This window comes from Alnus glutinosa, chromosome 1 (assembly GCF_958979055.1).
Source record: "Alnus glutinosa chromosome 1, dhAlnGlut1.1, whole genome shotgun sequence".
NCBI classification, from domain to species: domain Eukaryota; kingdom Viridiplantae; phylum Streptophyta; class Magnoliopsida; order Fagales; family Betulaceae; genus Alnus; species Alnus glutinosa.
The window spans coordinates 22,957,593-23,101,771 of record NC_084886.1 but is presented as its reverse complement, the minus strand read 5'-3'; the positions used below and the strand labels follow the sequence as shown (position 1 = coordinate 23,101,771).

At 37.8% G+C, this 144,179-nt stretch overlaps 4 protein-coding genes and 1 pseudogene across 4 annotated transcripts; 4 read left to right on the top strand and 1 right to left on the bottom strand.

The window, feature by feature from the left end:
- Positions 1-50,361: 50,361 nt before the first annotated feature.
- On the top strand, positions 50,362-95,705 carry LOC133877300 (cleavage and polyadenylation specificity factor subunit 3-II). The gene is made up of 13 exons (XM_062315557.1): positions 50,362-50,532; positions 50,618-50,795; positions 50,906-50,978; positions 51,286-51,403; positions 59,034-59,107; positions 72,540-72,676; positions 74,658-74,721; positions 75,666-75,731; positions 83,087-83,156; positions 84,250-84,354; positions 88,737-88,878; positions 89,645-89,741; positions 94,825-95,705. Exons 1-13 carry the CDS (start codon positions 50,508-50,510, stop codon positions 95,629-95,631), a joined length of 1,956 nt encoding a protein of 651 aa, XP_062171541.1. The 5' UTR covers positions 50,362-50,507; the 3' UTR covers positions 95,632-95,705.
- Positions 85,071-87,801, top strand: LOC133858346 (putative cytochrome c biosynthesis ccmC-like mitochondrial protein; annotated as a pseudogene).
- A 3,754-nt stretch (positions 95,706-99,459) lies between the features above and the next one.
- LOC133877310 (E3 ubiquitin protein ligase RIE1) lies at positions 99,460-107,727 on the top strand. The gene is made up of 5 exons (XM_062315567.1): positions 99,460-100,093; positions 102,592-102,711; positions 103,134-103,266; positions 103,358-103,516; positions 107,149-107,727. The coding sequence occupies exons 1-5, from the start codon at positions 99,579-99,581 to the stop codon at positions 107,308-107,310; spliced, it is 1,089 nt and encodes a 362-aa protein (XP_062171551.1). The 5' UTR covers positions 99,460-99,578; the 3' UTR covers positions 107,311-107,727.
- Positions 107,728-110,172: 2,445 nt separating this feature from the next.
- LOC133858698 (probable UDP-3-O-acyl-N-acetylglucosamine deacetylase 1, mitochondrial) lies at positions 110,173-127,642 on the bottom strand. The gene is made up of 7 exons (XM_062294170.1): positions 127,465-127,642; positions 126,949-127,257; positions 125,640-125,846; positions 124,716-124,817; positions 123,234-123,298; positions 122,922-123,066; positions 110,173-110,390 (listed from the first exon to the last, which is right to left on the bottom strand). The coding sequence occupies exons 1-7, from the start codon at positions 127,516-127,518 to the stop codon at positions 110,337-110,339; spliced, it is 936 nt and encodes a 311-aa protein (XP_062150154.1). The 5' UTR covers positions 127,519-127,642; the 3' UTR covers positions 110,173-110,336.
- Positions 127,643-132,879: 5,237 nt separating this feature from the next.
- Positions 132,880-134,217, top strand: LOC133856606 (uncharacterized). The gene has a single exon (XM_062291696.1). It carries the CDS (start codon positions 132,880-132,882, stop codon positions 134,215-134,217), a length of 1,338 nt encoding a protein of 445 aa, XP_062147680.1.
- The last annotated feature ends 9,962 nt before the right edge of the window (positions 134,218-144,179 follow it).

The window sequence follows — 144,179 nt, the reverse complement described above, 5'->3', positions numbered from 1 at the left end:
GCTACTTTAAGAAGTATTTTGGTTTTTCTTTCTTCCTATCTTTATTTTCTGTATGTATATATTTTTAGTCCAAATTAGTTGTAGTTAATTACTTTTGTTGGGGCTCGATTGAAGCCCTAATCATGTCTCTTTAAGGTTTCAATTGGCATCGTTGGTACAATTCATATTTTGATGGTTAACTTGATTATTTCCTGTTTTATTGAATTTCTCACATGTTTATGCTTAATCATCATATGCATGTGGTATGAATTTGTTATTTATGTCAATTTGGATGGCCGAGTCTTGGGCATAATAGAGTAACAAAAGAACCCCATCACAGGCTCTTATATTAATCAACATGAAAAACCGAAAGTAGATGCCATGCTCTAGGCTTCATGTGTTTGTCAATCTCCATAGTTTTTTGCTTTCTTAAAGAACAACTTAATAGATGCCATGCTAAATCCTTTGAGAAAGAAAAGAATTAGAGTAGATGCCATGCCTAATTCGTTGCTTACGGAGATCAATAGCCTAAGGAGTAAATGCTATGCCCTTTGGTTGGCAAACATTTATTATCATGTTATGATTGTAGTATTGTGCATATTGTGAATCTTAATTGAGTATGATTAGCAGTGGATATTGAAGCCCTACCTTTTCTTCTTATTATTTCGATTCAATATTTTGTCTCATCTCATTCAAGATATTTATTTAGGAAATTCTCTTTAAGCATAATTTATACCAATCCCCGTAAAAATGATCTCGTATTTGCCTTCTATACTATTGTTCTGATCTTGTGCACTTGAGAGTAAAATGTACAATTATTTGCCTATTTATTTAGGTAGATATTGGCACAACACATTCTCAAAACAAATACTATCACAAAATATTATACGCTCGAATTATCACAAATATAGCATTTTATAATATCATAAAAACCACTAACATTTAGTACCTTTTTCTTAATGAATTAAATACTCACCTAAGCTGCTTGACTTAAAGCTTATGAAGGAATTTCCCGACGTACGCTTTGCAATGTACCACTGCATTTCACATTGCAATGACACATTAAAACCAACCCACGACATTTATAACCCTAAATCCCATTTGGTTCTTGATTTGCCTCAAGAGCCACAACCCATGGAAACTCATAGAATTTCTAGGGTTCCATTTGACAAACCAACAACTAATAACACTAACCCATAAGAAAATCTTAGAATTAAACACCAAAACCTCCAATTTATAATATTTAACCAAAATTTAGGGTTTGGGTCTGCTAGGGATCATGCGCTAAACAAAGTATGCGTAGTGGTATATCGATCCAAGAAAAAATTTCTTCAAGATAAACAAGGCTAGATTAATTAAACTAACATGTTCAGGGTACTTAGAATCAAAATCACCCTCTCCTTGGCTACTAGGGCTACTTGACTTTGGTTGATTTGCTCCTTGCATGTTGAATGGCAAAGAAAGTGTTCTTCGTGTTCTTAACTCAACATCCAGATCTTCTCTATGATGACTGAATATGACCATGAGTGTGGACTCATAACTTGAAGTAGTAAATTAGTAAATCATACTCCACTATGGCTCTCTATTTATAAACTTGGATTTACAATCATGATAGGGTTAGGAGATAAGATAGGGATGTAGCATAGATTGGATAGGTGTCATTGGAGGAGTTGAATTCCATCTCTTACTATCTTAGGGTGTTAATCCTAGGCTCATTGCTTCCAACTATTCAGAATGGGCTTGGGTTTTATCCCTAATGTCCAATACTCATTTATCTCTACTTAAGCCTTTTAGAATTAATTTCAAGACCCGTAGCTCTTTAATTACTTAAACCCATAGAAATTAATTCCTAAGCCATTAGCTCTTTAATTGCTTAAGCCCATTGGAAATTAATTCCTAAGCCCAATCATCTCTGAGTAATGAGCCGCAAAGGAATCAAATTCCTTCGGCCCATGTTTTATCACATAAAACAATCCAACTAAATAAATACATAACCAAGGCACATAGCATATGGTCAATTTACATCAACTCAAAGAGGGACCTAAAGGAAAAAATACAATTAGCTTTAAATAGGTTTGTGACAATATCACATGACCCTATTTAATCACAATTGATTCCATTAAAAAAAGCAACTGTACTCTAATATGTATTTTAAAATTAATGAATCAACCCCCGCAACATACTTATTTACTACATACCCCTTCATGGAATCATTGCGTAGTCGAACCAAAGTCAATACACTATTACTTAGTTCACTACCTCTTTTCCTTGATATTCCTGATTTAATTACACGATATATCATTTTGTACCATGTGAGATTTTCATCTCACCTTGCATAAAACAAAGTTTCAATAAATACCACTAAAACACTCAGGCCCGAGCTTTAAGATAATCATTCCCATTAAATCTATATCGAGGGAAATATTCTATATCGCTTTATTCCGTGACAAAGGATTTGGATTCCTTCTTGAAGAATGTATTCCCACAATGCTACATGCGAGCACCCAAGGAACAGAAATGTTGACCAATGATTTGATCTCATTCTCGTACATAAAGTGACCTACACTTTATGTAATAACCCCGACCTTCTTACGAGGGTAGAATGGTCAATTGCTATCTATGATAATGGATAACAAATCTGATATTTTAAATATTTAACACCTGAGTTCATATAATATTTTATTATTCATATTGAATATCTGTTTTTATGTTTTTTACTAAACATCTTCTTTTACATTTAATTTTTTTTTATAATAATATTGAATGCCTCTTTTACACAAAATATTTTATATTAATATTTAATATCCAATTTTTAGTCTTAAATGTGAAATCTTTATTGTCAAAACCCTAGCAACCACCAAGTGAGAAAATCCTAGCCTTATAAATACATCTCTAGTCGTCACTCTCCCCTCTCATCAGAGAAAATTCTTCAAGCCGTCTCTCCGACTCTCTCTCTCTTTCACAAAACAAATTTCAATTCCTTCGCCCTACCTCTCACGGTAGACTGCAAGTATATTTTTATTGCCTCTTTATTGATTCATTTCTTCTCTTTTGTTGATTAGTCGTAGTCCTTACATGTCTTGTTTTCCCCTTGTTGTCTTTTTATTATTATTATTATTATTATTATTATTATTATTATTATTTGTTCTACTCTTCACATCCTATTGCTTACTCTCATTTTATTTCTTTTATTTGTTTCCTTTTGTTTAGTCGCAGCATGGTTTTCACCTCCTAGTTGTTTCATTGATTGTTTCTTCTTTTTCTATTCTAGTCGTACAATAGCAACAGGTCTTCGCATAGATTATTATTTTATTTTTTACTTTTTTTCTTTATTCCTTTTAAGCCTCAAACATGGTTCTTGTTCTCTTTATATATATATATATATATATATATATATTTGTTCTTTTCTTCCTCTTTTCTTTGCACAAGCCACCATGACTTGTCATTTCATCCTTGTTTGTATATATATATATATATATATATATATATATTTGTTCTTTTCTTCCTCTTTTCTTTGCACAAGCCACCATGACTTGTCATTTCATCCTTGTTTGTTTTTATTTTTCCCTCTTTTTCAATAACTCCATGCCTAATTTTGGTTTGACTAAATTTCCTCTCTTTTCTTTTACTATACCGCCAGATTGTGTCCTAACCTTACGGTTTTGCTACAGCCATTTGTTATTTTCTTATTTTCTTGGTTGTCTTAAATCTGTTTCGCAGAGGAACAAAAACAGTTTTAATTTAAGCGTTCAAACCTTTTTGTAAATTGCTTAAAATCATGGAGCTTTTAATAATTTATTTGGGTATATGTATAATTCTACAATACCTAAGTTTATAAAAATTACAGTTGCTAGCACATATTAATACTTTCTTTTAATACATGTTATTACATGTGCACAAAGCGTTAAGGGCTGGTATTAATAGTGAAAAATAAATAATGACTTCTAACAACCAAGTGTGTGTTTGTGTGCAGCAAAATATCTTAAATGTGGAATTTAAAGAAGACAAGATATTTGTTGACGAAGTGGTAACTCTGTGAAGAGAGAAATAACTTCGGGGCAGCCAAACCTAGGAAATCCACTATCCAAAAACAAAGCAAGTTATAAAGCACTCGTACTCACAAAACTCATTGCAGTAGTCATACCTTTAACTATAACACGAAGCCCATCGTGAATGCTTCCCAACCAAATCTCCTACTTGAAGAGGTCTTTGATGGAATCATTTACCTTAAGGCCGACCCCTAAGATAGACTTCACACGATCAAGGAGCATACACCGGCAATGGCTTGAGAGCTAGCAGATCTTCAATTCTCCCTAAACACCCTCTCAAAGCTAAGAGAATTCAACACCGAATTCTGTACAATTGACAAGCCTAGGGCCCTCTATTTATAGGCTTATAGAAATTCGAAAACTGCTGAGATTCTAACTCTGGCTGTCGAGCGTCCGGACGGTCTTCTATGATATCCTTTCAGAAACAGCGCAATTCTATCCTTATCAGGTCCACATTCGGATGGTTTGGCCGAGCGTCCAGAGGGTCTTCGCTATAACTCCTTCCTGTGTTCAAACGGAACACTAGAATATTCTGAAATGCTGGACAGCGTCCGGACGGTTGCCACATCGTCCGAACGACTTGCAGAGACTTCCCTAACAGTGTCGACTTCTGAAATCCAACTCTGTGTTGAATACTGATTAACCAAGCCGTCCGGACGGTATTGCTCTGTCGTCCGGACGTCTTCAAAGAAAACTGTTGGACACTGCGGGACGTCTGGACTCCTTCAAAGGCTCGTCCGGACGGTTGCATAAGAACCGGTTGATTTGGCTTGGAATTTGCAAGGACTCTTCATGGACATCTTCTAGAAGCTTGTGATCAGTCACATGCTTTGATTTGAACACTATCTGAAAACATGAAGATTCTGAATTGAGAACCGACCATCTTGTTAATTCACAACCATTACATAAAGTGTTTTTTGTTATCCAGAATGTAGCCAACATAAAATACTAACAAATAAGTCATATTATTTTTATAGAATTACTTTAATAACTTATAATATTTTGGTAACTTATATTTATTTATATAACAGAATCTGTCTTCACAACACATGTAGCCTCTTTTCTTATCATATTAAGCGCATGAAACTTCATCAAATTATATAGCTCTAATAGAAAATATTTCTTATGACATTTGCCTTTATTGAGTCCTATTCAAATAATAAAAATATGATATTGCTTATGTAATGGTTTAATTATTATACAGTTAATGTCGTTAAACGTACCTCGGGAATTCATTCTCAATAGGCTAGCAAACCGAACAATAGTGTCAGTATGTTGTCTTGTGTCGAGTTTGTAGTATTAATTTATTTAAACCTATACCCAGGTGATTAGCTAGCTATCAAGATAGTGCACTAGCAGCATATAGAGAGGTAAGGAAATCTTCTACCCCTTATAAAATTGTTTCTTGTTATACTATTTTATTTATTATTTCTAGCAGACTTGTGAATAAATGTTCTCATTATATATTGCAAATTTTATTGCTGGCATTATAAATTTTAAATAGTTTTTGAAATGATATTATTGTTGAGAATTGATAATTTGATATTCTTGAAATCAGTATTGTTGAGAAAAGTCTTAATCATGAAATACTTTCCAGTTATAGTAATTTAGTATTTGTTTAAAGGTTCCCGAAATATGGAAGACACTATCTTTAGAAAGCGAAAAAAAATGAGAATTGTATAAATGAAAAACCCTCACATACGTTGCCTCAAGGTGTACCAAAAGAAGTGAAAAGAATAAGAAAATGTTTTATAAAAGAGGCACGTGTGTGGAGTAGGTTATTTTGGCCCCATAGTTATTCATAGAGGTTAAGCTCAATACCGTTACTTGAATGGAAGCACAGCCGCTGAAGGACTCGAGAATGCGATAATTCATCCCTATGTCATGCTAAGTTCACTTTGATTAATTAGATGACGAGGCAGGCCTGCCATGGTCATAAGGACCGCGCAACCCTAGTACACAGGGCGTAATAATATACACGGGCCATAAAAGAGGAATTTTATTCATAAGCAAATATTTATGTGATTTATGTAAAATGCTGGATTTGTATTTTATATTTTTTTCGAGATTTGAAGAGTACGAGTTTTACAAGCACAGTTTTAAAGAAAATGAATTTAACTCGACCGTTTTATGGTTTCAGATTACCTTACTGAGCATTTCTCGCTCACCCTTACTCTGTTTTTATTTTCAAGTTGTGAGCGGAGAAACTTAGGCGGCCGGAATTGGGATTTAGGCTAGCGATAGGAGCATTGCATGGCATTTACCTTAATAAGTGCACTAGCACAAGAACTTAAGTTTTACTTTGGATTTTAATTATTCTACCAAATATTAATGTTATTTAGAGATACTCATATCCACATTTATTGAAGTTCTGAATTTAAAACTATTTTCTGGTATTTTTATAATTCAACATATTAGCTAGATTATCTGGCAGACCTTTTGATTCTTTGCGGCTTTGTATAAGAAAATGGACGAACCTAGCCCTAACGGTCTGGGGCCCTTACAGCATTGGCATCAAAGCCACTTAATAATGTCAGGCCATGTGGTAATGGAGCACCGCATGACGTGGCATTGACAAGAAAGTCAGGGGTTTAAGAAGGAAGTTTGTAACACCCCGATTCCATATTGAGAAGAGATGAATAGGTCACATAGAGTGAATGATTTATAAGGATACTTATGAGTGTTAAGTTTTACATTGCCTAGTTACTAGATAAAACTGAGCTTTATAAGAGATTCTAGGAAAGCTCTAAATTGATTAATCCTTTTGGGGTGATAGCGCAAATATGGCTAGCGTTTTTTTTTTTGAGTCATTACAGTAAGGCATTCCCTAATTTCCCAACCGAGTCTAACCCCGAGTGACCCACCCTACTACTAATGCGAGTAAAGGTGACTCCGTTCATGGGTGGTTGTGCTGATCACAATAGCCTTCGGATCCAAGGTAGAAATTCTCACATATACCCCTAAGCCACAAGGTCAAGTCTATATAATTGGTGTGAACATGCCACAATTTCTTTCACGAAATATTCCCAATGGCTTTTTTGATAAACAAATCAATGCTTTTATTTTGTATAGCCAAAGGTATGGAGCATTTTATTTTAAGTCAAGTGGGCCATTTTTCTCCTTGGGGGTAGACAAGGAAATTTTGTGTGATGGTGTAAAGGAACTTCGAAAGGGTGAGGGAGCTCATTTGCCCCCTCTCGAATCCCCTCCCGAAGCCCCTGCATCTATATGGCCTATAAATAGGCATTTTCACAGTATTGTTAGACAAGTCAATGTAATCAAAATGTAGCTCTATTAAAATGATGAACCTACATTTCTAAGACCAAACCACCTAAATATACAATTTTTCTTCACCATCTAAATATACAACTTTTCATCACTTTATTTATGTGGCAAGATGATCTCCCACTTTCTAAAGCTAGTAGGGGACCACCTTACCACATAAATAAAGTGTTAAAAAGTTGTATATTTAGGTGATAGAGAATAATATCTCCAATTTTTATTATCTCTATTTTCTCCTTTTGCTTTCGCTCTTTCAAGTTATAGTTTAATTTACTATTTTAAAATTGCGTGGGCCTTACGCAATCCTCTCAATGTTTGGGCTGTTTCTGGAAAAAATAGGAGGATAAGCTAAAAAAACATGCAAAAGAGAAACAGAAAAAGCTGCCGCCTTGCCCTTTTGATAACGTTTCTATCCCTTGAGAGAGGAGCTTAAAGCTTTGTCTCTTTCTTTTCTTTTCTTTCTTTCTTTCTTCTTCTTCTTCTTTATATATATATATATATATTTTACAGAAAAGAGAGATCGGGGTGAAAGCTTAAAACTGTCCGTTAATATGTAGCTTAGTAGAGCCCTTAGAATGAGGCAAGTACCCTCAACGACCTCATGAGTCATGACTTGCTTTTGTGCTTTTAAATTTAGAAATGATTGATCTCTTGCCCTTTCATTAAATATACACAAACACAAAAAGTGTCACTTGCTGCTTGGGATTCAACGGCACAGTGATGCTGACGCTATACCGACTCCCCTGTACGGCCACATATAGAATGCATTATCCAATTATTACAAAATCGACCAATTTTTAGCTATTTTATACACAACATTGGGAGTTACATTTGGATTAATTCTGTTGTCATAATAAATAAGAAAAAAAAAAAATCAAGCAAGTTCAAGAATAATCCAAATTTAATTCCTTGTATTGATATATTTTTCCTTTTAATTATTATTTTGATAGGCCGTATCATTTGCATGCAATGATTTAACCGTCGTAAATAAAAAATAAATGATACATTCTTTGATACATTCTTTCACTCTCGTTATCTCAATAACACGTTTGTTGATGTGATAATAAAAATTATTATTAAATTTTAAATAAATCATCATTATTAAATTTTAAATTCAATGATAATTTTTACTGTAATGTCATAGAATTTACATTAAGAGTATGCATAGTAGTTCTCCAATTAAATTTCTTAGACAAGACCTATTAAATGGTAAGTTATTGTTTTAGGAGTATCACATGCTATAAAATTTTCCTCCAAAATTTTCTTTCAAACCAATTTATTAAATTAATATCTTAAAAAAAATGTGAAAATTACATACTTTAAGAATAAATGTCACGTACTTTGTTAATTATCTTATTAAAAATGCATGTATTTCCTACATGCTCTTCAAATATATACTAATTTAAAAGTCAAAATTAGAAAAATATTTTTCAAACCTTTTTTTTTAAAAAATTAAAAAAATTAAAAAAATTAAAAAAAAAAAATTAAATAGATGGGGTTTTTAAGACAAACTGGCCGGTGGGGCTTGGATTTGGTAGGGGTAGGAAGGGATGAAGAATTTAAACTAAATTAATCGCTTTTTTCCGGTTTTCGTGGATCGGCCAAGAAATTACCGCAGCTAACCTTACGTCCCCATAACTCTTGGCTTTTACATTAAGTTGGATTAAAAATATGATCTGAGTGGATTCATCCAACTGAATGGACTCTAGGCTTTTACATTAAGTTGGAGTAAAAATAGAGTAATGTTTCTTACACAACTCTCACATAATTTTTGCACAACTCTAACTACTTTTTGTTATGATCAACCATTGGATTTGTTTTCCAACATGTGGGTCCTAGATATTCAATGGCTGATTTTAAAAGAAAGTTGTTAGAGTTGCGTAAAAGTTGTACAAAAATTGTGAAAGAAACATTACTCGTAAAAATATGATCCGAATGGATTCATCCAACTGAATAGTATTCAAGTTATATATATATATATATATGTGTGTGTGTGTGTGTGTGTATGTGTGTGTGTGTTTACATTAATGCTCCGTTTATTTCGGTGTAAAATGATTTCTATCGTAAAATGTTTTTAGGGAAGTCATTTTTCAGAAAAATATTTTTCGTCGAAATCATTTTTCGGTGTTTGGCGTGTACGGAAAATTACAAATATTTTTTATACTTTAATTTAATCATATTAATTTTTAAAAAAATTAATTTTATTCACAAAATAAAAAATATTAATATAAAATAATATAAAAATATTTTTCATACAAATTTAGGCAAACGTGGTTGGAATCAGGCCATTGGTACCAGATTCCAGCGATCTTTGTCGGAATCCGGCACAAAACGGCCGGATCCCGGCCAGTTGACCCGAAGATGGCTGTCCTGGCCAGATTCCGGCCAGCTGGTCGAGATCCTGCCGTTCTGTCCAAATCTAGGTCGGAGTTTCGGCCAGAACAGCCGGATCTGGCCAGATAGCCGAAGATCCAGCGGCTCCGGCCAGATTCCAGCATAATTTGTTGGATTTCGGCATTGACCAATATTGGAATCTGGCTTGTTGGAATCCGGCGATAGTGAACTGCTTGAACGTAAAGGTCGACTGCATTGTTTAAAAGAGAGTCGACTGCGTCTACCATCTACGGAAAATGATTTACGCCTTTAAAAAGTGTAAATCATTTTCCAAAATTTATTAAGCATTTTTGGTCAAACGGAAATCATTTTTCGGTTAAACATTATTTTTGCCCCTACCAAACATCGGAAAATAGCGAAATCATTTTCCAGAAATTATTTTACGTCGAAACAAACGGAACATAAGTTGGAGTAAAAATATGATATGAATGGATTCATCCAATTGAATAGGATTAATAGGATTATGGGCACGCGTGTGTGCGGCTAGTCACGCGCGTGCGGTTTTTTTTTTTCTTATTCTTCTTAAAATTAGTCTTCACATACATTTTTTATCACATTCGTGCGGCTTTTTTTTTTCTTCTTCTTCTTCTTATGGTTAGTCTTCACATACATTTATCACATTCATTTCGCATCGATTGACCGTATGTTTTGAGTTTTTTTTTTTTAAAAAAAAAAAAAAAAAATTAAAACTACAGAATATGGGAGATTTAGAGCATCTGAAGATGCTCACTACTTCATTTACTGTCAGAGCTTAATGATATACAAGTAATGCTACTCTTCACACTAATTTATCACATTCATTTCACGTACATCAATTGACCAAGCGCACATCTCAAGTAATTTCTTTTTTTAATTAAAACTACATAATATGGGAGATTTAGAGCACCTGGAGATGCTCACTACTTCCTTGACAGTCCAAGCTTAGTGATATACGAATAATACTACTCTTCACACTCATTTCATATCGTTTAACCATGTGTTTTGAGTAACTTTTCTTTTCTTTTGTTGTTTAGTGGCTAACATAGATAAGAAGTCACTTAAAAAATGTTCGTCACGTTAGCCGATTTGAAATAAGTTTGATAAATAAATATGAAAAGTAACATTACTCGTATATCATTAAGCTTGGACTGTCAACTGTTTGGGAAGCAGTGTGCATCTCCAGCAAGTACTATAAATCCCTCGTATTCTATATATTTAGTGAATATGAGACAAAAATCACGTCTAATATTTTAGGAAAAATTACAATTTAGCCCCTTAAATTACCACCCGTTTTGCAACTAGTCCCATAAACTGTCAACACTCCGACTCCAGCCTCCCTAACTACCAAAATGTTTGAAAAATGTACATTTTGATGAAATATACCCATAATACCCCTATCACATATCATTTTTCAATTAAAAATAAAATAATAAAAATAAAAATAATAAAAAACTAACTCACTTATGTAGCTAGAAGGGATCCTACTTTGGGACAATCCACAAATGGAGACCGAGGAAAAGGAGCTGCCAGCCCCTATTCTTTATTCTTTCGATCGATGACCACAATACGTCCCTGGGGGAAAACAAAACCCCGCCTTTAACGGCATTAGATACCCTTATTACACTGGAAAGTGGGGAAGGCGGGAAGCTTTGGGACAACAATAAACCAGATCCATATTTTTTTAATTTTTTTCCGTAAGTTCTTGATTTTTCCAAATGCGAAGGTAAGTAGCTGAGAAGATACGGAGAGTGGTTCGGTCTTCATTTCTTAGCAGTACTTAAAATCAGGTCCGGTTTGGCTGCCGAGAAACGGTTGGAAAATAAGAAATGATGGCTTTTAATATGAGATTCCTATGTTTGGTAGCTGAGAAAATAAAAAAGCATCGCTGAATAATTGCAATAGAGCTTTTATGCCCTCGCTGACCTGAGGTTGTACTAATTTTTGAAATTATTAGTTTTATTATTTCTACTATTATTTTTCAACTTTTGAAGCGTAAAAGACGTTATAGTAATCCTCCATTTTCTCGGGAGCCAACCAAGAAACATGTTTTCCTCCTCTGTATCCGAGTTTCAAACCCCGTTTGCAAATTTCCCTTGCTTTGAATTCAACGATAAATGTCGCCGCGAGGTTTTGACACGCCCAAATTTGTCTATTATTAGTCTACGTTCTTGTGAATTTTCCAAAAAATAAAAATTAAAGTTAAAAGTAAATTAGACGGCCATTTAAGGCCCACCCCCTTCACAACCATTTTCTTTTTAAAAAAAATAAAATAAAAAAATAAAGATTTTTTTAGATTAGTTTTTATTTTTTACTTTTTTTATTATTTTTTTTTATTATTTTTTTTAATTAAAAAATAACACGTGGTAAAAGTATTATGGGCATATTTCATAAAAATGAGTCTTTTTCAAACATTTTGGTAGTTTAAGAGTCAAAGTAGAGCGTTGACAATTTATGAAGTTAATTACAAAACTGGTAATAATTTAGGGGTTAAAGTGTAATTTTTTCAACATTTTATTTTCAACTTATGTAAAACACAATTTTTCACTACAGCGATTAATAACCTTTTTACAATTACTGTAGCAAAATCTCCTTTATTTTGTTCATTCTTAACAACTCTCTTTGATTATTTTATTATTTATTTATCTTCCCGACAACACTATGATACATACTTTTCTCTTTTCTTTTTTTTTCCATGTTGTTTAACAATAACTGCTCTCTATCTATTATTTTGTTTTTGAAAAGAAAAAAGTCAAGGCCCCTCTCGTCTTTCTCTCCTCTAAAGCCCCTACCATGTGAGCATGTTTTTCACCGGAAGAGGGTGGCCTCACGCCTCTTCCTTTCAGTGGTGATTTCCCTCTAGCTGGCTTCTCGTGAGTCAGGGTATTTTTTGTTCCCCCTGGATTGGTCTAGTGGGGTTAGTTTTTCTCCCAACCTCTAGGGTTATGGAGCTTTTGTTCTCTCCGGCTAAATTCAGTGGTGGCTGACTTTCCCATAGCCTTTTTGGACTATGGTGGCTTGTTATTTGCTTTTCTTTGTTATTTATTTCGTTTTAGCAAGACTGTTCATCTCAAGATGTCTTCTTTGGAGGAGTGGTCGAGCAAGCATGCCATTGGCAGGGTGATTTTTGGCCACTTTTTCACTTTTTTATTTGATTTTGGAAGCCAGATCTAGACTTCTCCGCCGACTTTTGACTGACACGCGCCACCTAGCCACGTTTCCCGTCGTCTTCCGCCCCTGCTGCCGCAAGCTCTGATCGTGTCGATCGTCGGTGATCGGCGCGTGGCGCCCACGCGCCTGGAGCTCTCTGCTTTGTAGTGCGTGTGAGGATCACACTCCGCCTTTTTCAAGCTCTGCTCGGTGGCCGGCAACCGGTTATACGGCGTCGAATCTCCGTCTGGGTGGTCCCGGTGACGGCGCATGTCCTTCACTCGCCGCCGTCTGGCATCTTGGCATTTTCCCCCACTGCCGGCAGCTTGTTTTGGGTGTTTTTTACCTATATGCTTTTTGTGTTTTTCTCTTGTTTCTCCAGTCTCAGCCTACTTGTGTTTGAATCAAATTTTGTGGGAATATTTGTTGGCTAATTGCTAGATCAGCCCTCTTTCTTTAGAGAATGAGCGTTATTGTAAGAACGGCTTAAGTGTCATTCTTGTAAAATTTGTATTTCTGCTTAGACAGCTGTTTTACTAAGCCAGATCCTTCTGTTTTACTAAGCTAGATCCTTCTGGCTTAGAGAGTTGAGAGGTCATGTCCCTTACTTTCAAGTTATAAGTATATGAACTGTTTGCAGTATTAATGATAGCATATGCTATTTTGTTCAAAAACAAAATAAAATAACTGCTCTCTATCTCTCTCTTCAAACTGATCAACCGAAAAGAGGTGAAAATAAATATTGGCGATGAAAAGCCTTCCCAATTAGAAGATTTGAAGACCAAGAGATTACTCCAGAAGTGGAAGAAGTTGTTGTTGGCGTAAAATAAAATTGTCGTAGCTACCCTTTGATTGCTTTAGAATTTTTACATAACAGGTCGTCATGTTGATAGTCATTGTCCATTATATATTTTGGGTAGATAATTGCTTAACAAAATACACTCAATAAAAAAAAAAAAAAAATAAAAAAAAAAATAAAAAATAAAAAAATTGATATTTGACCGATGATATTAAGGATTGACATTGTTATTTAGAAAATATGACCGTTAGAAAATATGAATGTTGAAAAATATGAGTGTAAACAAGAATATAATAATAAAAAAAATGCTAAATAATATTTAAAAGAAAAGAGTGTAGATAATAAAAAAAAAAATATGTCAAGGTCTGTATAGAAAAAGCTCTAATTAAGTACAAAAAAAAAAATGCACTTTTTAATTCGGTACTTCGATTCACATAAAATTGCTGAAGATGTTGTAATTAAGTAGTTACCAAATTTTTGCGAAACAACAAACTTGCTCATTGGCGGACCTAATGGGGGCTAGGGGGCCTTGGCCCCCCCAACCCCTAAAATTTCCCCCCAAAAAAATAAAATAAAAATCTATATATATATAAAATTTTACCCTAAATTTTGTTTATCTTTTTAGTTTGCTCCTCTAAAATTTTCTTCTTTCAATTTGGCCCCCTCACATTTACAAGGCTGGGTCCGCCACTGAACTTGCTGGCTTAGTTGGAATCAATTGTAAAGGCAGGAGTTCATCGATTTATGTTTAGATTTGGCTTAATTGCTATAAAAAAGTACAGCTGTAATTTTATTTATTTGTCCAGATTTAATTTTACTCTTTCTCTCTTTTTCTCATGAAAATCTTAAAATGAAATTTAAACCATTGGTAAAACTACAACATGTATGTGGTAAATTTTTTTTTTTTCCCGCATTTCTTAGCTTTAGTATGGCCCGTACATTTCTAGGGAGTTTGAATCACAGAATGAATAGGAATGGATAACTACTTGAATTTTGGGGGTTAATTACACTGATTTGAGACTACTATTCATTACATAGACTATGGAGGAATTTTTTTTTTTTTTTTTTTAACTCAAAAAAAGGGGGGTATTGGATTTTATAAGAGAGTATGTTTATACCAGTTTTGCTTGATGGTGTTTCGTATTCTGATGCCCTTTATTTTCTAGTTTGAGTTTATTATTGAGAAGTCCACCGTTGATCTTTCATTGTATCATTGTTCTTGATGAATGAATGTTGTATTTAAAATAAAAATAATAATAACAATAATTAAAAAAATTTTAAAAAAAAGAAAAAAGAAAAAAGAAAAAAGAAAAAGAAGAATACCCCCATGACCATGAATCTTCAAGAAACCCCAGATTTGTACGAACAAAATACAAAACAAAGTCAAAGAATAAAGTCACACCTTTTTAAAAGGAATAATCAGAGTCTTATTGAAAATAACTGCTTCTGATAAGTGGCAATGTCTTAGTTGTTTGACTATCTATACGTTTTAAGTAAGCATGATGAGAAAATTGAAAATCAAGGTTCAAGAGGGCCCATCGATATTGGTTTGAAAAACTCACAATCCCCAGATTGCAAGCACCGATCAAAAGAAACCTACTGCTTGTATTTTTAATATTAGTGTAGATGTCTGTACGTACCTTTTTATTTTTTTTGACAGCAACGTACATCTTAAATTGGAGGCCGGGGTTTGTATTGCAAAAATATAATGAAGAGTCCTTGTGGTTTTCAAGACCCACGAGAGAGTGATTGAACGGGACCCGAGCCAATCATGAGTAATAGTCGAAGATGATAGATATGGCCCGGCCATTGGTCTTGCTTTGCCCTATTTTCTCTCTTTCTTTTTTCGTTGAAGATACCTGAATCTGTTCAAAGCAATCTTCATCCGTTCTTGTTTTATTTGAGTAACACTTTTCTTCTGCTATGAATTTTAACCGATTTTTACTTGGTGTTGAGACATTTTTGAGTTTGGGCCGAGTTGTTTGATGAGTCAAGTAGTCAAGCCTAGCACTCATGTTAATCCTATAAATCAACGGCTATCAAGGCAATAAGGTTTGCAACTAGCTAGATCAATCGCAAGCTTAGATCGATTCTCAAGGCTAGACACGAGAGAATCCACATGGTTGAAGCGTAAATAAGAAGTGTATAGTAGATTAGAAGGTGTTCAGCAGGATATATAAACTATACATTGATGTGTGAATCCCAACCTGATCAGCCATCTCATGGGTCCCTAAACCCTAAACCGTGGCAGAGCTCCTCCAGGATTTCCGTCTCATGATCTCTTTCGCATCATCCATTCGTCAGTACCAACCCCATCACCGAGGGCAGGGCACATTTGCAGTGATTAGAGGAAGAGTAGGTGCTCATGATATCTTTATGAGAAATGATTTCTACACTCATTTCTTACAACAGCCCCACAACAAGCTGATGTGGCTGGTAATATTTTATTATTTTTTTACAAAAAGAAAACAAAACAAAACAAAAAAAATAATAAAATATGAAAAATGATCCCTACACTCATTTCTCACAACAGCCCTACAACAAGCTGACGTGGCTGGTAATATTTTATTATTTTTTTACAAAAAAAAATGAAAACAAAACAAAAAATAATAAAATATTACCTATTTTAGTCTTTTGGGCATTTTTTGGGTTTCTATTAAGGTCTATTTTAAACGATTTTGAAAATAATTTTGGTAAGTTTTTAGTGTTTTGGGGTTTTTTTTTTTTTTTTTTCTTAAAGCCCTAATGTTTTGAAAATATATTGATTTTTTGCCCAAAGATAACACGAAAAAGCAATACAACCAACCAAACTATATATCTACAACACCTACTACACAATAAGACAAGCAGCAAATAACACAAAACATAGCTATCTATGTAAAAGAACACAATTAAAGATACTCCAAAAGCTGATAAATCTCTTATCGAACGTGCTCATACATAGTTACACACTTTGGTCATATGTGTCTACACTTTCCACTAATAGTGAAAAGTTCTAAGGTTTTTTTTTTTTTTTTTTTTTTGAGAAAAGACTATTAGGGAACCTTTTCCAAGTAAAAGATGGTCGCTTTGGTCTCTGGTGGCATCACGATGAACTGATGAAGAATGAGAATGCATTGTGCAAAAAAAAAAAAAAAAAACTTAAAACAATGTAAACATAACCGATACATAATCCAAAACGATGTCGTTTTGGTAAATTTATTATACATATATATAAAAACATATATTATATATAAGAGTAATGCTATAAGGAGGACACAGTTGTCCCGAAATTGATGTGGATTTTAAAATCACCATTAAATCAAGATCCAATAGTAATTTATCAACATTTAATAGTGATTTTAAAAGCCACATCAATTTTAAAATGACATGAGTCTTCATTTTAGTATTAGTCTATATATATAAAGGGTATACAAATGTGGTTAATATCTACCCGCATGTACACCCCTAGTTGACGTGGCCTTACGGCCTTAACCAACCTTTGAGGGATCTCACAGATTTAAATATTAGGGTTAAAGACATTTTTTATACCTGTGATTTGGAAATTTTATTTTTTGGTACCTTAGTTTCAATTCGCATCGAATATTAGTACTTGGATTTTGGGAAAAGACGGGTATGGTACCTCCATCCATTTTTCTGTCCAAAATTTAACGGATTGCCACGTTTCTACTATTAGGTGTTGACACATGGCACAATGTAAAAAATAAAAATAAAAAAATAAAAAAACAGATAATAAAAATCTTTAAAAATTAATTAAAAAAATTAAAATATATATATACTAAAACCCTTTTTTTTAGCCACCCCCATTTTGAGCCACCCCCTTGGCTGGTTTGGGGGTGGTTCAATAGCCAAAGAGAGAAAAAAAAAATTAATTAAAAAGAAAAAATTGTGAGGGTTTTTGCCCTCGAGCCACCACCAAGGCCAAACCCTCTATTTTTTTTTTTTTAGAAGGTTTAGCCATGGGGGTGGCCGAACCACCCCCGTGGAATGGGGGTGGTTTGGCTACCCCAAACCTGCTTAGGGGTGATTTGGCCACCTCCAAACCGGTCAAATGGTTGGCTGAGCCTCCACGTTGGCCAAAATGGGGTGGCCAGCCACCACTCCTTTTTTTCAAAAAAAATTTCAATTTTTTTATTTTTTAAAGTTTTATTATATTTAATTTTTCATTAATTTTTTTTGAAAGATTTTTATTTCCTGTTTTTTATTTTTTATTTTTTACATTGTGCCACATGTCAACACTTGAGAGTAAACATGTGGCATTTCGTTAAATTTTGGACAGAAAAATGAACGGAGTTACCATATCCGTCTTTTTCCAAAATTCAGATATCATCTGCGATGTAAATTGAAACTGAAATACCAACAAATAAAGTTTCCAAACCACATGTACCAAAAATATCTTTAACCCTAAATATTATGGTGAAGTTCTGTCCCTGTACCATTAAATCTTGTACAATCTGTTGCTCTTATCAATCATATTTTTCTATTTTCAGGCTCTGATTTTTCTAGGTTGAGCAATGCTGTGTATATGCCCTCTGTAAGTTCAATTTGTACAAGGTAAACATTATTGAAGATCTTTGGAAACTTGAGAAGGTAATATGGTCATTTTCAAGGCACCATCCTTCTTTGCTATTTATATTGTTGCCTGAATTAACTAATTCCTTCCTAAAATCTCTAGAATGTCCTGAACTTGCAGATTTTGCCGATTAATTGGTACTTGCTTTTCACATGTCTTGTGCTATGAAGGTAAGAGAAAGAGGAATGCTAGCTCTATATATATATATATATATATATATATATATATATATATATGTATATTCTCACTCTTACGGTTCCTAATACATGCTTCTTGATGTAACATTAAAAATTATTATTATATTCAAAATTTAATAATGATTCATCTAAAATCTAATCGTGATTTTTTGTGCTATGTCAGGAAGTTTGTGAGTGGGATTGGCGTGTAGCATTTCTCATGTCATAGTTTTTTATAGCAACTAAGTCAAATTCTTATAATTTTGACTACAAAATTATTTACAATCTGATGTGATAATTCATAAGTTATAAAATAATTAAGAGAAATTGATAAGCAAATTTTTTTACTCAATTATTTCACTATTTATAAATTACCACATCGGTAGATAACTTTGTAATAAAAATTGTAGTAAAAGCTATGGTGTTATAAGCTCTTCTAAGTATAATAGTAGTTCTTTAAAATCTTTTTTATTTCATTTTTATAATACTGTACATTGGCACGATTGCCATATTTGTGCACCACTAATTTATTTTCACCAGAATCTAATTTTTCTTTAAAATGGAACGAGAATGATTAATACACTTTTTAGTGTATATTTTTTGACGTAACAGTGAAAATTATGATTAAATACAATAAGATTTTAATTTAATGATAATTTTCAATACCATGTTAAAGAGTGCATTTGAAAATTAATGTGCACTTGAAAGTGCATGTAGATATAATTTCTCAACGAATAATGTTAGGGACCATCTTTTTATTCTCTCAAATTGATATGACTCTTAAAATCATTATTAAATTTGAGATGAGTTACTATTAAATTTTGATCCAATAATTATTTCATACTAAGTTGTTATATTCTCTTATAAAAATATTTCTCATTTAAATTTAACCTTAATCAATAGCATTTTATATTCTTGTTTATCCTATTTCCTTATAGGGTTTATTTTCTATAAATTGATAGATTGTAGAATAGTGAACATATAATAATACATTTCAGTCAAAATGTGACTCGTACATCTCTTTTCACTTTCGTTCTATCTCTCTCTTCTCTCATATTATTTTATATATATTTCTACATTTTTCACCCTCCTGAATGCAAGGCTTCTATATGGCATCTACAATCTAACATTTGACTATGGGGTAATGTGAAAAGTACAACTTCATCTTATCTATATTGTATAACTCATTGTGTGAGTTATGAATCAGGGCCCTTTGACACTGAGATGGCTAGAATAATTAAATGAGTTTCTTAGTAGATATGTTTAATCGGCTTTGCTTTTTGTAGGTAGGAAGTGGGACAAAGCAAAGACTGTGGCTGAGGTAAGAAAGCTGACATGATTAACAGCTATGTCTGACAGGCTGCACATTTTGAGAAGCTGTATGCCTTATTCAGCTTTACAGCATATTGATGATCCTCCCTGCTTTAAGCCATCTCCATCTGCACGGCACTAAATAGTTTTCCTTTTTCAATGGAAAGAAAATTTCAGCTTTACATTATTCCGTCAAGTGTCTGAGCTGAACATGGCTACCAAAGCTGAGGGAACAAAAAGAACTAAAAGAGAAAAGCAGAATTCATGAGCAGGGGGGCTTGATACAGAAATGAGTAACACCAAGCCTTTGTCAAATGATAGTTAAATAAAGGGATAATTATACTGTTGAGTTTTAGGGTTGGTCATAACTATTTTTTATTCTCTATAATTCAAAAGGTTTATGAGAAGTCTTCATAGTAAACAATAATTACGAATTACTCTCTAGACTAATTTTTCATCTACTAGATTAACAGATTTCATTAGTCAGTCACGTCACACTCAATAGAAAGCCAACACGTATTCATTACAATAAAAAAATATAAAATCTAATAAAAATAAAAATATTTGTTTTTTTTAAAAAATAAAATAAAAGGGTGGCTGCATGTGGCCGTGGGTCCTGTGATCTTTGGCTGCTGTAGGTCTGTTAGCACCAAATAACTGCATGACACGTGCGAAATCAGTGCCTGATCTACCCAGCATATAGGCCCCACGGCGTGTTTGTTAAGTGATCCGCAAGTTTGGCATAGCAGTGTGGCTTTTGCTTTTTATGTTCATTCAGGTCGCACTCTGTCTTATCGTTTTTAGCAGTCTTATCTTGTGCTTTTTGACGAATTTCTTTTGAATCCTGAAGAAAAGAGCATGTAGTCATCTTCTGCATGTAAGCATTCATGCTCCCTCTCAATTCAAGAGTGGTGATAAATAATTAAATACGTAGACACTGCCATTTTCTATTTTCCAATCTACACAATCTTTGGTCTCTCCTGTCTGCTGTTTGGATGCAATAAAGGCATAAACGAGACAAAGGAGATGAGATATATCCATCGTTATGGTCTAAAGGGTTAGATATAGCCTACAAAAATAAGTGTAGGGCCTTTTGATTTGTTGGCTGAGCCCACCAATTGCTAATTATGCAATACATGTGGGTAATTAGAGTTGTTAGAACAGTTTTCGGATCGATATGTGCCGGTGGATCTCACTCTGATGTCTAAGTTCAATTCGTATGAAATAAAAAAGTACAAAACAGATTATGTGTCTATGATACTTGGAAGTCATGTTCAACCTGGAATATTTCTATTTGAATTCAAGTAGAACTCTTATCTCAAATCGTGTGGAATAAGAGCTTATTCCGGAGAGAGTCATGTTCAGCCAGGATTGTTCCCCGGTTAAATTCAAATGGATTTCATATCTCAAATCGTGTGGGATAAGAGTTTATCTTGGAGAAACCGAAATTGAGACTTTGCTACACCCTTCCCGAGGATTATGTGATAGATTCTTCCCGCAAATCCCTCTTAGAATATTAAGATAAGGATCCCCCGTATCTTTTGTCCCAATCACCTCATGACAATTTCAGGAAACTCCAGTTCCGAGACCATCTGGACCTGAGTGTACTGTATGAGTTCTTTTCGTTGTCTTGAGGCATTGCTATCCCGAGACTAGCTTGCAATATACTCACTAGTCATGGTCTCCAGGAGCGTATTTGCCTATGGGGTGACCTGGTATGAGTATTCCTCGTGGCACTCCCGAGATATGATAATCCCGCACATCCTCTATTCAAGAATGAGCCAAAGATGTCTATGAATAACCCTGTCTTCGCGGACTTCAGCTGAGGAAGAAGTCTTCCTAGGCCTCTTCAGACTTGACCAGCCCTTACTTCCGGAATGGGCTGTCTTCGGTGAAATTATTTTCCAACAAAAGTAATTCTTTTTTTCTAAAACAAAAAAAGTGACATAGATGGCCCATTTGTAATTTCGAATGTAGCAGTCACCTTTTTATATATTACAAATGTACAATTCATTCTGGTTAAAAAAAAAAAAAAAAGTAATTCTATATATTATTACTCGGGTAATTAAGTGTTGCAGTGATTGCTGTGAATTTTAGGCTTGGAGATCATACAGTATAAAGTGTCTAATTGTCTATATAAAACTATGAAATCATGGCACGGTAATTCCACCAGTTGTAGTTCAAATTTTTTACCATATTACATCAGTATTTTAGGATATGATGGACGTTTATGATCTGTTGGTTATTGTTTTAATCTGATTGGTATAATCAAATAATTAGGTAACCGATATCCATTTGTGAAAAAAAAAATGTAGCACCAAGTGGATTCACGTGTACCATGTAAGTTGTAGGAATGGGGAGTACGGATATCATATATCTGCATAGGTAGTGCCAACACTCTCGTCCCCTCTTTCGGTTCCCTTTTCATGCCGTTGAGGGCCTTAGATGGTGTTAACAAGAAAATAAATAAGAAGAGAAAAATGTTTGATACTAATGCTCTGTTTGTTTCGGCGTAAAATGATTTTTGAAAAATGATTTCGGCATTTTCCGGTGTTTGGTAGGGGCGAAAATAATAGTTAACCGGAAAATGATTTCTATTTGATCAAAAATGCTTTGTAAATTTCGAAAAATGATTTACACTTTTTAAAAGCGTAAATCATTTTCTGAATACGCCAGACGCATTCGACTCCTTTTAAACGACACAATCGACCTTCACGTTAAAACAGTTGACCATCACCGAAATCTTGCCGGTATCGAAATCCAACAACCTCAGGTCAATGTCGCCGGAATCCAGCAACAAAATCCGGCCATCTTCGCCGGAATCCGGTCGGCCCAGATTTATGTTTGAAATGATGTTTGGTGTTAGTTTTATTTGAAAAAAATAGAGAAGAAAAGAAAAGAGTTGACTTGGGGACGGTTCCTAAGTTTTTTTTTTTTTTGTGACTTTGGCCCTTTGAAATTTTTTGATGCAATTTGATTTCTTTAATTTAAATTTCTAGTTCCACCCTTGTATATGTCAAATTAGTGATTGGTGGATTCACTAATAAATATTTATATTGTTAAGCTTAATTTGATTAAAAATTAATCCTTAAAGAATTAAAAATACAATTTTTTTGTCCAATAAACCACCATGAATAAAACCTCTCAAGGAACCCAACCCACTACATAGCTAGAGCCTTGACTCACTTGCTTTGTCTAGTAAACACACTCTACCTACCTGAAATAGGCACTAGCTTCAAACTCAAGTTTTGCCACTCTACTTAGCTACCACGTGCAAAAATCTGTTATGCATTAGACTAACACTGGCACCATTCTGGATTTTACGGCTAGGATATTTCACCGCCCCAACTTGTAGAAACCTGCAAATTAATGTTGACTTTGACCGCCCAAACTAAGACCCAGTATCACCTTGGTTTCATTGGCTGCGTGGCTTCACGTGCGACCAACTCTCAGTGCAAGTGAAACTTTCGATATACCAACTTGAGTCTACCCGAAAACCTCTGTTCTCTCTCCTCCCTTCTCTGAAAAACTAAAACACCCAAACACCATGGGAGGAGGGAAGCTCTATGCTTCCCTCCCCCTCCTCTCCCTTTTCTCCTTCTCTCCTCCTCTTTCCTCCCTCTACTACCGCCTCTACTACCACCTCTGTTGAGGCCTTTACTATCGCCTCTGTTAAGGCCTTTATCTTCCTAGAGCTTGCTCTAACCTTATCCACCTCCTTCAAGGTATTTTACTTGCTTCCTTGTCCATCAACACAACTCTCACCAGCCATCTTCTTCTCCACTGTGTCTACTACAAAATTTGGCTAGTTTCTTGGGTCAAAATGTTTGAATCTAGATATACGATTCTCCGCCAGTTTTTGAATGACACGTGCCTCTTCTTCGGATTCGGTGTCATCTTCCGCCTCCACCGACCCCAGTTGTGTCTCCTCAAAACACCCACGCACAGAAGCGTGGCTTGCACGCGCTAGCGAGTGATTTTCACCAGCCGGTGCGTGAAGCCACGATCCTCCTCCCCACCTTCCCCCGCTACTATTGTTGGTGGTTTGCAAAAGTCCACAGCGTTTGCACAGGAGAGAGGTCTTTCAATCCTGGCGTGTGGTCTATATGCGCCGACACCAATGACTCCCACCCCATACTCCACCGCCCTATAGCTACTGTGTTGTTTTTATTTTTTTCACTTTTGTATTTTTGGGCGTTTATTTTTTATGTATCCCCTGTGATTGTTACGCAACCAGTGTTTAGGTCCTATGGACTCTGTACACCTTTAACCACCTTTATTGGTGGTTTGGGTTCTTGGCATCTGTGCCAAGAATCAATAGGCCCGCGCCTTAGGATGCATTGTCTCCACATACTTACATTCTTAGTGTTTATTTTGGGGTGCCCAGCCCTAGTTTTGATGTAATTTCCTTTTCAAGTATCTCTAAAAAGAAAAAGAAAAAAAATCGATGTACCTATTGAAGGCGTGGGATGTACCTTTTGATACATAGTACAACACGTCAACAATCATTTGTGGTGGGAATCACGAACGTTCGTGATCGGAACCGCGAACGTTCTTGGTGGGAACTTTGAACGTCTCAATTAAAAGCAAACGTTCAGCCAACACAAAAGGTCAAAAAGTAACAATTTCTAATTAAGACCTAATTAACATTTGTTAATAATGTGGAGCACTACAATTCGGCTAGGATAGAAAATCAAAGTTATATTCCTTAACCAACAACCCTAATTCATCAATAACATTAATTAAAGCTTACTTATCCCTAATTAATGATCGGGGTATTACATATAAAAAGGACTAGAGTGTCCTCCCAAATGTCATGTGGCTTTTAAATTACCATCAGATCAAAATGTGACGATTCATTTTTTTTTATTTTTTTTTATAAAATAGATCATCGCAGTGGCATGACTCCACACCATTAACCAAACATCAACACTAAACATCTCACAGCATGAGTATGTCTCATCAAAGATTACACATAGCAACGGAAATTACTAAACATTAAACAATGCGATCTATGCACAACACACAAAGCCAAATAAAACATTTATATGATTAAAGCTTGATCATTATATCTTTTACATAACAAAAAAATGGTTATACTAAAGGTGTCATATACGACATAGTGCCATGAGTATACCAATGTATCTACATACTAACAATAGATGCCCATAAACATGAAGGGACTAAACTATAGCTGTGACAGCCCATTTTCTTTTATTTATACAAAATGGAATCGCACCGTGGCATGACGATTAGTCACCCAGCCAACTCAAAGTACACATCCCATAATATGTATCTGATACATCAGAGTATATATATACATGCATACAAGCATTCCACAACTTCAGGGAAGCACAAGCATACATGTATCTTTAAGCATGCAAATCTTTGACATCAATTCTGGTCATACAAGAATACAAATATTCTACAACTCCGGAGAATATATGTATACTAGCATCTCCAATCCTAACTTCACTTAAATCATATGCAAAACTAGTTGAATAAAAATATGCATAATTCTCTCCCATTAAGACTCATAGGCATGTTAATACGTCTAGTACTAAATTCCATATAAAATCTTTTATGCAATTCTAGTTGGAACTGTATACATTCGTTCTATCTCATTCAAACTTGTAGGCATACTGATACATCTAGCCATGAAAATTATCATAAAACATGTCACACATCACTATGCTATGCATGCTCTTGTTTTCTTGTTTCTATAACTAGGAGCATCAACTCATTGGGCCTGTAGACATCAACCTTTAGGACTTGTTTCTGAAGTCAGGAGCAACAACTCACTGATCTTATTGATCTGAAGCTACTCACTAGTCTTACTATTCCCAGGAGCATCAACTCACAGGTGCAAGGAGCATCAACTCACTCGTCTTACTGTTTCTGTTGCTAGGAACGTTAACTCTGGTCTCACACTTGTTCCAACTTTAAGGCATCAACCCGCAGAGTTCGTTCAACGTACATGATTTCGTTATACTAGTACATTAACACTATTTATGCTCTGTGTCCATGTTATCACACATTCAAACAATTTCTTGTTCAATGGCATCATGTTCTTTCTTTTCACCCAGTCATGAAAACTCAACTTCACTTAATGTTCATCAAAACATATAATGAAAACATATCTCAACATCATTTCATAATCATGTCTCAAAGCATATAAAGCATCTCTAAAATATTCTTAGTCATTCTTCAAGATATTGAAAGTATTCACAAGCATGTATATTCATCTAAAATAATATTGGCTCTAGAATCAAATCATTATATATATATATATATATATATATCTTATCATGAAAGCACAACAAGTTCTCAGAGAATAAAATACTCACTTTGGCTGCTCAGTATAAGGCTTAAAGATAAATCCTCAACCAAACCCTTGCTAGGTAATCCTACATAAACACATTTTGCATGACACTTTAACATTTTCTAACTCTAAACTCACAACTATCTCTTGAATTGCTCAAGTGCTAAACCCATGGAAGCCCATATAGTTTCTAGGGTTCCATTTGACAACCCATTAACAAATAATACTAGCCCTAAGATAATCTTAGGGTTAGATACCAAAACTCACAACTTCAACGACTTGAACAAAAACTAGGGTTTTGGGGTTTTACCTTAAATCCACCAAAACGAGACCCAAAGCTTGGAGATCTTTTAGAATGCTCTAAAGTACTCAAAACTTAAAGGAAAATGGAAGATTATACTCAAGTTCTCAAGATTTATACCAAATCTAGAGGAAGTTAGAAATTTCGGATTTACCTCAAATCGAACAGTGAAAAGTAGATCTTGCTTCAAGGATCACGTTCCGAAGTCGGATTTGAGAATGGAAGCTTGAATCTACTGGGATCTAGGGTTTTGTGGCAAAAACCATAAGAGAGAGAAAGAGTTTTCGAGAGAGAGAGAGAACTGGAAAAGTGAGCTGAAACCGTCACTCATCAATTTTAATACAAGCCTGTCCGGACACCACAAGTTCAGCTCGTCTGGACACGCAAAAGATTTGTGACTTTCTGGTAGTCCTGTCTGCAAGCTTGTCCGGACATAGTTGCGTAAATGGACTTTTTTGCCAAGCCCGTCCGAACATACTACACAGAAAATCCATTCTAAGTATTTTCTAAGTGTTTTTCTCACATTTTCTCCTAATCTCTTACTTAATTAGCCTAATTGTTGTTCTTAATGTCTAATTAACTTCTTGGACATTACAATAGCTTGACATTATGCTCCGGCGTAAAAACATCTTGAGTCATGATAGCCCAAGTACAAGGCCACCGAGTCTTCATCTACTCCCTCAACCAATCAATACCTAGGGTTTGGGTAGAGAAGAGAGAAAATCATGAGAGAGGAGGAGAAAATGGGGGAAATGAGCCCGTCCGACAGATTAGTGAGCCATCCAGACGCCCCTGACGTGGAACGTCCCGAGAGTCATTCAAAGGTCCCCTGTCTGCAGACTCTGCACCCCATCCAAACACAAAGGGGACAAGAGACTTACTGTCTAATCTGTTTGGACACGTGAATGTCCCATCCAAACACACACCACTGAGATTGAATCTACTGCTCCATCTATCCGGACACAAGTTGAATTGGAACTTACTGTCTAATATGTGCAAACACAATAATGTCTCGTCCAGACGCCATGCTGAAATCCAGAGTTAACAAAATTTCTAAGTGTTTTTTCTCATTCTTTATTTCAAAATTGTTGGATTTTTAATTATTGGCAAATTCGGTGTCAAAACTTAATTGGTTTATTCAAGAAAGAAAAGTGCCAAGTAAGGAAGAATATTATAGAATATTCCTCAAGAAAACGAAAGAGCTAAGAAAGAAAGAATATTGCAGAATATTCTTCAAGAAAAGGAAAGAGCAAAATGATGAAAATATTACAGAATATATTAATCAAGAAAGGAAAGATATGTGATGTGGAAAATATTATGCATAATTAATTGTTCTTAATTGGTTCTTATTCTGTTGACAAAAAGATTCATTATCTGTGCACTACTTAATCAGGGACACCTTATTTCAGAAGATATTTAGATATTATTGCATAATTAATTCTCCAACATGGAAAAAATTGTACAAGACAAGATCTGCAATATACTGATCAAGAAATGAAAGATTCTGAGACAAGGAAGATTCTGGCAACTTTACAGATGTCAGAGTTAGTTTTCCCTGCATATTGTCTGGACACCTCAAGCACCGTCCGGACGCTACCTATGGAAATCCGAGTTTGATTAGAATTAGGATTCTAGAAGCCTATTTAAAGGGGCTTTGTGCTTATAATTTTATAAGAATTCGGTATTGAATTCTTGTGTGCTAAGAGATGGTGTTTAGGCAAAGATTGTAATATTTGCTAGTTTTCTTAGAGTTTTTATTTATGTGATTTGATTAACCCATTGAAGTTTAGCTTAGGGAGGAGCCCTAAGCTAAAGAATTTCATTAAAGACCCCTTCAGGTAGGAGACCTGGTTAGGAAGCGTTCATGTAAAGGTACGTGTCAAAGTTAGAGGTACGACTACTGCATTAGGGAATGTGAGTATTATTGCCTTGTAACTAGCTTTGTCTTTTGAATAGTGGATATCTTGGGTTCGGCTGCCCCGGAGTGGTTTTTCTCTTGGTAAGAGTTTTCATTTCGTCAACAAAATATTTGTCTTCTTTAAATTCCGCATTAATATTTTGTTGCACTGTTGACCACACACACACGTTAATTAGGAGTCACATATTTTATTTTTCAATTGGTATCAGAGCCGATACACTCTTTTTGGATTAAATTCTTGTGTGTGATTCATGACTCCTTCTATCATGAATTCTTCTTAATTATCTAAAGATAATTATGATAATGAGCTCTTTGAGGATTTTCTAAAATTGAGTAAAAATTCTAAGATTTCCAAAAAAGAGCTTAAAAAAATTAAACAAGAAAAAGAGTAGTTAATCAAGCAATTGTTTAAACAACATGCTTTGATTGACTCTTTAAAATATGAGAGTACCATGTTGTTTAACACTATTGATTTACTTGAGATTAAATTAAAATAATCTGAAGATCTCTTAAGAAAATTTTCTAGTAAAAATTTGAAAATGATGTTTTGTATTCAAAGAGATATTTCTAACAAGCCTGACATAATTGTTGATAATTTGGGTGCTTCTACTTCGCATGCTTCTGATTCTGAAATAAAATCTCTTTTTATTAAGCTTGTGATAGTAGATACGGCTTGTTTTGATAAATGTAATAATTCTTGCTTAAAAAAATTGTGTGGAACCTAAATCCAAGGATCATCAAGAAAAATAAACTCAAGGTAAGTTTGTTCCTAGTTGTTATCACTGTGGGATTATTGGTCACATTAAACCAAAATGTTATTTATTAAAATCCCAAAAGTCTTGGAATAAACAAGATGCTCCCAAAAAGGGCAGTGTTGAAAACACTTTTTTGGCTAAATATGTCCCTTCCCATGGGAGACATATATCTCAACTTTAAATTTGCAGAGCCTATCAAGAAGCATTCCAACAAACAAAGTCAGTCTACATGTCACCATTGTGGCACCTCTAGGCACATTAGGCCACACTGTCCTCAGATCCGACCTTAGATGCCTTGGATCAAGAAACAAGAGCTAAAGAAAGGTAAACCTGGCTCTAATCCTTCCAAGCCTCATCATGCTCCTCAGCAAAAGCGACAATTCCCCCAAAGGGCTCATCCCTCATGCTATCATTGTGGCAAGATTGGCCACACCAAAGCAGAATGCTTCAAGTTAAAGCCTCGTAAGCCCAAAGAAAATCAAATTTTTGAAGGGCTTGTCAGCATGATGAAAAGTGTCCTGGCCAGGTTGGACGAACTGGACAAGGCTCCGAACGATGACCCAAAGGTAATAAGGTATGGGTAAGGAAGGATGAGACCATTCACTCCTTAAGGGGGAGTGGACTCACCTAATTGGTGAGTACATGGCATGCCTAGGATTATGATTCCTAATTCTAGAGCAGGTCGGTATTTATGCATTGCATCATTCTATCACTGTCATTTTCTTTTTTTGCCTGTGCTTTGCATTATTGGTTGGAACTATTTTATCCTCATTATTCTCTAGTTTTCTCTAGAGAATCTTCTGCAGGTACTTATGAGGATGATAAAAAAAACACGTCAGGTGGCTGCTTTTCTATCTTGGTAATATCAAATCTCTCTATGAGGATAGGTTTGCTCCTACCTCATATGCTAGAATTAGATTTGATCTTTTTCTCTGATAGCATGTTTTTGTTGTTTTTCAGTTATTTTTTTCAACCAAAAAAAAAAATTGGGGAGAAAGATGCAGTAATATTTATTGTTCCTTTGTGAACTTTTCAGATATCACATGTACTTTTACCTGATTTCTCAGTTCATTGTATTTTGATAAAATAGGTTTACATTTGATTGAGATTTTGAGTATGATATCTGGTAAGTTTCTATGCTACATCTAAATGCTAAATAGTCTATTTTTCTCATGCAATGAAATTGTGCACAATCCAAAGCTCCCCTAAGGTAATTTTTTTTTTCTCTCTGTTTTTTAACTTTTGGAAATTCTTATGAGAGAGAATTTTTTTTTTTTTTTTTTTTTGCAAAGATGGTCAAATTGACCAACTCTCTAGTTGAACCTAGAACCCAAAAATTCTGGCATTCTTTCTAGGTTGCAGCACTAATAATGAAAAGCGTTAAAATTCTCAAAAAAATCTGGATTTAAAAGATCCAATGCTGAATATGCTGTTAAATAAATTCTTGCACTTGTCCCTATAGAAAGAGTCAGTGACTAAATCATTTCAAAAATAGATGGTCACTAACGGACTAAGTAAAATAAAAAGTGCTGCTTCTTAGGGGGGTGTATCAAATGAGGGTAGCTAGGTTCTAGTAATATAAGGTTTGACTTTTGATTGATCTAACATTGAATATTTCTCTCGTTTATAAAATTCAGTTGTTTTAAATCATATCATTGAACATCATACCCTCTTGAGAAAGCTTTCACACGCACATGCATAGTATAAGTTGAGTAAGCTATTTAAAATTTCTGTCTACGGGGAAATTCATGCTCATTGATTACTTAGCTCTCAATTATATGTTTGCATATTTTTGATTTGCTATTTGACTGTGTTATTAGTTTTAAATACATGCGTGTTTTGAAGCTAACATTGGAAGAAAAAAAAAATTACTATGCTCTTTTTCCTAAATAAAATAAAATAAAATTGGTTAGCTATTTAGTGTGTCAATTTTTGCTTAAACTACCACTTTTCTTTCTTGTTTTTATTTGATAAACAGTTTTTTTTTTCTAGTCTATTGAAATGTTTTTTTTGGGACAACTGTGATTTGTTTTCTCTGTTTGCCCTTTGTCCTTGTGAGACAAAAAGGTGGAGAAATTTATTTTTGAATCGTGATCTTTTTTGTCCTAGAATGACCAAAGGGAGAGTTTCTTAGATCTTGGTTTTACAATATTCAAGGTTGCATATCATGCATTGGTCATTGTTTTTATTACTAGCCACTGTGTTTGATCTTTTCCTTTGTCATTTCGTGACAAAAAGGGAGAGAATGTGTGAATTTCTCTAATAGGTGGAGCAATTACTTTGATTGATCCATAGAATGCTAATGTGTTCAACTATCCATCTTTATGGCAATGTAAGGTTTGCTACTTCAAATCTCTAAGCGTTTAATTGTTTGTTCATGTTTAAGAGAACAGGTTAGACTCAGAGATTGCCAGTTTTTGTTGGATCTTAATTGTTCTTAACTTGAGCTTCTTGTAATAATTAGTTTTGTCACTAAACTGCCAAAAAGGGAGTTTGCTGGGTTTTTAATTATTGGCGAATTCGGTGTCAAAACTTAGTTGGTTTATTCAAGAAAAGAAATAGCCAAGTAAGGAAGAATATTGCAGAGTATTCCTCAAGAAAATGAAAGAGCCAAGAAAGAAAGAATATTGCAGGATATTCTTCAAGAAAAGGAAAGAACTGAATGGTGAAAATATTGCAGAATATATTAATCAAGAAATGAAAGATCTGTGATGTGGAAAAAACTCTGTATAATTAATTGTTCCTAATTGGTTCTTATTTTAGAAGATATTCAGATATTATTGCAGAATTAATTCTCCAACATGGAAGAACTGTACAAGACAAGATCTGCAATATACTGATCAAAAAATGAAAGATTCTGAGACAATGAAGATTCTGGCAACTTTACAGATGTCAAAGTCGGTTTTCCCTTTAGACCGTTTGATCGCTTCAAGAACCGTCCAGACACCATTTATGGAAATCCGAGTTTGATTAGAATTAGTATTTCAAAAGCCTATTTAAAGGGGCTTTTTGCTTGTAATTTTGTAAGAATTCAATATTGAATTCATGTATGTTAAGAGAGGGTGTTTAGGCAAAGATTGTAATATTTGCTAACTCTCTTTGAGTTTTTATTTGTGTGATTTGATCAAACCATTAAAGTCTAGCTTAGGGAGGAGCTCTAAGCTAAAGGATTCCATTGAAGATCCCTTCAGGTAGGAGACCTAGTTTGTAAGCGTTCATGTAAAGGTACGTGTCAGAGTTAGAGGTACGACTACTACATTAGGAAATGTGAGTATTACTGCCTTGTAACTAGCTTTGTATTCTAAATAGTGGATATCTTAGGTTTGGTTGCCCCGGAGTGTTTTTTCTCTTGATAAGAGTTTCCAGTTCGTCAACAAAATATTTGTCTTCTTTAAATTCCACATTAATATTTTGTTGCACCGTTGACCACACACACATGTTAATTAGGAGTCACGTATTTTATTTTTCAAAAATTTACTTAAGTAGTCTAATTTACGTTAAAAATCTTGTTTAATATCTTAGATGTTACAAAAAATTAAGGGGTAATTACCTTTTCCCCCCATGAACTATCAAAAAATGCGCAATGTCCCCATGAACTACCAACTCGACCAAAATAGAGCATTCAACTACCAAAGACAACCTTTTTTCCCCCTTCCGTCAGTCAAATGGGTTAAAACAAACGGTCAACGGGTCACGTGACCGTCACACGCCGTTTTACCCTCATTTTCTTCCTCTTTTCCCCCCATGAACTACCACCATCTTCCAACATGCCCCCATGTAAAACGGCACATGATCCGTTGACTGTTTCTTTTAACCCCTCTAATTGACGGAAGGGGGGAAAATTGTTGTCTTTGGTAGTTGAATGCTCTATTTTGGTCGAGTTGGTAGTTCATGGGGCATCGCGCATTTTTTGGTAATTCATGGGGAAAAAAGGTAATTACCCCAAAAATTAAATAATGATCATCTCAAATTCAATGGTAATTTTAAAAGCCACCTGTCATTTGAGATGACACTAGGAAAACTTTAGCCCTCTTTATAGCATTATTCTTAAACTTAAAATAACTTTACTCCTTTATAAAATCAACTCTATCCCCCTTCAGTTTAACTCGTGCACATCACTTTCCCCCTCTTTTCTTCCCTTGTTTTCCTTCTTTCTTTCTTGCTTCTTTCCTTTTCTTTTTGTCCACACACACACACACACACACACACACACACACACAGAGCTTGATTATTTCATAAACGAGCTTGATTATTTATGTAATAATATGACCATATGATTTTGATGTATTTTACATGTTTTATGATAAATGATGGTTTATGAAAATGGATGATTACGAGAACAAAAGACATGATATTGCATATTGTTGCATTATGAGAAGAAAAGACTAAGTATTGAAAGGGACAATTCCCAATATAATGAAAGAAGACAATTCCTCATAAACTAATAAATAGTGAAAAGGTACATCATTGCATAAGATAAATGTTTATTATTACCTTTTGCTTCATATATATATATATATATATATATATATATATATATATATATATATATATATATATTATCAAACTATCTTATCAGCTTGATTTTAAGTAATAAATGCTTCTATTTGGGATATTTTCTAAACATATGATGTAATATTTTCTAAAAGAATGCTCATAATAAAATGTCAGTAATTTCTATACTTACTGAGACTACTGAGACAGTGGACTCACTTATATGCCCATGTAATTGTTGATTCAATTGAAGTAATCCACCATTACACAGATATTGTAGGTTTGGTTGAAGAGACTGATGATATAATCCGTATGTGTGCTTAGAGGTCCACTATTGAGGAGATATGTTGGTCTTTAGAATGACTTGAGATGAGTTTCAATTTCTAGTTTAATTGTTGTGTTTATTTTTGCCGCATGTGGCACTTTTACTATAGTTTAAAGTTGTAAAACATTATGTTGTTAAATAGAAGCTTTGGTATGTATAATTAGTGAGTTGTGATATCAAAAGAAAGCAAAAATTTAGTACTATATTTTTCGCTGTAAGATTTATTGTCTTTGATGTAATAACGTCACGTGTGAAATTAGATATTTCTACTTACAACTTTGTTTTTAAAAGTTGGGGTGTCACCCACATAAAGCTTATGAACTTCACCTATAATTACATTCTCTGTTGACGCAATTTTTCTACACACGTGGAATTATTATCATTCTCTTTCAAGTTTATCCAAACTTGTACAAATTTCTTATTATCTTTCTATTATCATTTGTCTTGTCTGAGATTGTCATTGTTATGCTCCCATGCTCTCTCTCTCTTCTTCTTCTTTTTTTCCTTTTTTTTTTTTTTTTTTTTTTTTTATAGATATTTTGAAAAGAAATTACATCAACTAGAGCTGGGCAACCCAATTAAAATACAAATAAAGACTAGGAAATACAAGTAAATGACTAAGAAAGTAAGAACGCGGGCGCAATGTTTCCGAAGATGCGGGCTCATTAATTCTGGGCACGAATACGAAGAATCGAAGCCATCAATAAAGGTGGTAAATGGTGTATAAGGAATCTAAAGGACTCAAACACCATGGGTAACTAATACAGAGAAATACAAAGAGAATATGTACAACAAAAACAAGAAATACAGAAAAGCCCAAAAATACAAACAGAGAAATAAAATCAACAGAGAGCACCGGGCTCTCTTCTAGTTATGAACTTTCCTCCTTAATTTCACTTCAAACACTATTGATTAAGTGTACTTATTTATATGCAAGCGTACTTTCCCGGTTGGAACTTAATTGGTATTTGGGTGCTAAAATTTTGTGGCTACTCTCTCTCTCTCTGGGTCTAACACATACGGGCCAAAATAGTCAAGCCTTAGTTTTATTGATTCAAGGTTACATATAGTGCAAAACACACATAATTCTTGATGCCAAAGCAAGCACCTTCGAAATTCTCATAGGTTTTACATCTAGGAGCTAGGGTGGATAGTATTGTCATGGGTTGAATCCCTACGGGCATGTGTGAATTGTGTATTACCTATCCCAAAAAAAAAATATATTAAATATAATTTAGCCCCCTCAATTGACAACAATTTTTGATAAAGCACCATAAACTGAATAATGTCATGCTTTGGCCCTTAAAACTGCTAATATGTTACAACTTATGGTCTGTTTGGGTCGAATATTATTCAATATTCGAACTGGGTTTTTATTCAAAAACCCGGAACTTGGAACCAAGGTAAATGAAAACCGAATGGTCCGTATGAATATAGTTTGAATTTCAAGGTGAAATGACAGATGCGTGAATTTTGCTCATATGAGCTAGCAGTTACAGAGGCGTGACTTTTGAGTTTCGTAGCATTAAATGCTACTCTCAAACCAGTTGTACAGTGATGAGATGGTGGAACCAAGAGCAGTAGACGCATGCCTCATGCAAGACTAACGTGTATGTCCAAATAAATGTTATCTGTTTTTTTAGCTTGTGGCACGATGTACAATGGTTGAATCTCATCCGTCAGTTGCATTTGTACATATCCGCGTGCACACACCCAACCACTCCCGCATTGTAATGTAATTCAAGCTTGTTTGTCTGTTTCTTTTTCTTCAAATAGGGAAAAACAAGCTTTTGTCTTATCAATTTAACATGCTTAGAACATGCTCAAACTCTAAGGACACGTGAGTGCATTGGAATTCTGCTGGGTGTAAAACATACACCGCACCCTTCTCTCATTTTCTTCCTCCTGGCAAACAAGAAACCCAGAGAGAGAAGAAATCGTGTTACTATTGCTTGAAAAGCAGCGTGTCAGGGTGCTTTTCAGGCTTTCATCACCTCCTTCCGCCCGTTGTAACAATATTCGCCGGCAGAGAGTAATAGATTGGGGTCTTTCACCCATCAAAGAAGTAGGTGATTTTTGCATTATTTGCTTTTATTCTATTTATCAGACCTGAACCTAACAATTTTTGGGCTTTGTGTTGTGAGTGACGGCCTCGCACAGTAGACGAAAATTGGCTATAAGATCATGCATCAGAAGGTAGAACCTCAATGTCTTTAGAGAATCCTTCTTCCTCGGATGAGCATTCTTCCTCAATTCGTTCCAACACCGAACGATACTCAGCTCCTCCAGTGAAGACAGTCCACGTGGTAGGTCCAAGAACACGGTCTTGGAGGGTTAGTTTCAATTTTATACTTTGATTATTGTTTCAATTTTTATTTGTAATTTGCACAAGAACTTTGTAATTCAAGCACTGTTAAGGGGATTTATTATGATATTATTTTTTGTATATTCTGTTTTTAACGTTCAAATGTTGTTCCTGTTTGTTGGTTTGGATTTTTAAGATCATTTCTCATACAAGTTGAGTTCCTGCATAATTTTGTAGATATGTTATTATTGTTTGAATTGTTGTTCTAATTTTGGTAGATTTGTGTGTGTGTGTGTATGTGTGTGTGTGTTTTTTTTTTAAGTATAATTTCTTTTTTCAATCATTTAATGGACTGGCATGAGAACTGATCTGTTATAACTTATTCTTTTAATGGACATCCTTTTTTTTTTACAAAAAAAATATCTCATACCAATCGAATTCCAGCTTAATGTTTTGTTCACCAAATCATTTCTGTGGAGGTGATTTTTGTTTAAGTGTGTTCTTTTCTCAGTCACATCCATCCGCACGTGTTTACAAAATAATTGTCAAAGTATTTTTTTTTTTCAAAACCTTCATAATATCAAATAGTTTTTCTGAATGAATTTCTAAAAAACTTGCAAGTTGTTTTTAGGTTAGGACTTAGGACAACAACAATCTGCCAAATTACAATAGACTTGGTGCCAATTTGACAATCTGTCGCCTTTTTTTACTTAAAACAAATTCATCAAAAGCGGGTGTAGACCGGTACAAAACAAATTAACCCAAAAAAATAAAGCAAATTAATCAGAACTTTGTCAGAAACACATTTGAGTACACAACACCCCAACCTTCGAAAATAAAATCACAAAACACTGATCTTTTTTCTTTTTTACTTAATCAAATCGCGTACAATACACTCTAATAACTTAAAACAAGTTCAATACAGTTTTATTTACTTAAAACAAATTTTATCAAACCATTACCAAAAACTAATTTACTTACAAAACACTAAAAAAAGAAAGAAAGCATAAGATGATTCATTGATCAATATAGAAAAGTAACTTCGTTTTTACTGTCCACAACTATAGATGTTGTTCATATGCTTTCTTTTTGTGTTTGGCTACAACAACATCACTTGATTGAAGAAGTCAAAAGGCATCAAGAGAAAGTAAAACAAACCCAACCGAAAGGCAGAAAATATTTTTTTTGCCAATACAGAAATAAATAAATAAATTATTAAAAATGGGCACAATAATACCTAACCACTAACTAATCAAAACATTATCAAAAACAAATTTATAAACAAGACACTCATATTTGTAACAAATTTTTGAAAAAAAATTTCTCTTTGAAACACTCTTAACTTTAAAACAAAACTACCACAAATTAAAAAAAAACTAACTACAAACTAATCAAAACATTATCAAAAACAAATTTATTTAAAAAACACTCATATCTTTAACAAATTTTTTTGAAAAAAAATTGTCTTTGAAACACTCCTAACATTAAAACAAAACCGGCACAAATTATTTCAACTAACCACAAACTAATCAAAACATTATCAAAAACAAATTTATTTACAAGACACTCATATGTTTAACAATTTTTTTTTTTTAAAAAAAAAAAAAAAAAAAAAAAAAAAAAAAAAAAATTGTCTTTGAACCACTCTTAACTTTAAAACAAAACCAGAACAAATTAAAAAAACTAACCACAAACTAATCAAAACATTATCAAAAACAAATTTATTTACAAGGGGTGATAAAACGATTTTTTTATTTACTTTGGTAGATTTACCATGCTCACAGCACAAATTGAATGCTGTCTTAAATTCATGCTACATTTTGTACAGCCATATTCGACAAGAAGCAAGAAGCAGTGTTTTCCTGACGCGTTAAAAACCTCTCATATTCAAAAGGTATTCCTCACCTGTTTCTCAATGTATTCTGTAAAAATAATTCATGTTTATAACTTTTTCACCATAGGCATATATTGGAATTTTAGGCTGTAATTAATTTAATTTTAAATTAGGCTGCATTAAAAATTACTTGCTACTTTGAGAGTTAAGTGTAATTTATCGTATACTCGAATTTTGTTAAAACATTTGACTAGCAGTTCTAATAAACAAAAATATACATAAGTACAAAATATAATAGGGAAAAATACAATGTAGCCCCCCAAACTTTAGAAATTCTCAATATTGGCACCCAAACGGAAAAGTACACTAATCCCCGTCAAATTTCAATTCAATAGTCAATGTCCCTCATAAATACCAATTGTGTCTATAAAAAAAAAATATATACTTTCATAAAAGGCATCTTTGTCATTAGGGGGGATATAGAAAATCAGGTGGTAGTTTGAGGGGCTATGTAAAAATATGTCAACTTCATGTTCTTTTGGTTGGGCATGTTTTTGTACGTCATTACTATACCAAATTAATGGCCCTACTTTTCCTGACCACACTAGAGAAAACGATGCGCCATGCCAAAAGGAAAAGGAATTGAATGGACTCCCGAGGAAGAGAACCTTTTGCTCGAACTTCTTCTAGAATGTGTGCATAACGGTACCATTGTCAGAGGGACCGTGAACCAAAATATATGGGTGTAGCTGACCAATAAAATGAATGCGAGGACCAATACGGTTTTTAATCCTGGCCAGCTATCATAAAAGTACATAAGATTTCGAAAAAACCACAAAGACTTCTCAGGTCTGTTAAGTCATGAAACTGGCTTCTGATGGGATCCCATATTAAACACAGTCAGTGGGACCCCGACGCAATGGGAGCGTGTCAAGATGGTATGCTCTATCCCAAATGACCTCGGTGTACTCAATCTTTTATATAAATCATGGAAAACAACAAATTTAAATTGAGTACTTTTTTGGGTTTTCGTAGGTGGATGAGAGAATCACACGCTTCAAGGCAAGGGGGTGCCGTAACTATGAGCAACTGGGGATCCTTTTCGATCGGTCCATTGCAACTGGCATTCTCTGTCGTTCCTCTACACAATCCCCGCCTGACACCGATGAGGAAGAACGTCTCATGCATCGTATGCAGACGGAAGGCATACACATGCACAATGGTGTGGCAAGTTGTACAGGTCGAGCAAAAGGTTATCCATCACAGGCATTTGTTGACCTCGGCAGTCCGCATGATGATGAGGCCGGTAGACCTTCATTTGGTGGAGGTGGGTGCAGGGGGAAAGAGCCAATGGTGGAGGATACATGGGGTGACCTGGAGCGTGATATTGGACTGGGCGTCATAATGGGATCTACACAAAAAGGATCTTCAGGCAAAAAATCATCTAGGCAAACAAAAAGCACAATGGTGGCTTCGAAACAGGCTATGTACGATGAGTTAAGGGAGATGGCGAAGGCAAGGAAAGAAGTCTTGCGTTGGCGGAGTCAGCAGGATATGAGTTCCACACAACAACACAACACTGCCAAATCCGCACTTTCGATATGCCGGGCTCTCGACTTGCTGGACGAGTTGCAGCATGAGGTTAGTGATGAAATTTATGTGGCTACAACAGTTGCCCTGAGGGATGAACAACTTCAAGCCGCGTGGGTCCGCATGACAAAAGAACGCAGATTGATCTGGCTAAAAAAGCAGAAGCCCCTGGACTGATAGGCAGGATGAGATTGCAATGTATTATTTTATTTTAACTTAACTTTGAGGATAATTTATGTTTGTTTAATGTATTTTAGGTATTGGGTATGAGACAATTATATTGAGATGCAATGTGTTATTCTATTTTCACTTAACTTTGAGGACAAATTATGTTAGTTTAATGTACTTTCGGTATTAGCTATTGCAATGTGGTATGATTGGTGATATGTGTTTTACTACGTGCGTATGTGACAATAATTGATGTGTGTTTCTTGGTATTATTCATCAAATTATTTTAAGCTGTATTAAACTCAAATGTGTCCGTTGGTAGGATGGATGGATCTAACATCCCTTTTGACTCTGTAGATGAAGATAGCGGCTACAAATTTGATGACGAATTAAGTATGATATTGGTTGTGCTAGACATATCAGAGGACAATGAAAACACCAAAATGTCGGCACGCAACTTGCCATTATGAGGGGCCATGTATATAACGTGCATGCTAAATGGTAACCCAACGCCATGTAAAGAAATGTTTCGTATGGAGCCACCGGAGTTTATAGCTTTGTGTAGTGAGTTGAGGGAGTGCCAACTCATGAGGAGTGCAAGGTACCTTGATGTTGAGGAAGTGTGGCTATATTTCTTATGATTATTGGCCACAGCCAAGGGCAACGGGTCGCATCAGATCGCTTTTCAACATTCCATTGAGACAGTAAATCGCCATTTCAAGACGGTTCTTGGTGCAGTGAGCCGTCTGGCAAGGGTTTAGATTAGAGTTCGACACAGGACTGGGGTGCACTCACATGTAAGTAGTAATCCTAAATATTATCCTTGGTTCAAGGTGAGTTCATGTTCTTTTGCAACACAACTGTGTTATATTAATGCCACCTTTCAAATACTATACGCAATGCCCAGGTTTTAAGTTTTTCTTTTTTTTTTTTTTTTTTTTTTTTTTTTTTTCTATATTTTTATAGGATTGTATTGGTGCGATCGACGTCACACACATAAAGGCGAAAGTCCCGGTCGAGCACCAACGCCTCTTTCATGGCCGGAAAAATGAGTGCACACACAACGTTATGGCAATATGCGATTTCGATATGTTATTCACCGTGTACGTTGGCTGGGAGGGAACAGCCAACGATGGTGGCATTTTTAAGGATGCTATTACAGGTGACAATGGTCTTGAGTGGCCCACAGATGGTTGGTACCTTGCATTCAAAATGCAATTAATTTATATATGACATTTTGTCATGTCCTTACACTAATTTTCACTGTTTTATTTATGAAGGGCACTATAGTGTGGCTGATTCCACGTACCCATGCACGCACAGTTTTTTACCTCCATATAAAGGGGAGAGGTACTGATGTGAACCCGCAGGATGAAATCCCCTTTGAACCCACAATCAAATTGAAACCTACCCAAGAAAGCCAAAAATCAAGTCAAGAAGATCTAGACCCGTTGAAATCTTGTTTCAAGAACCTAAATTTGGTTAGAACGCCACAAAGGGTTTGCCTTTGATAAGTTCTTAGTTCAATCAAGAACAAGTAGAGAAAACTGAAAAAGTTTTCTATGAAGAACAAAACTTCATTCACAATCAACTTGTCTAGTATATGCGGCTACAAGTCTTTTTAAAACCTCTCCATAAAACCCTAACCCTACTAAGGCCTACATCAATTAAAAGACATGGGCTGAACATCTTCAAGCCCAAAATATCCTAAACTACACTTCTATAGCTAATAAAAGAAGTCCACTTAATAAAACAAATAGGCCTAAAGGGCTACAACCATAGAAACATAAAAATAGGCCCACATGCCTATACTTAGTGAAATAAAGAGTTTGCAAGAAACCACTAGGCTATGCCGCCCCCATCTGTTGTTTGTATCACATGAATTAAAGTTGGTTCTTCTTCTTTCAAGCCCATCTTGAATGTTGGAGTCTTGCTCGATAAATTTGCAAACTCGGCCCAAGTGGATTGCACCAATCCTTGCATTGCCTCCTTGATCTTCTTTGCCCTTGACTTTGTGATTGGCCCATCTGGAACTTGTAAGGGATTTTTAAGATTCGGCCTACCATGGGGCCCATCATTCCCCCTCTCCTCAAAAGGATTCGACCTCGAATCGTCACCTTGACTCTTGAGATGCTTTAATGATTCATGATCGGTGTGGATCACAAATTCCTTAGGCCAAAGGTAGTGCTGCCACGTCTCTAGAGCGCGAACAAGTGCATAAAGTTCTTTGTCATAAGTGGGGTAATTCAAGGCCGCCCCACTTAGCTTCTCACTGAAGAAGGCTATGGGCCGCCTATCCTGCATTAAAACGGCTCCAATTCCTATTCCTGAGGCATCACATTCAATCTCAAAAGTTTTGTTAAAGTCAGGTAATGCTAACACAGGTGTAGAACATAACCTTTCTTTGATAGTAGCAAATGCATTTGCTTGATCATTCCCCCAATGAAATCCAACATTCTTTTTAATTATTTCAGTGAGTGGTGCAGAAATGGTGCTAAAATCCTTAACAAAACGCCTATAAAAGCTAGTTAAACCATGAAAGCTTCTTACCTCAGTGATGCTTTTAGGCGTTGGCCACTCCTTGATAGCCTTTACTTTTTCTTCATCCACCTCAATACCTTTTGTACTAACAACATAACCAAGAAAAACAACTTTTTCCATGCAAAAGGTACATTTCTTAAAATTAGCATACAACTTTTCACATCTCAACACATCTAACACACATCTTAAATGCTCAATATGTTCATCTAAGTTCGTGCTGTACACTAAGATATCATCAAAGTATACGACTACAAATTTGCCTATGAACGCACGTAATACATGGTTCATTAATCTCATGAAAGTACTAGGCGCATTTGTAAGTCCAAATGGCATAACCAACCATTCATAAAGTCCATGTTTAGTCTTAAAAGCAGTTTTCCATTCATCTCCCTCTTTCATTCTAATTTGATGATATCCACTTTTAAGATCTATTTTACTGAAAATACATGAGCCATGCAATTCATCAAGCATATCATCTAATCTAGGAATGGGATGACGGTACTTTACCGTAATATTGTTGACCGCTCTGCAATCAATGCACATCCTCCAAGTCTCATCCTTCTTTGGCACTAGTAGCACTGGTACTGCACATGGGCTCATGCTCTCCCTCACGTACCCCTTGCTCAACAAATCTTCAACTTGCCTTTGAAGCTCCTTGGTCTCCTCCGGATTACTCCTATAGGCTGGTCGGTTTGGAATAACTGCTCCGGGTATGAAATCAATTTGGTGCTCAATGCCTCTAATGGGTGGCAACCCACTCGGCATCTCCTCCGGAAATACATCATCAAACTCCTGCAACAAAGAAAGAGCCAAACTAGGAAGAGATTGGTTAGTTTCATCAAGATTAAGATAAGATTCTTTGTAAACAAGAAAAATCATAGGCTGATCTGCTAAGAAGGCCCTCTTAACCTCACTCTCTTTTGCATAAAAACTCATCTTTGCCTTCCTTTTTCTCTCTGCAAGTCCTCTTTCTTTTTTCTCTCGTGGCTCCACTCTCTTTTCTTTATTCTCAAGCACCTCTCTATTTTCTTTTTCACTCTTTCTTTTTTGCTCAATCTCATTTTTCAGCTTCAATTGGTCCTCATAGACCTGTTTTGGGGTTAAAGGAGCAAGCTTGAATGTTTTTCCATCCTTCACAAAGTTGTACCTATTTGTAAACCCATCATGAATCACCCTCCTATCATACTGCCATGGCCTCCCCAACAAAATATGGCCAGCATGCATAGGAACTACATCACAAAGCACCTCATTACTATACCTCCCAATGGTAAAAGCCACCAAAACTTGTTTATTGACCTTGACCTCCCCACATTCATTCAACCATGGCAACTTATAAGGTCTAGGGTGCTTCAATAAAGGTAAGCTCAACTTTTCAACTAGGGTGGTACTAGCTACATTGGTGCAACTTCCCCAGTCTATAATCATACTACACACCTTGTTGTTTACATAACATCTGGTATGAAATATGTTCTCTCTCTGTTGCTCCATATCGTCTATCTTAATTTGCGTATTGAGAGCACGCCTGGCAACAAGAGACTCACCTTCTACTGGGTATTCCACTCCATCATCATCACTAGCATTAACCAACTCGGGCATCTCATCACTATCATCTTCACTATCAGTCATCACCTCCCCATTGTCTCGCAGAACCATCACTCGCTTGTTTGGACATTGAGACGCAATGTGCCCTGAACCCAAACACTTAAAACATTTAATATCTCTATTCCTTGAAGGTTGGAAATCAACTTTGGGTTTGTTCTTGCTAGTTCCCTCATCTTTTCCCTTAGGTGGTTCGGCCTTCCCCTTTACTACAGCGTGATCATTTCTATCCCACTTTGGTTTCCAAGGAGTGCTAGAAACTGAAGTATACCTTGCTGCCCCCCTTTCTCTTTAATTGCCTCTCCACCTTCATAGCCATGTGCACCATATCTTCTACCTCCACATAATGTTGCAACTCAACTACATTGGCTATGTCCCTATTCAAACCACTTAAAAATCTGGCCATTGTGGCCTCCCGATCCTCCTCTACATTGGCCCGAATCATAGACACCTCCATCTCCTTATGGTAATCTTCTACAGTCCTTGACCCTTGTATAAGGTTTTGTAATTTTTGGTAGAGGTCTCTATAGTAGTGGCTAGGTACAAATCTTCGCCTCATGAGAGCTTTCAACTCACCCCATGTTTCTATAGGTCTCTCATGATTCCTCCTCCTATTGGTCATTAATTGATCCCACCAAATAATTGCATAATCAGTGAACTCAATTACTGCCAACTTCACCTTCTTCTCTTCTGAATAATTGTGACAATCAAAAATCAACTCTATTTTCTTCTCCCACTCTAAATAGGCTTCAGGGTCAGTCCTACCTTGGAAAGATGGTATTTTCATTTTGATGCTCCTAAGGTTCCTATCTACCTCATCTCGACCCCTTGGATTTCTCCCATGTCCTCTTCCACGCCTACCTCCTCTAGGTCTGTCAACTCCGCCCCTTCCAACTTCAGATGCTATGTCTTCCTCCTCATCATCATCTCCTTCGTTTTCAAACTCATTTTCAATGCTAGGCGCACGTCTCCTCCTATCTCGCCCACCTTGCAGATTTCTAATGACTACCTCTTGCTGATCCATCCTATTCTTCACCTCCTCCAACACCAAATTCAACTATTCAAACTATTGTTGCATGGCCCGCAATACAAAGAATGAATTATCCACCTCCTCCTTAGGTGTTGAGTCACTCTTATGAGACATTTTCAATGCACTACAAAACAAAAAATATGTTAGTGGTAAAAACCTCACACACTCCCTTGCATGTTTACACTCAAATATTGTCACTCCACTCGTGTTTCCACTCTTTTAGTCTTTCACCTCACCTGTTTTTTCTTTCAAGTTCTTTAAGAACTAGTTGAACTAAATCAAGACATCACCTTGTATTATTCCAACCAGCAACAGATTCCAGAAACAAGAAAGGAATAAAATGACATGGATCTAAAAGAATTTGTACGAGGAAAGAACAATTAGGACACAAGATACTAAAGATGATACACTTGATCTCTTTGAAGATAAAGATCAATCAACACCAAATCACTTCAATTTTCGGATTGCAAAGTATATCAAATAGCTTCTTTTTTTTTTTTGTTTGTTTGTTTGTTTGTTTGTTTGTTTGTTTGTTTGAAATTTCTTTCTTCTTCTTCTTCTTCTTCTTCTTCTTTTTTTTTCTTTTTTTTTTTTTCTTTCTTCTTTTTTTTCTTTTTTCTTTTTTTCTTTTTTTTCTTTTTTTTTTAAAAAAAAAAAATTTGAAAAATTACAAATATGGAAGTTAAAGCAAGGATTCAAATCTGAAAAGTTTAAGCAAAGATTCGCAAAAGCAATCAAGAATGGAATTCAAATCTGACAATTTCAGATCTGAAAAATTAAAGCATAGACTGGTGTAATTAATTAAAGAATTCACAAATCTGAATTCCTGAATCAAGTACACGAGTAACCAATTGTAAAAATCACAGATCTGAATTCTAACACACGATTTTGTTTTATTTTTTATTTTTTATTTTTTTCGAACAGAACACACGAAATTAATAAGAATGAAGAAAGGAGTTGTAGATCCAAATGCAAGAACTAAAAAAAAAAAGAAGAGAAGAAAAAGAAAAGGAAAAGGATAAATAAGACCTGATTTGGAGCCTGAGCTCTGATACCAAATGATGTGAATCCACAGGATGAAATCCCCTTTGAACCCACAATCAAATTGAAACCTACCCAAGAAAGCCAAAAATCAAGTCAAGAAGATCTAGACCCGTTGAAATCTTGTTTCAAGAACCTAAATTTGGTTAGAATGCCACAAGGGTTTGCCTTTGATAAGTTCTTAGTTCAATCAAGAACAAGTAGAGAAAACTGAAAAAGTTTTCTATGAAGAACAAAACTTCATTCACAATCAACTTGTCTAGTATATGCGGCTACAAGTCTTTTTAAAACCTCTCCATAAAACCCTAACCCTACTAAGGCCTACATCAATTAAAAGACATGGGCTGAACATCTTCAAGCCCAAAATATCCTAAACTACACTTCTATAGCTAATAAAAGAAGTCCACTTAATAAAACAAATAGGCCTAAAGGGCTACAACCATAGAAACATAAAAATAGGCCCACATGCCTATACTTAGTGAAATAAAGAGTTTGCAAGAAACCACTAGGCTATGCCGCCCCCATCTGTTGTTTGTATCACATGAATTAAAGTTGGTTCTTCTTCTTTCAAGCCCATCTTGAATGTTGGAGTCTTGCTCGATAAATTTGCAAACTCGGCCCAAGTGGATTGCACCAATCCTTGCATTGCCTCCTTGATCTTCTTCGCCCTTGACTTTGTGATTGGCCCATCTGGAACTTGTAAGGGATCTTTTAGATTCGGCCTACCATGGGGCCCATCAGGTACCATCTCAACGTGTTTCGCAACATGCCTTTACCATGTGGGTACAATGAACTATTTAACTTCAGGCACTCATCGCTACGAATAATAATCGAGAACTGCTTCGCCAAATTGAAGAGGAGATGGCGTATATTAAATGATATGCATGGGTACTTATTGGTCCATCAACCTACCATTATAATGGCATGCTGCACGCTACACAATTTCATCGGGGTACACAATCCGAATGATGAAATCTTCAACGGCACTGATGCAGCAGAACCAGAAATGGACGTCGATCAGACAGAGACAAGTGAGCAGCCAGATGAATATGGCAACAACAATGAGGCAAGCCCTTCAAATCCAGGGTAGGGCAACAACGATGAGGCAGGCCCTTCAAATTCAGAACATTATGACTTCTCCCAAGCAGCTGCTGTTGAAATGGGCCAATTTAGAGTAAGCATTGCACAAGCAATGTGGGAAACCAGTCATGGACACTACAATGCGGATAATTAAAAAAATTGCAATTATATTGTAGAAGAAGTGTATTTTGTTTTGGATATGCATTAGATATGGTTGTGGTTTTACGAATGTGTTTGGTTAATTTCGAATTAAATATTCTTTTATGTCAAATTTTGTACCTGTATTAATTTTGTTTTACGAGTTTGTTTTAATTTTTTATACCGCATTACCAAGTAGACATGGACGTCGAGGTGAACTGTACATGTGGTGCTGGACCCATGAGACTCCTCGTTTCAAGAACAGAAAGGAATTATGAGGCGTTTTTACAAGTGTCCCCTAGGCAAGGTATGAACTCGTAAAAAAACGCAGGCCTCAAATTGAACCAGCATTTTGATGTTAATGATTTTATATGCATTTGTTGTATTTACCAATAGTAGTCTCATCTCGTTTTAATGTATTATTGTAGAATCATCTCGGAGGTTTCAACTGAGAAGATGAGTTGATGCAAAATTTTGCAGAATCGATACACGAGGACCCCGCTGTGCACTTACATGAGCAGGGCAATGCATCAGGCATGTCGTGGATTGTCAGGGGCATTATGCGATACTGTGGTATTACATGGATTTGCGTCCTGTGTTTGTTAGGGTTACTGTTTTTATTGGTTCTTATCTTTGCCTGAAGTGGTTTGGTTTGTAATGCGGGTGGGATATGAAACCACTGTTTATCATATCATATATTTTGCTTTCACTGGTATTAGTTTATTGTATAATATATATCGGATATTCCTAGGGATCGCTACTTGAACCGTTTTTATTTTTAGTACCGCTCATGAACTGTAATGAAGCTATGCATTTGACTGGATGCCAACCTTTGTTCATAATTTTATATTAGATATATCTTGGCCAAATTAATTTGTGGTAAATGAATATGTCGATAATTTCGGTTTATAATTTAGAATTAATGTAGATAATTTATTTAATTTTAATGAGAATAAAATAGGCATTTTTCATGAGAAATGAGAAGGAAATAATTTATATTAAACTCGGAAAATATTCGTTACTAAATAAAATTAACTAAAATTAATCACAAAATTAAAAGAAAAAAAGTGCTTATCTTAGATTTAATAAAGCAAAATAAATTAAAATCATTAGTCCATAAAATTTAATACTCAATTTTTAATTAGTATACAATGAATATTTCAATCATTATCAAGATTAAGGGAAAATTATAGTTTAGTCCCCTAAATTATCACTCGTTTTGTGTCTAACCCCACAAACTGCCAACACTCCGACTCCGGACCCTCAAACTACCAAAACCTTTGAAAAATGCCACATTTGGTGAAATATCTCCATATTATCCCTGCCACGTGTCATTTTTCAATTAAAAAATATTTTACTAAAAAAAACTAAAAACTAAAATAAAATAAAAAAGTAAACTAAAAACAATTTAATTTTTTTTTTTTTAAAAAAAAAAGGAAAATAGGGTGGCTCGCGTCCACCCCAGGGGTCGGGGCGTGGCGCGCGGCCACCCCCCTCCCCAAGGTGGTGGCCCCCAAAACAATATATTTTCTTTTCTTTTTTCTTTTTTTTTTTAAAAAAATAAATAAAATAAAATTTTAGTTTTTTTAGTTTTTAATTTTTTAATTTTTAGTTTTTTTAGTTTTTTTTTTATTATTATTTTTTAATTGAAAAGTGACACGTGGCAGGGGTAATATGAGGATATTTCGTCAAATAGGGTCTTTTTCAAAGGTTTTGGTAATTTAGGGGACCGAAGTCGGAGTATTGGCAGTTTGTGGGGCTAAAATGATAGTTTTCCCAAGATTAATTTTCATCATACCAATTATTATGCACAACTTTTCATACAATCCAATCATTTCCTATTATTAAAAAATATTTTTTTTCAATCTCAAAAAATTAACTCTTATTTTTATAACACCAATCATTATACACAACTTTTCATACAATCCAATCATTTCCAATCACTTTCTATCATTATAAAACACGTTTTTCCAATCTAAAAAATTCAACACCCAAACACATATTCAAAAAGAATATGAATTCTATTCAACATCCAAACACATTTTCATTGCCTCGAAATCCGCAAACAGGTTCAGAATATTATTCATATTCGAAATATTTAATACCCAAACGGACCATTAGCTACTTCAGTCAGTCTTGACTGTTATGTTGGATTAAAAATCAATTTTTTTAAACAAATATTTCGAAAATACCCTTATTTTGATATTTGAAAAACTGAAATTACCCTTTGACCTTTTCTACTAAATAATAAATAAAAGGCAATTTTGGTTTTTCAATAATCAAAATAAAGGTATTTTCGAAATATTTTTGTCAAATTTAATTTTACATGCATCCAACATAACAGTCAAGACTGACGGAGAGGGTTAAATAATAACAAATTGGTAGTTTGAAGGGTCAATTCATAAAACTTGTCACTTCGTAGTACTTTATAAAAAATGATCGTTAATTTATAGAGCTAAATAATATTTAACCCAAAAAAACAAAAAGAAAAAGAGGGGGTGGAACTCTAATGTATTTGACCCTTAGTCATTTTCTGTTTTGGTGCCGTCTGGGTTGTTGAGTTAATTTGGGCCTTAGGGTGGTCTGAAGCCCAAATAGAAGGCCTTTCTTTCTGCTTAGATTAGAGGTCTTGATGGATTGATTATTTTTTTTTTTTTACATGTTCACACGAGAGGGGAAATGGGGGATTCGAACTAATGACCTCCGCTTCATGAGGCGTGGTCTCCAGCCGATTGAACTACTCCTTGGGAACCTGATGGATTGATGTTGATCAGCAAATTGAGACTGATTTTGTGCTCATGTCTGTGTATTTATTTAGTGGAAATCTTAGTTGGGTTAACCTAATGAATCAACTCTTCTCCTACATTGAGGCTAAGGTTTACAAGCAATAACGTCTAATAAAATTAGACGTGCATTTGCGATTGCAATTTCGTAGACAAAAAGTGCGATTTTAAACTAAATCACAAAAAAATGAACCGTTTAAGAATTGCATTTTTAAAAAATTGCGATTTGAAAATGCAGAAAACTGTTTTCTCAAATCCTAGGCAATGAAGTTTTCTTTTTTAAATGTTGAATTTTAAAGGCTAATTTACGATTTTAAAGGTCAAACTGTGATTTTATCAAACATTTAACTTTATTTTTAAAAATCAAATTTTTAAATCGCATATTTTTAAAGAATACTTTACAACTGACCTACGAATGACTGTCTCTTATAATCATTATTAATGGTAAGTTGTCCCAGACGGTGGATTTTACTTTGAGATATCCCACATAAGCCGTAAAGCCAACCAGCCAAACCAAGAATCAAATTTAAAAAACGGCGCCAAAGTGGGTTGCTAGGGTTCTTTCTTGTTCTTGCAGAAAGGGAAAATCCCGCCATGGCGATTGAGTGTCTCGTTCTCGGTAATCCACTATCTCCCTACTACTATTCTTATGATCTCTAATAACATTCTTAATCCGAACTTTTTGTTTGCGGTTTCTGTTTCAGGCGCTGGGCAAGAAGTCGGGAAGAGCTGCGTGGTCGTGTCGATGAACGGGAAGCGGATAATGTTCGACTGCGGGATGGACATGGCCTATCACGACCACCGCCGCCATCCCGATTTCTCTCGCCTCTCCCAGTCCGGCGATTTCGATGCCGCCCTCACTTGCATTGTCATCACCCACTTGTACGGGCTTCCACCTCCTTGTGATTCTCATTTCATTGTTCATTTATTCAGTTTGATTAAAGTTCCTGGCTTGGTTTACTCGATTTTCATTGATTTTGCAATCGGTTAAGCCATTTGGACCACATTGGTGCTCTTCCTTACTTCACGGAAGTTTGTGGGTATCGTGGGCCGATATACATGACGGTGAGTCTTTCACATGTTTGATGAAATGTTTGGGAAGTATTTTGGTGCTCAATTCCTCCTGATTTCAATGTCGCATGTGTTTTATACAATCTGTCTGTGCATTATATGTCCATATATTCCTTCCCTTCCTGTGCCCCCATATTTCGGACTGCTCACTTGGCTTTTTTAATGACTAAATGATTGAGCTGGGGTGTCAGAGGTACATTGACTTCTCAGATGGCTTATCAAATGTTTCACATGTGGACTTTTGAAATTCATGATTGTCACCAGAATTGGATAATCATGTTGAAACTTAATTGCACTGCAGTATCCAACCAAGGCATTAGCTCCTGCGATGTTGGAGGATTATCGAAAAGTAATGGTTGAGCGAAGAGGTGAAGAGGAACAATTTACCTCGGAGCATATTGTGGAATGCATGAAAAAAGGTACATGCGTTTTTTCTTTTTTCTTTTTCCCCAATTTTTTCTTTTGGGGTGTGACATAAATACGTGTGTTCCAGTCATTTTGGTTTAGTTTAGATAAAGGCCAATTGAAGAATTTTGTATTGAAATTGGGTAGGCCTAGTTGGATGGCTATGATCTATCTAGATCACTGACATGTCCTGATGGGGAGTTATCTCCTAGTTTGCTTTGATAGAGAACCATGAGTGATTCCCATTTGTCCCAAGTATCTTTGTTGAAAAAAGCTCTTATCTAGATATTAGTTTCTTACAATTGATGATCCTATGCCAACATATTCAGTCTTTCTCACTGATATTTTAAGAATTTTCTTTTCAGTGCTTAGCAACTTTGGTTTTTTCGGGACACATTAAATGCTCCTACAAGAAATTATTCTTTGTCTCTTTTTCCCTTTTATGCTAATGGTTGTGTTAAAGAAACCTATATTATTTCTTAAGTTAGCCTGGGCATTCATGGAAAATTTATGTTCTCAAGGTTGAAGATGTTGAACTTTTTCTAGCATTAACTCACCAATTGAGCACATGAAATGTGGAGACATGACCTTTCTATCCTTTCACCTTTGCTTTAACAAATATTAGCTTCTTTTTGTTGCAAATTATGGTTCCCAAAAAGAAAGAAGATACTTGAACTTTCAATGGCATTAGCCAAATATTCCACATTTAGAGTCTTCTCCTTCACTTGATTAGCACATAGCACAATTCTTTTCAAAATTTTATTATTAAGAGACAAAATGGTCAATTAATATTAAATTTAGAGTCATAGACCACATTAAGAAAGCAAAATTAGAGGGTAGAGCTGGCAAAAGTTTAGTATACTCCCTTACCCGCTTGGTTGGACAGGTTTTTCCGTGGCTCTTTGACCTCAGTTTTAAAATGTATTAGGTCTTATTATCTTTATGTATCTCAAATTTTTTTGATATTTCAATGTTTGTAGTTTTATGCTTTATTACATAGCCAGCGTGATCTGCCATGGGAACCACTTCTCACTAAGGCAGCTAGTAGAATACTAGGAAAGACCTTCATCTGGTTTTTATTGATTCAGAAAAAAGTGCAGGATAGAGTTCCTAGGGAGGTAATGTAGTGGGTCTTAGAAAAGGAGGTGCTCTAGCTGAGTACAATAATATAATTAAAGATCTCTTCGAGGGAGTAGTTGTGACCACCCATTCTAAGGGAATACACACCCGAAGGGAGCCACCCTTTGCCTTCATGAGGAAGAGAGATCAAGGAATTTGCAGCGGAAGTTTTTTTTTTTGGCAACTATATAACCATAACATACATAACATTACCAGAGCACTATGAGTATCATGAACTTAAATACCATAACAATTTTTCATACAACATAACTGTCAAAAAATCTTAAACCTCAATCATCAAGATAAATACATGTCCTCAACTGAAGAGTCCAACCTCTCAGAAATACACATCATACTGAAAACCATAAGGGCAGCAACATAAAACCACTACAACTGCACACGTTCGTTAGGCCCTTCATTTCTTTTTCTCTACTTTGCGGCTTGAGCTTCTTGGGCGATCTCTAAGTTCTTGACTTCGATCATGCTCGTTGTAAATTTGCATTTACAGGTGGAAGAGTAAGTTCATGGCTTAGTAAGTATGTAAGGTTAAAGCAATGTGTGATTGTGAGACTTGCCTTTGAACTGTTTTCTCTTTAAACTATATTCCTCTTTATAAATAAACTTTTCTTCAAACAAAAGCTGGTGATCATGTAAAAGAACATGAATACCCTTGAAAGTGTTTCCCTTTTTTCAAAGAATGATTTCCATATAATAATAATGATTGGGGGCTTTGCTATCATTCTTTGTAAAGGACTATTTTTAGTAAATAAAGAGCATGTAACTTTGATCATGATAAACAAAAACAATAATAAATTGTAATTGTAACCCTTGCAAAACAACTTCATTGGTAATTAGAAATCATTACTATAATATACTTTTGAAAAGTAAGTCTTTTCTATAATATACTCTTTACCTTAACTTTAACTTCATTCCATGACCATATGCAAGGCTGTCACCATGGTAATCATTTCTGAGACACTTACCTTTCATTGCTTTCCATTTGATAACCTTCCACTTGGCCTATATCGTACGGTTAACCCCCAACGATCTAGGATTGGTCACCTTCACATTTCCGTCATTTAGTGTGATTGATCTATGCTATTTGTTAGATTATAAATTAAATGATTAAATCCGTCCCTTCCTATAAGCTTAAGCTTTTGGGATAAGTGGTGATTTTAACACTATTATCACTCAATCACTCTACATTGTATATTGGTCATAATCCTCACATCATGGGTGCCTTGGGTCCAACCCGTATACACATACATACATAAATTTCTTTTGTTGTAAAAACCTTCTGAAACAATTATTCTCATATCATAATGATAAATAAACATTACTTCTTGTGTATTTCATAACCTTTTTGATTTTTGTTCCTCTTTTTCTCTATATTATGGGTTTATCTTGTGTACTTTTTGTATATTAAGATTGTGTCCTTCTGTGCTTTTAATGAAATTGAATTACTTATAAAAAAAAACTTTTGTTCTTTCATAATAGTACTTGAACTTTATAAAAATGTATAGATATTTACTTGTATAAATATACACTTCAAAATATTAGGCTCACCATGCATTATATAATACTAAATACTCTAATATAACACATTATTTTTCTGTTTTTAGTCAGGTGTTTCCTTTTATATACTTTCAGTGTAATAAGGAGCGCCTTACGCCTTCAATAAATTTAAATTTACTTATAAAAAAAATAATAATAATAACATGTCTTTATAAAATAATAGTGAAATATATATATATATTTTGGTTCTTTGTTTATTTCAGTCTGCTTAAAACTTAACCTACTTCCCTTGAATTCCCCGCTTCAGTGTCCGATTTTGCATTTGCTACGAGAAATCTTTATGTATGGTCAAGATCGCTAGTAATGTTAAATCATGAATATGATCTACCTATCGAATAACCTTCAATAATCACTTAAATCAAAACCCTATTCAACAAGAACCTATGATCGTGTGGCTAGCAATAAAACCAACCTTGTTAACCCATCATTCTCATGTCCAACTTGTACTTAAAAACCCATATTTTTTCCTTAATTTCAAAATGGTGGCCGGTTATATAGTTTCTCTCACTTGGCCCATTGCATCATTTCACTTTAAAACATCCAGCTAGCCCCAATTTCCATTTGACCCAATAACCAAAATCAAATCATTTCATTTCAGTAGCCCTAAACAAAGTTATTTAATTCCAAATTTTATTCTTCAATTAACCCCAAGGGGGCGCTTTACACGGGTTGAGGTTTAGATAACAGGGGTGGGTAAACGAAGTGACCCTGCCTTGGAGGGGTTCCTCGTTATCAAAAACTTTTACTTTTCAATTATCCAAATTTCAAAATAAATTTCCAAAAATCTACCTTAGTCCAATAATATCCTATAACACTTTTAAATATTTCTTAATAAAATTAAAAGCCTAGAATAAAAAATCCTTGATAATTTATTCCAAATAATCCCATAATTCAGCAAAAATCCTTAATAATTAAAATTAAAACCTATAAAATAATATTCACCAGATATTCATTGGAATGTAAGCTTAACCTCATTCTTTAGGGTGTTGTGTTCAGCTAGAGTGAGATGAGGTAGTGAAGATAAGCTATGGTGGGTCCCCTCCAAAAGAGGGTAGGTTATAGTTAGATCCTTCTTTTATTCCTTGGTCTGTAGTGAAGGATACTGCTTCCTTTGAAAGAGTGTTTAGCAGACTAAGGTTTCTTGAGGGCGTGAATTGTCTTGGGTTATGCCTAGACGTGTAGTTGACTTGTATGCTTGGTGGCTATCAGTAGTACGTAGAGTATTGCTATGCGGAAGATGGTGCCTACGTGCCTTTTATGGTGGTTATGGATGAAAAGGAATGACATTTTTTGAGGACCGTGAGAGGACTTCGGTGGAGATTAAGTATTTTTCTTTAAAACTTCGTATCTTTAGACAATTACTTATGTTTCTTATTTAACAACTAGTTATAGTGATTTTCTTATTCTTTTTTGCTTCTCCTAGTTAGGTGCTTCCTCTTATATACTTTTTGTGTACTTTGAGCACTCCCATCTGATTATGCATATTTCTATGCAAAATGGCTTAAAAAAACCTACTTTTTTTAGTTTAGCTAACCACTTTTCAAAGTCTCCATCTAATCGTTTATCCAAATTTCTTATCTATTTATTAAAATAATAGTTTTTTATTTTTAGTTAAAAACCCATCTCCACCAAAAAAAACACCAATTGAACACCATCTGCTGACAACATAACTCGACCATCACCAGCCCAGAATACAAGAAGCCAATCATCAATCATCACAGCAAACCAATCCACTTTTTTTTTTATTATTTGATGAATAACTTTTTATAACCACAGCAATCTCAAAAACAAACATGGCAAAGAACTAATGTAATAGAAACAGTTATACAATTATCTCCCCCACCTATCAATACGCCAATTCACTTTTACAAACCAAAAGAGAGCAAAACAGAATTCTGCAGAAAAAAAAAAAAAAAAACCAACATCAGCCGAACAAAACATTCTGCAGAAATAGAGAACAAGCACAAAGCTACACTAAACCCCATTCTCAGTACCCCAGTTTTACAACATATATCTATCAGATACTCCTAAGCTTGTTGTTGGAATGGTTGTCTTTCCTGGTTGCTGGCGGCTCCGGCTTCCTCATTTTGAGAGGCTGTGGCATCACCAACATATTTCATACATTCACTCCTCATCACGCGAAAGAGAGACCCACTCGCCAAAATGGCCGAAGCAACAAAGATTAGCGAATGAGTTTTTCAAAGATCAATCCAGGGCTTGAGCATGAAAGCAAAGATAAGGAAAAGGAGCAAGAACTGGGTGATCATTTATGGGTTTTGTAGAGAAAGTGAGAAATGAGAAAAAAGAACAATAAAATGAAAAAGAAAGCAAGAGAAAGGGAGAGAAATGAATTAAAAAAAAATACATCTGTGAACAGGTCACACCACATGTGGCGTGATACTGTTCACGAACCGATTTTGGACTCCCTTTACATAAGCCGATGAAAGAGGATTTTGGCATTTTCCTTGGCCATTTTAGCTAAAAGTGCAAGATGGCTAATTCACTGTGGCTGCTCTTAGGGTGCCTTTATGCTTTTAAAGATATTTGTTGATTACTTATAAAAAAAAAAATCACCAAATTAAAAATACCACAATAACATTAAAACATTCCTTCTCTCAAAAAGGATTTTAAGTCTCACTTATCCCAAGAATAAGTTATTCATTTGATTTTAACAAAATAATTCCATTTTTTAAAGAATAATTCCTTAAAACTCATCAAAATTAATATTCCATCCATAAAAGAATATACATCTAAAGAAAATTGGCCATGGGATTTTATGCATCCTTTTTTTTTTCATGAGTAAGGGAAAATTCATTAAAAGCGCAAAGAGCGATCAAGTACACAGGAGTTCTACAAGAACGACAACTAAGAAGAGGAAAACAATACAAGAAAATCATGATAATTAATCACTATAGGGGCAAGGAATGCAGCCGTCCAATAATACAAAGAAAGAAAAAAGAAATAAGCTCCTCAATGGTTCTTTTTTTGACCTTAAACTGTCTATCGTTGTGCTCCCTCCACAAGCACCATAAGAGGCAACAATGGACCATCTTCCACACAACCGCATTCCGAGAGTTACCACCCGTCCACCAACAAGCAAATAGATCTACCACTGGACGAGGCATAACCCAAGACAGACTGAAGCGACTAAAAATGGCATTCCAAAAAACTCAAGCGACCTCACCATGAAGGAGTAGATGATCCACAGACTACCCATTCTTTTTTTACATGCAACATCTATCAATCACAATGACTTGCCTCTTTCTGAGATTGTCCAAAGTAAGGATCTTCCCCAGAGCTGCCACCCAAGCGAAAAAAGCCACTTTTAAAGGAACTTTGGTCTACCAAATACTTTTCCAGGGGAAATGAGTTGTCTCCTTGTAAGCAAGAATCTTATAGAAAGATCTAACATCAAACTTCCTTTTGCGTGAAGGAGACCACCAAAACTTGTCTTCCCCATCACAATCAAGTTTGATAGAATACAATAAGGTGAAGAAGGAAGCCAAGACGTCCACCTCCCAATCATGGGCCGCTTGAATGAACCTGACATCCCACTAAAAAGATCCGTTCTCAAAATCATATAGGTTGCAACAAGCGAGTTCTTGTCGCAAGCAATGTCATACAAACTTGGAAAAGCTTCCTTAAGAGGCATCTCTCCGCACCACACATCATCCCAGAATTTGATCCTGGATCCATCTCCCAGAACAAGCCTGGTATGGCTACTAAATAAGCTCCACCCCTTCTAGATGTTCTTCCAAAGCCCTACTCCGTAAGACCCAGGGGGATCTAAAGAACACCAACCAGCCCAAGTAGAACCGTACTTAGCATCCACAATTGATCTCCACGAGGCCTCTCTCTTATGCTCATAACGCCACAACCACTTCCCTAATAAAGCCTTATTAAAGGCCCTCAAATTCCGGATACCCAAACCACCTTTTGAAATAGGGGAACAAACCGTGGACCAGCTAACCGAATGATATTTGAAATCTTCACCAAGACCTCCCCACAAAAAATCACGATGAAGCTTCTCTATATGGCTAGCAACACTTGAAGGATCACACACCAATGACAGTTCAGTCAACTCCACAACAGTTAATGCAAGCCCTTATTCCGAGCATTAGTTGCATACACCGACGACAACACATAACCACCAAGCATTGAAGAGGAAACTGATCAATTACAGCAACTGCATAATCAGATTTGTTGCATAATCTGCACAACTGCATAACTTAAAGTGTTCAGTTAATTATGAGGGGTCCAACCATGGCAAAGCACAAAGTAGTGTTGTTGTGGGATTTTGTTTCTTTGGGTTGTTGGGTTCTTTATTTGCTTGGGCTATTTTGTGGGTCTTGGGTTATTTTAGTTCTTGCTTCTTTGTTCTTATTTTCTTTCTTTTGTTTGGTGTCCTTGTGTATACTTCTAGTGTACTTTAGGGGCGCCTTACGCTTTTTATAAAATGTGCTTGCTTATCTATAAAAAAAAAACCTATGCCATTTGTGTTAGAGACGAAGAGAGAAAGACTAAAAGGCAAATCTAAACTTTTGAAACCCTAAGGGTTGCTAATAAAAAAAAAGTATATATATAAATATAAAAATAAAATATATGTTATAGTTGGTTAGGTTTGGGTATGTTGGGTTCCCCAATACCCCAAACCCAACACCCAACCCAACCATGTCGGTAATACTTCCTCCCCTATCGACTGATTGACTGTGGGAGGCGGAAAACTGACTGAACCTTGTTGGTTTGGGTCGAGTGTCGTTGGGTTAGTTGGTTTGGACCGACTTGATGCTCAGCCCTACTTCTAATGCTCCACTTTTGGCTATTTAGACATATATTTAAACAAGGATACTTCTTTTTTGGGCATATTGTGTGCTCTCCAAATTCAGCATCGTCTACTTTTATCATATCTTGTCTTTGACTTTGTTGTTTTGATTTGATTCATTATTGCAGTTATAGCAGTGGATTTGAAGCAGACTGTTCAGGTTGATAAAGAACTTCAGATTCGTGCCTACTATGCAGGACACGTAAAGCTTCTGAACTTCATCTATAATTACATTCTCTGTTGACCACAATTTTTCCACACACATTGACTTATTATCCTTCTATTTCAAGTTTATCCAAACTTGTACAAATTTCTTATTATCTTTCTAGTATGTTTATTTTGTCTGAGATTGTCATTGTTATGCTCCTGTGCTCTCTTCTAGTTATGAACTTACCTCCTTAATTTCACTTCAAACACTGTTGATTAAGTGTACCTCTTTATATGCAAGCTTAGTTTCCCAGTTGGAACTGAATTGGTATTTGGCTGCTAAAATTTTGTTGCCGCTCTCTTTGGGTCTAAAACGTATAGGAAAAAATGTTGGAATCAAGGCTTAGTTTTATTGATTCGAGTTTACACATATAGTGCAAAACACACACGGCATTCTTGATGCCAAAGCAAGTAGCTTTGGAATTCTCAGAGGCTTTAAATCTAGGAAATAGGGTGAAAAGTTTTGTCATGGGTTGAATCCCAGGCATGTGTGAGTTGTGTATTACCTATCCAAAGAAAAAAGAAAAGAAAAAGAGGGGGTAGAACTCTAATGTATTTGACCCTCAGTCACTTTCTTTTTTGGTGCCATCTGGGTTGTTGAGTTTATTTGGGCCCTAGTGTGGTCTCAAGCCCCAATAGAAGGCATTTCTTTCTGCTCAGATTAGAGGTCCTGATGGATTGATATTGATTAGCAAATTGAGACTAATTTTTTGCTCACGTCTGTGTCTTTATTCAGTGCAAAGTAGAGAAAAAGACAAAGGATATATCAGGAAACCTTCTTATGGATGCTTATATGATGGGCTCTGAGCTTTGAAACCTGAGGTTTTAGGCCTAGGGATCATGAATAAGAGCTTTAGTATTTGTAGGTGGTTCAAAAAGGATATAAGATCTAATGGCAAAGAGGGGCTGCAACAGGGAGCACAGGTTGCATGGTTATCTGGTAGCAGTAGGAAAATATATTTTTCAAATACACGTGTAAAAAAAAAAATAGATATATATTTTTTTACTAGATTTTCTCATATCACCAACAGTTGACAGGTTTTCTATTTTTCCAGTAGAAATTGGGAGGTAGAGAACTCAAAGTTGCCTCAGCACCTTAGTGGAAATCTTAGTTGGGTCAACCTAATGAATGAACTCTTTTCCTACATTGAGGTTAAGGTTTACAAGCAGTTTAATGCCTTTTAAGCTAATAACGTCTAATTTTATTAAGAATGACTGTCTCTGGGTGTTATAAACTAAAGCAGTTTCTGGAAGGAGCTTGTTTCATTTTGAGATGTTGAAGAAGTAGGAATTACAGCTCAAAGAGATGAGTGGAAATGTATAAAGAAGAAAGAGGCCTGTGGCTTTTGAATGAAAATGGGATCTCATCCAACTATAAATAAGCTGAAGCAAATTATATGGCAGAGGACTTTTTACAAACTTGATTTTCCGAATAGGAATACTAAACGGAAGCCTAGACGTCCATAAGTTTGATTGTGTGATCAATCTTGGTTGATTTTGTTGCTGTTTTGTGTATTGAACTTGAGTATTTTCTTATGTTAAGGCATTTAATTTTTATGTTATAAGTCATGTGACTTTTTAATTAGGAATGTGACCTCTGTAGGTTAGATTTAGAACTATTAGAATAGATTTCAATTAGTGGTTGTGATAGCGTCTTAGCTAGGGACAACTTACTGTCTTATTTAAGAGTTTTATGAAGTTGTAACAACAGCTTTTTCCAGAGAATTGAATGAACTTTCAGCCAATGTTTGTGGCTTTTCTCTCCCTTTCACTTGAGGATTGAGTTTGGTGTTCTCGCTAAATTTGATATCTTGAACTAACTCTATGATTTCCGTTCTTAAACTCTCATTTTCTCTCATTCATATTTGGAATTGCATCAGTTGGTATCAGAGCAAGTTCTGATCCGGAGGAATTGAGTGGGGATTTGGGGTATTTTCTTTAAGGTTTGCAAGATGCTGCAAAAGAGAAAGAATCAGCCTCATGGAACAGCTCCTCCACCAAATCAGAACTCTGCATTTCATCAATAACTAGTGGTTGGTATGATTGAAGATTTCAGAAGGTAGATTGAAGCTTTAGCCCAGCGCTTTGCATACAGATAGAATCCTTCTCTAGATGGCAATGCCCTAGCAGAGCAGCCTACAACTAGTCCAATTCGGGTTGTATGGTGGCTTCTAGAGGGCAATCGCAAGGATCTAATGCGGGCAGCTGCTCCATAACAATTGGACCTCAAAAGGACAGCACCAATACTCCTCAACCACGACAAAATATTGGGTCATCTAATTCTAAACCGCAAACCAATGGTGCAGCCATTAAGTGTTACAAGTGTGGAGAAGTAGGACCCAAGTCTTCTGATTGTCGAAAAGCATGTAGTTGTGAAGGAAAACAATTGCTTATGGTTGATTATCAAGAAGAAGAAGAGCCACAAGAATATGAGCCGTACTCTGATGAGGAAGATGAAGAGGTAGTGGTTAAAGGTGATGGCGGTCCGTGGCTTGTCATGCGAAAGGTTCTTTTAACATCGTGATACAAGGATGATAATGATTGACTCTGACACAATGTGTTCCGGACCACTTGCAGTTAATCATTGATAGTGGAAGCTCAAAAAATATTATCTTTCAAGAGACAGTCACCAAGCTGAATTTGAAGATTGAGACACATCCTCAGCCCAACAAACTTCCTTGGTTTAAGAAAGGCAGCAAGGTAAATGTTACTGTACCATGCTAGTTGACTTATCTATTGGAAGTAGATACTTTGATAAGGTGTAGTGTGATGTAGTATCTATGGATACATGCCATATCCTGTTTGGAAGCCTTGGCAGTTTGATAATAAAGTAATTCATGATGGTTGGAAAAACATATATACTTTCTACAAAGATAAGAAGAAAATAATTTCGGTCCCATCGAAAGTGGAAGTTACACCTAAACCTAAGTAAGGGGAGGGTGTTAATTTGCTCTCAATGGCCAAATTTGATGAGTTGGAAGTAAACGGTGTAGTATATGCGACAGCGCCTGCTGGATGATCTGCCCAAAACTAGTGATGATTCTAGCCAGAAGTTTATTTAGAGTCCTTTAAGTCTATTTAGAGTCTATTTTCTCAAAGTAACGTTTTAGTTTATCTTTATATTTTAGTTGACACCAGTTGAAGTCTATCTTTATCTTTTAGCTAACACCAGTTACTGTTCTAGTTTATCTTTTAGTTATCTTTATCTATGTTAGTTTTCTTAGTCCGACTATAAAAGATATATGTAATTCTTTCATCAGGCAGAAAATGAAAATTATTGAAAGTGAGTACAAATTTTGAGTTGATACTACTCTACAACCTTGGTGAGACTCCATTGTTCTTGTCTGTGTGAGTTTGTGAAAATTCTGCAACTATATTTGTGTTTTGCTATCCTGCGTCAATTTTTGTAGTAGAGCTAGACTTCCTGCTGTTTATTGTGTTATCATTCACAATGACTACCCGAAGTGGCAACTCTTATGGTGATAATCAACTCAGCCCACAACAGCGAAATGATTTATTGTTGGACATGGTTCAGCAACTGGGCTCTTTTTCCAATCAGTTGGGTGCTCTTACCTAACGAGTGGATGTTTTATGGGATCAACTATTCGACAAACCAGAATCTTCAGGAGAGAAGGTGAAAGTCGAAACTGAAGATACTGAAATACACCAAAATTCAGCCACCAAAGAAGAGATGCCTCATGAAGATACTGTAGATAAATGCACTTTGCGCAATTTACTACCCCTTATCATGAAACTCGAAACTACCAGCCACGCCAACTATTTCAACCCAACTATATTCAATGAATACAATGCACCCAGCTAGAGACCGCTTGGAAAAGCATGCCTACCTTATGGATGATATAACAAGGAGAGTTTGTGTGGATGTCCCATATTTCCACAGAAAGCTGGATCCTCATGCATTCCAGGATTGGGTAACCTCGTTGAAAGATTATTTTGGGTGGTTAAATTTGCCTCCTATCAGGTTCTTGAAGATGAAACTTAAGGGACAAGCTCGTGTGTGGTGGCACAATGTTGAAGAGCATCTACACCGCTTGTGCTAAACCCCAATTTTAATTTGGGAAGTGATGAAGTTAAAGCTGCAAGAGAATCACCTACCTATCGACTATGAAGAATCACTGTTTGAGGAATTGTGGTGGTGATGGAAGCTTTAAGTAGGATGATGTCTGCAACGGTGGAGAGCGGGCTTCATTCTTGGTTCTTTGTGCGTTCGAGAAATTAGGAGGAAATGATAGTGTCACATTTGTTATTTGCATATGACAGGTTACTTTTTTGTGAGCCTAGTGTCGAACAATTCCGAAACTTGAGATGCTTGTTGCTTTGTTTTGAATTGGTATTGGGGATGAAAATAAATTTGTCTAAGTCTGAGATTGTTCCAGTAAGCGATGTGGAGGGTTTGGCTAGCATTCTTGGGTGTAGTATGCCTTCATTGTTGACAAAGTGTTTGGGTCTTCCTTTGGTTTCTCATTATAAGGCTTCCACTATTTGGAGTAGCATTATTGAGAAGATGGAGAATAGATTTGGGGGTTTGAAGAGGCTGTATTTATCAAAGGGCGGTAGGTTAACATTGATCAAAAGCTGTCTTTCTAACTTACCCACATATTATTTGTCCATCTTCCCTATTCCAGTGGGAGTGGCTAACTGACTGGAAAAAATTCAGAGGGACTTTCTTTGGGGAGGTATTGATGATAAATTTAAGTTTCATCTAGTGAATTGGTCAAATGTATGTACTCTAAAGAACTCGCCGGGGGGGGGGGTGTTTAGGGCTGGGTAAGTGGTTATGGAGATTTGCTATGGAAAGGGATGCATTGTGGAGGAACTTGGTGGACATCAAATATGGTAGTAGGGCTGAGCAAATCTCCGCAGAACCCACCCCTCCCCGCAATACCCTAAAACCCGCACCCATGGTGCGGGCCACGGGGCCTTATTTGGGCCCTCGCGTGGTGCGGAGCAGGTTGCAGGGGGGGGCCCTTGAAATTTCTCGGGTCCCCACCCCACCCTGGCTTCGCCCCGCAGATTTTGAAAAAAGAAAAAGAAAAAAAAGGCAGAAAAATGTAAAAACCACAAGCAGGCTAAAGGCTAAAGCAGCTACTGCAGTCTGCAGGCTTACAGCCCTTTGGGCTTTGGCCCCTTTCAATTTTTCTTACTTTTCTCAGTTTCTATCCTTCTAAGTTCTAACGAATCTAACCTAACCCTAACTTTAACTTCTCTAAGTTTCTAACTCCCTAAGCGCCGCAGCCTACATCAGTGCATCACATTCACTTTTTTTTTTTTTATAAGTAAGAAAATTTCATTAAAAAAAATGTAAGGCGCCCCTAAGTACACAGGAGCAACCCAGCTAGCCCACATGAAAAACCCATAAGAAACTACATACCCACAACACCCAAAACCCACATGAAACCCAAGATACAATAAAAACCCTCCAACAAATACCCAAGATACAAAGTAACCCCCATAATAAAGTAAAACCCAATAGAACCCCCCATCCAACACCCAAGATACAAAGTAATCCCCCATAAAATAATAAAACCCAAGATTCAAAAGAAACCCTCCATCAAACACCCAAGATACAAAAGAACCCCCCATGATACAATAAAACCCAAGATACAAAGTAACCCCCCCTCATACAAAAAAACCCCCCAAAGAAGAAAACCCCCCAAACCCAAGAAAACCCCCAAACAATACCCCCAAAACCCATACAACAACACCTCAAATACAAGAAAGCAAACCCAAAATACAAAGAAAAGCCAGAGCTACAGGAGGAAAAAAAATAACAGTGGCGCGTGGAGCCACGCGCACCGGTGCGCTACCTGTGCGTGTAGACACGAGCAACCGGAGCGGCGCAAAACCAGCCGGAAGGACCACCGGAAGAAGCGGAAATTGCCGGAGAAGCCATCGGAGAGGCGCGTGTGTGCAAGAGAGGTCCCATACGCCACAGATCTAGCACCCAAAAAACAGAAACACCCACGGCGCGTCGGAACAGCGCGTGGCAACCACCCGCAGCAGTGCTGACGGAGGAGAGGAGTCGGACCATGACGGAGAGTCCTCCAGAGAGGCACGTGGACGGCGAGGAGGCCCCAAAACCCGTAGATCTACAACCCAAGAAGTGCATGAACAAAAAAAGCCACCCACACGGCGCGGCGGCAAACCATAGAGCCGGCGACATCGGCAAGGACCGGAAAAAGCCGGCGAGGTCACGAGCGGGGCGCGAGAGCGCGGAAAACCCAACCACTGAGAACTACCCCCAACAAAAGAAAACCCCAAAACTAAAAGACCCAAGCGAAGAAGAAAAGCTAAGAGAACCTAGACCGGAGAGGAACCTAGACTACCACTCTCCTTAGTCCTCACCAGCCACCGGCCCTCATGCCGTCACGCCCTCGTCGCCGTCACACCCTCACCTCCCCGCACGTCAAAGTGTAGCTCATCTTAAAGTAATTTTTGGAGAAGAACAACAAGAAAGTAAGTATTTTTCTAGTGATATATCTATGCAATGTCTTATTAAATCCTTTGTTTTTTCATAATTCTGATCACAACTAGCTCTAACTGGATAATAGACATGTCAGATGAGTTGAGATTGAAAGAGATATAGGCTTCCATGATGAGTTTGTCTTTGAGGAAGATGTATTGCCAGATCTAGCAAAAAATAAATTAGTAATGATCAAATTTTGTAAAGAGGTTATGTATTTTTGCACAAGAATTATGAAGCAGGATAATGTCCAGCCAACTGGATCGGGTGTCTGGTTATGCAAGAGTCTAGCCAAGTGGTCACGGTTGGGTTGTCTCTAAGATGTGGTCCTGATCAAATTTTGTAAAGAGGTTATGTATTTTTGCACAAGAATTATGAAGCAGGATAATGTCCAGCCAACTGGATCGGGTGTATGGTTATGCAAGAGTCTGGCCAAGTGGTCACGGTTGGGTTGTCTCTAAGATGTGGTCCTGCCTGTGGCTTCTTTATATATATATATATATATATATATATATATATAGAGATAAATAAATAAATAAATAACAGTAATAAAAGATTAGATATAAAAACACAATGCAAGTCTTTTTTTAATATGTGTGTGTAAAAACACCATTTTTCTCACCTTGGCACAACCCACGGGGATTCCCGCCCCGTCCACACCCGCCCCGTGCGAGTGCATGGGGTTTTCTGCGGGGTGCGGGTTCCCCAAAAGGGAACCCGCACCTCTGCGGGGCGGGGTCGAAAAATCCCCATCCCTTCCCCTCCCTCCCGCCCTATGCTTAGCCCTGTATGGTAGTATGAGGGGTGGTTGGTATTCCGAGGAGGTAGGGGGGCCCTATGGAGTGGGAGTGTGGACATGTATATTGAGGGAGTGGGCTGGTTTTTTGCATCATGTGCGATATGAGGTAGGCGATGGTTCTCAAGTGTTGTTTTGGCATGATGTGTAGTGTGGGAAACTACCTTTGAAGGTCCTACTTCCAGAGTTGTTCACTATTGCATGTGGTAAGGATGTGTAAATGGAGAATATGCTGATCCAAAATGGTCACATACATTGGAATATTTTGTTTACTCGACCCGTGCATGATTGGGAGGTGGAAGTGGTATCTCGATTCTTTGAGTTGTACTCTCAAAAAATAAGGTATGGAGGCAATGATTCGATTTGTTGGATACCATCGAAAACAAGTCCTTTGAAGTGAAGTCTTATTATCGTGTATTTGTCTACTCCTGTACGGTCTACTTTTCCTTGAAAGAGTATTTGGAAAGTTAAGGTTCCCCCGAGAGTGGTGTTCTTTCTATGGACGACGACTCTAGGAAAAATCTTAACCTTGGATAACTTATGAATATTATTGTGATGGAGTGGTGTTGTATGTTTAAGACTTGTGAAAAGTCCACCGATCACTTATTCCTTCATTGTGAGGTTGCAATAGAGACGTGGAGTGCGCTTCTTCAGCTTTTTGGGGAAGAACTACAACTACAAGGATTTTATATGGTGTGATGTAATTCCTCTGCAAAATATTTTGCCTCAACTAAAACCAAATTTTTTGTTGGAAAAACCTTCATTTCTCTCTCTTTTACTCTTTGTAGAATATTGGGATTTACAAAAGAGTCTCGGTACTTGTCTGACCTTCATAATCCATCGGTGTGTGTATGTATATATACAGCACCACTCAATTACTTCAAATAAACCCCTTTTGGAGAGGTTCCAAACTAACCTATCATCCTCTCCTTGTCGGTTAGTTCCATTGTGTTTAATGTGTTGTATTTGGCGGAAACAGAATGCGCGGCACTTTAAAGATGTAAAGACATCGATGGTAGAGCTAAGGAAGCGTGTGCTTAACACGTTATATATTTGGATAGCGTCTCATCACAGCAGTTTTTATGTATGCTGAATTTTTAATTTTCTGTTCATTCCTCTTAGGGGCAACGTTGTATACTTCCTATGTATTAGGGTTGCGCCCCTCTGCACTTTATTAGGGGCAATGTTATATATATATATATATATAGAAAGGAATTAATACAATATTATGAAATATGGACACCTCTTAGGGACATTTTTTTTTCGATAAATAATGTATATTCATTTAAAAGCGCAGAGGAGCGCAACCTAGGTGCACAAGATGTATACGAGAGAACCTCTAACCCATAGAGAAATAACATAAAGCTAAAAATTCAGAATAAGTAGCTACAGACAAAGTATTCCAAGCAACTCTCCATGTATACAGGGTTTGTAGCACCAACTTCTTTAAATCAAGCAAACCATTCTCACAGTTGTCAAAGTTGCGTGCATTCCGCTCTCGCCAAAGACATCAAACCAAACACAATGAAGCCATCCTGCATAAGTGCAACAAACTATGGTTGCCCAACTGTCCCCTCTAACTTACCAACAGCTCATTCACCAAAAAGCTGATGAAACGCACTCCACATCTTTATGGCAACCTCACAATGAAGGAACTAGCGATCGATGGATTCTCCTCAAGTCTTACACATAGAGCACCACTCCATTACAATAATATTTCTCTTACGTAAGTTATCTAAGGTTAAGACTTTTCTTAGAGTCTCCGTCTACACAGAATGCCACTCTCGGGGGAACCTTAACTTTCCAAATACTCTTCCAAGGAAAAGTTGATCATACAATGATGCAATCAAATAATAAAAAGAACAAAAGAAAAGGGATATGAGCTACTTTGAGAGAGTCATGATCTCCAATGGCTACTTCGAGGGAGCCGTGGCCTCCAAAATACCAACAAAGGTTCTAGGTTTTCATAATATTTAGCATGATATTTTATTGATTAGGTTTACACTTATATAGAAGACGGCTAGGTCATAAGACAAAACCATTAGGTCTAGCCGTCATTACATCATATAGGAAAAGAAATTATGAAGGAAATAAACTAATGGAAAATACATTCCTTATTAGCTAAAACACTTGGGGAAATAATATATGGAGATTATCCTCCTTATTCTCTACCGACTTGGGCTTTAGTATTGCCACGTAAGCCCTAGAAATCTGAACGTATCATCCCTCTCCCCTAACATCTACCTTATCCCCAAGAAAGAATTATGGTTTTGCAAAATTCACTCCCTGCCCTTCCAACCTTGGCTCCATCTCTTCCTCCTTCTTCCCATTTGGTTTCAGTTTTGGTTTTGTAAAAAGTACTCCATGCTCTTCCAACCCATGCTTCCTCTCTTCTTTCTTCTTCACATTTTGCTCCAGCCTCTCCTTGTCAAGAACATTACGAAGAACAACCCCATATATATAGCTAACCTGACTTCCAGTATCAATGCAGCTCAAGTGTGAGTTTATGGTTGTATTCCAGAAACGAATACATCGGTCTGCAGTTCCTCCTCCGGGTGCAAGAAGTCCATGACCATGGGAAGACCATGCAATAGCTTTTACTGGTGCTGTATGCTCAGAGTATCTCAGCACAGGCTGAGTTGAATTTTGATTCCGAACAAAAAGTCTATTATCATTGCCTCCGGATGCTAATTCACGATCATCATAAGACCACTTTAATCCGCGAACCTCTGATTTGCATCCAGAGAGTTTACTGGGGACAAAATCTTCTAGAGCACGCATATCTCTTAAGAAAATACTCGTCCCTTACCTTCTTACAGCAAGATGCATCCCAAAGCTCGGCTTTCTTGTTTCTAGTTCGCATCTCTAACACCTCTTGGGGCATTGGCATCATCCGGTTAATTTTTGTTGCCGGTGGGGTAGGTTGTATGGGTGGGGCTTGGTTCGCCGGAGAGGTGCGATGTGGAGAAAAGCTTTCAATTCTTTTCCTGATCTCCTCCATCCGTTTTCTCGATTCCTCTTTCCACGCGAGGAATTCTGACCGCATCTTTTCTATCCTTGTTCTTCTTCATTCCAGAAAAATCGGGAAGACATGGTGATGGTGTGGATCGGAGATTGTTGTAGAAAACAATCAACTTGGCTTTGATACCACTTGATGCAATCAAATAATAAAAAGAACAAAAAAAGAGAGGATATGGGCTCCTTCGAGAGAGCCGTAATCTCCAATGGCTATTTCGAGGGAGCCGTGACCTCCAAGATACCAACAAAGGTTCTAGGTTTTCATAATATTCAGCATGATATTTTATTGATTAGGGTTACACTTATATAGAAGAAGGCTAGGTCATAAAACATAATCATTAGGTCTAGCCGTCATTACATCATGCAGGAAAATAAACTAATGGAAAATACATTCCTTATTAGCTAAAACACTTAGGGAAATAATATATGGAGATTATCCTCCTTATTCTCTGCCGACTTGGGCTTTAGTACTGCCACGTGTGCTGCCACGTGTGCTGCCACATAAACCCTGAAAATCTAAACGTATCATATAAGAGTAGATAAGACCTGATAGTAAGACTTCACTTCAAAGGACTTCGTTTTCGATGGGATTCAACAAATTGTATCCTTGCCTCCATACCTTATTTTTTGACAATACAACAACTCAAAGAATCGAGATACCACTTCTACCTCCCAATCATGCACGTCTCGAGTAAACAGAATATTCCAATGTATATGAACATTTTGGATCTGCATATTCTCCTCCACCCACGTATCCTTACCACATGCAATAGTGAACAACTCTGGAAAGAGGAACTTCAAAGTTAGTTCCCCACACTACACATCATTCCAAAATAACACTTTAGAACCATCACCTACGTCATATCGCACATGATGCACAAAGCGAACCCACCCACTCCTTATACATTGCCACACTCCCACTTCATGGGGTCCACCTACCTCTTTGGAACACCAACCACACCTCATACTACCATATTTGATGTCCACCAACTTCCTCCACAATGCATCCCTTTCCATAGCAAACCTCCATAACCACTTAGCCAGCAAGGCTCAATTAAACTGAAGCATGTTTCTCACCCCTAACCCCCCTGAATTCTTCGGCATACATACCTTTGACCAATTTACCAGATGAAACTAAAATTCATCACTAATACCTCCCCAAAGAAAGTTCATCTAAAGTTTTTCCAGTCAATTAGCCCCTCCCACTGGAATAGGGTAAAGGGGCAAATAATATGTGCGTAAATTAGAAAGCGTGCTTTTGATCAACATTAACCTACTGCCCTTTGATAAATACAACCTCTTCCAACCCACGAATCTATTCTCCATCTTCTCAATAATACTACTCCAAATAGTGGATGCCTTATAATGAGCACCTAAAGGAAGACCCAAATACTTTATCGGCAACGAAGCTACACCACACCCAAGAATGCTAGCCAAGCCCTCCACATCCCCTGCATTGCCTACTGGAACAATCTTAGACTTCGAGAAATTGATTTTCAGCCTCGAAAACGCTTCAAAACGAAGCAACAAGCATCTCAAGTTTCAGAATTGTTCAACACTAGGCTCACAAAAAAGTAATGTGTCATATGCAAGTAACAAATGTGACACTATCGTTTCCTCCTGGTTTCTCGAACCCACAGAGAATCTAGAAAGAAGCTCGCTCTGCATCGTTGCAGACATCATCTTGGTAAAAGCCTCCATCACCACCACAAACAATAAAGGAGACAAAGGATCCCCCTATCATAGTTCTCACGAACTACGAAAACCCCTATAGGCGACCCATTAATGATAATCGAAAAACGGATTGTAGAAATGCAATGAGCTATCCAACCTCGCCATCTCTACCCAAAACCACAGCTCGCCAACAAATATTAGAGAAACTCCCAATTCACATGATCATATGCCTTCTCCAAGTCCAATTTACATAAAATACCCAATGCCCCAGAGAGAAGCCGACTATCCAAATATTTATTTGCCACCAAAACAAAATCCAAAATTTGTCTCCCCTTGATAAACACAGTCTGAGAATGTGACACAATCTTCCCCAAAACTGACTTCAACCTATTGGCCAAGACTTTCAAAATAATTTTTTAAACCCCACATATTAAACTGATAGGATGAAAATCTTTAATCTCCACTACTCCAGCTTTCTTCGGAATAAGCGATACTAACATCAAAGAAATATGGTGTAGACTCAACAAAGGTAACACCAACATTGCAAACTATCGTCTTAGAACTGGACTATAACAATGGACCCTTTTGGGTTCGAGAGTAACTAAGAAAGACACATTTAGTAACGCGAGCATCAAGTTTATCAAAGCCAAGGCCGAGATTGTGAACATAGTAGGTACACCCAAAATTTTGGGAGGTAAGGAGAATAAAGGAGATGAAGGAAACAAGAAAGAATGAGGAAATGCTCCATCTAAAACAAAGGAAGGCGTCTGTTTGATAAGATAACATGTAGTAAGAATTGCGTCACTCCAAAAACGTTTAGGGACTCATGTGAAACAAGAGAGCTCAAGTAACTTTCAACAAATGACACTCTGAGCTTAGGCACAACATTTTGTTGTGGAGTGTGAACACAAGGTGTTTGATGGACGATGCCTTTGTTAGATCAATAGGTAGCAAAAAATGAGATTCATATTCTTTGGCATTATCAAAATGCAAAATGCTAATTGATGATGCAAAATGGACCCCATACATTAGAATGCACTAACTCAAAAGGACTTGAAACTCAACTAGAAACCCGAGAAGAAAAGGACACATGATGATGTTTGCTAAATTCACAAGATTCACAATCAAAAGATGATATAAATAATTAAGACCCAACACTTGACTCTTTAATGGAAGAGGGGAATGAGTGAGATGACAATGCCATTGAAAGGGGGATAGGGAGGACTGGAGTGCTCGAGGTAGAGAGATAGGTGAGTCATGTTAATAAAGGCTACCAACTTCATGCCTCATACTAATCATCCAATTTGTTTGGAGCATCTTACCATATGATTGCAAAGGCACTCATTGTCATTCTAAGTTACTAGGGGTGTTAATGAGCCTAGAATACAAACTGTTTTTTCAATCAATATTACATCCCATGTTAATTGAGCTCTCACTGTTTATTATGTGCCAAAGGTTCTTGGAGCAGCAATGTTTTATGCAAAGGTGGGAGATACTGGTATAGTATACACAGGAGACTATAATATGACACCGGACAGGCATCTGGGGGCCGCTCAAATTGATCGACTACAGCTGGACCTTCTTATAACAGAGTATGGAACATGTTTGTGTAAATGGCTATGGAACATGTTTATTCTTCCTACTTTTCAGATACACTTCATTGCTATCCGTGGGCATTATTTGATAGTCAAATTTTGCAAATGGCTTATGATAGATTTTGGCCTTTTAGGGGTTGTCATCCTCGTTACATGTCCTTTTTTTTTTTTACCAATAACTTGTAGCTCTGTCATTCCATAATTTAATAATGGCCCTCCCATATGCCTTAAGCTAAGCAAAATCAAAGGAGACATATAGGTAAGAATGGTTCTCTATAGGTCATCATATATTCTTTTAGCACTGATTTTTCTTGAGTATAACTTCCACAAGGTCTTAGCACAAACGAAGCCTTTTGTTGTGCCCTCAAATGAGAGGTTGACACCTCAACCTGAAACAAAAAAAAGCAAATGTTACCAAAACATCGGAACTGACCCTTCTATCACTCATCTACGGACACAAAACCCTCCCCATTTATCTAATCTCCCACCTCTCTTGAGACTAAACGCACAACCACCACCGAAGCAAATCAAATACAAGAAATTGGAGACTTTGATTTTCTTTTTTGGCATAACTAAATCAAATCAAATAATGCTTTTCACAGCGATGGGTAAAGATCCCCACATCTCATAAAATTAAGTACATACTAAAAGCATGAATTTTACATATTAAATAAGAGCAATTAAAAAAAAAAAAAAAAAAAAAAAAAAAAAAAAAAAAAAGCCAAGTGAAAGAGCCAGTGGAACATTGTGGAAAATAATGAATGACAGAAATCTCTAGAATTCACGCTCAAAGGTCTCTAAACATAGAAGCTCTTCTAAAATAAATAAATATATAAATAAATAATAGTAAGATGAATAATATGTCTCTATCTCGCTTGGACTCAGGCGAGAGAGTAGGGTATCTGACTCCATCAGTGCAGTAGTTGTAGATGGTGTATATGGTGCCGACCCACTAGAGGTGTTTGTACTGATAGGCATCAAGATCTTGGAACTCCTTCGAATCCCACTATTTCTTTCCTTGGGTGGCACAGAACTTGGCCTCAACGGAGGTCTCACAGCTGTTGATGTTGAAGCCCCTATAGGTGGCAATAATGGGGGCCTTGGACCACTCAGTCTTCTCAAGCCCGCACCTAGTGGCTAGTCATCCGTGTTCCATAGGCTAAAGTAAATCGTTTGTCTCAAGGTGGCGCTCGGCCTGGGTGGTGGCTGTGCGTTTTTTCTCTCAAGAGATTAGGTAAATGGGGAGGTTTTCTTTTTTCGTAGATGATTGATATAAGGGTCAGATCCGGTGTTTTGGTAACATTTGCTTTTGTTGTTTCAAGCTGAGGTGTCAACCTTTCATTGGAGGCCACAAAAGGCTTGGTTTGTGCCAAGACCTTATAGAAGTTACACTCTTTTTTCTTATCTATCTCTCTCTCTCTCTCTCTTCATTCTGTGTGTGTTTAAGTAGGTGTGGGAGGGCAGGACTTTTCCTGTCAATGCTGTCATTGTAAAATTTAGACCAATCATAATGAATTCAGCACACTTTGAGCTGAAAAAAAAGCATTTTTGAATTGGACATCAGTGTAACTTTTTTATTTTAATAAACATCAAAATGTTTGGTTATGTTGTTCTATTTGCTCATTGATATATAATCAAATGTCAAAACACTAAACGCCCTATCTTTTTTTTTTGCTAACAATATCTAAACTTTATTAATAAGAAGAACACTACTGGGGGACCATACCATTTTGCTTCTCTTCAGGTAACACCTGTGAAGGGATAGGGGAGATGGGGATAGGCCCCGAGGAATTACAGTTGGAAACCCAAAGGGTTAAGTTGTGAGAAGTCCTATTAGCTATTCTAGGTGCAAAATTTAGAGCCAAGTACTAACGAAAGCTCCTGTCTTACTTAGATGTTAATGCATACCCCTGCTTAAATGATGCGTTTCGTTTGGAAGAGCTATTATGTTCTCTTTTTGATAATATTCATGTTTCAGGTCCACATATGCAACAACTATACGTGACTCAAAATACAGTCGGGAAAGGGAATTTCTTAAAGCTGTATGTAAAATATCACCCCATCAAATCTCATAAACTTTTGTTGCATTTTTACTGATTTTACTGTTCAATTCTGTCCTTTTTTTTAATTTTTAATTTTTATAATTTTTGGGAAATACAAGTCATGGCACTTACTCTTCCAACTTCTTGCTGTTTAAAGGTTTGTAATTGTACCTTTAGCTAAGTACTTTTAGTTTTAAAACACATTGAAAACAATCAAGGCAGTCAAAATATCAATTCTAAGATATGAAAGTTCGTATTGAATAGTCAATTTTTCATTGTGATTTTCAATGTACATAATAAAAATTCTCTTATAGTATGGTGCTTGTGGCTTTCCAAATTGGGCACAACTTGTTTGAAAATATCAACCATATTAATTATTGTTAACCTTTTCATCTTGTAAGCTATTCCTCATCTTTGATATGCTGCATTTAACTGAGAATCTTAGATTTATTTAATTGATAATTTTTAAGGTTTAGAATCAATGGTCGGAACCGTTGGATGACTATTTACTGATTATTGTTCAATAATATTTTACTACTTTATGTAATTTTTTTAAGAAAAGGGATCCAAAGGAGTAGAGATTAATAAATTGCCGAGTTGTGCTTTCTAGTATATTTCACATTAAACATTTAATGAGTGTGGGTAGGGGATGACGCAGAATTAACCAAATTTAAATGCTTCACTTCCATTTCATTTTCCTTCTCAATGGTGACATTGTTTTGATATGCATGGGTCTGCTTATGTTTTATTAGTTTCTTACATTATTGACCTAATTTTACTATTTTTGAATTCAGGTGAACACTTGTTTAGAGTAATAATATTGCATGAGTTCATTTTTTTTGTCTCATAGTTTAAGGTTTTGTGTTTATGCCCTACAATGGTTCTTCCTTTTTCTTTTTTTCTTTTTTCTATTTGATTATTTTTTTTTTAACAAATGGATGTAGGTTCATAATTGTGTTGCTGGCGGAGGGAAGGTGCTGATTCCAACTTTTGCACTTGGAAGAGCTCAGGTTTTCTCATCAGTATAGCTGTTAATTTCACTTTTTTGAACATGATCTCTCTGAGCTTAGAGTTTAATTATATGGTTTAAATTTTTAGATGAAGTTGTACCTAACTATAAAGCATTAAAGGTCTTACAAGGAATGTAATTCTGTTGGACTGGTGCTCCATGTTAAGTGTAGTTGTGAATTGGTTGATCACTCAGTTGCTAGACAGTTATGGTCCTTTGTTCTTACAACTTTTGGGGTTCAATGGGAAACGCTAAAGTGTACTTTAGTTGGAAAGGACTGTTGGACAGCACAAAAGTAGTTTTATTTGGAATGTAAGTTCCCCTATGCCTAATGTAGAAGATATGGAAAGTAAGGAATAATACACGCTTAGTGGCATTGAGTTGAGTTGACAAGAAAAGAAAAATAGAAGAAAGAAAGAAAGAAAGGAGAAACTGTTTTCTTTCTAGGTTAATGAGCCAAACGACATCTACATGTTTAAATAGAACAAGAGTGCAATTTATTATGGAAATTGATTAATTTATAAATTACAATTATAATTGGAACACAATCAGAGAATAAAAGGAAATTAATTGTGTTTCCTAACACTTCCCCTCAAGTTAAGGCAAAGATATCTCACATGCTTAGCTTGCTTAAGCATGTATGAAAGATGCTACTTGAAACCCCCTTTGTTAAATTATCTGCAAGTTGTTCTCCAGTTTTCATATATGGTGTAAAATTAAGCTTGCATGCAATTTCTTCTCAATAAAATGTTTGTCAATCTCAATGTATTTGGTTCAGTCATGTTAGACTGAATTGTGAGCAATGTTAATAGTTGCTTTATTGTCACAATATAATCTCATGGAATCTTTTGAATCATATCCAAGTTCTTTTACAGAATCTTTAGCCATAGTATTTTGCATAATCCATGGGCCATGGCTCTGAATTCAGTTTCTACACTTGATCTGGCAATCACAAACTGTTTTTTGTTACGCCAAGTACCTGAGTTTCCTCTTGCAAATGTGCAATATTCTAAAGTAGAACGCCAATCCACAATTGATCCAACCCAAGCAGCATTTGTATAAGCTTATATTCTCATGTAGTGATGTCGAGAAAATAACAAACCTTTACCAGGTGAGTATTTTAAGTAACGAAGAATCCATAGATTGCCTCCATATGAGTCTCATGTAGTGAATGCATAAATTGACCTGACACGCTAACTGTATAGGTAATATCTGGACGGGTCTGAGACAACTAAATTAATTTACCAACCAATCTTTGATATCTTCCTTTTTCCATCGGAGGATTCTCACTACTTTCCCCTAACTTATTATTCTACTCTATTGGATTATACTTGAGGTGGAGGAAGCAGGTGAGGCGGGGGCTCTTGTGCAGTTAAGTGGGTATGAGGGTTTGGGGGAGAAGAGTATAAGGGTAGAGCAGGATATTCCTAGACAAGTGTGGAAGTTAACGGAGGAAATTCCACAGAGGCTTCATCGGTGTATGACTTACGGAGAAAGTGATAGGGTGTTGTCTTTGGGATGATGTCGGCCACAGTGAATCCCGGTGTTTATTTTTTAGATGGTTTTACAGTGGGATCGAGAAATGTTGCAGGAATGGTTGTGTCGCACTTATTGTTTGTTGATGCTACTTTAATCTTTTGTGAGGCTAATGGTGAATATCTTCGTATTTTGAGATGTCTTTTTTTATGTTCTGAGGGGGTCTCGGGGTTGAAGATTAATTTGTTGAAGTAAGAGCTCATTCCTATTGGAGAGGTAGATGATGTAGAAAGTTTGGCCAAAATATTCAAGTGTAGGGTGGCTGTGTTACCAATGAAATATTTGGGACTTCTTTTGGGGGCACCATGCAAGTCAACTTCTATATGGAATGGTATTGTAGAAAAAATGGAAAGGCAGTTGGTGGGTTAGAAGAGGCTATATTTGTCGAAGGGAGGGAGGTTGACATTGACCAAAAGTACTTTATCCAATTTGCCCACTTATTATCTTCTTCCTCTCTTCTTTTTCTTTTCTTTTTTTTTCCTATTCCTTTGGATGTGGCGAATAGGATTGAGAAACTACAAAGAGATTTTCCATGGGGAGGTTTTAGGGAGGAGTTTAAATTCCATCTAGTAAAATGGTCAACAATTTGTTCTCCTATGCAATATGGTGGTTTGGGCTTAAAAAAATTAAGTTTAATCATGCTTTGTTGGGTAAATGGTTATGGCGGTATGCTACGGAGCGCGAGTCATTATGTCGTTTGGTTGTGGAAGCAAAATATGATAGTTTGAGTGGTGGTTATGTTCTAAGGTGGTGGCGGGGCCTTTTGGTGTTGGAGTATGGAAACATATTAGGAGGGGCTGGGGATTTTTCTTGAGATGTATCATGTATAAAGTGGGCGATGGATCTAAGATTCAGTTCTGGCATGATGTTTGGTGTGGGGATCTGCCATGAAGGAAGCTTTTATGAAATTATTTAGTATTGCTCCTTGTAAGGAGGCATGGGTTGTGGACAACATACAATATTCCAATGGTGTTATTCAATGGAATGTGTCTTTTGTCAGATCTATACAAGATTGGGAGATAGATTTGGTGCTTGCATTTTTTTGGTATGTTATATTCCCTCATATGGAGACAAGGTAGTGAGAATTGTATTCGGTGGTTTTCTTCAAAGAGGAAGAAGTTTGAGGTGAGGTTTGTTTTTCGTAAGTTATCTACTTTAGGGGTTCTTTTCCTTGAAGGTGTTGGAAAGATAAAGTCCCTTTGAGAGTGAGTTTTTTTTTGTGTGGGCAGCAGTTCATGATAAGATTTTAACATTGGATAATCTGAGAAAAAGTAGAGGGTAATAGTGGTGGAATGGTGTTACATGTGTTGGAGGAACGAGGAATCTATTGATCATCTTTTACTCCATTGCAAAGTGGCAAGATAATTATGGAGTGCGATCTTTACCCTCTTTGGAGTCCAATGGGTTATGCTTGCAAGGGTGATACAATTGTTAAATTGTTGGTGAGGTCAGGTGTTCAATTCTAGATGTGTGGAGGATAGTCTCGTTGTGCTTATTGCAAAGCGTATGGAGAGAGCAAAATGATGTTTTAAAGATCTTGAGAAGACGAAGGAAAAGCTCAACAACATCCTGGTCAAATTGCTTTTTAGTTGGATAGGGGCGTATAATATTTCTCAATCTTCTAACTTTTTTGAATTTGTGAATTTTTGTTCTTCTTTTCGCATGTAAGGGTGACTCTCTTTGTATACATCTTGTGTACTAGGGTTGTTTTCCCCTGTGCTTATCAATGAACTAAATTATTTATAAAAAGGAAAAAAACAGCTTCACAATTGAGCATTCTTGTTTTTTTTTTTATAAGTAAGAATACTTTATTAAAGAAAGCGTAAGGCGCCCCTAAGTATACACAGGAACAACCAAAGCTAACCCACTAAAACCCAATAGAACCAACACAATCCGAACCCCTCGAAAACGAAGAAAAACCCCAAAACAAACTACAGTAGAAACCAACTAAGAACAAAACAACCCACCACCCACCCACCAAAGCAGACAAACCTACATCATGTGTGCCTTGCCTTTCCTACTCCTAGAAGGAACTTTAGCATCACCATAATTGATGGAGTTATGCAAATTTAGTAGCTCCCTTTTTCCTTTAGACTTTTGGCGCGCAATCATCTTCTCCCGCTGAAAATCTTCTTCCATGGCTTCCCTAATTGCCAAGGCCTCCTCCCCAAAAGCCCCTTCCAATGCCCAATCCAAGGGTGATTCATCCCAATAGTCATCTTCCTCCTTCTCCCAAACTACAATCTCCCCGTTGTGATCAAAACCGAAGAATCCAGTTCTCTCAACGGAGCAAGGAGAGATGCAGCCACTTGAAGGAGAGGAAGGTCTTACCACCCCGACCTCCTTGACCTCCCGCGGCAAAACAGGAGGGACTGGAACACTCGGAGGAAGATTAAGAAATCCCTTCCTAAACAGACCCTTTTTCGCTGGAAATTCTGTCTTCTTTTTCGCACGAGCCTCTCCACCCGTAACCTTAAGAAGAACAGGTTCTGCGGACAGCTTTGAGGCTTCCAACGAGTCAGTAAGAAACCCATCATTCCAGACCACTGAACGCCCTGCCCTGAGCTCCCTAGCCCTCCTGAAGTATTGCTGAAATGGTCGACTAGGCAGCAAGGGGGAAGGGGAAAAACGAAACTTCTTCCCCAACTCAGAAGCCCCTGAAAGGGAAGGAACAGAAAAGACGGAGAGTTCTGCACCAAACAGAAGCCCAATCAACGCCGGAGGAGCAACCAAAGTCGCCGGCGACGGCGTCTTCACAATCGGCAGAGGTAGGAAGACGAACAAAGGAACCGACTTAACCAGAGACGGCCCACCCCCAGATCGATCTTCGCACAAGGGAACCCCAACAGGAGACTCCGACGGATTGAGATCGCACGGCCCAGAGGAAGCCACCAGTGTCGTCTCCGACGAGAAGCTCGACATCCGTAAGGAATTAGTTTTACGCAAGAAGTGACCCAAACGCAATCCCTTTCGACTCCGTCCGATTCTTGCAAGCCGGCCCAAAATCATCTTTGCAGCCCAGCCCAAATCCAAGTTGAAACCTATGACCCGCTTACTCCACGTGCGCAACTTTGAAATTTCAAATTTCAAACTCGCATGTGGAAACAAGGTCTTACCCATCGAACGGTGAGGCTGGTCCTTACCCAACAGTCAAACGAAGGAGACTCCAAGGTAGAACAGTCCAACACCGACCTCCGATCTGCATCTATCACCCTCACCGCCGGAAGAAGGTCAAGCTCACACACTGGCGTAACCAATCTCCCAGACAAACGACCCCCCACAAAAGGCGCCTTCTTCATGCCAGAGGCCAAGCCTGCCTTCAACACCTCCACAAAGGAGGGCCCCTTCGTGAAAGGAACCAAACCCGGCCAAGCCTCTACTTTCTTCCCCTTAATCTCCACCGACTCATGCAAGAACCCATCCCCCCCGCCCATTGATGTAGAAAAGGAAACGGCGGTCTTCCTCAACTCTTCGGAGAATTTGATCCAACCCCACCCTCCACATCCCTCAGGGATCAGAATAAACCCTTTCCGGCCACCCATCCAGAATGAAACTGCCTCTAAGAAACGGCCGGCTTGGTTACACCCTCTTCGAGCAATCAAGACTCTCGAACCTTCCCTGAATGATTTGATGAAATCTTGATCTTCCGGAAAATCCACAAGAAGCTCCATTGTCGAAGCCAACCACTCAGAGCAAGGAGAACTAATGAAAATTTCGCCGGAGAAGCTTTTTCTCTTCTCCCCCACCCTCAGTGTCGACGCCCCTTCTAGAACCAAGAAGACAAAAGTCTTCGACTCCACGATAAAGCTTAACTCCATCTCAAAAAACACCCAAAACCCAAGCGGCCGACCCAGAGAATGATCACATTTTCGAACGAAAAGTAGCCACACAGTAACGAACCCCACCGCCAGACGCCCCTACGCGAGCTACTAGCGCGACCCACAAACACCCGATGCTCAACAATCTATCCCTATACAGCAACCGGGCCTCTGATAAGCAAATCAATGCAGCCTCGTACGTAACGCCCTCTCACGCGCCGCCACTAAGGCAGAGAGAGAGAGAGAGAGAGAGAGCACCCTCCAAATACAAATATTGCTTCAGCATTCTTGTTTCCTTAAGAAGATCAAGAATATACTTTCACTGGTAAAGAAATATACCATGTTGTGATCTAGTTGCTTGAATACTAAAAAAAATACTTCAAATTGCCCAAGTCTTTTATTTCAAACTCATTAGCAAGATAATTTTTTAATCTTTGTGTTTCTTCACCATCATTTCCTGTCATAGTATATCATCGACATACACAGTAAAAGCAACTACCTTTCCTTTTGAAGATTGCCTGATAAAAGTGTTTGGTCAACCTGACTCTTGTAACCAAATCTCTGCATAGTTCGGGAAAACCTCTCAAACCATGTTCTAGGAGATTGTTTCAATCCATATAATGCCATCTTTAGCTTTTACACTTCATCATTGGCAAAGGGAAATTCAAGACCGAATGAACCTTCATGTATACCTCTTCCTCTAGGTCTTGATGAATAAATGCATTTCTCACGTCAAACTAGTGAAACAGCAAATCTAAATTTGTTGCCAAGAATAAGACTCGGATAGAGTTCATCTTGGCTACAAAGCGAACATGTCCTCATAGTTTATCCCATAGGTTTGTGTAAAGCCTTTTGCAACCAAGCTAACCTTGTATCTTTCTATGGAACCATAGGCTTTATGCTTTAAAGTAAACACCCATTTGGATCATACTACCTTTTTCTCATTAGGTAATTCAACGAACTCCCATTTATTATTTTTGTGAAGGGCCCTCATTTGCTCTTGCTTTACTTCACTCCACTTTCGGTTACTAAGTGCCTCTTGTAAATTTTGAGGATTAGGCATAGAAGACAATTTGGAAATAAAGGTACAATATGAAGGTGAAAGATGCTGATAGGAACAAAGTTAGATATGGGATACTAAGTCCATGATCGGATCCCTTTGCGTTTTGCGATAGAAAGGTCTATGTCATTAACAACAGGTATTGAAGAGTTTAATTAGGGATAGAAGTATAATTACCCGAGTCATGATTCTTGCATCCAAATGCAACCATGGTGATATTAAATCCTTATTTTTCTTAAATCCAAGCACAACCAGGTTCTTTCTAAGTTTGATAATGTTTTTGGACTGAACACTAAAACTTTGTTCTTTTGTTGTCCTTTTGTGGCTCCGTGTGATATTTTTTTATGATTTAGTTTCATTATGCTGATATGTTTCAAGACATTTAAGCATATTTAAATTGACTTATAGTCCGTCTCTCTTCTCTCTTTAATCTATATTCTAATATTAAATAACCGAAAAAATCCTGAACACTGTTGCCTTTGACAATATAGTTTTAGGTTTTTTTTTTTCAATTAACTATATTAGTTGGTTTAGTATGCTGCTGAATTTAATTGAAAAAAAGCTCAATGGCTCTCCATGTATTTTTATATCGAATTGTTTGTGAACTTCTCACCTGTTCTACTAGTCTTTTTTTCTTTTTGTTTTCCATAGTTACATATATTATCTAAGTTTGATAATGAGAAGCCATATCTGTCAGATTGTTGATTTTGATATAGTCACCATGCTTTTCTTTTCTCATTTTATTTTCTTTTGCACAGATATGGGCAATATGAGCCTTATATTTGTGTAGTGCCTGAGTGCATTTGATACTTTTTCTTATGTTTTATCTTTGATATTTCACCCTCAGCTCAATAATTATATACTATGATTTCATTGTGAACTAATATTTAGTATTATTGAATGCGAAATTCTGTTTTGACCATTTTATTCATCATCAATTAGGAACTCTGCATTTTGTTGGAGGATTACTGGGAGCGTGTGAATTTAAAGGTTCCCATTTACTTCTCATCAGGTTTGTTCTTTTGGATGCTATCTTGTTATTTAATTGCATGCATGACACTTGGCCGCAATGAATGTGGTGATTCATCAAATGCTAAGCTTTTTCTTTCTCTTATTATTTAAACTAGAACAAAACTTTCATAATAATTTAATTTCAAAATTTAAATGCATTTCTATTGTACTTTTCATTATAGGTTAAAGAAGGCGTATAAAATAATATATCATACTAAAAGTTATACACCGGTACATTACTGAACATGTTAAATCAAATTAAAACATGTTCAAATATTTGTTTCCATACATGTAGTTTAAAATGAAAAGAAGTATAAAGAAAAAGAATAGCAAGAAGAAAACTTGGATTCTGACTATTAAAGCATTAATAGAAAATTAGCATAAATGTCTAATATTGTTGATTTGATATTTTTGAATATAAATAAAACTCATATATAATTCTGAACATTCAAAAAAAGAAATTAATAAAGAGCAAAATAAACAATTTAAAACAAAGTATTTCACTTATATTTTGTTGCAATCAAATAAATCCTCTCACATGAAGTTCAATGCTTAGCTTAAATATCTCTTTGGTGTTTTGAAAGCATTTCTATTATTTTTTTTATACAACAATCAAATCATTTGTTGCATTCTTTTGAAGCAGAAAAAACACTTCAAAAAATGAACAATATAAATTAAAATATTTTGAAATCTTTGTTCCAATAGGAGTATTTTGAAATGAAAAGAAGTATAAAAAAGGCAAAAAGAAAACCTTTTTAGCATATGTTATTTTAACAACAGCAGATTATGTGGGGTTTCTGAATAATAGCGAATACTTTTTTGAATTTCTATTGTTATGCTCTTGATATCATGTGGTGTTTCTGCACTGTATGAATTAATAAGTCATTTTCACTGCAAGTTGTCAGGTTTCAAATCTTCATGATCTTTCAATCATCTTTGATCTAAATCTTCAATCTTTTTGTCTGAAGTTAGAAGTTCACTAATCCTTTTTTACTAAAAACTAGAAGTTACTAATGTGCCAAGTTTGTTTTTCAACAGCTCTCTTCCTTTTAGTGTTTCCCCTGAATTAGTGATATGGCTATTTTTTCCTTTAGGTCTGACCATGCAAGCCAATACATATTATCAAATGCTTATCAGTTGGACCAGCCAGAAGGTCAAAGAGACATATTCCACACGTAACGCATTCGATTTTAAACATGGTATGTCAACATTTCTTTCTCTTAATTTTTTTAGGATGGAGCATCAAGTTTAATATTGTTCGTTAGGATTTGGAGTTGCAGTACCCTCTGATATATTTTCACAGGAAAAGGAAGAAATTGAGCTAAAGGTTTTTTTGAAGCTTCTGAATCTGCTAGTATCCGTTGCCTTTTTTAACAAGATTAATTTCATAAGATATTCTACAGAAACGCTCCCTAATCTTCTTGTTACAACCTCTCAGAATGTTAAGATGCATGTTTAACAGCTCTAATCGCAATTCGAAGACATATTTCCATATTTTGATGCTTTAATTACTTTTGCATCCATGAGGAGAGATTGGGTTCTGTTAGACGAATAGATCATGTTTTCCTTTTCATTTTTAGCAACAACATCAAGGGACAATCACTCCTTTTATATATTGAATTGCTAACTATAATTGAATCCCTGGAAGGTACTTAAATCATTATTTTAATCTTATCATTTTAATAGACTGCAATTGTCCTGTGAAACTTATACTTGCTAAGGTATCTCATTCATTTTTTCTGTCCTTTATACTGGTACAAGAACTAGTGAAAAGACAAGTGAGAATTTATTTGCAGGCTCTTTCTAGAAGTTTTACCAGTTAGATTCCTTTGGAACTTAAACACCTCATGAATTCATGGAATTATTTTTTATTATGATTATTTTCTTAAGAATTATGTTTATGCTTATTAATTTTTGTTGTTGAAGGAATTATATGTAGCAATAGCGATGGCTATTCATTTAATTTTTCTGGTAGAATGCTAGATCTTGAACAAGGTAGAAATTCTCATATTTGTGTACATGATCGTGTGGCTCAGATGAGTTTTATTGTTTATGTCACTAAGGCTACAAACACTTTCTTGTTGCTACTAACAAAACATTCCTCTTCTGCTCGCTCTCTGGGAATTGGTTTAGAGATGATGCTTCTTTTACATAATTTACCTTAGTTACTAGGGGTTTCGGGGAAGACCTAGGTTGGGCAAATTTTGGTTTGGGGTGCTTGTATAGCCTCTTTATTCTTCTAGCTCCTTAATTACAAAAGGGCACTGCATTTTCAGAAGCTTCCTGTCCAACTGGCTCCTATTCTCTTCCATGCTGGACTTGTCCATAAAACAATAATCAAGTCTTCAGTCAACTGGTGGAATACTTTATATATATGTACACGCGTGCACGCACACATATTTATGACTTGTACTTCAAACCATGGCCCATCTATTGTAACGTAATAGTGTATCCTATAGCATCTACAAGTCTACTCCTCATGTCTGATAATTTGACAAATGTGATTCGTCTTTGGCATATATACTTTCTCCCACTCTGATCATTTGCAATTTATAAACTTCTTTGATATATTCTTGCCACAGCTACTATGTTTCCAGTTTTAATTTTGTGGGTTACATCCTCCATCCCTTTCATTCTTAGGCAACTTGCTATTGCTAAGATGCCTTCATATTCCAAAATCCAGAAATTATTTCATATTGAAAGAGCATATTCTTATTCTATGTCATCTTTAGCGTGCTTGGTTATTCTAAAATTGGTTGCTATAGGGTTTTTTTTATTTTTCTCTGCTACTTAAAGAGTGCATTCCTATTTCTTTAATACAAACATGTCAGCATTTCAAATTAAAGCTTTCTATTTAGAATTTTTTTCTTCCATCTGATCTCATTCCTACTTCAATAATTCTCCCCTACTCTCTTCCAAGCACCTTTTTATGATTTTTATTTGTATTTGCTACTTTTTTAATGATAAAATTACAATTAGCATGACATATTTCATTTTCTCGTGAGATACTTGGAAAAAAAAAATCAAGCTCGCATGAGACTTTTTTTTGGTTATAACCATGGATTTTTCTTTTTAAATTTACCAAATAAAGTTTTTGAAAAAAAAAATAAAAAAAAAAAAGAAGCAAAATTATAAATACTCTTTGGCTTGTTTGAAAAAGCAGATACAAATATATTGTTTCCCTATGGTAAATTCCTCTCTATCTACAACACAGATTGTAATTTTCATTCCCACACTAGCACAGTGAGAATGCTTGCTGTGTAGACTAATATTCAAACTGCCTAAATCTTTGCTTGTATTCATGTTTCCACCCCTACCCTCAAGTTTTGCAGATTAGAATTGTTCACAGGTCGAAAAACTAGTCTCATTGTATTTATATAGATAATGACGGTATGAAACAATACTCTTCTATATCATTTATTATTGAGCTTTGTTAAATAGTTGTACCTTGTGACTATGTAGACATAGATTGTGAAAGTATTGACGGGTAAGTCCTACATTGGGTATAAGCTCAGTTGATATGGGCTATACAAGTAGATATGCGAAACTTTAATTATGAATAGTTTTTTTTTTTTTTTTTTTGTGGTCATGACAAATAGTATTAGAGCCAACTTGATAAAGTCCATGTTGCTATGGGGAAATGTAGTGCAATGGGGATCCTCCTATCAAGGAGAATGACAATGAATGTGGTGCCCCATCACTATATAAATGTAGATTGTGAGGATATTGTGTGAATAATAATTAGGGTTCGTAAAACGAGTAATTGTGGCGGGCTCAAGTCAACCCGCTTAGTCCAACCTAAACCCGACACGACCCGAATGTTTTTTAAAGATTTTTTTAAATGGGTTTTGAATTTGGATTAGGAATATCTGAGCCAATAATGGGGCATTTGACTTAAACTAAAATTTGAAAATGCTGAGCCTCTTTTACAATGGGAGTTGCCATTTCTAAAACAATAGGCTAACAATGAGAAGTCTCCCTAGCACCAAGCTACCAACTACCTGCTTTAAGTTACTATCATTCTAGCACCAAGCCACGAGAACAGTGCCTCATTCTAAAGGTTTTATCTTCACTTACGCATGTAATTTACCTCTTTTTCTAATGGTTCTTAACAGAACTCATAAGATCTAACTAATAATCGAAACAAGGATGATAAATAACATAGGGAAGCCAGAAATCAAAAGTAGGAGAGAATCATCAATGTTATGTAAACATGTAGTAAGTAGATGACACGACAAATTTGCCAGCAAACACACCCCATCAGCAATGAAAGTACAAACACGCTGATATTTCTTTCTTTTTTAAAAAAAAAAACAAATAAACGGGTTGACTCGTTTATAAACTTGTCATAAATGGGTCAGCCCGTTTATGACTTGAACCCGTTTAGCCTAAGCCCAAACCATATAACTTCGTGTCGGATTCACGGGTCATGTCAAAAATTGCCAACCCTAATGAATATATCCTAGGTCTTTAGCTATTATAAGTAAATATGGGATTTCTTGACTTTAGTTGATGAGGGGCAACACTCTGTCTCTGCTCCTAAGAAAAAAGGGAAAAGAGAGGTCCAGAATTTAGAATGCTCGATCAATTTCGATGCTAAGGTTGTGGGTTCTAGCCGGGTTAGAGGCAAGAAGTTGGGGGTTTAATGTAGCCTTTCTTCTGTCTTTTGAGTTTTTTCAGGTGTTCTTACTTTGTTTTCTGTTTTTCTTTTGTTTTGGTGTCCTTCTTGTATACTTCATGTATGCTTAGGGGCACCTTTATGCTTTTTTAATGCTATTTCTTTTATTACCTATTAAAAAAAAAATTAGATATGGGAGTCCTAATTATGACTAGCATTTTTGGATAATCGCGCATATGTAGATAGCATGTTCCAGGATCGTCGGAACTGTTATAGGTTGCTAGCGTTCTTTCATATAATATAAAATTTATATAAAACATTCAAAAATCGTTTGACAAAATCTCTTTTCTTTTTTCTTTTAAGATAAATCAGTATGATATGCAAATGAGTATCTTTTTGTCTAGTTTAGCTCTATTGAGTCAATTTTACAAAGCATATCCCAATCTAAATTGAAGGTAAACGGATTGATGTGGGAAATAATGCATTGCAGATCTCAGGGCGTGTTTACACATGCCAAACCATGATCACAGCTTAGGACAGGGGGGCATGGCAAAATTGCCAAAACGTTCAATTATCATTCTTCAGTAGCATGGGAAAAATTTGTTTATCTATATAATGTAGTTATAACTTCAGCTAGTATCTTGAACTAGTTCAAAGCTAAGAATCAGGTTTGTCAATTAAATCTGCGGAAGCATATTTGGTAATAGATATCAAAGAATTATTTCCTTTTTACCCTCCCATAGATTTGGACTGTCCAGGACTAGTTCTTAAAAAATAGCAACAAATAATACAATAACATTGAACATGACAGTCTATACAAACGGAATTGCCTTAAACCGCCAATTTAATTAAATCAATCTATGTCTTCAGTATCTTAAGCAATGAAAACTTCTACTTTTTCAGATTTTATTTTTTTTTCTTTGATAGGTTCTGCATCTTATTGATTATGTTTGGATGTTGCAGTTCTCAATTTTGACCGTTCTATGATAGCTGCTCCTGGACCTTGTGTTCTTTTTGCTACACCTGGTTGGATCAGTGGCGGTTTTTCGCTTGAGGTTTTTAAGCAGTGGTCTCCATCTGAAATGAATCTTGTGACATTGCCTGGGTACCAACCTTGTTACTCATCTTATACCAATGATTTTACATAGTTTGGAACAAAGTGATTATTCTTACAATCCCACTTCGAATTCTTCAATACACTGGCAAGCAATTATTTGATGTGAGACACCTGGTAAATATACAATGCTGTTAAAAAGTTACAATGAAAAACACAATATCTGGTTCATATGCGCATTCAAGTTCTATAGTTTTCTTGGGCCGTTTATACTGTTTTTAGGTTCATCAGAAGATGTAACAAATTGAACATGCCTATTGTCTTGGTTTGAAAATTCTTGGATTAAAAGTCTCTCAAATGGCAACTGCCAATTAGCTAACACTCGCATCTCTCTTCTCATAAGTGATGCACAACATTGACCTCATATCCGACTTCAAAAAAAAAAAAATCGATAAGTAATAAAAATATCATTAGAAGGGTACGGTGCCTCCAGATACACAAGAAGTATATAAGAAAAAACATATGGTTAAAAATAGACCAAAAAAAAAAAATTCATGGTAACTAATCACCAAAGAATGTTTATATAACATACATGATGACCCTTTTGGCTTTGAATAATAACTTTTTCTTAATAGTTAGTATAGGAATGCTTGACACAATAAAATTTCTGACAAGTGCACGATTGTTGGTCAGTTTCTGTTGAGAGCCTGCATGTGTTATAGGCAGGGCTCACCCTGTGCAAATGTTTAGGACCCACTGAAAACTGATAGTTACAACTAAAATGCTACTAATCTCCATTGCATCACTCCTACTGTAGGTATTGTGCAGCTGGAACTATAGGACATAAATTGATGTCGGGTAAACCCACCAAAATAGATCTAGACAAGGATACTCAACTCGATGTGAGATGCCAGGTTCATAATTATCTCCTATCGCTCATATATTTTCTGCCTCTTATCAATTTTTTTTTTTTAATATATATATATATATATTTTCCTCATGTTATGAAGTCTTTATTCCTTTTGGTTTATCTTTACCCATGGTTATTTGGGTAAGCAGAGTCTTGAACTGGAGATACATTTTTTCGTAAAGGTAAATATGGCAGATTCCGAAGTTATTGTAATAAAGCACTGGCGGAGCCATACGGAGTCAAAGGAGGGCCATACCCCCCCCCCCCCCCCAAAAAAAAAAAAACACTTTTTTAAATACTATTTTAAATTTAAACAGTTGTCACTAAAAGTTTTATTAAGGTTTAAATCATGTCCACTTGTTTCAGAATTTGTGTTCCCATGCAAAATATTGCAGTTTCTCATTCACCAACATTATGTAACAACTGATAATAGTTTAAACCCCAAATAATTCAAGGGAAACAACATTGTTTCAAACAAATATGCTACTCTTATGCTAATTTTTGTAGATAAGTGGTTTTATGTATAATGTGGTTTGTAATTTGTCATGTTAATACGACAATACCACAATACAACTTGTTTATGTTGCACATTGCTGGTATCATTATACACAGTGACAGTGGTAAATTTCGCGAGATTTACAAGCCTTCAGAATCCATAGTGTACAAGATTGTTATATATGCCATGGATGCATGCATGATAATCCATGCTAGCATTTATGTCATGGACTAGAAAAAATGAAATAAAAAATGTAATATTCTGTTCATCATAGATTGTGATTCTAACTTGGTGTGGCCTTCAAAAAGGAAACTCCTGGTTCCGCCAGTGTTATGAAGCATATGAACATTGTAACTAGTTCAATTTATCATTCACTAGGGAGGAATAGAAACACAAGAAGCACAGAGATATTATGGTGTCTTTTCCTAAACAACTTGCCTATCGATTAAAATTAAGAAAATGAAAACTACCTGGGAAAATGTAGTACCTTTTTTTATAAAGAAAATAATAATAAAAAATAAAAATAAGCTTTGCCTTAGTCAGGGCATCAACCAGTCCCTTGTTTCATGTTGAATAAAAAAAATAAAAAAACCATTGACAATCATAAAAATGGAATGACATCAATGAAATCATGTCATTTAATTCAATCAATGATCATTAACAATGTTGAAAAATGGAATGCTATTAATTTTTCATGTTTTTTACATCCATCCATTATTAGCAGATGACTTTTAAGTTCTTTTTCTGGCTGCTAAATATTAAATGGTACTGATTCAGATTGCATTGATGAGGTTTCGTTTTCATGGCAGTTTATATTGAATTTTTTATGCATCGAAATATGAAAAAAAATTCTGCTCTCACTATTGGTTTTTTTCTAAGAATTTTGGTTTAAAGTTAAAAATTTTGGGCATTCTATGGAAGCAGAATTCAGGTTAACGGTTTTCTTTTTTTGATAAGTAAAGTATATTTCAAAAAAAGCCGAGAGGAGCGCAACCCAAGTACACAAGATGTATACATGATACCCCTAATTCAAAGAGAAAGAAGAGCACATATTTAAGAAATCAGAATAAGAACACTCAGACGTAGACTGTATCGTTACTCTCCACATAAACAATGTTTGTATCACCAACTTCTTCAAGTTAATCAAACCAATCTCACAATCTTCAAAACTGCGTGCATTTTGTTCCTTCCATAGATACCACATCAAACATAACAGAGCCATTCTCCAAATCAGCATCAACAACCGGTTAATCCTTTGCCCCCTCCAACTCCCCAACATCTCTTTCACCGATCGCGGCATTACCCACACAACACAAAACAGCTCCAAGATCGTACTCCACAATTCTGTAACAACCATACAATGCAGGAACAACTAATCAATGGACTCTCCACCAATCTTACACATATAGCCCCTCTCCATCACGATAATGTTGCTCTTGCATAAATTACCCAAAGTTAGAATTTGTGTTTACTTGAAAGTTAAAAGCATTGAAAGTTGACCTAAGAATATGGAATAAGGAGGTGTTTGGGAATCTAGGGGTACAAAAAAAGAAACTGGAAAAGGGTCTAAGTGAGTTGGATATGATTGTTGAGGAGGGATCGTTATCTGAAGAAGAAAATCTCAAGAGAGCAGATTATTCTAGAAGTTTAGAGCAGAACCTTTATTGTGAAGAAGTGAGTTGGAGACAAAAATCAAGGGCATTGTGGTTAAAAGAGGGTGACAGCAATACTAAATTCTTCCATCGGCTGGCAAATTCACATAGAAGACATAATTCAATCGATACTCTAGTGGTGGATGGACATATGACTGATGACACAACAGTTATCCAAAATCACAGTGGAATTTTATAAAAAGCTGTACAGTGAGCAATATCAGTGGAGACCAAGGGCAGATGACTTATCTTTTCTTTCCATTGATGATGAGAAAAGAATATGGATGGAATGCGAGTTCGAGGAGGATGAAATTTTGGGGGTTATACGGAATTTCAAAGGCGATAGGCCCCTGGGCCTGATGGATTTACTATGGCATTTTTTCAAAAGTGCTAAGAGGTCTTAAAGACTGATAATTGTGGTGCTAAAGGAATTTCAGAATAGTGAAAAATTCGACCAGAGCCTAAACGCTACTTTTGTGTCGCTGATTCCAAAGAAAGCCGAAGTGGTGGAACTCAAGGACTTTCGACCTATAAGTTTAATAGGTGGAATGTACAAAATCATTTCCAAGTTTCTGGCAAATATGTTGAAGTCAGTGTTGGGGATGATTGTTTCTCATTCTCAGACTGCTTTTATCAAGGCGAGGCAAATATTGGATTCTGCATTGGTGGCTAATGAATGTGTGGATAGCAGGATTCGATTTGGAATACCGGGCATTATTTGCAAATTGGATTTGGAGAAGGCATATGATCATGTCAATTGGGAGTTTCTGCTTTATTTATTGGAGAGATGTGGTTTTAGAGAGAGATGGCGAGGCTGGATTGCTCATTGTATTTCAACTTTTGTTTCTCTATCATTATCAATGGGTCGCCTTCAGGGTTTTTTATTGCCTTTGAAATTCTGTACTACCTCCCAAATTTCATCTTCCTTAAACTCTCATTCCATCCATATTTTTTTTCCCATCATCAATGGAAAGTAAAGATAAATCATCTGCCCTTGGTCTCCATTGATATTGCTCAGAGTACAGCTTTTTATAGAAATTCACACTATGATTCTGAATAACTGTTGTCTCATCAGTCCGATGTCCATCCATGACTAGAGCCTGTGAATTTGCCAACCGATGGAAGAACTTTGTATTATTGTCACCCTCATTTAACCACAATGTCCTTGATTTTTGTCTCCAACTAACTTTTTCAAGATAAATACTCCGCTCTAAACTTCTAGAACAGTCTTCTCTCTTGATATTTTCTTCTTTAGGTAACAGTCTCTCCTCAGCAATCATATCCAGCTCACTCAAACCCTTCTCCATTTCCTTTTTTGGCACCCCTACATTCCCAAACACCTCCTCATTCCATTTTTTCAGGTTAGCTCTCAATGCCTTTAACTTTCGTGCGAACACATAACTCGGCCTACCTTCATAAATGTAGGATCCCCACCACCTCTTCACCTACTCCTCAAAATCTTCCGCTTGCAACCACATATTTTCAACCTATTTGTTGGTGTTATATGACTTGAAGTGCCCTGTCAACAAACTTGAGAGAAAATAGTTTTGACCCTATCCACTAATTTTATTTTTTTTTGGTTATCCTTGTCATTATTAGGCTCCTTGGATTTGGTTGGTCAAAGATTTAAAAGTACATGCTTGCTGGGTTACCTACCTTAGATGATTCTCATTATATTTTGTCTTTTCATATCCTTGGAGCTTTTGTTGTGTGCGTGTGCATCAAATCTGTCCTTTCTTGTGATATGTATTGTGTGTGTGGGTGTGTGTGTGTACAAGCACATAAGAATGTGGTCCAGGATTAGCATACATAAGATTTTCCCCTATTTATTTATCAAGAGGGAGCTTGTAGTCAACTAGTTGTTATTCATCCTTATTACGCAACTGCTTTTGGAGAGCTCAGCAGATTGGGAATCTAAAATTCATTCAAAAAGGATTGTAAAGCCAATCAAAATCTGATACATTTTGAGATTATTATGAGTCTGAGTCTAGATATGTACTTGGTCTAAATTGGTAATTAAAAGCATATATGGTAGGTATGTCAATAATGTCAATTGGACTGAATACCTCTCTTTGTGAGGGTTATTGTATTATATAGAAATTGAATCAGTAATTACAAGGCTGAATCTCAGCAATTACAGCAATCTAGGAGACCAAATAAGGCAACTACAATCAACCTACTAATTACAGAATATCTACAGCAATAATATAAAAACATGCCATAACTAGAGAGACTAATTATGGCTACATATATGCTGTATCGGACTAACAAATAACTGCCGAGGAAACTGAAGTTTGGATTTCACACAATTTTAACTCTATAAGGTTGAGACTTGCCCAAAAAAAGGGTTGGCTGGAACTTAGTTCATGTCTGCATTAAAACCACCTTCTAAAGCCTGTTTTCTTAGGCCCTTCATTTGGGTGTTTTGTGTCCGAGTTTTGCTGATTATCATTTAAGAGTTGTCCTCATCTTCAATCTTCTTTTTATCTGTTTTTGTTTCTGCTGGATTGCTAAAGTAAGGTTTCAGCTTTACGGTTATGCTAGTTCTTTGTTAGGGAAGCTTTGGATGATTTTTTTTATCTCCATTTATTATGGCAGTGTTGTCTAGGATAACCCCCACACAGCCCCCTCCCCCTCCTCACCACCCCAACAAAGCAAACCCCCAAGATGACCTGAGCCTGACAGGGAGGAAATAGTTGAGCTGCAGTATTTTTTTTCTTTGATAGACAAATTTATTGCTTTTCATGAAATGAATAGACTTCACGAGTAGAACAAGATTGTTTGCTTTTTCTGTCCTTAAAATGATTTCTTTCCAGAAACCATACAATATGCTACTCTTTCTGAAAGTAGAGCTCTCTCTCTCTCTCTCAGAAAAACTGAATGTATTAAGTATTTTTGCCATTCTCTAAAGTTCTCCTGAACATGTCTTATATTGCCAGATTCACCAGCTGTCTTTCAGTCCTCATACAGATGCCAAAGGTATTATGGATCTTGTCAAATTTCTCTCCCCCAAGCATGTGATACTAGTACATGGCGAGAAACCTAAGATGGCTACTCTTAAAGGAAGAATATATTCTGAATTGGGAATTCAATGTGATGACCCTGCAAACAATGAGACAGTTTGCATTCCTTCAACTCATTATGTGAAAGCAGGAGCCTCAAACACTTTTATTCGAAGTAGCTTGAATCCAAACTTCAAGTTTTCGAGATGCAGTTCAGAAGATGAATCTGATTCATGTTTAAAAGATAGAAAGTCCATGCCATGGCTGCAGGTAACTGATGAAAGGACAGTTGAAGGGATCTTGGTTGAGGAAAAGAGTAAAAAAGCAAAGGTTGCTAACCAAGATGAGCTTCTTCTCATGTTGGGAGAAGAGAAGCACGAGGTTCAGTTTGCTTACTGTTGCCCCATAAATATTGGCAACTTAGAAGAGACCAAAAGCAAAGATCTTACTTCATCAAATAATGTGCCTTGCATATCTGACATGTGCTCTTGGCTTCGCATGTTGTACATAAAACTTTCAGACCAACTTTCTGGAGGAAACGTCCAAGATTTTGGGGAACATATTCAAGTAGAATCTGTTCATGTATCCATTTGTCAGAAGGACAGGTGCCCTTACAGAATAAGTGATAGTTCTCAAAATAAATCTGAAGCAGTGTTCGTTTGCTGCACTTGGTCGGTAGCAGATGAGAAGCTTGCGTGGAAAATCATTTCGATATTGGAGAATTTTAATTCTGGAACTTATTGAATTATATATAGTGCAAGCCTAGAATGATTTTTTTTTTTCTTTTCTTTTATTATTCCATATGAGCTTTTAAGTAATTTTTATTTTTCCGAACAAAAAGATATGCATAGCATCCCTAAATCTTAATTCATACAACTAAAATAATGTGACAATAAATTCTTACTGTTTTGCTCTTTCCACCACCAGATCGGACGTTAGTGTCTCCATCCGCTCTTGGCCAGGAAACAACCGGTATTTTGAAGTTCTTAAATCTGATGTTTTTCAACTTAGATCTACTAACTTCAGGAGGTCTCACCACCATACGCTCCACTCCATCTTTCTCGACTCTCTCCTATTCAATCCACCATTAGTTGGTTAGTTGTCTGGTTCCAACTCGTCGGAGCGTGCACTTCACGAGCCAGATCCAAATGACTTTCGCGCAGATTTCCACCTTCAACGACCTTGTCCTCCGGTTTGTAACAGTGGTTTTTTGTAATATTTTAACTGTTTTCTGTCTTCATAATTTCTATGATTGGGTTTTGGTCTCTCTTGCAAACCCTTTCTCTAGAGCTTTTGATCTATTATTAGTTGTGCCTGCTTTTTTCTACCCCTTGTGTAATACCTCGTATTTTAAGATGTTGAATAAAATATCTTAAAATATGATTTAGGGCCTAATAATAAGGATTACATACGTATGAATATTTGTGGAATAAATATTCATGAAGATAGATATAAATATTTAAGAGATTAAATATTTAGAATATATGTATAAATGTATATGAGTTAACAAGGATTAGAAATTAGACCAAGTCTAATTCGATCGATCGATTATAAAATCGATCGAGCGATTGTTTAATGTCTTAAAATCGATCGTGCGATTAAGGAATCGAACCCTTATCAGAAGCCGAAATCGATCGAGCGATTTAGTTATATTCGTGCTGAAACATGTGAAAATTTGGCTAAGTATAATAGATCGATCGATTATTTTATTATGTAAAAAGTAGATCGATCGACCTACTGTTCAAGTAGATCGATCGACTTTTTTGCCGAAACGGATTCATGCACCGAATCACCGGAGATTTGATATTTAATACCAAATCTCCTCAAATCTTCGTCCCAGCCGTTGGATACGATCGTTTTGGGTTGATTTTGGCCGTCCATTTCACTATATAAGGAACCCAATCCCCTCCCTTGATCACATCTCATATCTCTCAATTTCTCTTCCAATCTCTCTCAAATTCGGTCTCTCTCTCTCTCTTTGTCCCCCTCAATTTTGGGTCTAGCAACAGAGGTAGAAGAAATCTGAAGCTCTCTCTCTCTCTCGTGGGTAAGTCTCTTTCTCCCAAGCTCTTCTTCTCTCTTTCTCCATCTCTGTCTCTCGGCTCTACCTGCAGAAGAAGAAAGAAAAGAATAAGAAAGAAAGAAGGAAAAATAAAAAAGAAAAGAAAAGAAAATGATATTTAGTTTAGATAAAGTTTTGTTTTTAATATTGTTGATTTTATGAGTTTTTAATCTAACGTTTTAATGTTGATTTTTATAAAGAATTTTCAAAGTGAAGTGACTAAAATATAAAATACGCCGTTATAATGCCCGAATAAAAAGTTACTATTTTACAAAAGCATCGTTATACTGTTCAAATATTTTTAAGTATTTTTATGCATTCAATATATTAATGCCGTTATTTTGCCCAATTTTATAAAATGATAAAATTATGATTATTTTATAATTATGGCAGTTAGTTATATTAATTGTTATGTCTAAAAAGAAATATTATGCTAATATGATTTAAAAGTGAAAAGGGCAATTTTTATTAAAAATGGGTATTTTGATTATTATTTACAAATGCTATTATAATACCCACATAAAATATGTGGCATTATAATTAATCCATTCTATATGTCGTTATAATGTCTAAACGATATTACATTATTTAGAGATCAAAAACGATAAAAAAAGAATATCAATATTTTTGTGCCATCCATTTTATTAATACAAAATGATTATTTTATTTGTTGGTATAAAATATAATGATAAGGTTATATTTATATAACTATTATATGCATAGCCGTTGTGATATTGAGATAAATAACAATTTGAAATAAAGAAATAAGTAGATTCACCTAGTATTCTATTAATGCATGGGTATAATTATGCAGCTTATGTGGACAATCTTTGGAGCGGAAACGGTAAGTATCTTTATACTTACTGAGGACGAAGCTGGTTAATTTTTCTTATAATATTATGTTTACTGCTTTATTTACTTGTTTGCGCATGTGGTTTGCATATTTTATTATTTTTAATAATCTGTCTAATAACAAGCTGTTGGATCAAGATCCACAGTGGGTACGTGAGGTTTCACTAGAGTTCCAATGTTCTCGGTGAATGAGGAAGTACCTGAAAAGAGAATAATAAATACAAAAATTGGTGTACCAAGGTCACCAGGGAAACCAAGGCTTCCAAGAGTCAAGGCTCCCAAAGAATATAATTAAAAGTTAAAGTGAGGACGTTAAGGCTTCAAATAACACGCTAACCGTGCCAAGGCCAACAGAGGAGTGGAAAAAGGGAAATACCTAAAACTCTGCATTTAAAACTACCATATTATTGCTTTATGGTTATGTTTATATTCAATCTATGACTATGATTAGCTACCATGGTTCATATATTGCGTATATATGTGATTATAAGGCCATATTTATATTATGTTGCATTTATTAAATAAATCAGTATTCGTTATATTTTTGGAAACAGCGGACTCACTTAAGGTATTTTGTGTTGTTGTTGTTTATATATATATATATATGTTGTTGCAGGTTTTATAGATGAAGATTAGAGATCAAAAGGTTTAAAAGCTAAGGACACATAGATTGTATTCTGTTTGTAGTCTTCTGTGTTTATAACCTTTTATGTTGAGAAGATTGTTAAAATTTCCATGTATTCTTTTGTGTCACTATTGACACATGTTTTCATATATTTGTTCTAAGTATTTTATAATGGATGTCTAGATGTATTTTAGTTAGAAGCTCTGATATGTTATTTCATTCCAAGTCTGTTGAATACATTATATTTCGCTGCCAAATCTTAACTATGACGATGTCGTAATGTCACATGAAAATTTGAAATTTTCACTTATGTCTTTTTGTAAAAGGCGGGGCGTTACACCTTGTTTAGGGTCTGTTACTCCCTTTACCAAATTAGTGCCCGCCCAATCCTTTAATCAGGGTTGTTTTGGACAGAGTTAAAGGCCTTTGCACGAGTCATGTCCCTGTTCTTCACTGGTTTGGTCTTTAGTCCAACTTGTTTGGACAAATCCTTGGCTTTGTCCAAGATTGATAGGGTCGGGACATTTTTAGTTCTTTTGAAATTGAAAAAACACTCATTCCCTCCTCCTTGTGATAGGCACGGTTGTATCATATTTGGATTTTTGTTGGGGTAATCATCCCCTCTATTTTTATTGCTTGTAACCTGCTCTGGATGAATGAAAGTGGTATTTAAAAAAAAAAAAAAAAAAAAAAAGAAGAAGATAATTTACTATTATATTATCTCAGTAATATAACAAATTATTAAATAACATTTTTTTTTTAAAAAAAAAAAAAAAAGTGTGTTGTGCGGTCGTGGCTCGGGCCGTTTGAATCCCGGTTTGAGCTACCAATGTTCTGAAATCTAAAGTCAACCCAATTTTTTACTTTTTTCTTTCGGTCTATAAATTTGGAATTTGGTGGGGTTGGTTAGGTAGAATGCGGATGTGTTCTGCTCAATAGAGACGCCTACGTGGATCTTCAAAATAACGCTCAACGTGGAGACGCCTTATAAAAGCACCAAACCCCGCGACTGTCGATCAACGTAAAAACGCATCTACCATTCAACGTACACATAAGAGAAGAGACCCTCTCACTCACTTTGTAAAATAGCAGGAAAGCTGTTTGTATTTCTGTCTAATTATGCCTCTTCTCCTCACTCTCTAGCATCCACCCATGTCGGTGTCATCGCAGTCCTCTTCCACCGCTGCGGCGACGGCGTCGTCTGATACCAACGCGCCTCTCCTACTATCCCGCCAGGGCGACTCCGAATCCACTTCGCCCCGCCCGGCCACGCTGGCGCTCCTTCTGGGCCGTGCCACGGGGCGGCGCGGCCCCTCCATTCTGGTCCGGGAGACCGCCGCCCGGCAGCTGGACGAGCGACGAGCCGACTGGGGCTACTCGAAGCCGGTAGTGGCCCTGGACATGATGTGGAACACGGCCTTCGTCGTCGTCTCGGTGGCGATGCTGCTCTGCACGCTGGACGAGCGCCCCAACACGCCCATTCGCATCTGGATCTGCGGATACGCGCTGCAGTGCGCGGTGCACGTGGTGCTCGTCTGGATGGAGTTCCGCCGGAGGAACACGCGGAGGACGGCTAGGGGTAGGTCTCAGTTGGTGGACGACGACGCCCACATTAGCGAGGACGACGACGAGGACGACAGGGTCTCGGGGAGTCCCGGCCGCTCCAGGTGAGGTTTTCTTTGTTGAATTTTGAATTTCGATTTTGAAATTTTTATGCTCAATTTGAATATTGAACTAAATTAAGCTTTTTGGTTTGGACTTTGTGTTAGTCTGGGGGGTTTTTGTAATCTTCAATCATGTACTTTTTGGAAATTGGATATGGCATTTTGCAACTGGAAGCAGGTAGTTGGGGTGGAGTAGGGGCTGGATGGGTTTAGTGGTCCTGGAGTCGAAGTTTTCTTGACAGGTTAAGTTATAATAGCGGATGCTGCTTGTGTTCAATTGGGCATTATTTGTTGGTGTGGGGAGGCTCTATCGAAAACCTAGTTTCTTCAACTTTTTATGTTGCGTGGGATAAATATGAAATTCTGATGATTGTTGTGGAACGGTTCAATAGTAACTTTCATTGTACCACGGGCTGTTAGGCAGTGCAAGGTTGAGAATTAGAGTCGTTGATGTTTTCCTAGATCTGTTACACTTTGTAGGAAACCATAGTAATCGATACGATAGAATGGATTGATCACTTTGGAAGAGTTAAAGTTTGAGGTCAGAACATACTGTTGAGAACCAAGCGGAAGATGGGGGTTGTTGGCAGGTAAAAGCACCTGAAAAAGTGGCTGTTTTAGTTGGTTATTGCCAATGGGCAAGATTTTACTAGCAAATAATCTTAGAAATCTACCTATCAAAAATAATCTTAGAAATCATAGAACATATTTTACTAGATTGTTGTTGTATTTGTAAAGTTAGTGGTGAGCCAGGGAAATCATCTTTATTGCATTGTCCTATTACTAAGGAATATTGGTAACTTGTCTTTTCTCTATTTTGGCTCATGTGGGTTATGCATAAGACAGTTGCAGAAATGGTGATTTCTTGGAGAGGTGTTTTGGTTGGCATCAAGATAGCATGATCTAGAATACGCTTTATTATGTCTGATGTAAAGCATTTGGAGAGTAAGAAAGGGTGGAACCTTTGAAGTAGGGCTGAAAAAAAGGGTTGGTTATTAGCCGCCTGCTAACCGCCTATAACCGCTTTTAAAAGTGGTTTTTGATACGGTTAGCGGTTGCCTTTATATATATATATATATATATATATATATATATATATATATATATATATATATATATATATATATATATATATATATATATATATATGCATTTTTTATTATATATGTTTACAACCTGAACATTTAAAGCAATGCCATTATTTTAAACTCTTCATTTCTTTTACTTTTCCTACGCACACTCTTTCCAGCTTCCAACGCAATGCGTACAGTGTAAAACACACTCAATTAAACGCAAAAACTACGACATAAAACACACTCTTCTGGACTTTTCTGAGGTGCTTTAGCTGTCCACCATTACTTTCCTTAGTCTTTGAGCCTTGTGCTTGTCAACCATTTTGTTACAATTACTTATCAAAAACCATTCTGTTACAAGTTCACTGCTACACGTTAGTCTAGCTGCCACGCCTCCTTAATTTTACTGTCCACCATTAATTATCACATTGTTCCATGTTACCCACTATAAGCATGCCTACTACAACTGCACACTTTCCCATTCGTAGGTAGCTCATCACAAAAGCCTCCTCCCCAAAACACACCCACTTGGAGGCCGTGCTTTCTCTTCCCAATACCCCATCAATGACATGTGCCTTCTTTTTTCCTTCTCAACGCCTTTTAAGTGTATTTGAAATTTTTTGCTGTGGTTTTGGATTGGAACTGAAGGGCCTCCTCAACATTCGTTTTTTTTTCTCTTAGTGAATGGCAATTCAAAGAAAGGGCCTCCTCAACATCCGTTTTTTTTTTTTCTTAGTGAACGGTGATTCAAAGATAAGCGCACTACCCATCTTCCCTTTTCTTCCCAATTTTTATTCGTCACTTTCTTTCTTCAATATATTGCAGCCAAACAGGGGTGTAAGATCTCTCTCTCTTTTTCGATTTCTTGATTTCATGGCCTCCTATTTCTTTTTGTTTTCATAGAATTCTTTTTCCAAGAAATAAAAATAGGAAAAGCGGTTAGCGGTTCAATAACCCGCTAAATGGCGATTATGAAATAACAGCTAACCGCCTAGGCGGTTAGCGGAGGCGGTTATCTATTTGATAACTGCCTAAGCGGTTGTGATTAGCAGTTTTAACCAAGAACCGCTAACCGCAACCGCCTTTTCAGCCCTACTTTGAAGGCATCAAGTCGTAAATGGCTAATCTAAAAATTCTGTTTTATAGATCACTTTATGATTGGTTGGCAATGTCTTGTAGCTTCTGTTTTCCTTCATATGAATACTCATATTGATTGTGCTGAATCAGGCACTATGTTTATTCTTGCTGTAATTGACAAAGCTGCAAAGCATCTCTCAGACCATGCTATAACATTAACTTTTATTTTTGTTTGGTGCTTCCTGCATCATCTGCCATTACATTTGTTATTATATGCTGTTTCATCAACTGAACGATGAGGTTTATGAAATATTGCCTCCTCCCATACTGATTTGATTGTGATTGGCTTAGTGTCACTAAACGCTGTGAATCGGTGAATACAATGGCATCGTTTCTCTGGTGGATAGTTGGCTTTTATTGGGTTGTCTCTGGTGGCAATATCCTTCTGCAATATGCTCCACGTTTGTACTGGTATGCTTCAACCACTCTGATACTATGGAAACATTATTTATTTATTTCTGTAGGTTATCATACTATATTATATATAGCTTTCCTTATATAAACATTCTAAGTTTTTGGAATTTATGGCATGAGTCATCAGCTCATATTGACCCATAGTTTGATCTTAAGCTTTAGTCCCCTGTACCAAATCAAATTTTCTTTTAATTTTTCTAAAACAACCAAGCTGTCACAATGATAGTTATCTTGCTCTAGTGCACTATGGTTCTTCAAGGTAAGTATGATTTTCGATAATTAGAGCAGATCTCATGTGTTATCGTAGAAGAACCATAACTCTTCCATGTAAATTAGAGATCCACTTTTATGTAACATAATCCTGTTTATGTTGCATGCAACATTTTCTGCAGAGGATCTCTGATTCTGAATTTTTACAGGTTGGCTGTGGTTTTCCTGGCATTTGATGTCTTCTTTGCCATCTTTTGTGTTGTTTTGGCATGTTTGATTGGGATCGCTCTCTGTTGCTGCTTGCCATGCATTATTGCAATTCTTTATGCCGTTGCAGGACAGGTATGAAGTTGGAGCCATTAACTATGACTCAAAGATCTGTAACATATTCTTGCAACTGCTTAGTATTGTTGTCTCTTCTGTGACAAAATAGGAAGGAGCATCAGAAGCAGATCTCAGTATCCTTCCAAAATACAGATTTCAAATATTGAGCGATGAGGAAAAGCCTAATGGGGGAGCAGGGTCAATGGTTCCAGTAGAAACGAGCAGTGAATACTTGGCAAATGAACGTATACTTCTACCTGAGGATGCGGTATGTGTTTTTTCTTCTTTTTTTTCTTTTGAAAAGTTATATGGTATTATTTTTATTTTTTATCGTGAAAAGGGTAATTATTTTCACATTTTTTTTTTGATAAGTAAGCAAAGAAGGTTATAAAAAGTGTAAAGGGGCCCCTAAGCATATAGGAAGTGTACAAAAAGGACACCAAAACAGAAAAAAAGAGGGGAAGAAAGGAAAAACACCCAAAAAACCCAAAAACAAGAGGAAACCTAAACACCCCAACAAAACCAACTCATAAAACCCAAAGACTATTACATCACATTAGTGGCCCTCTTGCCTTGCCCCGGCTAGAACCAAAACCCCTGGCATCATAATTAATCAAGCACTCTAAGTTCTTGACTTCACGACTCCCTCTAAACTTCGAAGTGGAGACTGAAGCCTCTTGACGTTGCTCCGCATCAATTTGAGCCATAAAGCCAAAAAAATCCCTTCACATTCCCCTCGTGGGAGACCCCAAAGTTTGAAAACAGAAGCTAAGATCAATCGCTACCCCGGTAGGACCACCAATCTCTTCAAAACCACCTCCCCTCGAAGATTCACCCACCTCTGAGAAAGACAACAAAGGAGGTTACCCAAGCACAGACTAGATCGAAGAGAGGGGAGACCCACCCACTTCTGATGGAGGAAGGGTTGTGCCGCTTGGGAGAAGGAAGCCACACCGAAAAAGAGGTTGACAAACCTCGTCTCGAGCAAGCGTAGACACTATTCCATCTCTTGCTGGTGCTGACAAGGGCTTGGCAGCAACCCCAAAACACGGCAAAGGAGCCTTGGGAGCACTGAAAGCCTCTAGAGCCTCCACAAGCAGATGCTAATCCAATCTGCGAACCTTATGCTTCCGGGAGTATCCAAGCACCGACTTGGATTCCGACGGAGAAATAGGCGCGCCAAACTCCGACATCACAAGGAGAGAATAACGCAACCTTTCATCTAACGCATCCGCACCTGAAGAGTAGTCGCAAGGAACATCCAGGCTATTGAGTAACCTTGACGAAGTCTAGTACGAGTTGGGAATCTATTATAGTTTGTATGATTATTCATCATCCTCTCTCTCCCTCCCTCCGCAAGCAAGGGAATGTGTAAGCATGTCCCGTTAGCTTTCAGCTTCAGATCGCCATCATCTCTCTACCTCTACTCTTTCACTACAAATTTTCCAGATTTCTTGTCAAGGAGTGTCAAGAAAAGAGGCTCTGCAACCTCAAAGAATTCTTTTCAACTTTTGCTCTTACACTTCGATTGACTCTTGATTGATTCATCATGTGAGCGGTGCGTGGTAGCGCGTTTGTTTCGATCCCTTTTGGGGGTCGACGTCTGTGGTTGGGTATGGAGAGCCGGTTCTATGTGGAGGCTAAATCTTTTATGTTCTCGATGAGGCAAGGGTCTACAGAGCTCAAGGTAGCAAAGAAGCGAAAAGCTTTCCCAGGGGTAGTTCTTTTGGGCTCACGTTGTACTGCGTGGCTGCTATTGGTGGTGGAAGAGGTTTTGTGAAATCCTGGGGTTGATGATTTCGTCAAGTCTTTTAGGGAGGAGTTTAAGGTGACCATCGTGCAGAGAGGTGGGTATAGGTTTGGCCGTTTCTTGGACGTGGGGAGCTACGCCGTGGGTGGCCGGAGAGGTCTGGTTCTGCTTCCCAAAGGACGTGATGGGCGGCGCTGGAGTCGTGTCTCAGGCGAGCTTTCTAAAGTCTTGGCATTTCATGAAGATGTTGGGAAGATGGGTAAGGCAGCTGGGTCTATGCCGTTCACGGAGGTGGTGCATACGGTGGCTCCCGTCTCTGTCAAGGGCTTTGGGAAGAAGTGCGTTGATGCTTACAGTGTATCTAAGATGGAAACGCAGTAGGTGGTGGCTAGGGGAGTTTTGGAGGAGAATTTTCCGATGGTTCTAGACTGCTCCACGGTGGTTCAGCAGCCGGTAGATTGTTTTTCTTTGGAGAAGCAATCGTTTTGTCCCCTAGGTAATACCCTTCGTGTTTGTGTTGGCCCCAGGTGCAGTTCGATGAGTTGCAAGTGTGAGGTGGAGAAGATTCTTCCGCTGGGGCTGGGGCTGGAGCAAGTGATGGTCCGGCAGGAGGTGGATTGTTTCGCCTTGGAAAGGACTCCTTCTGGTCCTTTGGGTAAAGACCGTCATGCTTATGGCTCTAGGGTTCGAAGTTGCAGAGGAAGTAGGAAGACGTGCTCGAAGTGTAAGATTTCAGAGGGTGACATCGAGTGTGATTGTGACACTTCGAGGCAAGAGGATGGGATCTTCAGGAAGATTCTCGAGACTTTTGGTGACTGGCTGGATTGGGTATGCAGACGCCCAAAGAACTTGGGCAGGACCTCTTCTTTTGGGCTGTTTGGTTTTGGGCCCGGTGTATAAGCCTTCTATGCTTAGAGGGATCAGTCTACGGGCTCGATCCAAGAGGGTGGGCTTTATGCCCAACATCAAGAAGGCCAAACAGGTGGGGTTTGCTCCAGTTTTTGGATCCAACGCTTTCCTAGCGGGTTTGGATTCTGAACTTTTGAGTTTAGGTTATCCGGTGCCAGAAGCGTTGGGCTTCTCGACTGCTTACTATTCCAGCATTTTTAGAGCATTCCTCTTCCATTTCTTCGGAGGTTTCTGGCCCGAAGATTTTCTTGGAGAAGTCTTCTACTCCGTCCAATTTAGAAAGGGCGGCCCCTACTCTTTTCTCGTCTGCTTCCGGGGGCTTTGCAGGTCTGGCAATCAAGACTGGTTTGTTGTCAGCAAGGTCTGTGCTGGTTTTGGTGGGGGCTTCTCCATTGGCTTTTTCCGTTGTCCTTTCAGGGGCGGCAGCGCTGGGTGTTAGGCCGGCTGCCTTTGCCTCGGTGAGGCCTGCCGGTGGGGATCCTCCTTTGCCGTCTTCATCTAAGGCCAGCTCTGGGTTGCTGGGGCTGGGTGCTTCCTGGTAGTCCGCCAGCGATTTTATTGTCTTATTCTGTTGAACGTTGCCTTTTTACATATTTGATCAGAAATTCTGTTCATCTTCGTTTAAAAGTGATAATATTTCCCGTTCATATTTCCTGTTGGATATGTATGCAAATACATCTAACCTTATTCACATGGGTGCACAATGAATGAAAGTTGAATGCTACTGTCAGTTAGGAATATTTTTCTTACTTTTTACCTTCTAAGTATTAAATTTCACTCCAATACTTTTGATCTGATGAGGGTTAATAAGGAGTGATTAGGGACACCTGCTTAATTTCAGTGAAGAAGTGGAGGAGTTCTTGTTTTCTTAGAAGCAATTTTTTTTTACCATTGTTGAGACATTTGTACTGAGAAGCCTGAAGCAAGGCACAAGTTAGGACCTGGATGTTGGTCATGTATGATGGATGCCTTTTTTTATGCCAATTATGATCCTGGATTGCCTGGTTAGTGACTTACAACAGTCTAATTTATACAGCCTAAGTTGAAGAGAAAAATTTTAAGGACCAGAAAATAAATTGGGATCTACTTGAAACTGTCTATCTTAAGTAGTAAAATTGCCAATGCACTTAGAATTTTATTTTATACACTGATAAAAAAAAATAATAATAATAATAATATTAATTAATTATAGACGAATTTAATTTTCTTGACATTTTCGTTTTGACTTTCTTTTTTTCCAGGAATGTTGTATATGTCTCAGCCCATATGAGGATGGAGCTGAGCTCCATGCTCTTCCCTGCAACCATCATTTCCATTGTGCATGCATTGTGAAATGGCTCAAGATGAACGCCACATGTCCTCTCTGCAAGTACAACATTCTCAAGGGAAGTGAACAGGTATAAAGGAAATATTGGAACCCCCAAGTTTCTGGGCTCATCAACCCACAATTTGTTTGTATGTTTGTACAGAGAAGTGAGGCATAGATAGGAAAGCTTCTCCAAAATTTATTGACGATAAGTTATAGCAACTTTTCAATTGAACCTCATTTTGTCTGTTTTCGGCCATTTGGAGTTGCCTTTATTCTTCTTACCTCTATATGAGTTGTTTCTTATGCTTGCACAGAAATGGAGCAATTGATGTGCAGGTATTACATAGTCGCTTAACTTTCTCGGTTTTCTGGTTTTATAGCAGAAAGAAAAAATGATTGCTTCACCTTCACATATCTATGTATTCTTGTTTATATTTGACTGGTGGTTATATGCCTTGTACCTCTGTGATTTTGGAAATCAAATTTAGTGGATTGGTTTTTTGTTTTTAAACATTGTTTTGCCCCAAATTCCGTTAATTTATTATCACAATTTGTACCCTGTATGTACTTTGGTTGACTAGAGGATAGGCTATTGGGAAATTCTGAGAGGTCCCAAGCTTTTCATATTACGGGGGATCACGTGTTGTTACATGCTTTTTAGCCATTTCTTCTAAGCTATAAAACAGCACATAAAGCTGTGGTGATTGTCTAGTCTCTTTGCTTAATAAAACCAAAAAGGGGAAGAACGTCAATTGTGTCGCATCTAGGGAGGGCAAACAAGCCGAACTGAGTGCTGAGCTTGGTTTGTTCTAGTTTGAATTAAGCTTGAGCTGAGTTGAAGTTTACGAGAGGACTGATGTTAGGAAATATATTTTTATTTCATAATTATTTTACAATGTTGATGCGACAGTTTCAACTATTACTCGGTTCGGTTCTTGTTAAAAAAATAAAATAAAATTCATGAGTTTGTTGTGACTGCCATGTTAGTAAGGAGGGGTGTTACAAAGTCACATAGTGAGAGGAAAATGAGAGAAACAAAGATTCCCGGTAAAAGAAAAGTTTGTATTCTTGTCTCTCTTTCTTTATTTTTTTCCTTTAAAAAAAAAAAAAAAAACTCTCTTTTATGTGAGTGAGATTTGGGTATATTAGGGTTTTGGATTTTTAATGATTTTCTCTTTACAATTTTGTATTCTATCTTTGATAGTAAATTTCTTCGTGAACGCCTCTACCAGTGGATGTATCTCGCATTGAGATAACCGCGTAAATCTTAATGTTCATGTGTGTAACTGTTTTGTCTTATTTATTGTAATTGCAGTCTTTTGCACAATTGGTTCGTAAATCCATACCTAACATCTTCCTTTTCTCTTCTACTTCGGAGTTTCATGGACTCTCTCTAAAAGTGCTTCAACTTCATCCTTATCTTCTGCAGTTTCCTTAGGAAGCTCGTTGCATACTTCCTCAATTAATTCTCCAGTTTTTCTTTCTTTTTCATGGTCTTGCATATAATGCTTTGCAGATAATTTGGCATTAGCCAGCTCATTAACCAATTTGGAATTCAAAATTTGCGATTTTCTTTCTTCTTTTTTTAATAACTAAACATATAAGGTGCTTCTTCATTAATTGAATGTCATGAGCCATCATAAGAGGGTATCATGTATTTCAAAGGAAGATGTCAAGGATCATTCCGAAAGTTGGTCAATCATTTGAATCATAGATGTCCCCAGTGCCTTCATCATACTTTCCTTACCGGACATCGCGGTGGTGCTCAACTTCAGCGGCTCCAGCTCTGCCAGTTCCAATGCTTTCATTGCTGTTGTGGTTGTCAAGTTCGCTTGTTACTACAGTGGGTATTATCTTATGCAGATCTGCCTATAGACTGCCCTTACAAACCGCCGTTTGTGGTGGCCCATTTCTTGACCAATGAACCAAGAACTTAATGGGCTGGCCATTCATTTGGCCAATTTCCAATAGGCTTCTCCAATTGATAACTTCAAAATTACCGAGAGCTTTTACACATCCTCCCATCATCCCTCCTTGTCACCCTTTTATAATAAAAAAAATTGATTTTTATTAAAAAGTTGTCTCTGATATGACATCAGAGAACTTTTTAATAAAAATCAATTTTTTTAAAGAAAAGAGGGTGATAAGGAGAGGATCTTTAGCATTTCCCAAAATTACCTATATACAACTCCCAATCATCAAAGATTGAAATAGTAATTGTGATAGTTCATTTACGGGATTTGCAGAGCTCTAACTGAGCTATATCACCCCATCACAAGTGGAGGAGCACGCATGAAGGAGTCAATGCTTCTGCTCTTCTTGTACTTGACGAAGGTGGGTTGCCAAATACAAGTTATAGAAGCTATGTACGTCTTTTTTTTCTTGTCAGCTATGTACGTCTACTGAATGCATGTAAACTGTGAAGTCCATTTTATTTCGGTATAAAACATTTTCTAGAAAAGATTTTTTTCTATTTTTTAGCGTTTAGCGCAACTTAAAATATTGGTCAACTTAAAAATGTTTAATTGACCAAGAAAAATAACATTAATAAGGCATAAAATAGTTTACGTTTCTTATCTACATAAATCATTTTTTACCGCTCTCCCACTCCCGGCTAGGCAATTGTTAAATGGCCCGTTATAGGACACCTACCTACCCAAGAAAGTCTCGGTCAGTCCAAATATCTGCTCAGACAAGTGGACTCACAAAGGTCTTCTCAAAAAATTGCATGCCCAAATTGCAAACATATGAATAGACAATTGCAATGGATTTCAATTCCACCCTCGAAGGCCTTCTATTTTCACTTTCTCTACAATTCCTCTTCCTCGTCTCTCTTTTTCTTGCAACTCCTCAAATTATACAAAAATATATTATCATTGTTCGTCAATATTTGTATATTTTAATTAACCATAATTTTTTGGTAAATTTTTTAGTGTTTTAGATTAATATTTTTGAGTTGTAAATAAAAGTTTATATTTATAAATTAATATGATTGAATGAAAATATATGAAATATTTGTTAAGTTCTCGTATGAGCCAAACCTCGAAACAAATAATGGAGGCCTAAATGGTAAATCAACTCTTTTGGACGAGCGCCAGCCGCCAGTAACATAGTAAGCATTTAAATCTTTCCTGATAGCCGCCGTACCAAATCAGCATGCAGTGCATGGCCAGCCTGTATCACATGCAAAAAAAAACTCAGAAACTTGATTGAACAGCTTATAAATTGTAACCATTAGATCATAAGCACAAAGCAAATTTGAGAGTAGAACAAACTTTTACAAATATAATTAACACAAATTCTTCTTTTCCATGAGCTTTCAGACAACGAAGCTGTTGAAAGTTGAAACAGGAAGAAGTGGATTGCAATACATTGTGCTGAAGCTTTGCAGAAGTTATAAAACGAAAATTGTGATATTCGCGAGGTTAATTAAAAGCTCACCACCAGCATTAATCCGAGGAGAATAACAATAATACTTTACAAGCTGGAGAATGAAAACGACAGGAAAATCTAATGGCCATCAGTGCGAGGAATTGTATTTTATTTAACTGTTACGCTACTTTTAATTTCTTTTTGGGATAACTTCACAAAAGAATATCGAACTATACACCGTTTTGAGAAAATGGTACTAAACTATCAAACGTCTCAAATTAGTGTATCCAAATTTCTAAACGTCTTACTTAAGGGCACTCCATTAGGATTTGCTGTTAAATCCTACTAAAAATTTTCAAAATGCTCATTTTTCTCTTTCTACGAAAAAAAAAATGGTAGGATTTAGATGTTAGTCAGAATTTAATGAAATTTGCAAAGATACCCATGCCAGAATCTTTCAAAAAATTTATAAAATTTTGGGATAACTTCACAAAAGGGTATCGATTTATTGACCGTTTTGACGGAATGATACCAAATTATCAAAACTCTCGAATCAGGGTATTTATATATCAAAAACCATCACTAAAGAGTATTCCGTCTGGTTTTGGCATTAAAACTAGACGGAATTCCAATCACATGACCTCCACGTGATTATTTTAACCTAACAACCCGTTTTGCCCCTCACCAACATGCATGTAAACACAACTCTTCAAGCTGGACCTATAGACACGTATGGACCCACTCTCCACGCACACATGCAGATTGTTCTTCTCACAGCCGCGTGACCCCCAAAACATGGAAATGCCACAATTTCATCCATTCCAGTCTAACATGTCAACACCTCATTAGCCTCTGCTTGCTGCAGCCCACTCATATGCCTACACAGAAATTTTGCAGCAGGATCCTATTGGCGGTTGCAGGGGCTTGATATCAGTGGCAGAAGCTCCCATATGATGAAGCCTGAAGGCACCTATTTCTGTAAGTGAAAGCAGCAACAGATTTTGATGAAAAGTTTTCCAACCTTCACCTGCCCCTATTTGTTGGATTGTTCATAGACTGACTTATTGACAGCCGAAGGTATTATTTATTTTTGAAATTAATTCTTTTAGAGCGATTGGGCATTTTTTTTTTTTTTTTTTTTTGTAGCTTTTCAGGTCTTATACATTCACGAGTTCTTCCTTGTTGCATTCCAAGTTCCCAATATCTGGCACAGAACTATCCTTCTGAGAAATCCCTTCTTCCACATGAGCCAAACAACTGTCTATCAAACTCTCTTGCTGCTCTATGGCTGGAACTTTAGGATCAATATTATGAACTTAACCATTTTCTTTCATCGTACCTTAAAAGAGGCATGGAGGGCAGTTGAACATCAAGCTTGGGCTCAGTTTCAGATGGGAAAGGCACCAGGTTATAACCCACTCTGTTTTATGAAGCTAAAACAGAGGAACTACAATCCGCTAGCCTCTGCCATTGCTCTCTGCCATATACATGTGCTCTCTTCTTCATTTGCAATAGAAGCAAGACGAGATACCTTTCTCTGTAAAGAATAACACCAAGAGATTTATGAGCCCCAAGAAATGCTCCTTTGTCACCACACCTTCCAAGAATTCATGAACTTCATCTGCAATTCTAGAGCTCTGTTTTCTCATCTCTTGGTTGTCCACCAGCCCCAACAAAGCTATCGCAATGCTACAAGCCATGGCCCTGAAATACACCGGATATATCTTGCTCTGAACAATCTCGCAATCAAGCTCAGTGCTCTCCTCAAGTGCTACCTGTACACCAGTGTCAACTTCAACATCAGGACTTTCTACTTACAACTACTTCCTTCGATTCCAGAGACTCCTTTGACGACAATTCTATTCCCTATTCAATTACAGAAAACTCTTCATATTCACACTCAGTTTCAACATTTTCTTTACCAGATTCAGACCAAGGATTGGAATTTGGTCTGGTGGGCTCAATATGTTCAGTAAAAGCATTAAGTTCAGGCTTATCAACTGGACAATCCAACTTGTCGTCATCAAATTTTCGATATAGAATATCTACTGAACTGGCAAGTTCCGACCTTAATATTGGCAAAACCTCATGAAGATCTTTTACATTCTCGACCGACCGTGATGCAGCACGATACAACTGGTTTGTAATGCCAGGAAGACTTTCTGCACGGTGCATTCTGCTCCAGCCACCACCTTGACCAAGTGTCATCTCTGCCTTAGCCATACTCCGACTATTCTGCCTTGAACTCAACACCTCAGGATTTCCAGGTGCACTAGGATTATCACCAATCACTAAATATCCAACACTAACATTCATCATAGCACCGTTAGCCTTTCCTGACAATTTAAAACTCGTGGTCCATGTCCCTGAGCTCTTCTCCTCCTCTAATTCCTCCAAAGTCGGGGGCAGCAGCCTCGTGAGATCAATCCGATGCTTCCCCAAATCAAGTTCTGGCACACCATACACAGAAACATAGAGCAAAATTTGTTTCACCTCATACTTTGCTGAATGGTGTGGTCCACTCCTACGACCATAAACAGAGCATGTATGAGTCAATGGTGTGGTCCACTGCTGTTATCTGTCTGGTCCTCCTCTGACGTGAACGGCCAGTGCTCCACCTCCGGCGAGATCTGGTTGCACCACCGGAGCTGGCACCACATCCCGAAGACATGGGCATTATCCTTTGAAAGAAGAAAATACGTGGACAAGAAGAAGGGGCATAACGGTACGTGTTAGTCACATGATTGGGATTCCGTCTGGTTTTAACACCAAAACCAGATGTAATACCCTTTAGTGACGATTTTTTTTTTTTATACATAAATACCTCGGTTCGAGAGTTTTGATAATTTGGTATTCTTCTGTCAAAACGGCCGATAAATCGATACCATTTTGTGAAGTTATTCCTAAAAAATTTTAAAAAAATAAACATAGGAGTATTTTAGGAATTTTGACAAGATTTAACAGCAAATCTTAACGAAGTACCCTTAAGTGAAACGTTTGGAAACTTTGATACACTTTTGTGAAGTGTATAGTTCGATACCCTTTTGTGAAGTTATCCCTTTCTTTTCTAAAAGCCCAACATGAAATGAAGTTCTTATATTTATATTGGCTCCAATAAACACTTCCAGATCAGAACCCTGAATCAAACCTTGTTCTTGATCAACCACAGGGTTTAGAAGAAACAATGATGAACCTAAGGAATTATAATCAACCCATTAAGATCATATCTCAAATGAAGCAAAGGCTGTTGGAGTGTACTCGAATGCAAGAAGGCAGTTTTCCAGTCAGATATCTCGAAGTTCCTTTAATCTCTACCAGATTAAGTGCAGCAAATTGTTAAGCCTTGTTGGATAAAATTACTGGCAAGATCAATTCTTAGTTTTCAAAGAGATTGTCCTTTGCGGGTAGACTCCAACTGTTGGTCTCTATCCTCTATAGCATCCAGTTTACCGGACTGGTCTCTTTATCTTACCTACGAGGATCATCAAAACCATTGAACAAAAATTCAATCTCTTTTTATGGAATGGCAAAGATGAAGGTGCAGCAAAGCCCAAATTTGCTTGGGAATCCTTGTGTGTGCTGAAGAAAGGAGGATTGGGTTTAAAAAGAATTGAGGAATGGAACCATGCTTCGATTATGAGGAATATTTGGAGTATCTTTGCCAATGCTGGCTCTATTTGGGTCGCATGGGTAAAGGAAAATTTGTTAAGAGGAAGAAGTTTTTGGAAGATAGGAGATTCTCAGATTAGCATTTGGAGTTGGAGGAAAATTTTAAAGTTGAGGGAAAGTGCTAGAGATTGAATTTCTAAAGTCTGAAGTGGGTAATGGGCAGAATATCCAAATGTGGTTTGATAGATGGGATCCTGATGGTGCTCTTTTTGAGAAGTATGGGTTTCGTGTGATCTATGATGCCCATAGTAACCTTAAAGCCAAACTTTCGACTGTATTGAAGAATGGAGAATGGCGATGAAGGCCTGCACAATTAGATAATTTAGTAGATGTACAAGGGAAGCTTTCAGAGGGATAAGTTTGAAGTGAAGTCGTTCTATAAAGTGTTAACTAACCAAGATGGTCCTTCATTCTTTTGTATGAATGAGGTGATGTAATTTGAATTATCCTCCCTCAGATTGGGATGATATTGTGAGTCAAGGGAGAGAAAAAAAGGCAGGGAAAATCTCTACGGGCTGATATTTGTAGATTGGTCTTCAGTGCTTCAATATATAATATATGGAGGAATTGGAATGAGACTAGATATGGGAGCCATCCAAAAACAGAGGAACATGCTAGGGAGAATTTCTTGGGAATTCGAACAAGAATTTTGGGGAAAGGGAAGTTTAAGAGGACTCTTGAAAATGAAGCTCTTAGTCACAATTGGAATATCAGATTGGAAGTTTTGAAATAGTTTCTTGCTCTGCAGTGTTTCTGCAGGAATCTTGTAGTTTTGGTTTTCTCTAGATTGGTGTTTGTTTGATGATTTTTCTGTAGCCTATATGGTTCTGCAGAATTTTCTTGTTTAGGATGGTTGGTCTTCGGTTGTTGTGGTGATTCTACAGTGTATTTGCTTCTGCAGAATGTTAGTTGCTTCTGCAAAATGTTGTTATGATTCTGCAGAAGTTTTGTTAAAAAAAAATGTTAGTTGATACTGGTTTGTAGTATCACCGTGGTTCAGCTTATATGCTAAAGAGTTGTTTTTTGTGTTTGTTGTTATGGAATTCTTTCCTTCTCTTCTAAATCTCTTATCCACGCTCACGCTCAAGACGCCCACTCACCCAGTGCCACCCCCACAACAGCCAGTGCTCACGTCGACAACGCCCACGCCCACTGCCCAATGCCCATGTGGTTGACGACCAAGACAGCAAGCGCCACCCCCTCAACATCTTGTACAAGGAGTTTTCCTCATTTTGTCACCTCTCTTGTCTCCCTCTCAACCTAAAACCCTTTGGTCTCTCCTCTGATATCGTCTAGTGAGGAGGGAGGTGAGGTTCTCCTCCCTCCTTCCTCCTCATCCAGTTCTCTTCCAGGCTAGGTCTAGTGGTTTCTCTTCTTCTTTTTGGTCTTTTAGTTTTGGGTTTCTTTACTTTTTGGGAGTAGATCTGTGGTGGTTGGGTCATCTTCTGCCCACACGCGCCCCGCCCGAGGCCTCGCTGGCTTGTTCCGGTCTTAACCGTCGACATCGTTTCTGTGGATGGCCGTCGCGCCGGTGTGCGTGGCTGATGGGTTCTTTTGTTTCTTAGGTTGTAGATCTACGGTGTCTACGCACATGCCTCACTGGGGGACTCTCCGTCGTGTTCCGGCTCTTCCCCACCGTCGGCGCTGCTGCGGGTGGCCGCCACGCATCGTTTCGGCACGCGTAGCGGAGGGCGATTTTAAAGCTTGGGAGTTAGATCTACGGTGTTTGGGGCCTTTTCACCGCACATGTGCCGCTCCAATGGCTTCTACGGCAGATTACGCGTCTCTCCATTGTCGTCTCCAACGGTTTCCGCACCGCTCCAACGCCACCGTCACTGCAATTTATTTTCCCTGTAACTCTGGCTTTTCCTTTGAATTTTGGGTTTGCTTTTTATTTCCGCTTCAGTCGGATCGGGTTTGGGTTTTGGGATTGTGGGTTTTTTTTTTTTTTAGGGTTGTTCGGGTTTTCTTGTGGGTTTTGGGGGGTTTGTTGGGTTGTGACGCCTTCGGGGTAGGTTTGGATGTTTGATGGGGGCCTCATCTGTTTTTCGGGTTTTGGGTTTCATGTGGGTTTTGGGTGTTGTGGGTGCTTAGGTCCTTGTGGGTTTTTTGGGTTATGTTTTGTAGGCTAGCTGGGTTGTTCCTATGTATATTCCCTGTGTACTTAGTTGCGCCTTATGCTTTTTAATAAAACTTTTCTTACTTATTAAAAAAAAAAATTCTTATTCATCAAAAAATAAAAAATGAACTCATTAAGTGATAAAACATAGGAATTATGGAAGTTGAAACCGTGCTCTTTACCGAGCATTCATTGATCATATATAGAGTTTGATTACAGAGTTTAAGCTAAACACTAACTCTAGTCTAGCAACCGGTTTCTACCTCTAAATACATTCAAACTATAACACTTGGAATCTTTATCTAGTTATGAGACTATTGCATTAGGACTCTATAACATATCTCGGCTTTTGGATAGAATTAGAGAACTTCTTAGTAGAGTCCCGGTTGGACACCTCCACAGATTGAGCTGCACAAGACTCCTGCTGAGACTTTGAGTCTTGTGCGAGAGGTGTTCTAATACCCTCCCGCAAGCTCAACGGGGGAGATCGCACGTTGAGCTTGAAACAGAGTTGTTGAAACTTGGCCGAAACAAGTGGTTTTGTAAGGACATCGGCAAGCTGATCGGAGCTAGGAACAAACCGAACCACCAATGACTTATCAGCAACGCGATCTCGAACAAAGTGGAAATCAATTTCCACATGCTTGGTACGCGCATGGAATACCGGATTAACGGAAATGTAGGTGGCACCAATATTATCACACCAAAGAGTTGGGGGTGAGGAGGTCCGAACACCAAGTTCTTGAAGGAGTGCCTGGATCCATAAGAGTTCAGCTGTGGTGTTTGCAACAGCTTTATACTCGGCTTCTGTAGAGGACCAAGAGACAGTGGGTTGCTTGCGGGAGCTCCAAGATACCAAATTTGAACCAAGAAAAACACAATATGCACCGGTGGAATGACGATCGTCTGGACATCCAGCCCAATCAGCATCCGAGTAAGCTTGAAGAACATTGGAAGATGAGCGATGGAGAAGAAGCCCATGAGACAGTGTATACTGCAAGTATCTGAGAATTCTTTTAACGGCCTGCCAGTGTGGTTTAAGTGGTCGATGCATGAATTGGCACACGCGGTTTACAGCAAAGCTTAAGTCTGGTCTTGTGAGAGATAGATATTGTAGGGAGCCGACTGTACTGCGATAGAGAGACGGATCTTCCATTGGATCCCCTGAAAAGGCAGAGAGGACGGACGAGGAAGCCATTGGAGAAGTAATAGGCTTTGCTTCATGCATGTTTGTCTTCTTTAAAAGATCCATAATATAGCGCCGTTGAGAGAGAAGAAGACCTGAGTTCAGTTTGTGAACTTCAACACCAAGAAAATAGTGTAAATCACCCAAATCCTTAACTGCAAATTCAGCATTAAGGAGGTGAAGTAAGTCTGGGATGGCCGCTGGATCTGAGGCTGTGATGATGATGTCATCAACGTAAATGAGCAGGAAGACGGTGACTGACTGTGTTTTGTAGAGAAACAGAGACAAGTTGGCCTTGGGCCCGACAAAACCAAGTTGGATGAGCTTTGTACTTAACCTGGAAAACCAGGCTCGAGGCGCCTGTTTGAGGCCATATATAGCCTTGTGAAGCTTGCACACATGATGAGGAAAGTTAGGATTGGTAAATCCCGGTGGCTGAACCATATGAACTTCCTCGGACAAAAGACCATGAAGAAAAGCATTTTGTATATCGATCTGTTTCATTGACCAACCAGCAGAATATGCAAGGGACAGCACTGTTCGGATCGTTGTGGGCTTAACAACTGGACTATAAGTTTCTCCATAGTCCACACCTGCTTGTTGATGGAATCCTTTGGCTACCAGCCGAGCTTTGTGTCTCTCAATGGAACCATCGGCCTTCCTTTTCAGTTTGAACACCCATTTGCAACCTACTGGATTTTGGGAGCTATGTGGAGGTACAAGAGACCATGTCTGGGTATGTAGAAGAGCATTAAACTCAAGTTGCATTGCATTTCTCCATTCTGGAATACCTACAGCATTTGAGAAACAGGTCGGTTTCTGAGAGGCTGAGGCATGTTGTGTTAATAAACCCCGAGGAGCAGGGTATCGGACAGTGTCATCTGTGAGCTGTCGTGGCTGAACTATATTGTTCATAGACCTGGTATGCATGGGATGTACTCGGGCAGGAGGAGTTTCCTCATAGGAACTGGAACAAGAGCCGTGTGGTTCTGCAAAATTGGAAGAAGAGGAATCGGAAGAAGAAGGTGGTGATGCAGAAGGTTGTGGTGAAGATGGAGCGGGTGGAGGGACAAGAGAAGGAGGAAAATTAGGAGCTTGAACAGAAGTGAAGTAGGAGGAGTTGCAGAATCTTGAGAAGCATAAGGAAATCGGGATTCATGGAAGATGACATCCCGAGAGATGTAAACTCGGCCAGATTCTATGTGAAGGCATTTATAGCCTTTGTGATGTTGACTGTATCCAAGAAAAACGCATTCTGTGGAGCGTTGGGAGAATTTATGAGTGTTGTAGGGTCTGAGATTTGGAAAACACGCGCACCCAAAAACTTTAAGAAACTTGTAATCAGGGACTTGATGAAATAGTTTTTCAAAGGGGGATTGATTATTGAGCAATGGAGTTGGCATTCGGTTGATGAGATAACAGGAGGTAAGGCAAGCATCCTCCCAGAATTTTTGAGGGAGAGAACTCTCGGCCAGTAGAGCTAGAGTGGTGTCAATTAAGTGGCGATGCTTGCGTTCGGCACACCCTTGCTGTTGGTGTGTATGAGGGCAAGAGATACGATGTGTGATGCCTTGAGATTGAAAATAAGAGTGGAGGTTACGATATTCACCCCCCCAGTCCGATTGTACACTGATTATTTTTGTGTTTAATAGTCGTTCAACCATAACTTGAAATTTAAGGAAGACAGACATGACATCTGATTTGGCTTGTAGAGGAAAAACCCAAGTAAAACGACTAAAGGCATCAATGAAAGAAACATAAAACCGACTTCCGTTTATTGATAATGTTGGAGAAGGTCCCCATACATCGGAGTAAATTAATTGAAAAGGACTACAAATTGAAGTACTAGAAGAACTAAATGGCTGTTGATGACCCTTGGCTTGTGCACATGCAGAGCAGGGGGAGGAAGCCTTATTTGAAGAAACTGGAAGGTGGAACTTAGAAAGAACATGCTGAACTGTGCGAAAAGCAAGATGACCCAAGCGCTTGTGCCATGAAGCTGTAGACGTGCGTTCACCGACAAAGGCTTGTTTTATTGACGAAGAACTGGCTGACGGAAGAAGGGGATAGAGGCCATCTTTAGTTGGCCCTTGGTGGAGGATGGCCCTGGTTTGAATGTCCTTAATCAAGAAATAAGATGAGTGAAATTCAAAAAAGACAGAGTTGTCAAAGGCAAATTTTTGAACTGAAAGAAGATTTTTAGAGATGGATGGAACACGAAGGAGTTGGTTAAGAATAAATTTACGCCGAGAAAAGATGAATGATGCAGAACCAACATGAGAGATAGGCAAACCTGTTCCATCCCCTACTCGGATCTGATCCTGGCCGTGATATTCCTCACGAGACAGGTTGAGGTGCTGTAGCTCATTAGTGACATGATGTGTAGCACCGGTGTCCGGATACCAAACATCCTCTGCTGGCAATGCTGGTGTTGAGTAGTAGGCCTGTGGAGAAGGGAGTGGTTGCTGTTCTGGAATAGACTCCTGGCGATGGTAGCAACGAAAAGCAATGTGGCCAATTTTCCCCCAATTTGGCAGGTAGGACGGGAACCGGTAGCAGCATCAGGAGAAAAGTAGGATCCACGTCCACGGTTGTTGGGAGAATAGCCACGACCACAGTTGAAGGGTCTTCCTCCACGGCCACGATAGCCCCTGCCTCGAGGGGGGAAGGAGCGATTTGTAAAATTTGCAGCAGCCGGAGGAATATCAAGGGCAGAGGTCTGCTGGTCCAAACGCATCTCGTGGGCCAGTAGATGACCATAAAGTTCATCAATGGATAAGGGATCAACCCTGGTGGTGACAGAGGTCACAAATGGGTCATATTCAGAGCCAAGACCCTTGAGGAGAAAAGAAACACTCTCAAAGTCATTGAGAGGTTGTCCGGCGGCAGCGAGAGTGTCACTAAGAGTCTTGATGGTTTGGAAGTATTCTGTAATAGAGCTGCTACCTTTCTTTACTGTGGCAAGCTGAAAATATATTTGCATGACTCTAGCACGGGCTTGAGATGCAAACATGGAAAGCAGAGTGGACCAGAGAGCAGCCGAGGTGGCGCTCCCAACTGCATGAACCACGTAGGGTTCGGTTAATGTGGATATAAGGATGCTGAGTATCATCTGATCACGCTGGTTCCACGCAAGAAATTCTGGGTTGACAATTGTGGCAGGCGCTCCACCATCAGATGAAGGATTCGGAATCGTTTGAGGCGGAGGCTGAGATGACCCATCAAGAAAGCCGTAGGCGTCCTATCCTTTGATGTAGGCGAGAGTCTGAGTTTTCCATGCCATAAAGTTTCCTTTGGAGAGTTTGATATGAAGATTCGGATTCATGTTAGGTACGGTAAAGACAACCGGTTGCGGTTGGGGAGGTGGTAGATGAGGTTGAGTGGCTATGGAAGCCACCGAACTGGCAGAAGCACTGGATTCAGAATCGGAATGAGCCACAGCTCAAGACGTGTGTCTTTGAGATTGCTCTGATACCATGATAAAACATAGGAATTATGGAAGTTGAAACCGTGCTCTTTACCGAGCATTCATTGATCATATATAGAGTTTGATTACAGAGTTTAAGCTAAACACTAACTCTAGTCTAGCAACCGGTTTCTACCTCTAAATACATTCAAACTATAACACTTGGAATCTTTATCTAGTTATGAGACTATTGCATTAGGACTCTATAAGTAACATATCTCGGCTTTTGGATAGAATTAGAGAACTTCTTAGTAGAGTCCCGGTTGGACACCTCCACAGATTGAGCTGCACAAGACTCCTGCTGAGACTTTGAGTCTTGTGCGAGAGGTGTTCTAATATTAAGATCCATTAAACTATGGCCCCAAACTCACTCTGCCTAAATTCTCTTGTTTTGACAACCAGTCTTTTTCATTACAGGCATAAGAAACATCAAAGCAGGTAGCGACTGAAGGAGAATTCACTTCTCAACGTCATGCTACGTAGATTCTACTTAATAAAGGAAAAAATATCAAAGATCTCTGATGCAAATCAAGCAGCAAACTAATTTTATTCGTTAGATAAATAAATGCCCTCAAGTTATTCATCATAAATTTCATGGTTATTGAGATATTCTGAGTACTGTTCTTAATTTGAAAGGTCATCAACAAGGTCAGGCAGGTAGTAAGGACCTTTACCGAGAGAATTTGAAATGAAAGAAGGTAAAACACTTCCGAAGCAACATGATTGCCTTATTAGATTGCTTGAGGAGAGAACTCTACATACATTATGTTACATCTCCAAAGAAAGGTATCCATAAGCCAAGATACATATAAAGTTAGCCATGATAAAAAAAAAATAAATAAATAAATTTAAGAGACAAGAAGTGAAAATTAAGTAATGATATAAGAAAATTGACAATGGTGTAGCCATTGGCTGCATCCAGAAGAAGAAATGATTTAGTTTGAGGCACAACGATACCAGTAGGCATAAAAGCATGTGGTTTAAGACTTTGGGAGAGGATATGATGGCATGTCCTGTCACTATGGCCCAATACAGGACAAAGTGGCCGAAAAGGGATTAGGGGTGGGCGTCGGTTCGGTAGGCGGTTAAGTCGGTTAATTCGGTCGGTTAACCGACTTTTGTCGGAATGTAGTCGGTGAATTTATTTCGGTTAAGTCGGTCAAGCGGTTAATAGGTGGTCGGTTAAGTCGGTTAAGCGATTAATAAGCGGTCGGTTAAGTCGGTAAGGCGGTTAATAGGCGGTCGGTTAAGTCGGTTAAATCGGTTAACATTCGGTTAAAATGGGTAATGAAACAACGTCGTTTTGATTTTTTTAAAGGAAAAAAAAAAAAAAAAAAATGATCATACGTTTCGTTCTTACTAAAACAACGTCGTTTCGTTTTATGTTGGTTCGGTTAATCGGTCGGAATAGCATTCGGTTCGGTTCGGTTCGGTTACCGCTTAAAAGGCGGTTCGGCTCGGCTCGGCTACCGCTTAAAAGGTGGTTTGGTTCGGTTCGGCTGCCGATCCGGCTTTCGGAATAAAATTTTATACCGACTACCGAACCGAAATTAGTCGGTTAAAGTCGGTAGGCAGTCGATGGCGGTTCGGTTCGGTTCAGTAAGCGGTCGGTAGGCGGATAATTTGCCCACCCCTAAAAGGGATCATGGATTTCCTACTATAGACAGCTAAATGAAGTTCTTAAAAAAAAACATATAACAATGTGAACAGTGTAAACGTACAAAATAAGGTGTTAGTCATGTCCTTGTCTCCACAGTCTGAATCTAGTAGAAGTCCCAATTTTTATGTTGAAGTGCAAAAGCATACCACATTCGAACTTGATAGATTATTAATCAATTATCAACAAATTATAACATCCAAAACAGGGAAGAAAAAGTTTAGCAAGATACATGCCTTGTAAGCCACTATGTGTGCTACTGGAAGCCCTTGACTGCCAAACTGTGCAAAAAGGGAAAGGTCACCAATAAGATCCAAGACCTTATGGCGACAAGGTTCGTCAGGGAAACGCAGTGGGGGGTTCAACCAACCTTTGCTGGCACTGCAGAAGAAATTAGGATCAAGTATGTAATGAAGATTGGAGGTAAACTAATTTCTGAGGTTGCACGGCTGTGTAAAGCTTCTCATGTCCCTGTTTGAACCTAACAGTTTTCCTACACACTTAAGAGGAAAAAACTGCTGTCGTGTATATATGGATGAAGCATGTACCTACAAATAATGGCATTTTCTGGTGAGCCACCTTTTATGAGTCCAGCATTGCGCATTTTCTCCACCTGCAAGGCTTTTCCAATGTAAACCTATCATTAGCAACATAGATTCAACAATATAAGACTATCTTGAAAAAAAGTGGCCACACTTTGCTTCAGACATATCACTGAACATATCAAAGTAGTATATTTAGCTATGTTTTGCTGCCTTTACCCAATAGACTGCATAGCCTTGTTTTAAAAAAAAAAAAAAAATCTTATAAGTTGATAATACCAGAAGCACTTTGTTGATGTAATATTCTACACTTCTATCACATACTTGTGACAATATGTTGTCCGCTTCGTTAAATGGATATTTGAAGCTAACACGTGAACTAATATTTTTTTTTGATAAGTAAGAATTCATTAAAAAGCGCAGAGGGGCGCAACCCTGGTACACAGGGAGTATACAAAGGAGCCCCTAATTAGAGAACCGAAACGAACAAGAAAGTAAAAAATCAGCGTAGGACATACTACCCATGCCATTCGCCGACACCCAAAAAAACAACATATTAAGCATATTTTTACAAAGAGCCCCAGCCTGAACCTCCACATCCTCAAAAAGCCTAGAATTTCTCTCCCGCCACAAGCCCCACAAAACACAAAGAGGAACCTGTTTCCAAACACGGTGAACAGGAACCAACAAACTAGATTTGATTAAATCGTAATATGTTTCACTTATTTGATTCTTCCAATACAACATATAGAAATAGAGTCACAATTATATTACTTAAAAAGATTTGGATGTAGTTTGTAGAGATCCTAACTTGGACAAGAGAAAAAGGAATGCAGAAACAGTAGTCTGTTGAAAAAACAAACTCCATAAGCATGCATGCATATCATCTCATTCTCGAACAAATCACAAGTTATATTGAGCTTGGGCGTATGCAATGATATACATGTCATCATTGGCAACGAGAAAGGGCTCACTGCATTATGAGGCACAAGTTGAGGGAACTATGGCTTCTAAAACATATTATTAATAGATACCTCTTGCCAAATAACTCTGATTCATTTCCACCCTATAACATTAAGCAATTTCTCTGTTACAAGAATTCGCAATATGCAGGTAAACAGCTGTTTTTCTTTTCAAAATCACAATTAATATATGATCCTTTGCACTGTATAGAGTCATTCATATATAAATTATGAAAGACAATTATACATTTGGAGTTTATTATGCCACCTTGCTTTTCTAGACATAAATTCAGTACTTTTTTTCATAAGAGAGAACTTCTCTTTACATTGCTTCCAACCACACTGAAAGTAGCTCAGGTGTCAAATACAACCATTACTTCAATTACAATTAAAAAATAAAAAATCAGAAAGAAAAAGAGACCTCAATGTCACAGTTTTTTTTTTAACTGATTATAAAGTCACTTTCATGCTACTTCAAAAGCAAAATATCAAACTATGAGAGGAATCAGGAAATAATAAATCAAACCTCCTCATGAACGCAGAAGGTTCTTGATGAAGCTATCTGTTCAGAATAAAAATAATTGTCCAGGGAAACGGCAGAAAACCACTGGCAGCCAATAGCATGTACCTATAATACAACAAAAAAAAAAAAAAAAAGAGTGAGGTATTAGATACTCCTAGGAATTAAGACAACTCAACCTCATCTCTATTACTTGGAACACTGCTATTGAATACTTAAAATTGACATTCATAAATCTGTTCCGGGTCTTCTAAATCAACCCAATCACATTTCCACCATTCTTGAGTACCAAATCCCTTGCCAGGCATTGCAGCAACCTTACTAAATCTCAAGAAGAAAAACAAGTGGGTTCTCTCTAGTCTACGTTAAGTATTTTATTTGACAACTGATTATAAGAATCGCCAAGTTCTATAAGTGAAAAGCCTGTGACAACACTTTAAAGTGTATCATTTTATTTTGGTTCATTGATATCTCCAGGTTTTAAGCTTTCATTGTCTAACAAAATTCAACCTAGCTAAACAAGAATATAAGCTTATTATAACAATAACACGCAAGGGCACTTCACCAAAATTTGCTGATAGTTAGTCCTATTTCAAACTTAGAAATGCTGAATTCAACCATTAAGTGCTATTCAAGGTAAATTCCCAAAACTTGTATCAACCCAATCAACCTACAAATTTTTCCCATTGCACATGCAGAAAATGACAGGAATAATGCACTGATCATTGATAGCCATCCCATTTGTTTAATGTGTGGTCGCTGTACAATAGGGGTAACAAATAAAGAGATAAGAAGCTGTAATAAGATTCATATGTGCTAGAATCCAAAAGGAAAAATATGATAATAACACAAAGAAGCGGCAGCAAGCTTCTCAATTTTCAAATTCTGTGCTTCAGAAAACAGAAATTGACAGTCCAGCAAAAAGCATACCTGTGGAAAGTCAATCCCATAAGTTATGTGAATCTTTTGAGAAGGGAATGCAGCAACAAAAGAATCACTCCTCCACACATGCATTGGTTCATTCACATAAGGTGCCATTTTTTCACAACCATTGCCAAACTGATCTGTGGCCACCTTTAACCCAACTAGTTCTATCGCCTTTACCCATTCTTTTGCAGAGCCATCAAAGATCGGAACCTGTTTGGGCATTTATTGGCACTATGAGTCTTCCATTATCATGTTCAAGCATTACCAGTTGTTGGCCTTCATCCAAATACTTTTTTTTTTTTTTTTTTTTGATAAGTAATAGGAATTTCATTAAAAAAGCGTAAGGCGCCCCTTAGTACACAGGGAGTATACAAAGGAAGAACCCAGCTAGCCCATAATGCAAAACCCAAAAAAATCCTCAAAAACCCCAAAACCCAACAACACCCAAAACCCTCGGTGGCCTTCATCCAAATACTAAAAGTTCCTATTATAAAATCAAATACATGATTACATCAGTTCCAATATTTTATCATATTCAATGATTGATTTTCTCTCTCTCAACAACAAATTGATCCTCTGTAAATTGGGAAGCAGACACACACACACAAAGATTCCCTCTCTGCTTCATATGCAATCTGTCCATAATTTACACATTCTCTTAAAATTTATAAATTTTAACTGATTCTTCCACCAAAGAAAATACAGTTAAAAGCTGTTTCACCAAGTTTTATGAGAGAACTGGCTTCAACAAATGGAGAGAAATACATATGACAAATTTAAGAGCATGACATAATCTAATTACATCGAAACATCCTCTACAGAAACAGTTATTGACAATTTATGCCATAACAAAAACCACTTACTAGGAAACAGAGAATCCAACAACCAAACTTATCAGCCCTATTCACCAAATTCTAAACTCCAAAAGAATGGCAACACTTCCTGCTGTTCTTGGAAAAAAAATTGAGGGTCCATTTAATAAGATTTCAACAAAGACAGATAGATTTCAAGGAGAAAATTCGAAATGAAATCTAACGTCAAATTCAAAATTAGAGGGCACAAAAATTCAACAAGCCCCTAAATGCAAACTGATTGTACACACATATTCACAGTCTAATAATTCCAAATTCACATTTACCACCTACAAGATCCATAAGTGAGATTGAGAAAAATAAATAATCAAAAAAGAAACCAGGAATTTGTATCCTCCTCCAGAGCCGAATCCTAAAAGGCATAAGCTAGAGATAAAGCAAGCTTAAATTTGTACTTATTGAATCCATTGAAGAAATCTTAACAAAATCAAGGTACCAACCTCGACGGCGTGATCTTCAGGATCCGACTTCTGTATTTCAATCCTGCAATTATCAACACCGATGGCCTCCAATGCCGAGAGCAAGTGCTCAATGGTTCGAACTCTGAACCCATTCTTGCAGAGTGTGGTACAGAGAGGCGATTCTTCGGCAAAATTGACGGACGCTGGAATCAAATTGGACCGGAAATCGAAATACCTCCCTTTGCCGGCGAGCTCAGGCCATAGTTTCACAGTGGAAACCTCGCCGGAGTGCAGAGTCTTCCCAGTCCGCTCTATGCATCCAGCTAGGGTTTGCTGAAGCCTGCCAGTCTGTGATCAAATACACGTATATCACACACGGTAAAGATAAATGTGAAAATCAGAGTAAAACTGAGTTCCTGTTTGGTTGCTGAGAAAATATTGGAAAACTAGGGGATAAATTAAACTTTGAATTTTCAGTTTTATTTTTTATTTTTAATTACAGAATGACTTGAATTTTATAGTCTCTTTGGAGAGAGAGAGAGAGAGAGAGAGTACACGTTTCCAGGAGATGAGATTGGAGGACTTGAAGGCGTTGAAGACGAGAGTCATTGAGCGAAGGCTTCGTAGGCAGGAAATGGCTTTGGAGGCTGGGTGAGGGGAAGAAACTAGTCGTTTTGGGAATATAAGGAAAGGGAAATTTCGCGGCCGATCATGACATTTTGGCGGGAGTCGAGCAGAGAAGTTGGGAAAAAAATTGGCAAAAGAACATAACAGTACATAATAGTGGGTTGTTAATTTTAGAATTAGTAAAAAGTGATGATGTGATATAAAAAAAAGAATTTGTATAAAAAAGTAAAAAAATTTGTATTATAGTGAATTTTTTTATTTGAATAATAATAAAAAATTATTGATGTGATATAAAAAGTGATAATGTTTTGATGTTGATTGTTATTGAAAATTTGAAAAAGTGAAAAAAAAAAAAAAAAAAAAAAAAAAAAAAAAAAAGTATATCTATAGTAACAAGCACTACCCTGTAATGTACCGGCACTAAACAAACAAGCCCAATATTTCCTTCCTCACATGGGTCCTATCGTATGTGTCTTGTAATGTGTAAGTTTTTTTTTTTTTTTTTTTTTTTTGGAACAAATAAGCTCATGACTCCTTGCATTAATAACCAACAGGCCCGAGGGCACATTACAATAACTAGAAGTACAAACGCACACTACCCACTAAGCCAAAAAAATTTGACTTTGGTGTCGCCTACAAATAAGCAAATATTACAAGATCAGGCATTTGAGACATTCTCTACAATTAAGCACCATTCCTAAATATGAGAATGCTGATCCGGGCAAAACAAGCCCTAAAACAGACCAGTAATATATGAAAACCCATAGACACACTTAAAGAATAAATAAATAAATAAAAACAATACAAGGAGCACTACAACAAACAAATACACAACAAAAACATCAAACAAGCCGTCGTATGAAAATCCTCCCCAGTCCCAGCGCGTTTTGTACACAAACACCACCCCAGTGACAACCGACCGCCGGAAACCATCCCCACCACCGACCAAGACCAAGAAAATAAGCATATGACCCACACGTGCAGAAACAGAGAAGGAGAACCTTGGCACATGCAGGTCACGCGCCGACCACCGGAAACCCACATAGTCGTGGTTAAAGGTTGTAGGACCGAAGAGCGACGGCGAACTCCACTGAGAGGCGCGTGTCCCAAAAGGCCCGGCGGATGGGCACAAATCTAGCGACGAAAATGATTTGAAGCACGGCCAGAAAATCTCTCCCCAAATGAACTTCTCTTGCTTGCCATTCTTGCTAGAAAAACACAACCAAAACACAAAACAAAAACATTCTTTATTGGTTCTACAAACCAGAGAGGACAACCACTCCAAAACCCTAAAGGTTAGAAGACAAAACACCCATGGATCTAACCATGGGGAAAAACAAAAGACCTTCTAGAAGGTCATAAAAAACATCGTGGGGAGAAGAGAGGCGTGAAACCTCCCTTCCCCCACGCCACAAAGACTCTTTGTACGCTCTCTCTCTCTCTATAAACTATTGGGAGTTTCTCTCGATAAGTTATCCTTCTTTCTTTTCTTTTCTTTTTTTAAAAAAAGATATTTTTCATACATCTACATACAATCAAGTTTCAAATCCATCATTGAATTTGTGTAGCCTAATGTGGGTCCCATAAATCTAAATGTAAATTTAAAAATGAAATGTACAAGAGATATATATAAAATGTAAAAATATCACATCTTTTTAGAAAATATGTCACCATTTCATAAGATAGTGATACATCATTTGGGAACTACTTTTGAAAAGTAAAGCATTTTTCATTCTAAATACTCATTAACTAACTCACTTTTATATTACTATGATGATGAAGCAGTGTATATCAATTCTAAAAAAATAATAATAATAAAAAGTGATCTAAGAGTTGATGAGCACTATCACATCAGTCCATTAGTATAAAAGTGAGACAAAAAATATGTAGCATTACTCAAATCAAAATATGTGAAAACTATAAATAAATAGTTTTAAATACTTAACTTCTATTATACTCTCATACTAATCAACTTATGTGGAATGAGAATTAAACATGTATCATTACTCGACAGGAAGGGAGGAGAGTGTGCATTTTTGCGTCTGAAATTTTGAATTTATTTTGTCAAAAGGACTTAAAAATTAAATAAATAAGATATATGATATGATCATGGAAGTATACTTTCTTTGCTATACTCTTTCAAACCCAAACTGTTCGTTTCAATGCACAGCCTCTGCACCCTATAATTGAGGTCCTGTAATTTTCCTTTGAGATGAAGCATGCAATTCCTTCAATATAGGCCGTTGATTGAGCCATACACACATTTTTTGAAAAACGGAAATATAAAAAGCCAAAAGAAGTTTAAGGAGTGGTCCATCGCGGTCATCTATTTAAATGAACGATTTGGATTAAACAGCATAAGCACTAAAAATGCAAAAAAAAAAAAAAAAAAAAAAAAAAAGGAGTGACCGGATCACCCCTTATGTGGTTGGGTGTCCAACCCTCTCAAAGGGGTGCTTCAAGTAGACCGACCACCCTCTCGGCCATAAGAAAGTGGTTTTGGGGGTGGTTGGCCACCCAAAATGGAGAAGAAAAAAAAGGCTTTAAAAGGTGGCCAAACATATCCAACCCAAAGCCTAATATCCAAATTGCATAGAGGCCCACTCACATAAAGAGTTGAAAAAGTTAGTAACCTCCTACCTACAGACGTGACTGCCTTTATGCTGTTGAGAGTCGTCTGGCCCACGATGGTGTTGTAAGCCGAGGGGCTATCAATAACGAAGAAAATAGACATCGTCATTACCTGTTGCGAGGGATTGAACGGTAATGTAATGGACCCCATAGGGTATACTCATTCTCATGAGAACCCCACCAACAGAGAGTTTACTGTTTGCAACTTGTCTCTCCCTAGTTTCGTTTGATCGTACACTGCCAAGTAGAGTATGTTTGCGTTGTTGCCGATGTCTACCAAGATCTTTCTTACCACACAGTTGGCGATAGTTAGCACCACCACCAAGGGTCATTGTGAGGATTTGAGACCCCTTCTTCATCATCTTCTGTGAATGCTATTGGAGGTGTTAAGATAGCAGTCAACCCTGCCTTGCATGACACTGAAAATCGTGTCTTGCATGATTCTGCAAATCGTGCCTTACATGATTCTGCAAATCATTCCTTGCGCAATTCTGCAAATCATGCCCTGAATGACACTCCAGCACAATCCCAATAATTGTGCGATCAGGACAAATTGATCCCAATCATGGCTTTGTGCTTATTCGGATCCCAAGTATCACGGCCTTATGATATACCAAGGCTCTGCAATCATCTTACCAAAGCTACAATACCCGCATAATCTCCAGCGACTATATTTTTCCTTCTATGGTTATATTTTTCCTTATACAACATGTTTACATTATTATGGTTTTACTTTCCTTTGCTACTCTGTATTCTTTCCTTTTAGTTCCTTGTTTAGCTATATAGGAACACTCCCAATTGCTCTGGGGGTGGTATGACCACCCCTGGCCCTCCACAGTGGCTGGCCGACCACCCATTGGGTGGTCAACCAATTTTTTTTTGTTTTTTTTTTTTTATAAAAAAATAAAAAATAAAAAGATTTGAAAGAACATAAAAAATGAGTTTTTTTTTTTTTTTTGGAAAATGTAGTCTTTACCCCCAAGGAATAGCTATTTCATGGAATAAATTCATACCAAACTAAAGAATGGAGTAGCCATTCCATTATAGGGGCGAATCAAATGGGGCTTTAGTCTATTCCTCTCATAGAGGAATATGTATTCCTCTTCGTAAGGAAATATGTATTCTAAGAAATAGACCTATACCAAACAAAAAGTAATAATTATTGTATTTTATAGGTATTTTCTATGAACCAAATGAAGCGGAATGGTTCTGTTAGGGAGAATATCGCTATCCTCGGGTACTGGGCCCAACTCGGTCAAACGGGCCCATGGGGGTCCACCCCGACCGGGCCAAACCAGTCGAGAAAATCACTTGTCACACCTTCAAGTACTAAAAGCCCGTCAAGATCATTTGGGCCCATCTGGTTCACTCGACCCGGGTAGCCGACCCGGGTGCCTAGTGACACCTACGCCCGCGTATATCTCAGGATGACCAGGGATCAAAGGAGCACGACGCACGATACAAATCTAGATCGTGCGCCCGAAGCTTCACCAATGACATGTCACCCCTAAAGGATCATGCGCCCGAGAATAGGTGATCGTGGACCCGAAATATCCGTGCGCTCGAAGCCACATATTCTTCAACTACCGATTCCTGAATGAACAGGGAACTATTTTAACTGCTCCTTAGTCCCTATAAATACCAGGATCTTCAGAGGTTGAGGTACACTCTTGATCTCCTTAACATTACTTTGAGCATTTATTCTCAAACAATTCACTTACTTAAGCATCAGAGCAGGATTGTCGGCACCCCCCGACGTAGCTTTTGCTTGCAGGTTTTGAAGGAGCACCTCGGCGAATTACTAATCGACACGTCACCTACCGGAATCTATGTTAACAGATTGGCGCCGTCTGTGGGAACCAACTTGTGTCGTTTTTCTACTAAAAATCCACGATGGTGAACACTAGATCATAAGCGAATAGAGTGCCCCCGGATGACCGAAATGCTCGAGAGGAAGGAAACTCCAACGATCCCCAACTCACTCGCCTGAATGAGAGAATGGAACAGATGGCCAAAAGTATTGAGGATTTGGAAAATATGAATGCCATCCTCCAGGCTCGAGTCCCGGAACTCCATCGGACAGTCACTGATCCCGAAAACGGAGAGGTCCGCGATAGTCATATCGACGAACGTCGGGAGGAAGAAAGACATGAAGGCAGCCGGGTTAAAGGGTCTGAGGAAAGAAATGACTGTAAGGAAGAGATCCCCGAAAATCTTCTCCCTACTCAAACCGAGGCTGAACGGGCGGTGCAAGGTATGATCGCTCGGTTGGAACAAAGATGCAACGTTCTAACCATGGCTATCCAGCGAAACGACAAGGGAAAAGCTTCCCTAGTCGAAAATCTTTTACAGAAGACTACCTATCCATTCACCGAGGATGTGGCCAACATCCGTCTTCCCGAGAAGTTCAAAATCCCGGAGATACCGTTTTACACAAGCCTTGAAGATCCCGTGGAGCACTTGGATAATTTCCGTGCCCATATGGACCTCCACCGAACGCCCGAGATGGTAGCATGTTGAGCCTTCCCTCTTACCCTCTCGAGTAATGCCTACGATTGGTTCAGGAAACTTCCGCCAAACTCCATTCGCCACTTCGACAGCCTCGGAAGGATGTTCCTAACACAGTTCATGGCCGGGAGAGTCAGAAGGAAGCCGTACGGATCCTTGATGTCATTGCACTAGGGACCCGAGGAGTCTCTTAAAGACTTCTTCATGAGATTCAACCAGGCACGGCTCGAAGCTGAGACGACGACCGACGATTTCATATACGGAGCCCTCTTCCAGGGAATCCGAAAAGATGGGGCTTTCATGGCTGATATAGCCCGAAAGCCTCATCAGAATCTAGACAACTTCATGAGTAAGGTTGAGAAGTACATCAACCAGGAGGAAACACTCCGAGCCCTATTGGGATCCGAGCATACTCACCCATCCACTTCCGAGCTTCAAAAGAAGAAAAATGATCCTCGGAAAGAAGAACGTAGGCGTGTTCTAGAAGGAAAGGAGGCCAAACCAAAGCGAGACAGGGAATCACTCCAAGATCACAATTGGACTCCCCTCAGCGCTCCCATCATGGATGTTCTCATGAAGATAAAGCGAGACCTTAGGTACCGGAAACCCAGGCCAGTACTTGTGAACCTAAATTTACCGTATGCAGACCAGTACTGTGCTTTCCACGATACCACCGGGCACCGTACCGAAGCTTGCATTACCCTGATAATCCTGATAGAACACTTCATAGAAAATGGAAAGCTTGTCCGATTCCTTGCAAATCAAAGGATTCTACCGAACCCAGAGCATGACAACCGCCCCCGGGAAGATCACAATCGGTTCCACCTGAATCAAAACAATCCTCGGAATGACCGAGAAAGGGCCAGAGAACCAGAGCGCAGGCCAGATCCTCGGGATGCACGAGAAAGAAGCAGGAGTCACGCCCGACTAGCACTGCAGGAAAACCTTCCTGAGATACACACAATTTATAGGGGTTTCGGAGGAGAAGGAAAGTCTAGCTCAGCTCGGAAGGCATATGCAAGGCAAATGAAGGACTTCGAAGTATACTCAGTACAAAAACCTCCAAAATCCCGAAAACGAGAGACTCAGGTGATCGGGTTCTCGGACGATGATTATGCAGGGGTATCTCTTCCACATACCGACGCTTTTTTTTTTAGCTTAGCCATTGCCAACCACAAGATACATCGCATCCTGATTGACACTGGAAGCTCGGCTGACATCCTTTATAGGTCAGCTTTTGAGCTCATGAAGATTGATCGAAGAAAAGTGGTTCCGGCTAGGCATTCTCTAGTGGGATTCACAGGAGAACAGGTGCTCCCCCTCGGGTCGATCGAGCTCCCGGTCATGGCAGGAGTATACCCGAGGCAAAGGACTATAATGGTCCGGTTCCTGATAATAGATCGACCTTCGGCTTACAACGCCATCCTCGGAAGAACGACTCTTAATGATCTCAAAGCTGTAACGTCAACCCCCCACCTGAGCATGAAATTCCCCACTGGGGAAAGGGTCAGCGTTGAGAAGGGAAATCAACGAATGGCCTGAGAATGCTATAACACGAGCTTGAAAAAGCTCCCTAAAGCTATGAGTCTCAGAGAAAAGACCAAGAAAGACGGGAAATGTCAATCACAGTTGGGGGAGCCGGTCGAAGAATTGGAAGATTTTGAACTCGGTGACCCAAAGAAAAATATCCGGGTAAGCTCGCAACTTTCCACTGAAATAAAATAAAATAAAATAAAAAACGCTGGTAGCATTCTTGAGACAAAATGAAGACTTTTTTGCATGGAGCCACGAGGATATGCCGGGAATACCTCAATCTGTGATAGTCCACAAGCTAATGGTCGACCCGAGCCATCGACCGGTCAAACAGCTAAGACGAAGTTTTGCTCTGGAACGGAATCAGTTTGTGGCCGAAGAGGTGCATAAGCTCCCACAGGCCGGGTTTATCCGAGAAGTGGATTATCCCGAGTGGTTGGACAATGTGGTTTTAGTAAAAAAAAAACCATCGGGAAGTGGAGAATGTGCATCGATTTCACCGACCTCAACAAAGCTTGTCCCAAGGATAGTTTCCCCTTGCCTCAAATTGATCTGCTGGTAGACTCTACATCCGGGCATGAACTCCTCACGTTCATGGACGCCTTCTTGGGGTACAACCAGATACACATGGACGAAATCGACCAAGAAAAAACATCCTTCATCACCGACCGAGGCCTATACTACTACAAGATGATGCCATTCGGTCTAAAAAATGTTGGAGCCACATACCAGAGGCTGGTCAACAAAATGTTCCGAGATCAGATCGGACGAAACGTTAAAGTTTATGTTGACGACATGCTTGTCAAGAGCATCCGAGCCGCTGGCCATATAGCAGATCTGAGGGAGACTTTCAAGACATTAAGGATTCACAAGATGAAGCTCAATCCAGCTAAGTGCGCTTTCGGTGTCTCTTCCAGGAAATTCTTGGGATTTATGGTCTCGTAGAGGGGAATCAAGGCAAATCCCGATAAGGTGAGTGTTGTCCTAGGCATGCAATCGCCTCAAAACACCAAGCAACTGAAGCAGCTTACTGGGAGAATAGCGGCCTTAAACCGATTCATCTCTCGATCCACAGACAAATGTCTCCCATTTTTCAAGATTTGAAGAAAGCATTCGAATGGAATAGCGAGTGCGAGGAAGCCTTCGTGAAGCTAAAAGAATATCTGACCAATCTGCCACTCTTGAGCCGCCCGGATGAAGGGGAAATACTATATCTCTACCTAGCAGTATCTCCCTCGGCTGTCAGCTAGGATTTGGTCCCCGAGGACTCAGGTATCCAAAAACCGATGTATTTTACTAGCAAAGCACTCCATGGAGCCGAGGAGAGGTACCCCCGAATTGAAAAATTAGCCTTCGCCTTAATTGTCTCAACACGAAGACTAAGGCCGTACTTTCAAGCACATGCCATACGGGTGTTGACCGAGTATCCAATGAAGAAGATATTGCAAAAACCAAACCTCTCTGGCAGGTTGGTGAACTGGTTGGTAGAGCTGGGGTAATTCGACATAGAATTCCATCCACAAACATCCATCAAGGGCCAGGTTCTTGCTGACTTTCTTTTGGAATTCAGTAATACACCCGAGAGCGAAGAGTTGCCCAATAAGGAGACATGGATAGCATATGTAGACGGTTCCTCAGCTAATCGAAAAAGCTGAGTCGGTGTCGCTCTTGCAAGCCTAGATGGAGAAAAATTCCAATATGCAATCAAGTTGGACTTTGTTACCACCAACAATGAGGCGGAATTTGAGGCCGTGTTGGCCGGGCTCTCTATAGCCCGAGAGATGGGAGAAAGAAAAATAGAAATCAGGAGTGATTCTCAGGTGGTAGTAAGCCATATTCAGGGGCTGTCCGAGGCTTAAGGTGAAAAAATGATCTGGTATCTCAACAAGGTACATGAATATCAATCTAATTTTGACAGGACCACTTTGACAAAAATTCCTCGGGAGGATAATGTCCAGGCCGACGCCCTCTCCAAAATGGGCTCTGGAACTGGGCCCATCATCAAAACTTCTGCCTACGAAGTGGTGGTGCAGACCGAACCTTCAATCATCCCGAAGTTAGATATGATGGAAGTGGAAGAAAGATCAACCGATCTCAAGTGGGCCACTGACGTTGTTCAGTACCTCCGAAATGGATCCTTACCTGAGAACAAGCTGCTGTCTCGTAAGGTAAAAATGCACTCAGCCCGATACGTGTTTATTGGAGGAGTGCTTTACCGAAGAGGATATACCGAGCCACTTCTCAAGTGTCTCACGAACTCGGAGGCAGAATATGTGCTCAAGAAGATACATGAAGGGGTCTACATGAATCATTCGGGCTCTCGGATGCTGTTGCACAAGGCAATGAGAGCGGGGTATTACTGGCCAACAATGAACAAAGACTCAGTCAGGGTGGTTCAGCAATGCGACAAGTGTCAAAGATTTGCTCGGGTGATGAAGAATCCCCTTGAAAAACTTAGCCCGATCACCTCGCCCTGGCCATTCGCGAAATGGGGGGTGGACATAGTCGGGCCCATGCCACCGGGAAAAGGAAGGTGGAAATTCCTTCTTGTTGCAGTGGACTATTTCACCAAGTGGGCCGAGGCTGAAGCCTTCGCAACCATCACCATCGACAATGTAACCAAATTCCTTTGGAGCTCGATCATATGTCGTTTCGACATCCCACTTGCCTTTGTTACTGACAACGAAAAGCAGTTCGACTGCGGACCGTTCCGCAAATGGTGTGCCAAAACTTCGGATTAGAAATTATTATTCCACTCTGGTTCACCCACCGGCAAATGGGCAAGTAGAAGCCATAAACAAAACACTGAAGAAGAAGCTTGGCAGGAAAAATGGAGCTTGGACCGAGTATGTCCCGGAGGTACTATGGGCCTATTGCACCACAACACACACTCCCACTGGTACTACTCCATTCTCTTTAACATACGGTTCCGAGGCGGTCATCCCTGTAGAAGTCGGAGCACCAAGCTTTCGGGTATCACATTACAATCCGGGACTTAATGACAATGGAATGAAGCTCAATCTGGACTTGTTACAAGAAAGAAGAGATGAAGCACAGGTCACATGGGCAGCATACCAGGACCGAGCCACCCATTACTTCAATAAGACAGTGAACCCATGGAAGTTCCAACTCGAAGATTAGGTCTTGAGGAAAGTAAGCTCGATTACTAAAGATCCAACTGAAGGAAAACTCGCACCCCAATGGGAAGGCCCCTACAAAGTAATACGATGTCACGACAAAAGGGCATATCATCTGATCGATACAACCGGTAGGGAACTACCGAGAGCATGAAATGCCGAGCATTTGAAGAAGTACTTTATGTGAATCACATGTAACCAATTATGCTTTCAGTAAATTCAATTGCTTTGGAATTTGTATAGCTCAAATTTTATCCGGCTTTTTTCCCAGATCAAATCAAACCAGATCAAATCAAAGTGTTGTTTCCACTGAGTTTGAAACACAACCCGCTCGGAACACACGCACCGATCATGTTCCTTGGTAATGACTCATACAAATTTCCAAATTTGTCTAAATCCTTGGGTGGGTGACTCAGTTCAAATCAAACCAGATCAAATCAAAGTGTTGTTTCCACTCGGTTTGAACCACAACCGGCTCGAAACACACGCACCGGTCATGTTCCTCAGTAATGACTCATACAAATTTTCAAATTTGTCTAAGTCATTAGGGGGTGACTCGGTTCAAATCAAACCAGCTCAAATCTAAGTGTTGTTTCCACTCGGTTTGAAACACAACCGACTCGAAGCACACACCAGTCATGTTTCCCGATAATCAAATCAACTGGAATCAAATATTGAACCCGGAAGAAAATAACCGAGACAAACTAAAATTTGCCTAAGTTATTTGGGGGTAACTTGGTAGCACAAGTAGCAGTTCAACACTTTCAAATTAAACAGTAATTTTAATTACAAAATAGTAATTCTGGGTACAAGTTAACTCAGTTGTAAATTCTCAATTCAAAATACAACTGGGTAAAAAAAAAATTACAAGTTTGGGCTCCCTGCAGAGTCTGATGTGTGTTTTAATGAGTACTCGCAAGCGTACGAATCGTTTGCAATATAGTGTGCGCAAGTGCGAGGTCGAATCCACAGGGAAATGGTCAAATATTGGTGTCTTGTTTAATCAACTTAATTTTAACCTAGTTCCAAAGGTTTGAGGATTGATTCAAGAGTAAAAGACTAAACAAAAGAGATGAAATGAAATGTGCAAATTAAAAGGAACTAAGGCTAAGGAATCCACCAAACCAAATCCAACAACTCACACTTCTTGGTTTCTACTTGAACACCCAAAGAACATTAAGCTTAGGGTGTCATTCAAGTTTCTTAACCACATACTCTAGAACCATAAATGAATCCAACTCAAAGATAAATCACAAAGAGTACCCATTTGAAATCAAATCATCCAATGTATCCATTCAATGAACAAATCACAATGGATATCATCATTCAAACCGATAAAACAATGTATCCATCGGTTGAAACACATTAAATGTCCTATATCTACCAACAACCACATTCATTGCAAAAGATAAAGCATTTAAATGAATGGAACTTGAATAACAAATATGATTAAATTATGGCTAGAAACCCATGTAAAATGACTCCTCTAACCCCCTCTAGGGTTCCTCTATTGCTAGAGACAACCAAGGTCACGAAACCAGCGTGTTCTGCTGCGAAAATCAGAGGGAGAACTGTTTTTTGTCATGGAGAAGCTCCTGATTGGGTGTTCTGGCGCGCTTCTGCAAAAGTAAGTTCTGAGAAATTTCGATCGATCGACTTCGGGCAAAATTCGATCGATCGAGTTCTTCAGAACTTCCGAATTTTCCAAGCAATTCCACATGAATTTTGTCATTCCTCACTTATTGACCTACAAAACATAAAAACACAAAAACTAACCAAAGCATCAGAAAATAACAAGGCTAAAGGTCTAACTAATGTCAAGGGGTCCAAATACACAATATTTGGCATTCATCAAATGCCCCCAAACTTACATTTTGCTAGTCCCTTAGCAAAAACAAAATCAAAGCATGAAACATAAATCCTCTTTCGTGGGAGAAACGATTGCATTTAGCATATTCAACAAGCCTTTTAAACCCCTAGGACTCCGTAGTGGACGAGTGAAGTCTCGTGAGGGTTTGGCAGAAATGATACCCACAAACATTGAAGTACTGAATTATCAATTGAGCAAAAATCATCATTCAAACACATGGTTCACACATCATGAGTATATTTAACAAAATGAATATCATATTATCATGTTATCAAAAATTGATCAACTCATAGATGGAAAATTGAGACAACACATGTTCAAAAGTGTAAGGTGTGAATACCATAGAGTCATGGGGTTTCGATTTTCCTCAAAGCACATATATCTAAAAATTCGCAGGACTTCCATCAAATAACCAAGGCTTATCTTTCATTTATTATTATTTTTGTGTTGGCTGTGCAATGCTAGACTCCATTAAGCTTTCTAATTGACCCATGTAACGAGTGTTGGGCCAGTGACTCCCAAACCAGATGGCTTTAGGGCACTAGATGTAAAAACACCCTTAAGGGCTTAATTACTCAAGTCAAAAAGGCTACGAAGTCAAACTAGTCAAACAAACATCCAAGCTGAAATTCTCATCTTTTTACGCGAACACCCAATGCTTAATGAGGCAAGGGGCCCGGTTACTCAATGAGAAGTCAAATTGGTGATATTATTCTAAGCAATTTTTTTTTTTTTTTTTTTTTTTTTTTTTTTTTTTTTTTTTTTTTTAACAATAAACCAAGGTTTCATCAACAAGTCATCCTACAAATCTCAAGACACATGATTTTTAATTCAAATCTCATACCCCACAGAAACAATGCTAATGTGCTAGTGATAAACAATTTAAACATGTCAAGTCTCTCTAATCCAAAGATGAGTCAAAAGATCTCAGATTTTAATGATATGCAAAATTCAACATGTTAAACCAACCAATGAGATGCAAACCATAGTAAGATGTAACCATGCTCAACTAACAATAAGGTATATATATTAACAAGTATTAACAAAGCAAACATAAAATGAAAACAGACAGAAATGTCTACCCCACCCCCAAACTAGTATGACACATTGTCCCCAATGTGGCTAGAGATACAATACCGAAATGGTGATGCAAGCTGGGCACACTGTTAGAGAAGCGCTCCCCCAAACTTGAACGGCAGACACTGTCCTGAAAATCACAACTAAAACACAAGAAATAAAATCAAATGATAAGGAAAAATGATGAGGGTTGCCTCCCACAAGCGCTAAGTTTTCAGTCTTCAGCCAGACTTTCCATCCTGACGACAATCACTCCGATCCTCTAAAAGGGTCGTCTCAACCTCCGAGCTCTGTAACTCCAAAAATGGCTTCAGTCGTTGCCCGTTCACTTTGAACGTGCTGCCATTTTTTGGATCCTCAATCTCAATAGCCCCATAAGAAAACACTGATCGAACTATGAAAGGGCCTATCCATCGAGATCGGAGCTTCCCTGGAAACAGATGCAGACATGAATTGTAAAGGACTTTCTGACCGGGCTTAAAGAATCGCCTCAATATGTTCTAGTCGTGAACCTTCTTCATCAGTGCTTTGTATATCCTAGCACAATCATAAGCATCGTTCCTCAGCTCTTCCAATTCATTGAGTTGGAGCTTCCTCTGTGTTCCAGCCTTTGTGAGATCGAAATTCAGCTGCTTAATGGCCCAGTAGGCTCTGTGCTCCAACTCCACAGGCATGTGGCATGCTTTCCCGTACACGATACGGTAAGGTAACATGCCAATCGGCGTCTTGAAAGCTGTCCGGTACGCCCATAATGCATCGTTCAACCAGAGAGACCAATCTTTCCTTGACGGATTCACCGTCTTCTCTAAAATCCTTTTGATCTCTCTGTTTGAAACCTCCACTTGTCCACTCGTCTGAGGGTGATAGGGAGTGGCAACCTTGTGCGTGATGCAATATTTCTTCATCAGCTGCTCGAAGACCCGGTTGCAGAAATGCTTTCCACCATCACTAATAATTGCTCGAGGAGTACCAAAACGAGCAAATATAGTGTCTTTTAAAAACTGAACCACAACTCTGTGGTCATTGGTCTTGCAGGCAACCGCCTCCACCCATTTGGACACGTAGTCCACTACAACCAGAATGTACAGATAACCGAAGGAGAGTGGGAAAGGTCCCATGAAATCGATGCCCCACACATCAAAGATCTCAACAATAAGAATGGAGTTGAGGGGCATCATATTTCGGCGTGAAATACTCCCTAGCTTCTGACAGCGCTCGCATGAAACACAATAAGTGTGAGCGTCTTGAAAGATGGTAGGCCAGTAAAAACCACACTGCAAAATCTTTGCAGCGGTCTTCTTTGCACTGAAGTGGCCTCCACAGGCATGATCATGACAGAAGGAGATGACATTGGATTGGTCGGGCTCGGGAATGCATCTCATAATGATCTGATCGGGACAATACTTGAACAAGTAAGGATCGTCTTAGAAAAAATTCTTCACCACGGACATGAATTTGGACTTATCTTGCCGCCCCCAATGCAAAGGCATTTGACCGGTGACAAGATAGTTCACTATGTCAGCAAACCATGGTGAGTGAGCATGAGCAATATGCATCAACTGCTCATCGGGGAAGGTCTCAAAAATGGGGACGGCTTCTTCCGTGAAATCCACGGTAATCCTCGAGAGATGATCAGCCACCACATTTTCGAAACCCTTATTGTCCCGAATCTCAATGTCGAACTCTTGTAAGAGCAAAATCCACCGGATGAGACGAGATTTAGCATCCTTTTTGGAGAAAAGGTACTTCAATGCCACGTGATCCGAGTAGATGATGACTTTTGATCCTAGTAGGTAGGATCGAAACTTATCCAGAGCAAATACGACTGCCAACAGCTCCTTCTCAGTGGTCAAATAATTCAGTTGGGCATCGTTCAGAGTTCGACTTGCATAATAAATGACGTGGGGGAAGTTTGTCAATGCGCTGCCCCAACACAGCTCCAACGGCGTAATCGGACGCGTCACACATGATCTCGAAAGGTGTACCCCAGCTCGGGGGCCGAATGATGGGTGTGGACGTCAGAATTGCCTTCAAGGCCCCAAATGTCTTCTCGCAGTCCTCGTCAAAAATGAAAGGGGCCTCCTTCACCAACAGTTTGCACAAGGGCCGGGCTATCTTGCTGAAGTCCTGGATGAATTGCCGATAAAATCCTGCATGGCCCAGAAAAGAACGAACCTCTTTCACCGTCCGTGGGGGCGAAAGGTTGGATATCAGATCTACCTTCGACTTGTCTACCTCAATCCCCCGACGAGAGATGACGTGCTCGAGCACAATTCCTTGCTGTACCATAAAATGGCACTTCTCCCAATTGAGCACCAGGTTCTTCTCTTTACACCTCACCAAGACTAACATGAGGTGGTGCAAACACTCCTCAAAAGATGTCTTAAAAACTGAGAAGTCGTCCATAAATACCTCTAGGAAACGCTCCACCATGTCAGAAAAGATGCTGATCATGCACCGATGAAAAGTAGCGGGTGCATTGCATAAGCCAATGGGCATGCGTCGGTAGGCGAACGTCCCGAATGGACAAGTGAAGGTCGTCTTCTCTTGGTCTTCAGGGTCCATAGGGACCTGGTTATATCAAGAATAACCATCCAAAAAATAGTAATACTCGTGCCCAGCCAACCGCTCCACCATTTGATCAATGAACGGAAGAGGAAAGTGATCTTTCCTGGTGGCGGTGTTCAGCTTGCGGTAGTCGATGCAGACTCTCCATCCAGATTGTACTCGAGTTGGGACCAACTCGCCTTCCTTGTTCTGCACGACCGTTACTCCAGCTCGCTTGGGCACGACATGAATGGGGCTCACCCATTTGCTGTCTGAGATTGGGTAGATGACTCTTGCATCCAACAACTTGATTACTTCTCCTCTGACGACTTCCTACATGGTCGGGTTGAGCCTTCTCTGTGGCTCCCTCGATGGTTTGGTGTCTTCCTCCAGATGTATCTTGTGCATAACCACCGAAGGGCTGATTCCCTTAATATCTTCTATGGTCCAGCCTATAGCTTCCTTATGGTCTCTCAACACGTCTAACAATTTCTCCTCCTGAGAAGCATGTAAATCCGAAGCTATGATTACAGGCAAAGTTTCGGCTGGACCTAGGAACTTATACTTAAGATTGTCCGGCAGGGGCTTAAGTTCCTTCTTAGGAGGCTCAGGTACTGTTGCCTCCTCTTCTTCCTTGCTCACCAGAGGAGCAAACTCTGAAAGGGCATTTGCTTGCTCAAGTAACTCATCCAAGTCCAAATCCTCTCCGAACTGAGCAAAGCATGCCTCCGGGGGGTCTTTGGTGCTTGATTCTTCCTCTATGATCTCCTCAATCAAGCAGGCACTTTCGATCTCATCACATTCCCTCGGCCTCTTGCTGATGTCAAAGATGTTAAGCTCCACTGTCATATTGCCAAAGGAGATCTTCATTACCCCCGTCCTACAGTTGATCAAGGCGTTAACCGTAGCTAAGAATGGTCGCCCGAGGATCACCGGTATTTGAACTCCAACATTCTGTACCGGCTCAGTATCTAGCACTATAAAATCCACAGGGAAATAAAACTTGTCCACCTTAATCAAAACATCATCCACTATTCCCCGTGGTATCTTAACTGACCGGTCAGCCAACTGCAGTGTCATGGAGGTGGGCTTCAATTCTCCTAACCCCAATTGCAGGTAAACTGAATAGGGCAGGAGAATGACACTGGCTCCAAGGTCTAGCAGTGCCAACTCAATGTGGCTGATGCCTATTGTGCAGGAAATAGTAGGACATCCGGGGTCCTTATACTTGATAGGCAGCCTACATTGGAGGATTGAGCTGACTTGCTCGGTCAAGCAAACTCTTTTCGGGACATTGGTTTTCCGTTTTACAGTTACCAAATCCTTCAAGAATTTAGCGT

Coding starts and splice junctions, on each gene's coding strand:
- LOC133877310 (XM_062315567.1), top strand. CDS start 99,579: ATGTCGGTGTCATCGCAGTCCTCTTCCACCGCTGCGGCGACGGCGTCG. Junction 103,267..103,357: donor TTTATGCCGTTGCAGGACAG/GTATGAAGTTGG, acceptor GTGACAAAATAG/GAAGGAGCATCAGAAGCAGA. Junction 103,517..107,148: donor TACTTCTACCTGAGGATGCG/GTATGTGTTTTT, acceptor CTTTTTTTCCAG/GAATGTTGTATATGTCTCAG.
- LOC133858698 (XM_062294170.1), bottom strand. CDS start 127,518: ATGACTCTCGTCTTCAACGCCTTCAAGTCCTCCAATCTCATCTCCTGG. Junction 124,818..125,639: donor ATGGGATTGACTTTCCACAG/GTATGCTTTTTG, acceptor GTTGTATTATAG/GTACATGCTATTGGCTGCCA. Junction 123,067..123,233: donor GAAAATGCCATTATTTGTAG/GTACATGCTTCA, acceptor TTTCTTCTGCAG/TGCCAGCAAAGGTTGGTTGA.
- LOC133856606 (XM_062291696.1), top strand. CDS start 132,880: ATGAGATTCAACCAGGCACGGCTCGAAGCTGAGACGACGACCGACGAT.
- LOC133877300 (XM_062315557.1), top strand. CDS start 50,508: ATGGCGATTGAGTGTCTCGTTCTCG. Junction 83,157..84,249: donor TCCCATTTACTTCTCATCAG/GTTTGTTCTTTT, acceptor TTTTTCCTTTAG/GTCTGACCATGCAAGCCAAT. Junction 89,742..94,824: donor AACTCGATGTGAGATGCCAG/GTTCATAATTAT, acceptor TTATATTGCCAG/ATTCACCAGCTGTCTTTCAG.